The sequence below is a fragment of the Thalassophryne amazonica genome, chromosome 2, assembly GCF_902500255.1.
Source record: "Thalassophryne amazonica chromosome 2, fThaAma1.1, whole genome shotgun sequence".
NCBI classification, from domain to species: domain Eukaryota; kingdom Metazoa; phylum Chordata; class Actinopteri; order Batrachoidiformes; family Batrachoididae; genus Thalassophryne; species Thalassophryne amazonica.
This window is the reverse complement of record NC_047104.1, coordinates 128,986,811-129,093,450: the sequence shown is the minus strand read 5'-3', so window position 1 is coordinate 129,093,450 and position 106,640 is coordinate 128,986,811. Positions and strand designations below refer to the sequence as shown.

The 106,640-nt window shown below is 43.0% G+C and overlaps 2 protein-coding genes across 3 annotated transcripts in view; both read left to right on the top strand.

Annotated features, from left to right (window-relative positions):
• ercc3 (excision repair cross-complementation group 3) overlaps positions 1–8,623 on the top strand; it is a 38,506-nt gene extending 29,883 nt beyond the window's left edge. For both annotated transcript variants that reach the window (XM_034193119.1, XM_034193118.1), the window contains exons 7-15: positions 320–524; positions 897–1,211; positions 2,370–2,554; positions 2,986–3,188; positions 3,278–3,374; positions 3,909–4,026; positions 5,330–5,448; positions 8,114–8,263; positions 8,361–8,623. In XM_034193119.1, coding sequence (XP_034049010.1) covers positions 320–524; positions 897–1,211; positions 2,370–2,554; positions 2,986–3,188; positions 3,278–3,374; positions 3,909–4,026; positions 5,330–5,448; positions 8,114–8,263; positions 8,361–8,498 — 1,530 coding nt within the window. In that variant the 3' untranslated portion in view covers positions 8,499–8,623. The remainder of the gene's footprint in view (positions 1–319; positions 525–896; positions 1,212–2,369; positions 2,555–2,985; positions 3,189–3,277; positions 3,375–3,908; positions 4,027–5,329; positions 5,449–8,113; positions 8,264–8,360) is intronic.
• A 19,729-nt stretch (positions 8,624–28,352) lies between these two features.
• On the top strand, positions 28,353–101,148 carry LOC117530152 (cytochrome P450 27C1). Its single transcript, XM_034193116.1, has 9 exons — positions 28,353–28,751; positions 31,385–31,575; positions 34,224–34,423; positions 36,434–36,643; positions 50,816–50,979; positions 78,931–79,097; positions 79,277–79,355; positions 82,410–82,613; positions 100,289–101,148. The coding sequence occupies exons 1-9, from the start codon at positions 28,473–28,475 to the stop codon at positions 100,406–100,408; spliced, it is 1,614 nt and encodes a 537-aa protein (XP_034049007.1). The 5' UTR covers positions 28,353–28,472; the 3' UTR covers positions 100,409–101,148.
• Positions 101,149–106,640: the final 5,492 nt, after the last annotated feature.

The following is a 106,640-nucleotide window of genomic DNA, read 5'->3' as shown; positions in this document are numbered from 1 at the left end:
TATCATTCGCAATTGATGTTGACCATTTTGTAAAACATGGGATTTATTTTTTTGGTTATTCACATGCAAAAGCACAGAAAACATTCACTTGACAATAAAATAGGTATGTTTTCAGTGACATATACTACCCTCTCAAGCAAATTTCAGTTTTCTTGACATTGATTTTCTAAATGCGATGACAAGAACAAGACATACAAGCCAATGAGTGAAAAACCTATAAAATATTTACAAATATTTGAAACTCAACTTATTTGTAAGACCTCCCAGTTGTGTGTTTTTTGAGCCCTTTAACCTGCTGTTGTTTGTTGCTCTGACTCAGGAAATGATTGAAGAACTACAGAAGCGTTGTATCCACATGGAGTATCCCCTCCTAGCAGAGTACGACTTTCGTAATGATACAGTCAACCCAGACATCAACATAGACCTGAAGCCCACTGCCGTGTTACGGCCCTATCAGGAGAAAAGCCTGCGCAAAATGTTTGGGAATGGACGCGCTCGCTCTGGGGTCATCGTGCTGCCCTGTGGTGAGACACATGGTTTACCTAAAGAAGTTGTGACAAAACATAAGTGATTCCACTGAAGCATTTCATCATAGCAAAAATATAGTGTTGTGATGATTTTAAACTGACTTGAATAAAATAGCTGAGCGCTCTTCAAATGTTACAGTGAAATGTAAAATCTCTGTCATACAAAATGGTCATGAAATACGCAACACTTAATTGCTGGTAGCTGTATACTGGGACATGTATTTTGTACTTACTAGTGTTTGTAGCACTTTATAACCTTATATAACACTGTAACAGTCGTTGGACTGGTGTTGGATACAAATACCGAAGTATTAATCAGTTTATATCATATCTTATCGTCAATTAGTTTAATCTCTCTCTGATTTCCAGGAGCGGGCAAATCTCTGGTGGGTGTGACGGCTGCATGTACCGTGCGTAAGCGGTGCTTAGTGCTAGGTAACTCCTCGGTGTCTGTGGAACAGTGGAAGTCCCAGTTCAAAATGTGGTCTACTATTGATGACTCTCAGATCTGCCGTTTCACCTCTGATGCCAAGGACAAACCCATAGGCTGCTCTGTAGCAATCAGCACCTACTCAATGCTGGGTCACACCACCAAGCGCTCCTGGGAGGCCGAACGGGTCATGGAGTGGATGCGTAGTCAGGAGTGGGGACTCATGATCCTGGATGAGGTCCACACAATTCCTGGTAAGTTTTTACAGTGTGTAGATTTGTCACACAACTCACCATTAGCTCCCAGTGTAACTCAGTTTTGCTAAAAAAATATTTTGATGGCTGAGGACACCGACTGTATTAAATAAAATGTAATAGAAAACAATGTATCTTCTGAAAAGAAATACAAAGTAAAATACCCTGTGTTCTGTCCTGTAATATGATGTTGTATCAGGGTTATTCAGAGCCTAATCTTCAAAGCAGTGCACGACACAACACAAGTGTCATCTGTGGTTTCTACCAATTTTAGATGTCTTTTTTTATGCCCTGCACCCTCTAGATCACAGTATCATTGTGCTCATGTGGACGTGTTGTTCTAATCTTCTGTTACCAGAAAGCATTTGTACATCAGACCACCAAAAACTGGGTCTAAATTACAGTGGTGTTTACTTTTGCTACAGTATTTAAATGGCACAACACTCAGATGCCTCTTAGATAAATGACAAAATAACAGCAATAACTAATGGAAAATAGCATTTTAGTAACTCTGGTTTGTACTGCATTTTAACACCATATTTCTTCCTCCCCACAATGAGCTGTGTGGACATTGAGTGGACAAATAATTCAGTTTCATAAGGGGTCCATACATTTGTCATGGTTTGAAATGGAAAGGCTGATGATAATATAAATAACATACATAACAAGCAATTGTACACGGAACAGAATGATAAAACTCATGTCTGTGCCAAAGTGCACAACATGCATGATAGCAATATTACAGTTGAGGAGAGACCCAACATTTAAGCTGCTTACTTCAACGCGTAGTAGTAGTGCGTTACAGAATTTGCATGCCAGTTTCATCTCAAAGGCTGAAACAACTGCACGTTGATCGGTGAACACTATTTTTTATAAAAGATAGCATTGAAAGTCCCCATTTTTAATCATACCAGTCACTACAGCTTTCGGCATAATGTAGTTTCTGATTGCTAATTCTGCACATGTCCTCATTGTGCATCATATCTGTTTATTAAACCACTGGTTCCTGTGTTCATCCTCTGAATAACAATGCACAAGGTTCCGGTGCATAACTGGGATCAAGTACTGTGCCTGAAAAAGATTATAGGGAACACACTATAGCTGTATTGTTCATTGAGGTAAACACAGTATTTTGTGTTGCTGTGTTTCTCTGTGTAGCCAAGATGTTCCGTCGTGTTTTGACCATCGTCCAGGCTCATTGCAAACTGGGACTTACTGCCACACTGGTGAGGGAAGATGACAAGATTGTGGACCTCAACTTCCTAATTGGGCCTAAGTTGTATGAGGCCAATTGGATGGAGTTGCAGAATAATGGCTACATTGCCAAAGTGCAGTGTGCAGAGGTAAGTCTTTTCACTTTATAACATCAATATATTGTTGGGATGAAAACATTCACAAAAGACTCCTATAGCTCCAGAATGTATTTTGAAAGGGTCACACACACTTTTGGTCATGAACACTTACCTGCTTCGATCTGATGTAGAGTTGTTTTGTAATTAAATATTTAAGTACTCTGAATGTTTTATGGAAAAATTACAACTGCTGTCATTATTATAGAGAAGACCTAGTCTGCACATTTTCCACATCTCCCTGGTCCATCCATACTTGATTAGCTAAGGCTGAGATACTTACACTCTTGTTTGGCTGGGCTGCATTTCTTGTCAGTTCTAGAGATAAGGGGGAAAAAAACACACAAGACAGATGGCGTAAGGTTGTGATCACTGTTGAAGATGAATTGAATTCCTAAAGTGTGTTTTCTCTTTTTCTGCTTTAGGTGTGGTGTCCAATGTCGCCAGAGTTTTACAGAGAGTATGTGGCCATTAAGACAAAGAAACGCATCCTGCTTTATACGATGAATCCTAATAAGTTCCGTGCTTGCCAGTTTCTCATTCGTTTCCATGAACGGCGCAATGACAAGATAATTGTCTTTGCTGATAATGTCTTTGCATTGAAAGAATATGCCATACGCCTTAACAAGTAGGTCATTTGAATAATGACCATTTTGTTTCAGTAAAGTACCTGAGTTTTCTTTATAATTTGATTTTCTGTCTTATTATTTTGTGAAGGCCGTACATCTATGGTCCCACCTCCCAGGGGGAACGCATGCATATCTTACAGAACTTCAAACATAACCCCAAGATCAACACTATTTTCATCTCCAAGGTAAACTGATCAACATACTAGTGGTTTGTTTTCAGTATTCTCTTAGCAGATAATTTGCATTATGAGATATAATGTTGCTTACATGTGCATTAGTTATAAAGATGTTCTTAAACTGTGGTTGATACTCACTCACTCACTCACTAAATGACAGTCAAGCCCATGGACCCTCTTGATGATGAGTAGCAGTATTTGCAACAGACTGATGTAATAATGGTCAAACCTTAACCCTTTAACATCCACACATTTTTAAGTATAATGTAGTACATATCTATATGCTCTACCAAACAGTTGAGTTGGCCATTAATGGATGAACCCACCTACCACGATCACCACCACGACAGTAATTAAGATACTTTTCCCAACATGAAATGTCTCTGGTGTGTCAGGAATCCTGGATGTGTCGGGGTAGTTGGTTTTACTTCCGGACACACAGATGGCACAGGAGACATGTTGTCTGCGTTTCCACAGGATTCTGATATGTTTCGGGCTGTTAATAAGTAAATAAATTTGTACCACATTTCTGCCACTGATCAGGTTGGCGACACTTCGTTTGACTTACCAGAAGCCAATGTTCTCATTCAAATATCTTCTCATGGTGGATCTCGCAGACAGGAGGCCCAGAGGCTGGGCAGAGTGCTACGAGCCAAAAAAGGTGAGTCTCTCTGTTGTCAGGATTATTTACTTGACAAACCTGTATGTAGAGAACAAGTTTGTCAACTCCATGCCAAGTGCCATGTTGTCATCAACAGGCTGTTTTGGGAGAATAACAATAAAAATGCCACCGATATTTAACAGTTTTCAATTGAAAGTCTTTCTCCTGATGCTTATTCTGTTTTCTTTGGCTTCCTGTGTCCATGATTTTCCTTCAATACAAACACTCTAAATTTCCATCTACATTGACACTAATTTCACAGGAAGCGAGTAAATCCATATTTTGAACAAGGTGACCATTTTTGGTGTGCTTTCTTGTCAAAATATGTGTTAATTATTTACAGATCAATATAAAACCAAACGGTTACAATATTAAATGTTACATCAGCAGCCCTTTAAATTAGAAATCTGGAATTTTTCAACCTGACTGATTGCGGCTCTCAGTGAGAGGCTTGTTCTTCTTAAAACAGCAACGAGCCTCTCAGCATGAATCAACTCGTATGGATTTAATGGAGTGCAGCCTTCCTTAGCCTGAAGAAGATTAAGGTAAATTAATGCCTGTATAATTGGTTGATTTTAAAAAAAGAAGAAAAAAAGTTACATTTGCTGAGGTAAGCATGCATAGTTTATCTCCATATGGATCCTCTCCATGCTAACAGTTTTTTGCTTACCTGTTTGACTTCCATTATACAGCTGTTTAGTTCTTGATGGTGTTGGTGATGCAAGTCAATACTGAACTAATTATCTTTTATTTATTTATTTTGTCCTCCATGAAAAGTTGAATCCAAAAACATCTAAAAAAAAAAAAAAAAATAGTGACCAAGTCAAAAAATCTCAGCGGTTCAAGACAAAGCATTCGCCTAATATAGGGCAGTGAATAAGTAACCAACTAAATTAAAGCTGCTTCTGGAACTACCTGTTGCATTGAGAATTAAGATGGAAGATTGCAAAACATTAAAACTAGAGTAAGAAGATATGATGTTGTTAAGTAAACACAGTACGAAATTGTAATTGTATGCGCAAAACTTGAGCGCTCATAAAATGTAAGTTGACCAAGGATGGGGTGTTCATTGTTTGGGGAAGTTATTTCTTCCTATTACTATTTGAGTTTTGATTTGGAGAGTTTGTCCTACATGAAAGACAAATTTAGTTAATGGAATACCTTCAAGTGACATTGGAACTATGAGTTGCACTCCTCTGTGTACATGTAGGCCTCTGTGGTGTAGTTTAATATACACACAGGTTGGTTTTACTTGGTGTCTCTAAGTTATATGATGGCCTCTTTTAACTAATCATCTTTTCAGGTATGGTGGCAGAGGAGTACAATGCCTACTTTTATTCATTGGTCTCCCAGGACACCCAGGAGATGGCGTACTCCACCAAGCGGCAGAGGTTCCTGGTGGACCAGGGTTACAGCTTTAAGGCATGTTCTCCCTAGCATCTGCATTTTACATTTAGCATCAATGACACTAAAGTCGAAGGATGTAGGTTCTTGACATTGTAAAGTTGTGTTTTGAAATAATATGCGCAATTCTATAGTTTCTGTTAACTATGCAGTTGCTCCATAGAAGGCGGAACCTGACACGATATATTCAAAAGTGTTTAGTTTCAGAAGAATACTGCAAGAGACAATGACACTGAAAGAAAGTTATCAGTAGAGAAATTTTATACAGCAACACTGAAGTAAATATTACAGAAAGCTTAGTGGTACAAGCAGCAGTGACCATGGTGGACATGCTGACATTTTTTGTAACCTGTGGTGTGTTTTTTTTTCTATTTTGAGTTAAAATTTCACTTTGTATTAAAAAGATTTTAATGTGTGCAGCATTTAGTTTAATTGTTAAAATTGAGGAGGTGTACGGGGCAGTCAGAAAGCATCGCATTATACACTTCTCCTGGCCACTGAAAAAGCTAAAATGTCATTTGATCTATCGGGAAGCATGTAGCGCTTAGCTGCTGTGGTACACGTGTACATTGATTGTGAAGCAGCAGCAACTCCTTTTGTAGTCCGGTGACCTCCACAGTGAGTCCATAACAGTCTCTCTCTCTCACACACACACACACACACACACACACACACACACACACACACACACACACACACACACACACACACACACACACACACACTCAAAATGGGACTGAAACACTGCAGCCATCTGTAGCACATTATTGATTATCCTGCGAAACACTTCCACGACTGTTTGTTACTCAAGGACATGACGTTGTTGTGTGATGATCACATCATGTACAACCCCAATTCTAATGAAGTTGGGACGTTGTGTAAAATGTAAATGAAAAAACAGAATAGAATGATTTGCAAATCCTCTTCAACCTATACACAACAAAGGCAAGATATTTAATGTTCAAACTGATAAACTTTATTGTTTTTGTGTAAATATTTGCTCATTTTGAAATGGATGCCTGCAACACGTTTCAAAAAAGTTGGGACAGTGGCAACAAAAGACTGGGAAAGCTGATGAATTCTCAAAGAACACCTGTTTGGAACATTCCACAGGTGAACAGGTTAATTTGAAACAGGTGAGTGTCATGATTGGGTATGAAAGGAGCATCCCCAAAAGGCTCAGCCGTTCACAAGCATAGATGAGACGAGGATCACCACTTTGTGAGCAACTGCGTGAAAAAATAGTCCAACAGTTTAAGAACAATGTTTCTCAACGTTCAATTGCAAGGAATTTAGGGATTCCATCATCTACAGTCCATAATATAATCAGAAGATTCAGAGAATCTGGAGAACTTTCTCCACATAAGCGGCAATGCTGAAAACCAACATTGAATACCCATGACCTTCGATCCCTCAGGTGGCACTGCATTAAAAACCAACATCATTGCGTAAAGGATCTTACTGCATGGGCTCAGGAACACTAAAGAAAATCATCAGTTAACACAGTTTGTCGCTACAGCTACAAGTGCAAGCTAAAACTCTGCCATGTAAAGCGAAAGCCATACATCAACAACTTCAGAAACACCACCGCCTTCTCTGGGCCTGAGCTCATTTAAAATGGACACATGCACAGTGGATAAGTGGTCTGTGGTCTGATGAGTCCACACTTCAAATTGTTTTTGGAAATCATGGACGTCGTGTCCTCCAGACAAAACAGGAAAAACACCATCCAGGTTATTACCAGCGCAAAGTTCAAAAGCCAGCATCTGTGATGGTATGGGGGGGTGTTAGTGCCCATGGTATGGGCAGCTTACACATCTGTGATGGCATCAACAATTCTGAAAGGTACATCCAGGTTTTGGAGCAACACATGCTGCCATCCAAGCAACGTCTTTTTCAGGGATGTCCCTGCTTATTTCAGCAAGACAATGGCAAGCCACATTCTGCACGTGTTACAACAGTGTGGCTTTGTAGTAAAAGAGTGCAGGAACGAGACTGGCCTGCCTGCAATCCAGACCTGTCGCCCATTGAAAATGTGTGGCGCATTATGAAACGTAAAATACAGCAACGGAGACCCCGGACTGTTGAACAACTGAAGTCATACATCAAGCAAGAATGGGAAAGAATTCCACCTACAAAGCTTCATCAATTAGTGTCCTCAGTTACCAAATGCTTATTGAGTGTTGTTAGAAGGAAAGGTGATGTAACACAGTGGTAAACTGTCCCAACGTTTTTGAAATGTGTTGCAGGCATCCATTTCAAATGAGCAAATATTTGCACAGAAACAATAAAGTTTATCAGTTTGAACATTAAATATCTTGTCTTTGTGGTGTATTCAATTGAATATAGGTAGAAAAGGATTTGTAAATCATTGTATTCTATTTTAATTTACATTTTACACAACATCCCAGCTTCATTGGAATTTGGGTTGTAGACATAGAACTGTTTGGTTAGACGTTTCATTGACATGACATTTAACCAAGACTGTGCATGATGTAGACATCCATTGAGTGTGTATGTATAGTTTACAGACATTAGGCATGGGACAAAATTTAGTTTTATCAAATGTTGCATGACAGAATTGTTATTAAAAAAAAAATGTGTATTATTTCCCCCCCCCCCCCCCCCCCCCCCCCCCCCCGCAGTAAATCATGTATTTGTTTATGCTGCTCTCCTATTTTAGGTTATCACAAAGATGGCGGGTATGGAGGAAGAGGACTTGATGTTCTCAACTCAAGATGAGCAGCATCAGCTGCTCCAAAAGGTCCTTGCTGCTTCAGACTTGGATGCTGAGGACGAAGTGGTGGCAGGGGAGGTGGGCGCACGGCCACAGGTGCGTGTGTATTTTCCCTCCAAGTTTCATACACACATGGCAACTTGTGTGTGAGCAGTGAGGTTACATGTTGCTTTTCTCTTTGTCGTCTTATCAGTTCTCAAGGCGAACGGGCACCATGAGCTCCATGTCAGGTGCAGATAATACAGTGTACATGGAATATCAGAGTCGAAGCAGCAAAGCTTCAACATCAAGCAAGGCCATCCATCCTCTCTTCAAACGCTTCCGAAAGTAGATGCTCTGATGCAAATCCTCGAGAGATGCTGGACAAAGTGAAGGAGCATTAATGCATGCTGAGGCTGATACCTAACCTATCATTAGAAGACTCTGGTACTCCAGCTGGTCTGGAGAAACCCCAAAGCTGAATACGATTCATTACTTCTTCCTGATGGCTGAGATTTTTGAGATAAATAACTAATAGAGCTGATCTAGTTTATGTATAACTTATGTACTGTATTTTCTGGGCTACATGTCAAACCAGAGTATTAGTTGCATTTGTTCAAAATTGCTTCATGCAGAGGAAAAATGTCTCATTTGGTCTGTCATTTATTATGTCTGCCAAGCACGTAATAAAGTCAACTGTGTTTATTCATCTATTTGTCTGTTAGCAGGATTACGTCAAAACTACTGCATGGGTTTTGAAAACATTTTCACTACCGATAGATATTAGGCCACGGAAGACTCCATTACATTTTGGAGGTGATCCGGATTTGGGATCAAGATTTCACTTTATATAAGCTTTGAAGGATTACGTCACAACTCCTTCACAGATTCTCACCAAATTTGCACCACAGATGCATATTAGGGCATAGAAGACTCCATTAAATTTTGGAGGTGATCCGGATCAGGATTGGTGTACGTCAGAAATCTCAGGTTGCTCTTGTTTATGAAATATGATGCTGCTGTTGCTTCATGTGACAAGAAACAAAATGAGTTTAATCTGTGCATTATTTATAATGTAAGCCCCCGTTATAGTGAACAGAAATGAATGGGGTAATGAATGTTATTGTACAAGGCACATAGAAGAAAGAATAATTCCTCCTGTGTCCCTAACTGCTGTTACAGTTGGTTTGTTTAACAGATTAAAGGCTGTTTCCTGTTCCGTTCGTGGTTTGTCTATTAATACGTTTAACCTTTTAAACAGTTATGACCTATATGTACATGACATGAAATATGACATTTGCTTATTAACTTAAATTCCCTTAAGTTGTGACTCTTAATACAAGGTTTTCAGACGGTTTGAGTGTTTGGACTCGTATGTTTTGAAACGGTGTTGTGTTTCATAGGTAGGATGAAATGTTAGGACACCGGCATTTTGAGCAAAAGTGAGATTTTGGCCTTGTCTATGCGGTAAAGGCATTATAACATTATACTAACTGATGACAGCACTAATAACATGATTCTTTAAAACATTCCACAATACATTAACATTTCTTGGTTTTCCTTCAGAAACAGCTTTTTTGATGTCACCCCACAAGTTCTCAATTGGATTTAGGTCCAGGGATTGGGCAGGCCACTCCAAAACATTAATTTTGTTGGTTTGGAACCAAGATTTTGCTCGTTTACTAGTGTGCTTGGGGTCATTGTCTTGTTGAAACACCCATTTCAAGGGCATGTCCTCTTCAGCATAAGGCAACATGACCTCTTCAAGTATTTTGACATATCCAAACTGATCCATGATACCTGGGTATATAGGCCCAATACCATAGTAGGAGAAACATGCCCATATCATGATGCTTGCACCACCATGCTTCACTGTGAACTGTGGCTTGGATTCAAAGTTTGGGGGTCGTCTCACAAACTGTCTGCGGCCCTTGGACCCAAAAAGAACAGTTTTACTCTCATCAGTCCACAAAATATTCCTCCATTTCTCTTTTGGCCAGTTATGTTCTTTGGCAAATTGTAACCTCTTCTGCACATGTCTTTTATTTAACAGAGGGACTTTGCGGGGGATTCTTGCACATAAATTAGCTTCACACAGGCGTCTTCTAACTGTCACAGCACTTACAGGTAACACCAGACTGTCCTTGATCATCCTGGAGCTGATCAATGGGTGAGCCTTTGCCATTCTGGTTATTCTTCTGTTTACTTCCACGCGTCTCTAGTTTTTTGTCCTTTTTAAAGCATTGGAGATCATTGTAGATGAACAGCCTATAATGTTTTGCACCTGTGTATAAGTTTCCCCCTCTCCAATCAACTTTTTAATCAAACTATGCTGTTCTGAGCAATGTCTTGAACGTCCCATTTTCCTCTGGCTTTCAAAGAGAAAAGCATGTTCAACAGGTGCTGGCTTCATCCTTAAATAGGGGACACCTGATTCACACCTGTTTGTTCCACAAAATTGACAAACTCACTGACTGAATACCACACTACTATTATTGTGAACACCCCCTTTTCTACTTTTTTTTTTTATTAATAGCCCAATTTCATAGCCTTAAGAGTGTGCATATCATGAATGCTTGGTCTTGTTGGATTTGTGAGAATTTACTGAATCTACTGGTACCTTGTTTCCCATGTAACAATAAAAAATATACTCAAAACCTGGATTAATCTTTTTAGTCACATAGCGCTACTATTATTCTGAACACTGCTGTACCTAGCAACTTACTCGAAAACAAAAGTAAAGCTGTGCCCGGCTGTGTTCTCAGCCAGAATTGCTTCAAGTTGTTTTTTTTTTACCCCTATTGAGCACAATCAAACAGGTTTCATGCCGTACTCAATAGGGCTACCCCATTTTAAAGGTTTGAACATAATTGAAGCTTTTTAAGGCTACGAACACCCAGGCGCAACCATGTAATGACGCCGATTTGTTGAATCGGGGTGACAGGCTTGAAAATTTCGCCCCGATTTCAAAACTGGTGCTAATGATTGTTGTAACTCTTATGTATACCAAGTTTGTTCGAGATTGGCAAAAGATGGATCAAGACGTTACTGTGATGCTTCAAAACGTGCCCCGATTTGCTGTTCAGTATGAAGCAGGAGTTAAGTTTGAAAGATACTCAAAGACTTTGGTTTCTGAATTCTTTTTCAGATAGTTTTCACAGAACATTGGTTATCTTTGCTATGCACAGTTTGTCATTGCTTTTTGGCACTTGGTTTCTGACTGATAATTGGAAAATAAACAGGCATAAAATGTGAGCCTCCATCCAGTTTTGGTGGTGTAAGTAAATCCATAACAGAAAAATGAGAGTGACTGAGGCACATTTGATTGCGATATAACGTAAAATGTACACCAAATTGGCTTTTCAATATTAAACTCGAATCTCCACAAAATCCACAATCCAGAGTGATTGGGACATATTTGATTAAGATATAATGTAAAATATACATTAAATGGGGTTTTCAACGTTAAATTTAAATGGCCAAAAAACCTGTAATCAGAGAGATCAAGATCAAACTTTGTTGGTCAATAAAGAAAAATCCTACATAACACTCTCAAATATGAAAGAAATTTGATATCTTTTTGACAGTTATGATTTTTTGAAAATTCAGTGTTAAAGATGTTTTTTCCCCAAGATTTTTCCTGGCTTTGACCTATAACCTTGAAAATTGTATCAGTTCTTGTGTATCAGGATATGAACCCTACTCTTGTATGTGTACAATATGGAATAAAGCTTCTATTCTATTCTATCTTCAGTAAAAATTTCATAATAATATATGACAAATTGTGGGCTGCAGGCTGTTCACAAACAAACAAACGGGCGAAAACATAACCTCCTCCAACTTCATTGATGGAGGAAACAATGAAAAATTCTCCAAAATTATGCCAAATGGCCTTTTTCCAACCTGAGTGCTGTAGTTTGACCAGCAGGAGACCACTGATGTGTGCAGTGAATTTGGTGACATCACACCTTATAACAATGAATTCATTGAATATTTTTCTGGTGTCTCTTTTAGTTTTTACCGGAGGCCATCAAAATATCAGGTATTACAAAGACTTTGCATCCATCTGTCTGTCTGTGCTCGGCATAAGTCCAGTTCTATTACTGCCAGAACCTTCAAATTCACAGGGAACATTCTTGGGACACAGACTTTGGACAAGTTTAAAGATGAATAACCTTGACATATTCTAAGTGGTATTTTAAGAGGTTAAAAAGTCACATTCGGTTTCTATTTTTATGCTAGGAATCCTTTTTTAACCTCACTGGCTGGTTTCTCTGGCGCTCCAATACTGCTTCATTTGTGTTTAAATCTAACATCTTTCTCATATATTATGTAAAAGCTATGACAAACACTTTTGTAACCTGATAACACCCCTGGAGTGATTTACAAGACATCTTGCGGACATCAGCGTGCATGCGCATTACATGCAGTCAAAGCTATCTTACGCTGTTTTCAAAAGCTCATGTATGTGCACACGCACACCCTCTTGCAGATGCCGTTAAAACGTAAATAAAATATTGTTTATGATTGGTTGAGTTTATTCTGCAATACCAATATAAGCATACAGAGGTGATTCAGGTGAATGTGTCAATGACACACTGATAACACAATAAAGCATAAATGATTATTTCCATTGTGGTCCTTGTGAAATTATCACATGACAAAATAGAGGGGTTTGACTGGACATGTACAAACTGCACATACGACAATAGGATCTTAATAATGAATGTAAATAATAAATGTATAATTATATAACATACACTTTGCAATGGGATACCAATTAAACAACTGCAAATTTTTAGCCTGCTTGTTCAGATTAATGTTATTTTTCCAGCTCAGAGGGCGGTTCACATACATAAAAATAAGGTTGAATGACAGGGTCACGTCCCTACGCCTTCGGGTCGGGGACAGGGTCTTGTTCACGAGTGAGGGACGGATGGAGCGTGAGATCGATAGACGGATCGGTGCAGCATCTGCAGTGATGCGGTTGCTGTATCGGACCGTCGTGGTGAAGAGAGAGCTGAGTAGGGGGGCAAAGCTCTCGATTTACCGATCGATCTACGTTCCGATCCTCACCTATGGTCATGAGATTTGGCTCATGACCGAAAGAACGAGATCGCGAGTACAAGCGGCTGAGATGAGTTTCCTCCGCTGGGCGCTCCCTTAGAGATAGGGTGAGGAGCTCGGTCACTCGGGAGGAGCTCGGAGTCGAGCCGCTGCTCCTCCACGTCGAAAGGAGTCAGTTGTGGTGGTTCGGGCATCTTTCCGGATGCCCCCTGGACGCCTCGCTGGAGAGGTGTTCCGGGCACGTCCCATTGGGTGGAGGCCCCGGGGAAGACCCAGGACACGCTGGACTACATCTCTCGGCTGGCTTGGGAACGCCTTGGGGTTCCCCCGGAGGAGCTGGGGGAGGTGTGTGTGGATCGGGAGGTCTGGGCGGCTTTGCTTGAGCTGCTGCCCCCGCGACCCGACTCCGGATAAAGCGGAAGAAAATGGATGGATGGATGGAAGTATTTGTATTTCAAATACATCGCCAATCCCAAGTATTTCCAAATACTTTTCCAAATACTTTTTCAAATACTTTTCAAACTTGGGAATCTCTGTGACACCGTGTTGAGACACACCAGAAAACTATAAGCTCCGCGTTATTGTGATTGAGATACAATAATACAATATGCTGAGACGGGAAGATATGACATTTTATTGTTTTGTGATATGATGGATACAAAAGGATGCAATATTGATGGAAACAGAATATATATTGTGATATTTTGATTATTGTGATATAATATTGAATTTGTGATAAAACATTCAATCCTTTACTTATCAATAGTATTTGGTCATGCTATTTTCACAATAAATTGTCACCGGTTTATCAGTTTTTGTGTTGATTTGTTGTTTATAGTTCATAGAAAGTATTTGTATTTGTAATACTCTAAAGTATTTGTATTTGAAAAAGTACAAAGTATTTGTATTTGGAATTCAAAAATCTAAAGTATTTGTATTTAAATACAATGCAAAGTATTTGACCCCATGTCTGGTTTCATTCTCACCGACACATGATGAAGCAGCACCGACATGCAATTTTAAAATGGATTATTTTACCTCATATCATCAAGAGCCTCACAGCTATGAATGACATTTATTGTACTGTTGAATGTCAGTTCAAATTTGAATATTGTTCAATCGGTTTACCATGCACTGCTGTGCAGTTTCAGATTTTGCGTAACTAGTGCAGTGCCCGTAGGAAGATTGTATTTCAATAGAAAGTTGGGAGTGAAAACAGTATAGTGGAGCAACTTAACTACAATTTCCATCATCACTTGACCCAGCTATCTTAGCTAATTATAGGCCAATCGCCAACCTTCCTTTTCTCTCAAAAATTCTTGAAAGGGTAGTTGTAAAACAGCTAACTGATCATCTGCAGAGGAATGGTCTATTTGAAGAGTTTCAGTCAGGTTTTAGAATTCATCATAGTACAGAAACAGCATTAGTGAAGGTTACAAATGATCTTCATATGGCCTCAGACAGTAGACTCATCTCTGTGCTTGTCCTGTTACACCTCAGTGCTGCTTTTGATACTGTTGACCATAAAATTTTATTACAGAGATTAGAGCATGCCATAGGTATTAAAGGCACTGCGCTGCGGTGGTTTGAATCATATTTATCTAATAGATTACAATTTGTTCATGTAAATGGGGAATCTTCTTCACAGAATAAGGTTAATTATGGAGTTCCACAAGGTTCTGTGCTAGGACCAATTTTATTCACTTTATACATGCTTCCCTTAGGCAGTATTATTAGAAAGCATTGCTTAAATTTTCATTGTTACGCAGATGATACCCAGCTTTATCTATCCATGAAGCCAGAGGACACACACCAATTAGTTAAACTGCAGGAATGTCTTACAGGCATAAAGACATGGATGACCTCTAATTTCCTGCTTTTAAATTCAGATAAAACTGAAGTTATTGTACTTGGCCCCACAAATCTTAGAAACATGGTGTCTAACCAGACCCTTACTCTGGATGGCATTACCCTGACCTCTAGTAATACTGTGAGAAATCTTGGAGTCATTTTTGATCAGGATATGTCCTTCAATGCTCATATTAAGCAAATATGTAGGACTGCTTTTTTGCATTTGCGCAATATCTCTAAAATTAGAAAGGTCTTGTCTCAAGAGTGATGCTGAAAAAATAATTCATGCATTTATTTCCTCTAGGCTGGACTATTGTAATTCATTATTATCAGGTTGTCCTAAAAGTTCCCTGAAAAGGCTTCAGTTAATTCAAAATGCTGCAGCTAGAGTACTGACGGGACTAGAAGGAGAGAGCATATTTCACCCATATTGGCTTCTCTTCATTGGCTTCCTGTTAATTCTGGAATAGAATTTAAAATTCTTCTTCTTACTTATAAGGTTTTGAATAATCAGGTCCTATCTTATCTTAGGGACCTCATAGTACCATATCACCCCAATAGAGCGCTTCACTCTCAGACTGCAGGCTTACTTGTAGTTCCTAGGGTTTTTAAGAGTAGAACGGGAGGCAGAGCCTTCAGCTTTCAGGCTCCTCTCCTGTGGAATCAGCTCCCAATTTGGATCAGGGAGACAGACACCCTCTCTACTTTTAAGATTAGGCTTAAAACTTTCCTTTTTGCTAAAGCTTATAGTTAGGGCTGGCTCAGGTGACCTTGAACCATCCCTTAGTTATGCTGCTATAGACTTAGACTGCTGGGGGGTTCCCATGATGCACTGAGTGTTTTTCTCTTTTTGCTCTGTATGCACCACTCTGCATTTAATCATTAGTGATTGATCTCTGCTCCCCTCCACAGCATGTCTTTTTCCTGATTCTCTCCCCTCAGCCCCAACCAGTCCCAGCAGAAGACTGCCCCTCCCTGAGCCTGGTTCTGCTGGAGGTTTCTTCCTGTTAAAAGGGAGTTTTTCCTTCCCATTGTCGCCAAGTGCTTGCTCATAGGGGGTCGTTTTGACCGTTGGGGTTTTTCTGTAATTATTGTATGGCTTTTGCCTTGCAATATAAAGCGCCTTGGGGCAACTGTTTGTGATTTGGCGCTATATAAATAAAACTGATTTGATTTGAATTGTGCATTTTGTGATAAAAGCATCAAATTTGGCACACATATAAAGTTAAATTAAGTAATGTTTATTTTCAGATATGGAACCATCCTGGAGCTCACAGTTGTTCAGAATTGGACCTGAAAGGAACAACTCATTTAACACAGAAAATAATCATGCAGGAGACACTGAATTTCTTTTCCCGATCAGAAGAGAGCAAACGAGCGTGACCCCTCACCAACAACTGTCTCGTCCGCTCTGAAGGGCCCCGCCCATCTGCCTCCCATATTTATTTAGAATAAAGTTACATACAAACATATGGAAGGACAAAATACCAAAACACGTTAGCGACACAAAGTCTGGTCTCACATCAATATGAAATTGTTATGGCATTAAGCCTCCAGTCTCACGAAGTAAACAGCATAACCCTGAACTAATACACAGGTCACACCACTCCCTGCTCAAGGCTGGACTACATCTGTGCTCAGCAAAAACATGATCTCAGCAAAACAGTCTGCCCTCTCACCGAGTCAAAGATCATCTTGTGATCAGTTTAATGATTACTTAAACAGTTCAGTGAATAGATATGTATCAATCAATCAATGTAGTGAATATGACTACTTTAGCAATTCAGTGATTAACAAAGAAAGCAATATTAATGAAACACATTGAAACACACAGTAGAGAAGCTTGAATCTTCGACTGGACTGGGTTGCTTGACGCGAGTACGTTTCGCTTCAAATCGCAGAAGCTTCATCAGCTAAAATTCTTGCTCTGGTAGTCTGACTTCTGTCTTCACTCTTGTAGAGAAGAACAAACAGAAGCCGCAAAAGCTGGAGTTTTAAACCTAACCAGACCCCTCCTACAGAGAGGCAGACTGCTATAGGCTAGTGACTAAACAATAGCTCTAATTAGCAAATATTATGCTCTAGTTAGCACCCTCCTAATGACAGGGCAGCTGTCCCTCCTAATGATGGGACTGACACCTCTCCTGATGGCTCCCCTGATGACGTCTCAGTCCACCTCCCCGGTTAAGGCTGGGTTTCAACTGTTTCACATAAAATGCCTCCTTCACTCCTCTCTCAAACCATTTCTTTTCTCTAGCTAAGATTTTAACTTCCTTGTCCTGAAATGTGTGGTTAGTGTCTTGAAGGTGGAGATGAACTGTAGACTGAGGTCCACCAGCGCCCTCTCTGCGGTGCTGGTATAGCCTTTTGTGTAACAGCTGCTTCGTCTCACCTATGTAGTGTTCGTTACAGTTTTCCTGACATCTGATAGAATACACTACATTGCTCTGTTTATAACTAGGGATCCTGTCCTTAGGGTGAACTAATTTCTGTCTCAAGAGTTAATAGTATCTTTTAGCAAATTATCCCAGAATAGAACTGTTGGATTAATCAATGCTTAAAACACCAATAATACACATAATGACAGAATCAGATACATAAACAATGTTTGGTTCGCAGGAATAACTATGGGTCAGGATGGACAATAATCACATGAAAAGTTGTCCAACAATCTCTATCCTTTAAGGCCTAACTTAATATGCATACATCAAATAATCTATATACATAAATGGCTACTTTTGTCTTTCTGTCTGTCCAGAATAGTGACAGGACTGAGCAGAGGCGAGACACAGACAGAGGCTGGACACAAATGCAGGCTCACCACAGGACGTATGCGTAAAGGATGGTTTAATTCAGAAGTGAACTGAAGCAGTTTAAATAAGAACAGGTGTTAAGATAATGAGGTGCACGTGGAGGAGGAAGGGCCTGGAAGGGGGCGTGGTCAGGTGACAACTAAGAGGCAAAAGAGATTCAGAAAGGCGGTGACAAATGGGCAAGTAAATGACAGATGAATGGGGCGTGGCCAACAGTGATGACAAAGTGCAGGTGTGGGACATGAGTGATCAGAAAGAGACTATGATAACAATGAAACTGGACATGACAACTTAGAGACCTGAGAGGAGTGCAGACAAAGAGAGAATAACAGGCAGGTGCAAGTGAGCGGTGAAGAGAAGAGACTGTGATAACAATGAAACTGGACATGACAACTAAAGATCATACAAAGAAAACATGAGCACAAATCTAAACTTGATCAGGACTGAAAAGCATACCAGAACATGATAAACAGAATCATGGGAAATAACACATTGTGACAAAACCAAGTGGAACAGACAGACAAAATTATAAGAAAAACAGAAACTAAGTGATAACAAAGCCTGGCATAACAGTACTACATAACAGAAATGAGAACAGCAAAAACAATAGGCAAACAATAACCAAATGATAAACCATGAAAACACAGACTGATAGAACAAAACTAGAATGGAACTGGAACATGGCTGAAGTATAAGTAACTGTAACAGAAGAATGTGCCAAAGCAAAAATAGAACATAGAATAAACACATGATGAAGAAGGCAATTAATAAAACAAGGCAGGGGCAAAAGGAACAGAACTAAATACAGAGGAAAAATAAGGGCTGAAGCCTGGAACTGGGCGGGGCATGACAAATAGGCTCTAAAACTACAAAAGATGAACTCCCCAAAGTTACATATTCTGAACCACCATGACATGGGCTACAACCTGGTACTATTTTCAAACAAAAAAATTAATATTAAGACAACAATATTAACAAAAATCTGATACATACAGTTGAACCCCAAAGTTACATATTCTGAACCACCATGACATGGGCTACAACCTGGTACTATTTAAAAAAAAAAAAATTAATATTAAGACAACAATATTAACAATAATCTGATACATACAGTTGAACCATATGTACCTCAGTGGCAGTTGTACTCCAGCACAAATCTCTCAGCTTTAATAGCTGGCCGCTGGCCCTATGCATATATGCAGGAGCTCAGTAGCCTGCCTACTGCTATAAACAGAGTCCAGACTCCTGGGCTATCTGCTGCTGGCTGCTGGCTAGCACACATAGCGTGGGTGTGCATGCCAGCTTGGTTGTATAACCAAGCAGATTCAAATATCCCCCTTGATATGAATGCATCCTTTCTCTGCACATGCTGCACGTGGGTGCTACAAACCTGTTTGACTCTCCTTGAAAAGATTTGAACAACTCTACAAACTTTAGTGTTTTCAGACCTGTTTATAGCAAAAACAAATGTGAGTATTCTGTCATTTACTGACTAATCATATACTGAACATTTTGATTCAGGTTGGGGGGGGGTGTCAATCCACATGAATTTAGATAGTTCTCCCCATGCCAGGCATTGGTGGCTGAGAAGTGGGGGGGTCAATCCACATGAATTTTGATAAAACTTACACACAATCACTATGATATAATACAGCCTATTCTTTCTTGGAATGAAGGTTTTCACTCTTAGCAGAGAGCTTTCAAACACAGGCTGTAAATTAAACTTTAAAAGTTTACTGCAAGGCTGTAAATTAAACTTTAAAAGTTTACTGGATAAAATATCAAGCTTTGTCTTTTCTTGCAATTTGTACATGTATTTCTAAACATTTGCACATTTTCTAAAAATAAAGGTATAGAGTGTACATGATGTGTATCACTTGCCTAGCGTTGATCATAATGTATCAGGCAAACGCATGTTTTCTGTATCACAATGGCACTCTGCAGATCATTTGAAAAAGTGATGTAGTTCTAACTGCTGATGGGGCAGCACCCTTTCAATCAGCCAGTAAGTGGGCATAGAGCCTGTGTTCTCCAATGGCGCGTTGTATATAGGCTGCTCATTATGATGTAAATATCATCAATTAAATTTTGTTATTTATCAACTCTTCACAACCTGCTGTCCTATTATAATAGTGCACTAGCTTTGGGGTTAATCTAATAGTTTTGGTATGTTGATGTTTCATGGCTCAAACTGTTTTTAGTGGTCAAACCTCTTTTTTTTAAAAGATTGTTTGTTCTCTAAATATACCAATGAATGCATAACTTTAAGAAATATGCAAGGCAACATTTGCACCATTTAAAGATGGAATGCCTCAAAGTGTGCAAAAAGAAACCACTACTTTTGCTGATAATGTGGCTGGCCTGAATATGGCAGAACCTGCGATCTTCCACAGTTAGTTAGTCAGATGCTCCAGAGTTGGCAACCCCAATCAGCTGTATATCCACTTTCCTGACAGAAGGACAAGGAACATTGTCTACCAAGAGGCTCTTCAGAACTATTGGTCAGTAAAAGCTACATTTAAATATATATTCAACATCTCAAATCCAAAATTAACCTTTGCTTAAAAGCCATTTTATTTTTGTAGCATTCTTATAAACTAGATTTGCAATGTATCAACAATTATAAAGGTCATAACATCAATTCTGATTAATGATTATGAGCATACTTGGTCTGTAATATAAAGTCTGAAGAACTTCATTGTTGTTTCTTGCATGCAGCAATATTCAGTTTTCTCTCTTGGTTTGGGGATTCCACCTATTTTGGGTTTTTAGTTCAAACCTTTGCCTATTCGGACTACATATATACTTATAAGATATCTACAATTATGACAAAATATAAACTTTGGAATATTTTGTAGATTATATCTTAAATAGGTTAACCTGGGCAACACCGGGCACCCCAGCTAGTAATTAATAAGCATTTCACTGGTCATCAATGCTTTATGAAAGCCTGCAGCTTCTTGTATGATTTGCAGCAGGGGTTAGTTGCATCACATTTAGAGCTGCCCTCAGCATCTGTGTGTATACATGCTCCTCCTCCAACACCCCAGACCAGGAACAGAATACCACAACTGGTGCAACAAACAAGCAAAATAACCCAACTCTTCTCAAATAAAAACCCAAAAAACGTCCACAGGTCCAAATCAATCAATCAATCAAATTTTATTTATAGAGCCATTTTACAACACACAAGGTGCACAAAGTGCTTTCCATTAAAATCAAACAAGGAAAAGACAGTGTACATAAACAGTTAACATTCAAAAAATAAAGTGCAAAAAAAAAAAAAAAAAATACACCATCACTGCTTATAAAAAAAGTATCAAAAGCCAGTCTGAACAAACAAGTTTTGAGTCGAGCTTTAAAAAGATCAAAGTCTGTCATGGTTCTTATGTCAGGGGGAAGTTTGTTCCAGAGTCTAGGCCCAGCAACAGAAAAAGCGCGATCACCTCAGTGCTTATACCTGGTTCTTGGGACTTCCAGTAAAAGCTGGTCTGTAGACCTTAAGGCCCTGGTTGTGTTACGAATACACAACAGTTCGGAAAGGTAAGAAGGGGCAAGACCGTTAAGAGCTTTAAAAACAAAGAGCAAAATTTTAAAATCAATTCTAAAAGAAACGGGGAGCCAATGAAGAGAATAAAGAACTGGAGTGATATGTTGGCGACAGGAAGTGTTTGTTAAAAAACGTGCAGCTGCATTTTGAACCAATTGAAGCTGTTTGAGAGATGACTGGGAAATCTCAACATAAAGTGCATTGCAATAATCGATCCTCGAGCTGATAAAAGCGTGAATGGTTTTCTCCAGGTCTGCACGGTTTAAAAAAGGTTTAACCTTTGCCAAGAGACGCAACTGATAAAAACTGGTCCTGACCACACTATCAATCTGCTTATCAAATCTGAAGCCACTGTCAAAGGTGACCCCGAGGTTTTTTACAGTGGCTTTCAGTTTAGCAGGCAGGTGGTTAAAATCAGTGGCGCAATCGCCAAATAAAATACATTCTGTCTTCTCCTCATTTAAATGGAGAAAATTTTGACCTAACCATAACTTTATGTCTGCAATACAGTTGATGAGGGCTTGGAGCACCTGCTGTGTTTGGGATCACAGGCAAATAAATCTCTAGATCGTCTGCATAACAGTGAAAAGCAAGATTGTGCCTGGCTACAATAGATCCCAGTGGCAACTATTACAATGAAAATAATAAAGGGCCAAGAATCTAGCCTTGAGACACACCGCAAAACAAAGGCGCAACGGAAGAAGATAAGTCACCGATCATTACAGAAAAAGTTTGGTTGGCTAGGTACGATTTAAACCATTTCAGTGCTGTACCACGAATACCAACACACTGGTCAAGTCGTGATAAAAGAATAGAATGGTCGACCGTATCGAATGCCGCTGTCAAAGCCAACATTACTAAAATAACAGGGCACTTGGTATCAACGGACAGAGCAATGTCATTGTGTACTTTTTAAAGTGCAGACTCAGTGCTGTGTCTTGATCTGAAGCCAGATTGAAACTTCTCAAAAACAGAGTTACTTTCTAAAAACAATTGCACCTGTGTAAAAACAATTTTCTCAAGGACCTTTGAGATAAAAGGCAGATTAGAAAAGGTCTAAAATTGGACAGAACATTTTTATCCAGATTTGTCTTTTTAAGAAGTGGTCTCACTATTGCATGTTTAAAAGAGTTTGGGACCTGTGACCAATGGACCAAAGAAGACCTGTGTTACATTACACGCAACATATTATACACACATGTAGACACGCAGAACTCAACGGAACTATTAATTACAGTGGACTGATAGGAGACTTTTTGTCTTCTTTTTTTTTCTTTCGCCAACCTTCTGTCAGGCTGTTTGGGGCCCGGAGGTCAAGAACCGGGTATGCAATCACAGTCTCACAATCAGTTTTTAATAGTCCTCAGAGAATCTACCACAACCACTGCACCCTTCTGTCTGTTATGTGCCATCAAAAATAATTAGTGAATCAGTCAATCAACAATTTTTCAATCTTTTAGCAGTATTTAATATGTATACTGGGGAACTGATTCATATGTTTTATAACCCAAAGTCTTTATTGCCTAGATGAGCCTGTTTCCAGACAAGTTCATGAATACCCGCTGGAACTCAATGATCTAAGTGGTCAGTTCCACAGTAGCTCATTCATGATTACTGAGGCAAGATTGGCCAAATACTGTAATGTTCAATTGAAGCAGTCAATCTGAATTTTCTTCTTTTTCCCCAGACAGAAAAGAACCAACCCACACAAATTTCAAACCAACACCACACAAAAATATATCACACAACAATAAATCCAATCATTAATCACTCTACTGAAATATAATCTTAATTAGCTTTACTTAAAATCTGTTAAGTATGCGAAACTAACCAACTTTTACACCTTATCCAGTGTACAAAAAACAACCATATTTTAACCACTTCATCCCAGTTATATGATCATTCAATATGGAAAGTAGGAAGACGATAGTATTTATTGCCTTTGAGTTATCATCTTAACAAGCTGAAAAGTTTTATTTCATCAACAGATCTATTTCAGAATTCTCCCTCAGAATACTCTATCTTTTACCCTGGACACCAGCTCGCACTCATATACACATACAAAATTGATTAATGTGCACTTATTTCTCAGTATCTTAACTCCACACTTTAAAATGTTGGAGCTCCAGCAACTGTGACCTTGACAGTTTTATCTAAAACAATTCACAATAATTACACACAATCTGTCTATATAGCGACAACAGAATAAAAAGTAAGGAAAAATTGATAACAAGTATAATCTTCTAGAAAAGAAAGAACTGCAACCTTATATGTACATAAACAAAATTCATATTGAAAACGGAGAACTCCTTAACTTTGCGAGTGTGTACATTCACGCGCAAAGTGTCCATTCTTCCCACACTTCCAACATGTCAATTTCCTCTTTATCTCACACCCACGGGCTTTGCCTCTGGCCACTCTGCGGCCCTTTCCTACAAAATACAGTTCTTCCTCACACATTATGACTGCTCTGGCAGGTTTAAAAACTGCTGTGTTTGGTGCAAAAGCATAGTCTGGTGTACTTTTCACTCCACATCTCTCTTGCCTTTTTGTAAAATCACTGGTGTTCTCTTTTATGGTATCAAATGACTTTGTTGTGGAGTTTAACTGTAATTTTCTAGAGAAGTTAACTGTCTCTGGCCACATTTTTAAGTGTTCAGGTGATGCTGGATCTTTTGTCTCCATGTACCTAACATCATTTGACTGTGTGTCATGTTGGCTGTGAGAACGACAACTGTTACCCATTTTAGCTGTTTGTGGGGTTATCTCATAGGGAGATCTAAACGAACAGGTTGTTGTTCTTTTTTCACTGTTTGGTCGCTGATCAGCCTGAAAAGTGTCACCACTTCAACCTCTGAGAGGTGGGTGACCTTGGCTTCTTTTCAGACTTCTAGGCTTGCAAAGAGGTGTGGTGCGTATAGAACGCTTACAACCTACTTTGCAGACAGGGCTTCGTTTCTGCCAGTGGGTTAAAACTGGTGTCAGGCCCCCGTGATTCAGTTGTGCACATTCTCATTCATAACATTCATAAAACCACATTCACACAAACACATTCACACCGCCGCACTTCAGCTATTATCACGTTTTAGCTCCGCTGTTATCGCGCTTCTGCTCCAACCGGTTTTTATCAAAATTTTACGGCTCATCCACCCAAGGTTTCACCGACCTAACACTGTACAGTTTTTTTACGCGCTGTTCCAGACTTGAAAGTGGTCTTACTTGTCTCTTGCTTTTTTTTCCCAATTGTAATCCCCAATTGTAAACCGCTGTTGGCTCAACACGGAGCTGACAGCCCACATCAGGTGTCTGACACAACGGGAATGAAACAAGCACAGAGCACGAGCGCACGGCTCTGCTGTGCCACCTGATTTTCCTTTTTGTCTTTTTTCCCAGAAAGTAAAATTTAACGCTCTACAGCCAGGCTTTTGCCTCACACCTTACAGTGTTTAAGCCAAGAGTCGAACCAAGAAAGACATTACAGGGTTTTTTTCCCTCGTGGTGGTCCCAGCCACATGCACACACGTGCACGTAAAGAAATTCAGTTCTCACCCGTGATCAGACTTTGCCGCTGAATTCGAATGCCTTCACCCCGGTAAGCGTGGACCCATTAGGGAGGAGACCCGTCCCCCGGAAAAGGGTCTGCGGGAACTGGTTTCCGGGCCGCGGTCTCCACGGGCGTCCTACGTCACGGGCTGATGAGTTTCTGGTCTATTGGCACCCGGCTCTGAAGGACCAAGATGATAGAGTTGTTCAAAGCTGGACCTGAAAAGAACAACTCAGTTAACACAGAAAATAATCACGCAGGAGACACTGAATTTCTTTTCCTGATCAGGAAAGAGCAAACGAGCGTGACCCCTCGCCACCAACCGTCTCATCCGCTCTGAAGGGCCCCGCCCATCTGCCTCCCATATTTATTTAGAATAAAGTTACATACAAGCGTATGGAAGGACAAAATACTAAAACACGTTAGCGACACAAAGTCTGGTCTCACATCAATATGAAATTGTTATGGCTTTAAGCCTCCAGTCTCACGAAGTAAACAGCATAACCCTGAACTAATACACAGGTCACACCACTCCCTGCTCAAGGCTGGACTACATCTGTGCTCAGCAAAAACATGATCTCAGCAAAACAGTCTGCCCTCTCACCGAGTCAAAGATCATCTTGTGAGCAGTTTAATGATTACTTAAACAGTTCAGTGAATATGCTGAATAGATATGTATCAATCAATCAATGTAGTGAATATAACTACTTCAGCAATTCAGTGATTAACAAAGAAAGCAATATTAATGAAACACATTGAAACACATGTATATAACTGTGTATATGGAGAATGAGATCAGAGACAAAATCAAAGACAGCAAATCAAAGTAAAGGCATTAATAATTAATAATCATATTGCTAATATATAGAAAACGATGTCAAGCTGATCATTAATGAGGTACAGGGGTCAATAAAGAATTACACAGGGATCAAAATTTTAAAATGCTCCAATCATTTTGAAATGTTATTTGTCTGATCATAACATTTCCAAAAAGGTGTAGTTTGGACTATCTATGACTGAATGTTCTGGAGTTATGAGGTAAAAACAGGGGTCACAGTTAGAGTTGCTCCAATTTTGGTAAAAAATTATGCAAATTATTGGTTAATAGCATTTTAAAAAGGAAAAGTTTGCACCATCTGTCATGCTTAGTTATCATGTTACAAGGTAACATATGTCACATTTCATAGAATCCAATGGACGTCAAACTTGTTTGACCTTTACTATGGAGACCAAACATTCAACACAGTCAAAAATACTCCATTGACATGTATCATGTCTTCTTCTTCTTCTTCTTTCGATTTGGTCTCGGTGTCACATGACCAATGGAGCAAAACGTGACTGGCTGAACGTTAGATGATTGAGACAGGGATCGATTGCTTCTCCCTGCTTTTCTATTTTTTGAGGTTGAATTTTTTGTTTTGGGTTCAAGTTTGTGAGGCTGTATATTTTGATGCTAAACAAATTCAACCTTAGAAATTCAACTTCAAACTCTGATTTACGCGTAGATGCTAAAAAAAAAAATTCAACATTAAAAATTCTAATTCACACTCTGAGCCGGGATTTACTTCCATATATGTGGACCATTTGAGCATCACTCACAAGATGCTTTTTTCATGGATGAATGAAAAGAAAAACCATGAAGTGCTGCACTAAGCTCTGCTTCACTGCCTCTAGTTGATACCCCAAACCAAGTTCTCTGGCTCATTACTGGGTGCCAACATAGTGACTGTGGGAAAATGTCCACCTCTGACCAGCTACACTTGTCCACACCACATAGCAAAGTTCCCTCTAAGTAGCCCCCATCTGTTGCTTCTGGTTAATCCTCCTTTGTGGCCTTGAGAAAACCGATGCTTATTGGTTTGGAACAGATGAAAGCAAGTGAACTTCATATCTGTTGAGATGAGAGACTGGACCTTCTGAAGAAAGCACTATGGACTCATTAAATAACAACACAAAGGCCTTAGCATATGAATCAATTAGGTTTTTGTGATGCATTATAAAAACGCCCATTTTCAGAACGGATGTGTTTCGGTGCCAGTCGCTTTAAATGGAAAGGAGCTGCTGGCGGCCACACCTCCTCTCACGTTTGACTGTGGGCATGTCTCATCTCACTCCCACTGACTACATGTACTGGTCTCCTTGTACTGGTATTCTCATCCATGGCGTTGAATCTCATGCACATTTCTTCTTCGCGATTACGTTTACAAATGGTCCAGAACGCTGCTGCTCATCTCCTGACAGGAACACGCAGATGTAAGCACCTTACCCCTATTCTTGCCTCTCTACACTGGTTTTCTGTCTATTTTAGAATTAATTTTAAAATTTTATTGTTTACTTTTAAAGTTTTGAGTGGCTTGGCTCCCATGTATCTGGCAGACCGCTTACATATATACACCCCTCGAAGGTCTCTCAGATCAGCTGACCAGTTACTTCTTGATGTCCCCAAGTCGAGACTGAAACAGCGGGGTGACTGAGCTTTGGCTGTGGTGGCCCCCAAACTGAATGAGTTGCCTTTGGATGTTAGGCTGGCTCCTTCTGTAGAGGTTTTTAAGTCTCTCTTAAAAACACATCTTTTCTCTAAGGCATTTCAAAATTGTTCATGTTCTAGTCAATATAAGTCATGATGGTCACTTTTTTACTTATTTTTTGTTTTATCTGTGTTGTATTTTATTAATGTATTATTTGGAAAGCACTTTGTTGTTCTTTTAAAGTGCTCTATAAATAAAGTTGGATTGGATTGGATTTGATTTTGGTTTGATTTGTGGTTTAAGGCCATGGTACAGTTCAGATTGTGGTACATTCTGCTCAGGTTTCTCATACAAGAATAGAAGAAAATACTAAACACTATGGAATAATATCACTTGACATGTTAAACAATTGATATGAGGATGTACAGATTTAAAGATTGAAATAGATTTTAGCACAATTGAGCCCCTTTAAAGACAAAGATCAGAAGGAGACATAAATGTTCATGTAAAATGCAATTCAGTAAATTGGTTTTACATTTGCTGCTTTGATTTGATGTGAATGGCCTGGGAGCAGGTTCAAAACAATCTTCTGCACATAACTCATGCTTTGGAGCTTCATGTTCACGCAGATACTCTGTCCTGTAGTTACTGCGTAAAATCTTTCAGATTAACTTGTTGACAGCGAAGACGTGAGATGAATTTACAATCTCTTAAGTGATATAATGTGTACTTTGTGAGCGCGTGTGTCTGCGGACTGGTGTGATGTAACTTGTCACGTTCTATCCAATCCAGGGACAGTATAGGAAAGTCGTCGCTTGAAGGAGAAACGCCCACGCCGAGTATTCCCTCCCTTCTCTCAGGAACAACCAATCCTCTTCCAAGGTCCAAAGTCCAAAGTGCCCCACATCAGCTTACCACACACGGGTTTCGAGCCCCGCGCCAGGAACATGCGTTCGCACATGTGATCTGTGCGCTTCGCTCGGGACTGAACCGCAAGGCTGCTTTACGCACGGATCCCTTCGAATATTCAGAGATGATGCACCGTACTGTGAAAGCATGCTGGGAGATCTTTCAAAGCGAGCCTCTAAACCAGAGGATGATCGTCATGTTGCGCACACTGCACAACTCAGCATCTGGTGAGTCGTTCGGGATCTCTGCGTCCGGAGAGCAGGCAGTGCCCGGAGGTCCGGCGGCACCGGGGAATGTCAAAACCAGAATCAAGACCCTGAAGGAGATGCCTGGACCCAGCACCATAGCCAACTTGATTGAATTATTTTGGAGGGACGGATTTAGTAGAATTCATGAAATACAGGTAATCCTTTTGTAGTTTTATTAATAGTTTGATAATCCCCGAACTTGGAGAGCTGGAAATATTTGTATGTCTAATTTTTACATTTTTTAAAAGTGTTTTTTTTTTTTTAAGTTACTGAAGTTCTGACCCGACTAAGTTGGCCACCAGTGCGTAAAACGGCGCATATACTGCTGCGTAAAAACGCACCAAGAGTTTGATCAGGTCACCTTCGCCAGAAATGGCAGAAGTTATTTTCTCCTTTATAAAATTAAGGCTGCGAACAACCTCGTCATAAAAACGCTTTGATCACAGCTAATAAACAGGAAAGTGTGAAAAAGTGTGAATTAGGCTCCAAATCGATCAACATCACAAAGACCTGACAGTTTTTTTCATCATAGTAATAGTAGTGTGGCATTCAGTCAATGAGTTTGTCAACTTTGTGGAACAAACAGGTGTGAATCAGGTGTCCCCTATTTAAGGATGAAGCCAGCACCTGTTGAACATGCCTTTTTCTTTGAAAGCCAGAGGGAAATGGGACGTTCAAGACATTGTTCAGAAGAACAGCGTAGTTAAATACTAAATACGTTTAGTGATTCACAGGATTGCAAAAAAAGAAAAAAAAAAAAGAAAAGCAGTTTGAACATAATAGTTTTGACTTTGTAGCGTCAACAGCAGATGCTACTATTATTATGAACACCCCCTTTTCTACTTTTTTTTTTACTAATAGCCCAATTTCATAGCCTTAAGAGTGTGCATATCATGAATGCTTGGTCTTGTTGGATTTGTGAGAATCTACTGAATCTACTGGTACCTTGTTTCCCATGTAACAATAAGAAATATACTCAAAACCTGGATTAATCTTTTTAGTCACATAGCACTACTATTATTCTGAACCCCCCCCCCCCCCCCCCCCCCCCCCTCTCTCTCTCTCTCTCTCTCGCTCTCTCTATAATGTATATGTGTCTGTAGGTTGAGTTCTTTGTTGAAATAATCATTTAAGTCCTGGCATTGGGTCTGTGTCAAGTGCATTCACTGATTGTGGAACTTAGTCCAAATTATACACTGAATGATGATATACATAATTGCACATTATATGCCTGCTTAAACAACTGCCATGTTGACCAAAATGTACAAACCTCACCTCAGGATCATTGGACACCCAGACCTTTCTTCAGTTAAACCCTATTTAGTCATCACATTTGAAAGACTTTACTTGAAAGCCGCAGCAACTGAAAAATGTCAGTTACATTTGTTAGATCAATTAAACACCAAATGCCTGCATTAACAAAATAATAATTTATGAGTGTTGCCCACAGTCTAAGAAATTAAATGCAGTAGTTTTTCTAGTTATATCAACTTGTCCCACAAAACCTTGTAATCACACAAAACAAATTGTAATTGTTACAATTACTTGTACAACCCCAATTCCAATGAAGTTGGGATGTTGTGTAAAATGTAAATAAAAACAAAATACAATGATTTGCAAATCCTCTTCAACTTATATTCAGTCGAATACACCACAAAGACAAGATATTTAATGAACAAAAAAGGAGAGTTCTCCGTGCTTCTGTGTAGCACAAAAAAATCTGGTGCAACCAGGTAGGACTGATTTGCTTGATGTACGACTTCAGTTGTTCAACAGTCCGGGGTCTCTGTTGTCGTATTTTGCGCTTCATAATGTGCCACACATTTTCAATGGGCGACAGGTCTAGACTGCAGGCAGGCCAGTTTAGTACCCACACTCTTTTACTACAAAGCCACGGTGTTGTAACACGTGCAGAATGTGGCTTAGCATTGTCTTGAAATAAGCAGGGACATCTCTGAAAAAGACGTTGCTTGGATAGCAGCATGTGTTGCTCCAAAACCTGGATGGACCTTTCAGCATTGATGGTGCCATCACAGACGTGTAAGTTGCCCATGTCATGGGCACTAACACACCCCCATACCATCACAGATGCTGGCTTTTGAACTTTGTGCTGGGAACAATCTGGATGTTTTTTTCCTCTTTTGTCTGGAGGACACGACGTCCATGATTTCCAAAAACAATTTGAAATGTAGACTCATCAGACCACAGTGCACTTTTTCACTTTGCGTCTGTCCATTTCAAATGAGCTCGGGTCCAGAGAAGGCAGCGGCGTTTCTGGATGTTGTTGATGTATGGCTTTCGCTTTGCATGGTAGAGATTTAACTTGCAGTTGTAGATGTAGCGACGAACTGTGTTAACTGACAATGATTTTCTGAAGTGTTCCTGAGCCCACGCGGTAAGATCCTTTACATACCACAAACATACCACTGTCCCAGCTTTTTTGAAATGTGTTGCAGGCATCCATTTCAAAATGAGCAAATATTTGGACAAAAACAATAAAGTTTATCAGTTTGAACATTAAATATCTTGTCTTTATGGTGTATTCAATTGAATATAGGTTAAAGAGGATTTGCAAATCATTGTATTCTGTTTTTATTTACATTTTACACAATGTCCCAACTTCATTGGAATTGGGGTTGGATATTCTGTTATTCAAATATCATTTAATATGGGTGATAAAAGGACTTTAATTGCACACCTCACAAAGAGAACTCTTTAGAATTTCCTGCAGGTTTTAAAAGGATCAAAGTGCAACCTCTAATCTTTTGTTGTCACAACTGCTTTACAGATGGAACACAGAAAGAAGTATGGGAAAATTTTCAAATCCTGCTTTGGAACACATCTGGTTGTGTCGATTGCAGACCATGAGCTGGTGGCTCAGGTGCTGAGGTCAGAGGGCGTGGCCCCTCAGAGAGCCAACATGAAGTCTTGGAAGGAATACAGAGATATGAGGGGCCATTCCACAGGCCTCATCTCAGCGTGAGTCCTTTCAAAGTTTTGATTTATCAGAACTATAATAGTTATATAACAGTTATATTAATCCCAGCTCAGAATGTCTGCAACGAAGAATTTATTTTATTTTAACTCTTGTGCCCGTTGTAAACAGGGGCACGGTGAATCACGGGGCCAATCCAATCCAATCCACTTTATTTATATAGCACATTTAACAACAAAAATGTTCCAAAATGCTGCACATACAATAGAATCACGATAGATAAAACCCCAGTAGTCAAGAAATAAATTAAAAATAAGAAAATTAACAATAAAAATAACTAAAATGTGCAAGATAAATAAATAAATACATACAGCATACAAAAGATAAAACCAATAAAATCTACCAAAATCAAAACAAAACCAATAAAACAGAGGACCACACAACTCACTCAGTGTTAAAAACCAGAGAATAAAAGTGGGTCTTCAGACAAGACCTAAAACACTCCACTGTGGGGGCTGTTCGGACATGGAGGGGCAGAGCGTTCCAAAGTCTGGGGCCAGCCACAGAGAAAGCCCTGTCCCCCCTGGTTTTAAGTCTCATCTTGGGTACCACGAGCTGAAAATGGCCCTCAGACCTCAGAGCACGCGCCGGAGAGTAAATTTGTAGGAGGTCAGTGATGTATTGAGGGGCCATTCCATTCAAAGCTTTAAAAACGAACAATAAAATCTTAAAATAAATTCTAAAATTAACAGGAAGCCAGTGCAAAGATGCAAGAATTGGGGTTATGTGATCACGCTTCCAGGCTCCTGTTAAAAGTCGCGTTGCAGCGTTCTGGACTAACTGCAAACGGGAAAGAGCCTGTTGGCTAATGCCGAAATAAAGTGCGTTACAGTAGTCCAGACGACTTGAAATAAAAGAGTGCACAACTTGTTCAAAAAGGTTGAAAGATAAAAACGGTTTTACCTTTGATAAAAAAACAAAGATGATAAAAGCACGATTTCAAACCACCATTGATTTGTTTATCAAATTTAAAATCGGTGTCTATCGTGACGCCAAGGCTGGTGACCTTGGGACGTACAAAATCCTTAAGAGGTCCCAAGTCAACGAGGGCACTTCCAAACAACATAACCTCTGTCTTGCCCTCATTAAGTTTCATAAAATTCTGTGACAACCAAGCCCTGACGTCACACAGACAGTCGAGTAGGGGTGTCAGGGGGCAAAGGCTGTTTTTAGCGATAGGCATGTAGATTTGATAATCATCAGCATAAAAATGGTAGGCCACATCATGTTTTTTAAAAATCTCTCTGAGTGGGAGGAGATAAAGAGCAAAAAGGATGTGTCCCAGGATAGAACCCTGGGGGACTCCACAGTGAAGAAGGGCTGAAGACGAGGTGGAGTCCCCCAGCCTGACGGAGAAAGACCTCTCAGACAGGTATGACCTAAACCACTCCAGAACATTCCCCCTGACACCCACACAGTCTCTCAGGTGGTCCAAAAGAATTGCGTGGTCAACTGTGTCAAAAGCTGCAGTGAGGTCTAAAAGCACTAAAATGACTGAACTGCCAGAATCAGTTGTTAAAAGGAGATCATTAAAAATCTTTAAAAGTGCAGACTCAGTGCTATGAAATGCTTTGTACCCTGATTGAAATGGATCCAATGTGCCGTTTGTATCTAAAAAAGGCTGCAACTGTGCAAAGACGCATTTCCCTAAAATTTTCGACACAAGCGTTAACTTAGAGATAGGTTGATAATTTGAAAAAGCTGTGGGATCCAAACCCGGTTTTTTGATCAGTGGCTCCACAATAGCTTTTTTACAATCAGTGAATCAGTAGCTATATCTGCAAAACTACATATATATTTGCAGCAGTTATGGCATATTTTTATGCATAAAGACATCCCCCTTATAAATTAGTGTTTTGTTTTTGGATACATTAAGGATAAAACTACGTGGTGAGTGAAGTCAGTTTTTTTCCTATCAAAAGTCAATTTTATGGATGTCAGTTTCTTTGTATTTATTTCTCACAACAGAGGAAAGGTGGCCCAAAAAAATTGCTATTAGTTAGAAGACTACCCCGTCCAGCTGATGAGCATGTGTTATGTCTTCTCCAGCTATTTGATAACATGACTCATGTGTGTCACATGTACCCGGGGCACAGTGAATCAGTCTAGAAAGTGATTTACTAAGCCCCAGTATCAAGTGGATGACAATTATTACTTGTTGAAGCTTATACATTTAGTTTTCCATGAATTATTTCTTTAATTTGTTTATATAAGCAACTGTTTTCACATTTGAACAGAAATGATGAGAGTTGTATTTATAATAGTTTCTAAAGGACTTGTATCACTATATAAGACACTCACACATTACATAGCTGGTTTGCTGGATGATAGTTTGTATATGCATCAGCATATATTTAATAATTTTGAAGAAATCTTTATAAGTTGATTCACTGTGCCCTGTGAATTAGTGTCCGGGACACAGTGAATCAAAATTTTTAAAATTGATTTTAAACACTTGTAAATTACACTCGGGGAGACATAAATAACACAGCCTTATAAACAATAACTTTTCAAAAGTTTCCTTTTCAAAAAGTTTCACGTCACTTTTTATCCAGCAAAGCAGATTGTTTCCTGGATAATTATCCTGTATGTGGGAAATGCCAAGATTTGACTGTTGCATTCCATTTTCCAGAGAAGGAGAAGACTGGCTGAAGATGCGAAGTGTCCTCAGACAGCTGGTCATGCGTCCCCGTGACGTAGCTGTGTACTCTGATGATGTAAACAAAGTGGTAGATGACCTCATTGAGAGAGTACGTGTTCTACGGAGCCAAGAGGCCGACGGAGTGACTGTCCTGAATGTGAATGATCTCTTCTTCAAATATGCCATGGAGGGTTGGTAAAGAGTCTACTGACGGCTCTTTTTTGTTTGTTTTGTGTGTGTGTGTGTGTGTGTGTGTGTGTGTGTGTGTGTGGAAAAAGTCTCTGCATATAAATACTTAGGCACTTTCTTTGATGAGAAGTTGAAATTTGATGTAAATACGGCAGATATTGTGAAACGAGGGCAACAGAGAGTGTACCTTCTGCGCAAACTGAGAAAATTCACCTGCTAGCACATGTCCGGAAGAAGACAAAATACATCTTGCCTTCCTTATCATTTGTTGTTCACAAAAACTAGCTAGGTCTCTAGTTTCCATTCCAGTGATCTTTGAACATATCCTTGTAATACTATGCAACCTCTTTTTATCCTTCAGAGCCAAGCTGGGAAACCAGCAGATAAAAGAAAAACATAAAAGGCTTTCAATAAAAGACTGATAAAAGCGGCCCATGATAACAGGCCTCAAGGTTCAATTTTGGGACCGCTATTGTTAACAATATATCTTAATGATTTTGCATCTGTTTCTACTACTACATTACCATTGTTGTTTGCTGGTGATACTAACCTTTTTATTTCCAGCAAAGATATAGATGGTTTGGTTAGTATCTTAAATAATGATGTTTTCAATTACTCAGTGTGGTTCAAGGCCAATAGATTATCGTTGAATATAAAAAAGTCAAATTTTATGTTATTTGCTGGCAATAAAAAATGTAATCATGGTCTATTTAAAATCTGCATTGACAACTAAGTAATATCAAGGGTCTCATCTACATGTTTCTTGGGTGTGTGGAAAGATGAGAAACTGTGTAGGAAAGAACAAATTGATCATGTTTGTAAAAAAAAAAATAACCAAGTCAATAGGAATCATAAGCAAAATAAGACATTTAGTACATCACAAATGTCTTTTAACATTATATTATAGTTTAGTTTATCCATATTTAAGTTATTGCAATATTGTATGGGGAAGTACCTTTGCAATTTATATAATCAAAATATTTCTTCTACAGAAAAAATTTGTTCGAATAGCTACTCGTTCGAAACCTTGTGCTCCAAGTGCAGATCTGTTTATTTTTTAAATTGCAGCTCTTAAATGTCATCCATATAAATATTTTCCTGACCTGTACTATTTTTTTCAGAGCTCTCTGTGATATCAAGTGACCTTCCTTTGTCAAATATTATTTCGTGCATAACCATCAAATTCATAATTATCCAACCAGGCAGGCTGCACATCTGCATTTACCTTTGCATAGAGCGACTCGTTATCAGCATCACATCACATATCATGGTGTTAAATCTTGGAATGATACGGTACATCTTGTAAATCCATCCATCACTTTATATAGATATAAAAGTGGACTAAAAGCAAAGACTCTGCAGGAGTATTTGCACTGACTTGTTTATATTATTTGGATAAATTGGTGTAATACTGTTGTATCCTGCTGTGCTGTGGTTGTATTTGTTCGGGAGTGGGTTTTCGATAAGCCTTTCTGGCTTCCACCACTCCCTTACACATTATTCATATTGTATCTTTTTTCTTTTATTGTTTTATGTTTATATATTATTTTTGTATGAGTTTTATTTTTGTGCTAAATAAACAAATCAAAACTGAAAAGGTGTATAATACGATCCCTCTAATGAAACATTTGCCCTATTTTTTTTACTGTTCAGCATAAAACAAAAGTCTAGTTTTCATTCTTATTTTTGTTTTAATGTGGTGAATGTTCATGTTTTCAAACTAAAACTAAAGTCTTGGTGATGAAAACGTTCTGGATTTGGAGGCATGTTTGAATAAGTATGAATAAATCCACCATTAGTTGATATATATATATATATATATATATATATATATATATATATATATATATATATATATATATATATATATATATATATATATATATATATATATATATATATATAATTGCACCACCATTATTGAAAATCTCTCTATACTTTCATGGAATCCTACATGAAACATGCCTTTTTAAACTGACTGTTATCCCTTTTCCTTCGCTTCATTTTTACAGGTATAGCAACAATTTTGTATGAGCATCGACTCGGCTGTTTGGCAAATGAGATTCCTCAGGAAACTAAAGATTATATCAATGCACTGCATCTCATGTTCAGCTCCTTCAAGACAACTATGTATGCTGGAGCAACCCCTAAGTGGCTGCGACCCATCATCCCCAAACCGTGGTGGGAGTTCTGTCTGTCCTGGGACGGCCTCTTCAAATTCAGTAAGAATCGTACAGCTTGTAATTTTTGATCACAATTGAAATCTTCAGTCGCATTGTTATGTGGTATTGCCAATGCTGAGGTGGGCCTTAAGGGCAATATATAGTAAGTCCCTTCGGCTGCTCCCTTGTTTGCACTCGGGGTTGCCACAGCAAATCCAAGGTGGATCTGCATGTTGATTTGGCACAGGTTTTATGCCGGATGCCCTTCCTGACGCAACTCCACATTACATGGAGAAATGTGGCAGGGGTGGGATTTGAACCCAGAACCTTCTGAACTGAAACCAAGCGCATTAACCACTTGGCCACCACCCCTGCTTCCTTAAGGGCAATATATAATCTTTCTATAAAGCAAGAAAGATCTGTGGCTCACATACACACACAGTATGTGCGAAAGCCATATCCGAAAGCTGAGGCCGATCTGACAAATAGAGAGATACGAGGTCTGTTAGAAAAGTATCCGACCTTTTTATTTTTTGCAAAAACCTGATGGATTTGAATCACGTGTGCTTGCATGAGCAAATTTTGAACCTTCGTGCGCATGCGTGAAGTTTTTCACACCTGCGTCATTTGCTTGTAAGCAGCCTTTGTGTGAGGATGGGTGTCGTCTCTCGTCAGATTTTCTTTGCAGAGGTGGGCATGTCACAACATGTCCTGTGAGACTTCAACACGAAGGTGCTTTTGCTCTGTCAGCAGCTTCGTGCCGAAGCCATCGGCATGAATTTCGCTGAAACTCTTTTCATGGCCAAATCTTCTGTCACAGTGGAATGTACCGAAAAAGTGCTGATGTCCACCTCTTCCGCAATTTCTCGGATAGTCACACGACGGTCCCACATCACCACAGCGTTCACTTTGGAATGATCTGGTCATTTCAGCATGTTGATGGACGCGCTGTCCACCGTTGTGCGGCCGACTTTAAACCGGTTGTACCGCTCCTTAATCTGTATGATGCCCATAGCATCGTCACCGAAAGCCGTCTGAATAATCCGAATGGTTTCCACCTGGCTTTCACCCAGTTTCTGGCAAAATTTGATGCGGCGCTGCTCCAGTTGTTCCGCCATTTCCTTGAAATGAAAATCCGCCGAGCGCGCAGCACACGTCCCACACAAAGGCTGCTTACCAGGAAATGACACAATCGACAGGCGTGAAAAAATTCACGCATGCGCACGAAGGTTCAAGGTTTGCTCATGCAAGCACACGTGATTCAAATCCATCAGGTTTTTGCAAAAAATAAAAAGGTCAGATACTTTTCTAACAGACCTCGTATCTCTCTATTTGTCAGATCGGCCTCAGCTTTCGGATATGGCTTTCGCAATGCATGATGATGTGCATCCTTTATTATGATTTTTTTTTGGGATTCATTTTCAAAATCTTTATTTTGATTATCATTGTAACATTCGTACTTCCAAGATGGCGTGGCTCACTTATGTTACTGGTAGCAGTTAAATAACATCAGATAGTTCATGGTCACACTCTTTCACAATAAAACATTTAATGCCAGCATCCCAGCAAATACTTTTACTGTGAAAGGCATGCTGTCAGTGTTCCTTGCGACTGCGATTAACTTGACAACACTGAAGAGATTTTAGCTAAACTTCGTTTTCTGATAACACCAACAAATTTCCCACTGTTTGTACAGCGTTTCATTAAGTACATAAGCTGAATAAAGTCTTAAATTTGCTGTAAATTCAAGTTGAAATAAATTGTTCAGGAGGTGGGGATTTGCTGTTTCAAATATTCTAAACATTCTGTTAATTTTGTCTGACTCTCTTCCAATAACCTGTTTAATCGGAATCCTTTTATTTTCATATAATAGTTTTTTTTTAAACAATAAGAAATACTATATTCAAATAATAATATAACATAAGGACACCTCTTTCTACATCCCACCTTTAAACACAACCTCATACGACCATCCATGAGAATTAAGCTCCCAATTTTCTAGAGGAATACAAACTTCCTATGGGCACTGCACTAGTAATAATAATCATAATCATAATAATTAATTTAACTGAAAGCACTTTACATTAAAAGGCAAATCTCAAAGTGCTACACAAACAAATTTTAAAAGAACTCATAAAACATACATTAAATGATACAATAAAAGAAAATAGTAGTCCCATCGATTGGCTTTCTTGAACAGAAAAGTCTACAGCTGCCCCTTGAAATGCTTCACACTCTGTGGTGCCCTCAGGTTTTCTGGTAGGGCATTCCAGAGCCGTGGAGCAGCCGCTGCGAAGGCTTGATCTTGACATTGGTCCTTGGGTGAGCAGAGACGGTGTGCATTTGTGGTGCGGAGGTGTTTTGTTGTGGACTTTGGATTTTGTTTTTCGATCATTGCAAACTATATTTGTATACCCCCAACAGACTGAAAGAACTTGTCATCTCTGTCTAGAAAGGAAAGGGTGGTCGCCTGGATTTCAGCACCTACAGCGGTATTGCACTGCTCCTAGGTTAGAGGTTAAGGCCCCCTGACACTTGCACGACTTTCGTGACGATCCCACCTGCTGTGTTCCTAGCTCGACGCCGTGCTTTGTTTCACCGACTGCCACACGCTGAGCACTGTACGCTGCGTATATAAAATAATTATTTTGTAGCGGATTAATCATTTTCACTGCAAGTTGGTTGCTGAAAACGGCTCTAATCGCTTCTTCAATCACAGAGGACCACTCCAGCCGGAGCTGTTCACACACGCGCGCGCCAAACGAGCTGGAGGAAACATTTGGAGCCATCTAAAAAGATAATTATTTGTCATGTTTACATTGTCATGGCTTGGTAAAACAATTGCATGTCCTTTCCTTCTTATGTGCAGCTGTAAAAGTATGTTTGTGACAGATTTAACATCTCGTTATAATCGTACAGACGAGCTGCACTCTGATGCAATCCGCTGATATAACCACTCGCTTTGTTCACTTCTTCTTTTCTCCACTTCAGGAGCTACATGTAGTTTTGGTGAGCAGATCACGCCACGTTGCACGCCATTTATGCGTGAAAGATTTTTTTAGCATTTCAAAATTGTCTTTGTGCAAGTGCACGCACCGATGACCCTCTCGCGTTCAGTCTACACCCGTTAAAGATGAGTTTACTGTCCTGCACGACACACGTTGTGCATGTGCGTGCATCAAAGTCGTGCAAGTGTCAGTGGGCCTGACACCAGCCAAGGCCAGTACTCATTTACAGTTGGGTGGACTCAGACAATGCAGATAAAGTAGTTTGTCCAAAAACACAAACAAGTTGGATGACTGATAACTGAACTCAGGTCTCCATATTGGTCGTCCAGCTTTTATGCCAAGCTACCTGCTGTGTATTAGCTGGCTGTCATAGACAGATGACATGTTTCATGAGGTAGAGATGGTCTGGTTGTCTGTTTGAGCAGTTGCCATCCAGGACCCAGGATGGTTCTATACTGTGGTGGATGCAGGTACACACAGCACCAGTGCATGCCCACAGACCTGACCTAACCTGCAACGAGACTTTATCAGTGTTGCGCGAATGTGTCTAGTCACACTACAGAGTACAACCTCTCCAAGTCCGCATGTCTTGATTGTGAGGTGCTGAGTCGTTGTATCATGCTGTGACTTTAACAGGACCCCCGCTGCTCTGTTTTTAATTTAATCTTGCAGTTCTCTGAGCCTGTTTCTCTGTGGGGAAAGATGTTTCTTAATTTGTTCAGATATGTGATCTATCCGTATGAGCTGCTGACCCTCGTCGTTGGTGGTTGTCATGCCTACTTCCTGCTCTCTCAGCTGCAATTTTATAATCACGAACGGGCTTGATACAACCTGGTTTTCACTTTTACACTTGTTAAATAACAACTATAATACATTATGTAAAACTTACAACTCAACACTATGATGTGATCTTTTTGGACATGATATTCATATATTTATTCAAATATTCTGACAAGATACGTTATTCTTGCAGTCAGTTCTCAAAGTCACAAACTGTGTCAAAGTGTCCTTCTTTATCAACAAAATTGGTTCGTGTTATGATATAAACCAGCTTCCATCAGGGGAGAAGAAGAAGTAAGTCCTCTGCAGGTGCAGAACCCCATAGGTATTAGTGATTATCTCCATATTCCATGCTGTGAAGCAGATGACCGTCTACATCTCCTCCTGGACAGGACGTTAGGGTTATGTAAAAAGTAAAACACCAAGTTACAAACAGGGCATTAACTCAGTGTTGTTACATGGACTTCTCAGTTATTGAGGCTTTATCTTTCAGCTATGGATTTATTTCTGGAAAGTGACTTTTGATTCCTCAGAGCTGTGCTACGGCCTTTCAGCCTCTTTCCTGTAAACTGAAATTGATCCTTAAGCCTGGATCCCACCGAATAATGAAGGATGAAGAAGGAGCCACACATGGGTGTGTCAGTGATTATTTGAAGAATGACCCACGTTTTCATCTATCACGTATCCGCTATGAAGGTGCCTCTACGTGCCTCTCTGTACCCCGCATGTGCCACGTAGCAGCCTCTAGTTAGCCACGACCGACCTGTCATTACAGCCTCGACTGGCTCGCATCAGCCACACTAAGCCACGTAGTGCCATGATAACGCCATGTTGGCGCACGTTTAGGCATGAGTTTGGTCCAAACCTCCAGCCCTCCCACACCTGGTCCCTTCAAAGTGTGGGTTTTCAATTCACAGATTCACAGCAGCATTTAAAGATGTCTTTTTTTTTTTAAACGCAGTCCAAAAATAGACACTCCAGCACAGTTCCGCAGTTGTGTGCTATGCGCCAGGCTGCTGTCCACCTGTAATGCACCAGACCAGCTAGACCTGAACGAGTTCCTGGAGAGCCGCCTCTGTGCTCCTCGCTGGCTCCGCGGCTCTCTGATTTTTTTTCTCTGCAGCTTTAAACACACAAAGCTTTATGTTTGTCCGTTTATTTCTGCAAAATCGCTCTTTTGCGCGCGCGCTGCTGTTGTCCTTTCATGGACAGCCACCTCTGTGCTCTTTCTAAGTGGCTTCCTTTCCATCCGTGGCTTGCTGGTTTTATTTTTTCCCTGGCTTTAAACAGTCATTTTTACAACGTGATTACACTTTTAACTTTGTGTTTGTGTTGGGAAAGTGTAGGTACACGGACCCACAACAGGGGGCGCAAATGAACGGACAATGGAGGAAGTCAAATAACACTTTACTGTTGTGAAAGGGCACAACAAATACAACAGATTACAACAATAGACAACAAGTCAAATCACAGAAGGTGTCGTGTGGGCAGGCTCGAAGATAGAAGACGTCTGTCCAAAGCAGAACCGGAACCACGCGATTTCCTCCGCCACCAGACCCCGGGAATACTGGAGCCGCCAAGTCCCGAACTCCCAGGTGGCCACTGCCTCCGCGTGTCGGACCTGGTACTGCTGGCGAGGAACAAAAAAACAATTAAATGTGGGCGCGTATGCACCCAGCAATCCACACGGCAGGAAAACTACCTCCACCTCTCGTTGGAAAGAGTCTGCTATATAATGCACAAAAGTCACAAAAGGTTACTGAAACGATCGCACGGTCAGCTGAGAACGTTACCTTCCAGGTAGAACGATATCTCGGCAAAGAGGTGGAGACGTAGTCCTGCTGATGTACCCCTGCTGATCAGGTGATTGGTAACAGCTGTTGCAGGTGATGCGTGACAGCTGTCACCCTGGCTGCTCCTGTGAGGCCGCTGCGCCCTCTGGTGCCTGGAGCCCGCACTCCAGACAGGGCGCCCTCTGGTGGTGGGCCAGCAGTACCTCCTCTTCTGGCGGCCCACACAACAGTTTGTCCGTTTATTTGCGCGCAGTGCCGTTCTGCATACAGGATGAGGTGGCCGTTTTATTATATACACCTGTGGATCATTTTATATATATATATATATATATATATATATATATATATATATATATATATATATATATATATATATATATATATATATATATATATATATATATATACTTTCTTCCGCAGCTTACAAGTCACCATGATACAACTTTTAACTTTGTGTTATGTCTTCAAAATCGGTCTTTTGCGTGCTCTCCACCTGTGTTGCCGCACAGCTTCTGCTCTTAGCTGCTCCACTGGAGTTATTATCTTCCATGGCTTTAAACACACATCCACTTTCAGGCAGTCACCCAAATTTTAACTTTGTGTTCATCCAGTATTGACTGAAAAATCACTCTTTGGTGAGCTGGCATTCTGTCTAAATCAGTGGTCTCCAAACTATTCCAGAAAGGGCCGAGAGGGTGCAGGTTTTCTTTGCAGCCACTGACTTCAGCAGGTGATTTCATTGATGAACTCATCCCACCTGTTCAAAGGGATATTAATCAGTGAAATCACCTGCTGAAGTCAGTGGCTGCCAAGAAAACCTGCACCCTCTCGGCCCTTTCTGGAAAAGTTTGGAGACCACTGGCCTAAATGCTCGTTTGAAGCGTGATAATGAGTCACTGCCTCAGTGCGCACACACACAGCGGAGCTCGTGTGATCCATTAATTCCAGAAGTGATTAGAGGTGTTTTCAGCATCCAAGGTTTGACAAAAAATGATTAATCCGCTACAAAATAATTATTTTATATAGAGTCCAGCACACAGAGCAGGTGGAATTGTGTGCGCAAGAGGAGAGCCGCTTCAAAAATAGCCTCTCAGGTCCTGCCTCAGTGCGCACACACAGCGGAGCTCATGTGATCCATTAACAAGATATTACATCAACATACTTTTACATACAACAGACATCAACATACAGACATACTTTTACAGCTAGGAACTGTTTTATCAAGCTATAAAAAAAACATTAAAAATAGTTATCTTAAGCTGTTCAAAATACATTCCACATGGAGCAGGAAAGAGAGGGAAAAAAAGCGTCCAGATGAAACAGTCCTCTGTAATTCCATAAGTGATTAGAGGTGTTTTCAGCATCCAAGGTTTGACAGAAAATGATTAATCCGCTACAAAATAATTATTTTATATAGAGTCCAGCGCACAAAACAGGTGGAATTGTGTGCACAAGAGGAGAGCTGTTCCAAAAATAGCCTCTCAGCTCCTGCGTAGCTGCCAGGCGCACGGATAATGGACTTTTAGCAGACTCATAAGCACCACACAAATGCCTCTAAGCCGTCGCAGTAACTCGAACACAAACTGCGCCACGCTGTTGTTGCTAAATTTTGAACTTCTTGAAATTAGCGTCACGCTCAGAGAGGAGCCTCGTTAACTGAAGGTAATGCCTCTAAGAGCCACTCAGAGCCACGAAACTCCCACGATAGTTGAAGAAACCCTCTCGTAGCAAAGAAAACATGCTGCGTGGCTCCTTTTTCATCCTTCATTATTTGGTGGGACCCAGGCTTTATTCTCTGCAGTAGATTGTTTGCTGTAAACAGACTGAAAATAAAATCTTGGAGATTTCCTGATTCTTAGAAATGAAAGTCGTCAGTGTTCAAATCGGGGGCACTGGAAATCAACCACAGTGGAAATAAGATACATTAATTTGTCTTTGTAAATTTAACATGAAAGCCATTACTTAAAGGTTCATTTGAAATAGACTTTGTTAAGGGTGGCATGGTGGATTAGTGGTTAGCACTGTTACCTTACTGCAAGAAGGTCATGGGATCGCTTCCTGTCTGGTCTGTGTTCATGTGGGTTCCCTCTGGGTGCTCTGGCTTCCTCCCAAATATTTACAAAGACATGCAGGTTAGATGAACGGGTGACTCTAAAGTGACTGTAGGTGTGTTTGTCGGGTACTACCTTGTCATAGCCAGCTAGATGTCCTATCCCTATTTTTCTCAGGGTAGGGTTTGCCTCATCACAATATAAATTCTAGCAATGGAAAATACGTTGTATCTCATGCACAAAGCTTTACAGTGATGCCTCATATTCACTCGCACTCACTTGTCAGGGTGCTCAACTACACACCAAGAGCATCATTGGGATTGAGGAACTTGCCCAAGGGCCCTGAATGGTTTTTCCAGTCTGATGGGGATTTAAACTGAGGATTGTCTGATCATAAGCCCACCACTTTAACCACTTGACCATCACCTTCCCCCAGTATGGTTATTGTACATCGATGTGTATATGATGACCACAAGTAACTGCATGCTGTATTCAGCTCCAGTATCTCTCTGTCCTGGTGTGATTACACTCCAATCAAAGGATGTCACACTGATCCAATCAGTCCGCAGGAAAGTGTGACACTGAAGGATATTGCTGGTTTAGGAATATGAAACCTGCGACAATAACAATTCAGTTCAGAAGATTTGCAGTGAACATATGTACAGTAGTGTTCAGAATAATAGTAGTGCTATGTGACTAAAAAGATGAATCCAGGTTTTGAGTATATTTCTTATTGTTACATGGGAAACAAGGTACCAGTAGATTCAGTAGATTCTCACAAATCCAACAAGACCAAGCATTCATGATATGCACACTCTTAAGGCTATGAAATTAGGCTATTAGTTAAAAAAGTAGAAAAGGGGGTGTTCACAATAATAGTAGTGTGGCATTCAGTCAGTGAGTTCGTCAGTTTTGTGGAACAAACAGGTGTGAATCAGGTGTCCCCTATGTAAGGATGAAGCCAGCAGCTGTTGAACATGCTTTTCTCTTTGAAAGCCTGAGCAAAATGGGACGTTCAAGACATTGTTCAGAAGAACAGCGTAGTTTGATTAAAAAGTTGATTGGAGAGGGGACTATTTTGAGAAGAAAATTGAGGATATTAGGTTGAGCATATCTCAGCAGGCTTTGGTCCAGCCACTGCATACTGCTATGGAAGTGGATGCGCCCACTGAGGTATTACCCAGATTTACAGATTTTGATGCTATCTCGCTAGGCGCGCTGACGAAGCTCATGATGTCTACTAAAAGCACAACCTGTTTACTTGATCCTATACCAACAAAACTGTTTAGGGACCTGTGGCCCATTCTTGGACCGACTGTGCTGGAAATTATAAATCTCTCATTAACTTGTGGATCTATTCCTAAATGTTTCAAGTCTGCAGTGATGAAACCATTACTTAAGAAATCCAGTCTCGACCCTAGTGTATTGAAAAATTATAGACCGATATCAAATCTATCATTTTGTTCTAAAATCCTGGAAAAAGCGGTTTCACGACAGCTCGTGGACTACCTCACTGAGAATAATCTTTTTGGGCCACTGCAGTCAGTTTTAGAAAATATCACTCCACAGAGACAGCACTTACTAAAGTAGTGAATGACCTTTTGTGAGCAATGGACTCAGATACCACTACAGTCTTGGTGCTGCTGGATCTTAGTGCTGCGTTTGATACTGTGGATCATCATATTTTACTCAATAGGCTGGAGAATCACTTTGGGATTACTGGAACTGCTCTTGCATGGTTGATGTCACACCTCTCCAGTTGTTCTTACTGTGTATTGTGTAATGGCACCTCCTCTGATCGTAGGGACATGAAGTTTGGGGTTCCACAGGGATCCGTTTTAGGCCCCCTGCTTTTTTCCCTTTATGTAGCACCTCTTGGGAATATACTGCGGCGCTTTGGGATTCCCTTTCATTGCTATGCTGATGACACTCAATTGTACATGCCAATAACTGCTGGTAATCTCATTCACATAAAATCTTTGGAAGATTGCCTTGCATCAATAAGAAGTTGGATGTCTAGTAACTTCCTACTTTTAAATTCTGATAAGACTGAAGTTATGGTTCTTGGTCCAGCAAGGTATCGGCATCAATTTGATCAGCTAGCACTTAGCTTAGGTTCGTGTGTTATACATCATACGGATAAAGTGAGGAACCTTGGAGTAATTTTTGATTCTATGCTGTCCTTTGATCTCCGCATTATGAGGCATTACGAGGACTGCTTTCTTCCATTTGCGAAATATAGCGAAGATTCGTCCCATCCTGTCTATGGCTGATGCTGAGACTTTGATTCATGCATTTGTCTCTTCTAGATTGGACTATTGTAATGCTCTATTTTCTGGCTTACCGCAGTCCAGGATTAGGGGTGTTCAACTGGTTCAAAAGCTGCTGCCAGACTTTTGACACAAAGCAGAAGGTTTGACCACATTACACCTGTTTTGGCGTCCCTGCACTGGCTTCCAGTTGCTGCAAGATCATATTTTAAAGTACTGTTATTAGTTTATAAAATTGTTCATGGACTTGCACCTCCCTATCTGGCTGACCTGGTAAGCCCCTATGTACCAGCTCGGGCACTGCGTTCTCAGGGTGCAGGACTTCTGTGTGTTCCCAGGGTGAATAAAAAGTCTGCCAGTCACAGAGCTTTCTCCTACCGTGCCCCAGCTCTGTGGAACGATCTCCCGGCACACATTCAGCAGTCTGATACTGTGGAGACTTTTAAGTTACGTTTAAAGACTCATTTGTTTTCCCTGTTTTATGATGTGTTTTTATTCTTGTATTCTTTTATGATCGTCTTTTTATTGTGTTTTAAATTTTTAATTCAGTTTTTTTTGTTGTTGTTTTATGTTGTGTGAAGCACCTTGAGATGATTTCATTATGAATTGGCGCTATATAAATTAATAAATTTGAATTTGAATTTGAAAACTTATACGCAGGTCCAAAAAAATTATAGGCTGTTCATCTACAATGATCTCCAATGCTTTAAAATGGACAAAAAAATCCAGAGACCCATGGAAGAAAATGGAAAACAACCATCAAAATGGACAGAAGAATAACCAGAAGGGCAAAGGCTCACCCAATGATCAGCTCCAAGATGATCAAAGACAGTCTGGAGTTACCTGTAAGTGCTGTGACAGTTAGAAGACGCCTGTGTGAAGCTAATTTATTTGAAAGAATCCCGCACAAAGTCCCTCTGTTAAACAAAAGACGTGCAGAAGAGGTTACAATTTGCCAAAGAACACATCAACTGGCCTAAAGAGAAATGGAGGAATATTTTGTGGACTGATGAGAGTAAAATTGTTCTTTTTGGGTCCAAGGGCCGCAGACAGTTTGTGAGACGACCCCCAAACTCTGAATTCAAGCCACATTTCACAGTGAAGACATTGAAGCATGGTGGTGCAAGCATCATGATATGGGCATGTTTCTCCTACTATGGTGTTGGGCCTATATATCGCATACCAGGTATCATGGATCAGTTTGGATATGTCAAAATACTTGAAGAGGTCATGTTGCCTTATGCTGAAGAGGACATGGCCTTGAAATGGGTGTTTCAACAAGACAATGACCCCAAGCACACTAGTAAATGAGCAAAATGTTGGTTCCAAACCAACAAAATGAATGCCTTGCAGATGTGAAGAAATCATGAAAAACTTGTGGTTATACAACTAAATACTAGTTTAGTGATTCACAGGATTGCTAAAAAAGCAGTTTGAACATAATAGTTTTGAGTTTGTAGCATCAACAGCAGATGCTACTATTATTGTGAACACCCCCTTTTCTACTTTTTTTTTTTTTAGTAATAGCCCAATTTCATAGCCTTAAGAGTGTGCATATCATGAATGCTTGGTCTTGTTGGATTTGTGAGAATCTACTGACTCTACTGGTACCTTGTTTCCCATGTAACAATAAATATATACTCAAAACCTGGATTAATCTTTTTAGTCACATAGCACTACTATTATTCTGAACACTACTGTACATATGTATGTGTGCGTGTCTATATATATATATATATATATATATATATATATATATATATATATATATATATACACACATTATATATATATATATATATATATATATATATATATATATATATATATATATATATATATATATATATATATATATATATATATATATATAATGTGTATATGTATATATATGTGTATATGTATATATGTCAGGATCTGCCCCATGTCTGGGATCTGCTCCTCTTTCCATGACAAAAACTCCTGTAACAGTGGAATGTGCCGTTCATTTCCAAACTGGACGCTGTGTTTTATCCGGGACGTCCTCTGACTAGCACAGGAATTGCAGAAGACGTAGACATCAGCACTTTTTCGGCACATTGAGACAGACGTGCGGAGGAATTCCGCACGTCTGGTTGGTTTTGAAAAAAATAAAAAGGTCGGATACTTTTCTAACAGACCTTGTATATGTGGTCATGTAAGTCTTGGTTTGGTTCTGTTTGTTTCTGTACTTTGTGTTATGCTTCTGTTACCGGTTTTATTATGTGTATCATTTATTTATGGTTTAGTCATTCATTGCATTACCTAGTCCCTGGTTTTGATTTGTTCATCATTTATTTCCTATTCTGTCAATAGTTTGTTTTGTCATGTTTAGTGTATTCACTTCCTGTGTCACGTCCTCTCTTTTTAGTTATCACTGGTTTTTCACTCCTCGACTCGCCACCTTAGTTTTAGTTTTGCCCCCTCTGTTTTGTTTGTGTTTATTATGGTTAGTCAAGCGCGTCACATTTTGCACCGTTGGTTTTTCTGTCATTTACTTATCTTGCCCCAGTTCACTTTGCTTTTGCCTTACTGCACTCTCTTGCACTTACCTTTGTCTTCCCTGGTCACGCCCCCTTCCTGTACTCTCTGCACACCTGTTCCTCATTTTACACTCTGATTCTTCCACTAGTATTTAAGCCCTCTCAGTCTCACAGTCCCTCGCCAGATTGTTGCATGTTGCACTTTCCAGCCTCACGCCTTTGTCCTGTTTTGCCTTGTAATATTTCTGACCTTGCCTGTGTTACCGACTTCCGCCTCATCTTATCCCTGAACTCTGCTCGTTTTTGACTTTGCCTCTGCCTCAGCCCTGTGAACACCTGTCACTGTGTATTTGGAACTGTGCTTGTTTTTTGGACTCCGCCTCAGCTTGCTACTTGCCTGTACCTCCACTACGATGACTGATTTCCTGTGTACCGAACCTATTGCCAGCTTACCAGATAAAGTTATTTTTTTCTTACTCCAACAATTGTTGTGAAAGGGTGTGGTCGGCTTGTCAAAGCTTACTGTAGCAACAGCATTTTCATGCCAAACTGGAAATTCTGTGAGCAGACCCACAGATTCCTCTCTCTCATCAGCTGCATTGAGTTAAATTCATGATAAATCCATCAATCCAGTTAAATTCATTAAATCCACGCATTTTGGCATCGTTGTCATTTCGCCATGATTGACACCGGCGTAGCAACAGGGTCAGGGCACGGAGTAATACATCAAATGTGAAACAGTCAAATATTTTGCCACCATCTATGCAATATTTTATGGTCTGAAATCTCACACGATTAACCAATCAGATTTGCAGAACAAATTTAATTGGATTAGAATGATCCGTTAAGAGGTAGAGTGGGCTACCCTACAAAATCAACATTTTTGAGATTGTTGTACATTAATATAGCCATGATTATATGCTATAGTGGCATATAATTTGGTAAGGTTTCTGCTTTCTTTGACTTCTAAAATGTGTCACTTCCTGTAAAATTTGCATTGTTTATCTGTTTTCTAGACTTCAAAGGTCAACATCTCCAAATGTCCAACACCCACTTTATCTCTCAACAACTCAAGTGACAACACTAGCATCATCTTTCTAACATCTCTGATTAAATAATTGTGATTTTTAAAAAGAATCATTTAGAAAGGGCAACACTCACACTGTATGTGTTTGGTACAGATTCACCAGATTCTGTGTTGTCTACATTTTTGATCAAGAGTGAAACAGTTATAGCTTTGAGTTTGACCTTTAAAGTTCACCTGAACAGTTATGCAGTTATTCAGAGTTATGTGCAATATTGTCAGACATCTTGTGCAAAGGTCTTCCAGTCATTTTTCATAAATCTGTTGTACTTATTGTAAAAACAAAACAAAAAAACAATAATGTTCACTGTTTCTTTATTCTGGCAAAATTGTTTCCTTCGGGATAAATAAAGTTGATCTTATCTACATAAGCAATGGGGCAAAATTTTGACCTTGGCCCATGCTTGACTTTTAATTAATTTTTTTTTTTCCTATAACTTACTATATGTGTTTCAGTAGCTTTTCATTCATGAGTTAACGCCAATTAAAAAAAAATTACATTGTTTGTTTTAAAAGTTGTATCATATCAGCTAAGTGGTCATTTTAATACAAACCCCAGATTTGAATAAGTGTTTGCTAATTGTTCGCAGACACCTGGATGAGCATCAACACAATGAAATGCTTATTTTCACATGAACACAGCCATATGGTTTTCCTCTTGTTACATAACCCGTTGTCTCCTCTGCTTCCTTTCCTACCACCTCAACACCTATTCCTCCCTACTCACCTCCTCCTCTGATCTCAGGTCATATTCATGTTGGCAAGAGGCTCCAGGAGATCAAGGCCCAGCTGGAGGTTGGAGAGGAGGTGCAGGGGGGTCTGCTCACACACATGCTCGTTACCAAGGAGATGAACATCGAGGAGATCTACGCAAACGTAACAGAGATGCTGCTGGCAGGGGTAGACACGGTATGTGTGTGTGTGTGTGTGTTGATACAGAGGTGTCAGTGGGGTTTTAGCAGTGAGGAGGGGGGGCTGTGAATTGCACTGCTGTGTCTCTGTCTGTTTCTCGAGTTTCAAGGGTTGGGCTCCTGGCACCACATCCACGCCTGTGTGGCTGTGCCAGCGTCAGGTCAGCGTAATGAATCGGGGGTTACACAGTATCCCACTGACAAACTTGTTCTCACTCAGATTTAGTTTCTTGTCATTTGTCTCTGTCTGTTAGATCTACACAGGGGGTCTTTGGTCTCTTCCTTCTGACACACAGTTGTGTTATGAGTGTGAATGCATTTCCACAAACAAAAAGCACTTACAACTATTTATGACTGTTGGTTTCATCTCCTTGGAGTTCCATAGCTGAATGATATACAGTGGGGAAAATAAGTATTTGATACAATGTCGAGTTTGCTGTTGTCAAATCCCGCGATATCCTGCGGGGTTCAAACAAGACTGCGCTGCCGTATTAATACATGGAAAGAATACAGTAGGAGGGCTTCTTAAAGAAAAATGAACAGGTCTGTGAGAGCCAGAATTATTTCTGGTTTGATAGGTGATCAAATACTTATTTCATGCAAGAAAAATGCAAATTATTTGAAAATCATACAATGTGATTTCCTGGATTTTTTTTTTTAGATTCTGTCTCTCACAGTTGAAGTGTACCAAGGATAAAAATCACAGACCTCTCCATTCTTTGTAGGTGGGAAAACCTGAAAAATCGACAGTGGATTAAATATTTACAGTATTTGCCTCATATATACACTCAACAAAAATATAAACGCAACACTTTTGGTTTTGCTCCCATTTTGTATGAGATGAACTCAAAGATCTAAAACTTTTTCCACATACACAATATCAGCATTTCCCTCAAATATTGTTCACAAACCAGTCTAAATCTGTGATAGTGAGCACTTCTCCTTTGCTGAGATAATCCATCCCACCTCACAGGTGTGCCATATGAAGATGCTGATTAGACACTATGATAAAACTTCACCTTTCAGAGTGGCCTTTTATTGTGGGCAGTCTAAGGCACACCTGTGCACTAATCATGGTGTCTAATATATAGACACCATGATTAATGCTGTGTATATATATATATATATATATATATATATATATATATATATATATATATATACAGTGGTCCCTCGCTATAACGCGGTTCACCTTTCGCGGCCTCGCAGTTTCGCAGATTTTTTTTAGTGCAGTTTTGTATGCTTTTTTTTTAACAGCACATTGTGTTCTGCGTCCTTATCAGGTGGGCCGGTCGTGGCACCGGTCGGCATCACCGCGATTGCTCTCACTGCCTCCGATGCACTTACTGAGTCTGTGGGCTCGGTAAACGCAGCAGCAGGCCCCTCACACCGCCCTCCTGTCTGCTGTGTGGAGCTGTGCCAAATCTGGTGTATAAAATGTGTAGTGAGGGGTTTTACAGCATTAAAACAAAACAAAAATAAATAAATAAATAAAATAGCGCTGACTACTTCCCGGATTTCTCTTATTACAGGTTATTTATATATATATATATATATATATATATATATATATATATATATATATATATATATATACATATACATACATCCATCCATCCATTTTCTTCCACTTTATCCGGAGTCGGACTGACTACTTTTGACATGGAGGAGCAGCGGCTCAACTCCGAGCTCCTCCCAAGTGACCGAGCTCCTCACCCTATCTCTAAGGGAGTGCCCAGCCACCCTGCGGAGGAAACTCATCTCGGCCGCTTGTACTCGCGATCTCGTTCTTTTGGTCATGAGCCAAATCTCATGACCATAGGTGAGGATCAGAACGTAGATCGATCGGTAAATCGAGAGCTTTGCCCCCCTACTCAGCTCTCTCTTCACCACGACGGTCCGATACAGCGACCGCATCACTGCAGATGCTGCACCGATCCGTCTATCGAACTCACACTCCGTCTGTCCCTCACTCGTGAACAAGACCCCAAGATACTTAAACTCCTCCACTTGAGGCAAGGACACTCCACCGACCTGAAGAGGGCAAAGCACCTTTTTCCAGTTTTCCGGTTTGGTCTCGGATTTGGAGGTGCTGATTTTCATCCCGGATGCTTCACACTCGGCTGCAAACCGCCCCAGTGCACGCTGAAGGTCCTGATTTGACGAAGCCAACAGAACCACATCGTCCGCAAACAGCAGAGATGAGATTCTGTGGTTTCCAAACCAGACCCCCTCTACACCCTGGCTGCGCCTAGAAATTCTGTCCATAAAAGTAATGAACAGAACCGGTGATAAAGGGCAGCCCTGGCGGAGGCCAACGTGCACTGGAAACAGGTTTGACTTACTACCGGCAATGCGAACCAAGCTCCTGCTGTGGTCGTACAGGGACTGGATAGCCCTTAGCAAAGGACCCCGCACCCCATACTCCCGGAGCACCCCCCACAGGGTGCCCCGAGGGACACGGTCGAATGCCTTTTCCAGATCCACAAAACACATGTGGACTGGTTGGGCGAACTCCCATGAACCCTCGAGCACCCGATGGAGCTTGTAGAGCTGGTCCAGTGTGCCGCAACCAGGACAAAAACCACACTGCTCCTCCTGAATCCGAGGTTCGACCATCGGTCGAATTCTCCTCTCCAGTACTCTGGAATAGACCTTACCGGGGAGGCTGAGGAGTTTGATCCCCGTATAGTTGGAACACACCCTCCGGTCCCCCTTCTTAAACAGAGGGACCACCACCCCGGTCTGCCAATCCAGAGGCACTGTCCCCGATCACCACGCGATGTTGCAGAGGCGTGTCAGCCAAGACAGTCCCACAACATCCAGAGATTTAAGGTACTCAGGACGGACTTCATCCACCCCAGGAGCCTTGCCACCAAGGAGCTTTCTAACCACCTCGGTGACTTCGGCCTGGGTAATGGATGAGTCCGCCTCTGAGTCCCCAGTCTCTGCTTCATCTTCGGAAGATGTGACGATGTGATTGAGGAGATCCTTGAAGTACTCCTTCCACCGCCCGACAACATCCCCAGTCAGGGTCAACAGCTCCACACCCGCACCTTAAACAGTGCTGGTGGAGAGCTGCTTCCGCCTCCTGAGGCGTTGGACGGTTTGCCAGAATCTCTTCGAGGCCGACCGATCGTCCTCCTCCATGGCCTCCCCGAACTCCTCCCAGACCCGAGTTTTTGCCTCTGCGACCGCACGGGCTGCCTGCCAGTACCTGTCAGCTGCCTCCGGGGTCCCACCTACCAACAAAGATAAGTAGGACTCCTTCTTCAGCTTGACAGCATCCCTTACGTCCGGCGTCCACCACAGGGTTCGGGGATTGCCGCCGCGACAGGCACCAGAGACCTTGTGACCACAGCTATGAGCGGCCGCATCGACAATGGAGGTGGAGAACATGATCCACTCGGACTCCATGTCTCCAACCTCCCCCGGGATCTGGGAGAAGCTCTCCCGGAGGTGGGAGTTGAAGACCTCGCTGACAGAGGGTTCCGCCAGTCGTTCCCAGCAGACCCTCATAATACGTTTGGGCATGCCAGGTCTGACCGGCTTCCTCCCCTCCCAGCGGATCCAACTCACCACCGGGTGGTGATGGTCGACAGCTCTACCCCTCTCTTCACTCGAGTGTCCAAGACACGTGGCCGAAGGTCAGATGATATGACTACAGAGTCGATCATCGACCTCCGGCTCAGGGTGTCCTGGTGCCATGTGCACTTATGGACACCCTTGTGCTCGAACATGGTGTTTGTGATGGACAAACTGTGACTAGCACAGAAGTCCAACAACTGAACACCACTTGGGTTCAGATCGGGGATGCCGTGCTTCCCGATAACCCCCCTCCAGGTCTCACTGTCGCAGCCCACGTGGGCGTTGAAATCCCCCAGGAGAACAATGGAGTCCCCAGTCGGAGCGCTATCTAGTACACCTCCCAGGGACTCCAGGAAGGTCGGGTACTCTGCACTGCCACTCGGCCCGTAGGCCGAGACAACGGTGAGAGACCTGTCCCCGACCCGAAGGCGTAGGGACGCGACCCTCTCGTTCACTGGAGTGAACTCCAACACATGGCGACTGAGCTGGGGAGCAATAAGCAATGCGACCCCAGCTCTCCGCCTCTCCCCGTGGGCAACACCAGAAAAATGAAGCGTCCAGCCCCTCTCCAGGAGTTGGGTACCAGAGCCCAAGCTGTGCGTGGAGGTGAGCCCTACTATCTCTAGTCAGTATCTCTCAACCTCCCGCACAAGCTCAGGCTCCTTCCCCCCCAGCAAGGTGACATTCCACGTCCCAACAGCCAGGGGCTGTGAGCATGGACCGGGGTGCCGGGCCACCCACCCTCGACCACCACCCAATCCTCTCTGCACCCGACCCCCATGGCCCCCTCTGCAGGTGGTGAACCCACAGGAGGGCGGGCCCACATCGCTCTTTCGGGCTGAGCCTGGCTGGGCTTTCAAAGAGAAAAGCATGTTCAACAGGTGCTGGCTTCATCCTTAAATAGGGGACACCTGATTCACACCTGTTTGTTCCACAAAATTGACGAACTCACTTACTGAATGCCACACTACTATTATTATGAACACCCCCTTTTCTACTTTTTTTTTTTTACTAATAACCCAATTTCATAGCCTTAAGAGTGTGCATATCATGAATATTTGGTCTTGTTGGATTTGTGAGAATCTACTGAATCTACTGGTACCTTGTTTCCCATGTAACAATAACAAATATACTCAAAACCTGGATTCATCTTTTTAGTCACATAGCACTATTATTCTGAACACTACTGTACATAATTTGAGGGAAATCCATAGCGTATTTCGCCCCAGCGAATGTCAAAACCTGCAGACGAATTCAACTCAGATAATCAGATAATAACAGACTCAGATAATAACCACAACTGTACACTGTCAGACACCAGTCACCAGGCAACTCACCTGTCCAAAAGTAGCGCTGCAAAATCCTCCTGAGTTCAATCGGCAGTCTTCTGTCACAGTTGCTCCCAATGATCTCTCACCGTCGTTGATCTTCTCTTTTTCTCTCGCTCCAAATGACGTCTTTTCTTCGCACTTTTTGTGTGTATCGCCAGTCTTCCTCGCTTTCTTCCACTCCTACTGTCTCTCTCCTCCATCTTGCCTTCTTCATGCATCACAGCTTGCGGTGAAACCCCCCACGTGACCTGTGACATCACCCCGATGGTGTCCTGGCTTTTGAATTTTTGGCATGCACCAATAATTCAGAATTTTTCCCTCGATACGGACAACTTTTAATCATGTTCAGACTAATATTTTGGGAATCCTTTATATTTACACTAACAAACAAAATTACTTTGGTCCCCATCAAAATTCTAACAATCGTCTCAATTTCAATATGCTTCCTGGCACTCCAGCTTTAATGTGGAAATTTGCATTTACAGCACAAACATTGTGCTCCTCCATGTTCTGTTCGTTTTTTAGAGTTTGATGTTACAAATGGTGTTGAGATGGAGCTAAAACTTGCCACTACGTGTTTTTTGTTCTGTGGTGTGTCTGATATCGTGCCAAAACAGGTGGATTTCTATTTTACTGGGGACTGTAGCACCTGCTGCTCCATGCTGTGTCCCCCAGCCATTAAAAATTACACTTCACCTCTCCACTTCCTTGCACACACACATGCCTCTCATGTGTCAGAAACTACTAGCGCGTTGTATGTGGGGATCCACGGGCTCTAGATTGGGTAGTATTTATAAAATAGGTAGCTGACATTTTTCAAAGGTGGTAATAAATTAAGCAGAATTTCTATAATGAGTTTTTATTTCTTGTTAATTTCATAATTTTACATGTTAATTTGCCGTATTTAGAAATTGTTTAGGTTCTTGTTATAATATACATACTGTTACTATTATTATTATTATTATTATAACTTCTATTTTGTGATTTGATTTTTAAATGGACCACAGCAGAAATGTTTTTTCACTTTCTTGTGTATTTTCTCAACAAAAATATAAACGCAACACTTTTGGTTTTGCTCCCATTTTGTATGAGATGAACTCAAAGATCTAAAACTATTTCCACATACACAATATCACCATTTCCCTCAAATATTGTTCATAAACCAGTCGAAATCTGTGATAGTGAGCACTTCTCCTTTGCTGAGATAATCCATCCCACCTCACAGGTGTGCCATACCAAGATGCTGATTAGACACCATGATTAGTGCACAGCTGTGCCTTAGACTGCCCACAATAAAAGGCCACTGTGAAAGGTGCAGTTTTGTTTTATTGGGGGGGGGGGGGGGGGGGGGGTTACCAGTCAGTATCTGGTGTGACCACCATTTGCCTCATGCAGTGCAACACATCTCCTTCGCATCATCCGTGAAGAGAACACCTCTCCAACGTGCCAAACACCAGCGAATGTGAGCATTTGACCACTCAAGTCGGTTACGACGACGAACTGGAGTCAGGTCGAGATCCTGATGAGGACGACGAGCATGCAGATGAGCTTCCCTGAGACGGTTTCTGACAGTTTGTGCAGAAATTCTTTGGTTATGCAAACCGATTGTTTCAGCAGCTGTCCGAGTGGCTGGTCTCAGACGATCTTGGAGGTGAACATGCTGGATGTGGAGGTCCTGGGCTGGTGTGGTTACACATGGTCTGCGGTTGTGAGGCTGGTTGAATGTACTGCCAAATTCTCTGAAACGCCTTTGGAGACGGCTTATGGTAGAGAAATGAACATTCAATACACGAGCAACAGCTCTGGTTGACATTCCTGCTGTCAGCATGCCAACTGCACACTCCCTCAAATCTTGCGACATCTGTGGCATTGTGCTGTGTGATAAAACTGCACCTTTCAGAGTGGCCTTTTATTGTGGGCAGTCTAAGGCACACCTGTGCACTAATCATGGTGTCTAATCAGCATCTTGGTATGGCACACCTGTGAGGTGGGATGGATTATCTCAGCAAAGGAGAAGTGCTCACTATCACAGATTTAGACTGGTTTGTGAACAATATTTGAGAGAAATGGTGATATTGTGTATGTGGAAAAAGTTTTAGATCTTTGAGTTCATCGCATACAAAATGGGAGCAAAACGAAAAGTGTTGCGTTTATATTTTTGTTGAGTGTATGTACTTACATTGAACTTACTAAATAAAATCACGCACGCATCCTGTGTCACCACGCATTTTGTGCTCCTGTCACAAAAATGCAGTGCTTTTCCTGATGGGAGCACAAACCATAGATTAATTTACATTTTGTTGTTCTGTCACAAAATGGTGTGAGATTGGGTTAGACCAGTAGATGTGGTTGAATCGTGTTAAAAGCTGAACTAAAATCTGCAAATAAAACACAAGAATAAGCCTTGGAATTCTCCAGATGTTTGCTAATGAGATGCATCATACTGACTACAGCATCCTCTGTGCCCGACCCCGCCTGTAAGCAAACTGAAAGGGGTCCAGACATGATGCAACAGCTTCCATGAGCAAGTTCATAATAATCCTCTCAACACATTTCATACAAATACAAATTCTTTATTGTTATTGTACCAGGTACAATGAAAGGTAAGGTGCAAGCCTTTCAGTGCAGATATAAACCTGAGTAAACCACGTGCAGACATGAAAGGTCTGGGGAAGAAAATAAAATAAATATAAATTTTAACAGAATGCAAATGGTATGTCCAGAGCTCAAAATAAAACAAGAAAAACATTTATGAGTACGTAGTAGCAAAAAAGAGATTACATATAATAAAGAGAAAAGTATGTACAAAACTGTAGATATTTCAGTGGCAGTGCATATTGCACATCAACAAATATTACACTCATTTGAAGTGTGGCTTTCGACCTGGCTGTTTGTTTCCAGTCAGGGGTGAAAATAAGACGGAACGCAGCGGTACGCTGTTCCGGGAAGAGATATGCAGTCCTCTACAGCCGGAACACACAGGTACGCCATACCGGTGTCACGGTCTCAGCACTCCCCTCATCTGAGATGCAGTTGCAAAACACAGAACGTACTAATACATTTAAATCTTGAATCCAAACAAATTGAAATCAATGAAAAATACAGTGACTTCATTGAACAAAGTATCATTGATGAGTTGAAAACTCATGATGAATATAGTATGCTTCACTGATAACAGTTGACCAGACAAAGGGGAGCTGCCAGACTGGCTGGATGTTTATATACTGACCCATGCATGTACACTCGTAAATGGGATCTCTCAGGCTGGGGGAGCACTGAGACTGTGGAAGATGTCTACATTCTTTTTTTTTTTTTTTTTACCATTTGTCTCTCCTTATTTCCAAGTTTATTGTTACAGAAGCATTTTGTGAAACGAGATGAGCAACCCATTGCCATGATCCAGCCCTGGTGGGCCCGGCTGTTATTTTGAAGTCTTTTTCCACATTTGTGCTCTGAGCTTTCATGCCATGTATCATAGTCATGCTTTAGCTGGTCTTGTTTCTTGTTCTTGCCAGGTTTTCATGTTCATGTTATCATTGGTTTTGTTTCTGTCAATCATCCTCGTATTTGTTCACTCTTGGTTCCTTATGTAGCTGTAGTTTAGTTCTGTTCATCACATTGTGTGTATTATGCTTTGGTCAGTTTTTGGTTGTTATTTACCTGCACGTGTTTCCTGTCTGGTTATGTTCCTTTAGTTATTTATTGCACTCTGTTTATCGTTTATTTTGTGTTGCTTTATTATACTTTAGTCACAGGGTTTTGTTATTTATCTGCAGTGCTTCTTATTTGATTATGTTCCATTTGTTATTTATTGCATTTTCTGTTTATCTGTTTTCTTGTTTTATTAATTGCATTATTCTCTAGTCACCGGGTTTGTTTATTCTCTGTTTTTCAGTTGTTTATTTTGCTCTTCTCATTTGTGTATTCAGTTCTTATGTTCAGGCTTAGTTTGTTACTGGTCATAGTTGTTCTGCATTCTGTGCATGGTTTCTGTTATTGCCTCTTGTTCTTTGACTGCTCCAGCTCTTGTGTCTTTGTCTCCCACACTTTGATTCAGTCTGCTTTGCATTTTCACTCACTCCTGCTCTTGCACCTGCTCACGCATCTTTGTGTTTCATCATCCCACTCAGTTTTCCTGCCTTCACTATCTTGTCTCGTGCATATCTCTGTTCACTAGTCACTCCCCCTTCCAGAACCTTCACCACACCTGCATCTCATTTCACTAATCACACCACCAGTTATTTAAGCCCTCACAGTCTCACAGTCCCTTGCTTGATTGTTGAATGTCTTTCACTTTCCAGCTGTCGTTTCCTGCCTCATTTTGTCTTGTATTCAGCCTGCCGGTATTAGACCTTGTTTTGTCCTTGACCACGTTTTTGTCTCTGCCTTTGATTGCCACCGCGCTTTGTATTTTGACCTCAGCCTGTTTTTTTGAGCAAGCCTCAGCCTCACGTCTGTTGGTACCTTTGCCTCATTGCTGGACCACCTGTGAACCGAATCCCTGCCTTCTTCAACGATTAAACCCAATTCTAACTGCACCTGCTGTGAGTTTGCATTTGTGTCCACCTGGTTTGTGCCCCATCCTGACACCCATTCGGAGGATTGCCACCGTGCAACAGTTCTCTTTACCCTGGACTTTGCACCTTTTTTTATTGAGACAAACAAAAAGTTTTACAGAAACCTTACAGAAGATAACATACAACAGCAAAAACAACATACTTAATAACAGGTTCATTAAAAAAAAAAAACAGATCAACACTAGGGGGGAATTATTAAAAAAAATTCTCCCTAATGTGTTAGGATAACTGGACTGTAGTGGAAGTAATAGTGAACATAATCATGATGATGATGATGTCTGAAAGACTATAAATACATGTTAAAACTAGAGCACTGTGCTCATAGAGCACAAACCTCCACCAACTCTACAATTCTACAAATTTTTAACCTTGGAAAAAATTTTTCATCATCAAAGTCCTGTTAGAAGTGACTTTTCATAAGCTAAAATATAAGACAAAAATATAGATCAACAGGGCTTTTCAATCTTTAAAAGAATCAAATATCCGTTAAATCCGCAGTATGGATCAGGTGCAGATCAAACTTAGTCTATTCATTGAGAGTGCCAGTTTACACCATATTGTCACAAATGAGAGTGATTGAGGCACTTTTGATTGAGATATAATGCAAAATGTTCAACAAATAGGATTTTTCAATATTAAATTCAAATGTCCACAAATTCCACAATCTGGATGAAACTTTGTTAGGTGATAGTGAGTGCCAGTCTGCACCTAACTTTCAAATATGAGAGTGAATGGGGCACGTTAGATTAAGATATAATGTGAAATATACAAACTCAGCCACATGGGTTGTGCAGCCAGTACATTCTGAGTGCCGGTCCCAAGCCCGGATAAATGAGGAGGGTTGCGTCAGGAAGGGCATCCGGCATAAAACAAGCCAACCCAACTATACAGACTAAGAATCGAATTTCCATACTGGATCGGTCGTGGCCCGGGTTAACGTCTGCCACCGGTGCTGTTGCCCAACGGTGCCGGTGGAAACTGGGCTACTGCTGGGCGAAGACGACGAAGAGGAGGAGGAAAACATTTCCGCAAACAGCGGGAGAAAAAGAAAACTAGAAGGGTGGAAATGAGAGTGGGGATTTTGAATGTTGGTAGTATGACTGGTAAAGGGAGAGAGCTGGCTGATATGATGGAGAGGAGAAAGGTAGACATATTGTGTGTGCAGGAGACCAAGTGGAAGGGAAATAAGAGATGGATGTGCTGAGGGTGGACATGCAGGTGGTTGGTGTGACAGAGGAAGATACAGAGGACAGGGTGAGATGGAAACGATTGACCTGCTGTGGCGACCCCAAATGGGAACAGCCGAAAGACACAGAAGAAGTGAAATATACATTCAATGGGATTTTCAATGTTAAATTCAAATGTCCACTGTCATGGTTGGGGTTTGTGTTTTTTTTTGGGGGGGGGGGGGGGATGTTTGATATATATATATATATATATATATATATATATATATATATATATATATATATATATATATATATATATATATATATATATATATTAGTGTTTATTTCATGTGTGGGTTTTCCTGTGAGTTCTGGTTGGTGTTTTTCTGTCTGCACGCTCTTGTCTTTCTGTTGGGGTTTGTGTCTGGTCCCTTTTGTTTGCCACACCCTCTTTCTGCTTGTTCTCCTGCACCTGTGTCTTGTTGTAGTCTTACACACCTCTCTGCAGCTTCTCTCCCCCTGCCATCCCCTCATTACCCCATCCCCGTAGAGATGGTGCCTGCTCCCAGACCACCAATAACCAGCAAAAATCTATTTAAGCATAAAAATTCAAAAAGAAAAAATAATATAGCACCTTCAACTACCTTCCACAGACTAAAACAGTTAAATGTGGTCTATTAAACATTAGGTCTCTCTCTTCTAAGTCCCTGTTAGTAAATGATATAATAATTGATCAACATATTGATTTATTCTGCCTTACAGAAACCTGGTTACAGCAGGATGAATATGTTAGTTTAAATGAGTCAACACCCCCGAGTCACACTAACTGCCAGAATGCTCGTAGCACGTGCCGAGGTGGAGGATTAGCAGCAATCTTCCATTCCAGCTTATTAATTAATCAAAAACCCAGACAGAGCTTTAATTCATTTGAAAGCTTGACTCTTAGTCTTGTCCATCCAAATTGGAAGTCCCAAAAACCAGTTTTATTTGTTATTATCTATTGTCCACCTGGTCGTTACTGTGAGTTTCTCTGTGAATTTTCAGACCTTTTGTCTGACTTAGTGCTTAGCTCAGATAAGATAATTATAGTGGGCGATTTTAACATCCACACAGATGCTGAGAATGACAGCCTCAACACTGCATTTAATCTATTATTAGACTCTATTGGCTTTGCTCAAAATGTAAATGAGTCCACCCATCACTTTAATCATATCTTAGATCTTGTTCTGACTTATGGTATAGAAATTGAAGACTTAACAGTATTCCCTGAAAACTCCCTTCTGTCTGATCATTTCTTAATAACATTTACATTTACTCTGATGGACTACCCAGCAGTGGGGAATAAATTTCATTACACTAGAAGTCTTTCAGAAAGCGCTGTAACTAGGTTTAAGGATATGATTCCTTTTTTATGTTCTCTAATGCCATATACCAACACAGTGCAGAGTAGCTACCTAAACTCTGTAAGTGAGATAGAGTATCTCGTCAATAGTTTTACATCCTCATTGAAGACAACTTTGGATGCTGTAGCTCCTCTGAAAAAGAGAGCTTTAAATCAGAAGTGCCTGACTCCGTGGTATAACTCACAAACTCGCAGCTTAAAGCAGATAACCCATAAGTTGGAGAGGAAATGGCGTCTCATTAATTTAGAAGATCTTCACTTAGCCTGGAAAAAGAGTCTGTTGCTCTATAAAAAAGCCCTCCGTAAAGCTAGGACATCTTACTACTCATCACTAATTGAAGAAAATAAGAACAACCCCAGGTTTCTTTTCAGCACTGTAGCCAGGCTGACAAAGAGTCAGAGCTCTATTGAGCTGAGTATTCCATTAACTTTAACTAGTAATGACTTCATGACTTTCTTTGCTAATAAAATTTTAACTATTAGAGAAAAAATTACTCATAACCATCCCAAAGACGTATCGTTATCTTTGGCTGCTTTCAGTGATGACCCTGAACCATCCCTTAGTTATGCTGCTATAGACTTAGACTGCTGGGGGGTTCCCATGATGCACTGAGTGTTTCTTTCTCTTTTTGCTCTGTATGCACCACTCTGCATTTAATCATTAGTGATTGATCTCTGCTCCCCTCCACAGCATGTCTTTTTCCTGGTTCTCTCCCTCAGTCCCAACCAGTCCCAGCAGAAGACTGCCCCTCCCTGAGCCTGGTTCTGCTGGAGGTTTCTTCCTGTTAAAAGGGAGTTTTTCCTTCCCACTGTCGCCAAGTGCTTGCTCACAGGGGGTCGTTTTGACCGTTGGGGTTTTTACGTAATTATTGTATGGCCTTGCCTTACAATATAAAGCGCCTTGGGGCAACTGTTTGTTGTGATTTGGCGCTATATAAATAAAACTGATTGATTGATTGATTGTGTCTGATAATCGCTCATCACACCTGTTATTTAAGTCTCATGTTTTCTTCTTGTCTCCTCAAGATCATTTGTGTGTTATGCCTGCATTTCCTGCCTTCTTTCCTCAGCGTCCTAGTTCCTTGTTCATGTCTTGCAGTGTACCGACCGTCTGCCTGTTTTTTAACCTCGCCTTTTGTCTTATGTTTTGGACACTGTTGCTCAGTGTTGTTTGCAGTCTTGTGTATCAATCTGCCTGGAAACTGATGAAAGCTTTTTGAAAATTCATCACTGTGTTTTGAATGTTAATGATGGGGATTTTTCCTGACTTTGCCCTTCTGACCTATGGCCTTGAAAATTGTATCACTTCTTGCCTATCAGGATATGAACATTCAGTAAAAATTTCATAATGACATATGAAATAATGTGGGCTCCAGGCATAATGCTCTCAAATTTGAAAGAAATTCAATTTTTTTTGCCAGAGTTATGAATTTTTGAAAATTCGTTAGCATATGAAAGCATATGAAAAATTGTGGGTTACAGACAGACAGACAGGGGTGAGAAACATAACCTTCTCCCAACTTTGTTTTTTTGTGGGTAGTTATATCACTGATCTTTAATGCATTTTTATTTTTAACTTGTTTGAGCAATTTCACATACAATTGTGCAACATTTATTATGCAACAGTGCATTCAAAGATGATTACAGTCACCATTGTTTTTTCCCACAGAAAGTGACAGCACAGCAGTCATGGTCAGGATTTAGTCTTTTTCAGTTCATTCTCTGATCAATACGGTCACTGCATTCATTCATTTTATCTTCTGCGTTGTGCATTCTAACTCTGGGTATTTCTGCAAGTTTTACAGAACTGTTTTACACACTTACTACCCAAACAGTTTTTGGTGCTTCTTGTCAGATCAGCGAGATTTATGGGAACAGTGTTTTGTTTGAGCCTGGGGCCACAGGATTTAAGTGTGTGTGTGTGTGTGTGTTTTTGTCCACCTTGTTGCAACGGTCTTGTCTTGGTAGGGGATGGACTTAGTTAAACCGTTAACCTAATCCTGTGGTGGATTTGTTATTTTTAACTCGGCATGCACAGGAGTTGTCAAGACACATTAGCCACAGCCTGAGTTATAAGACAGGCTGGGCAGAGGTGAGCCGGGGAGGCACAGCCAGGAAGAGGAACATTTTGGAGACATAAAGTGACATCGGAGGAACAGCAGAAATAATCAGAATGCTTCTTGTGTGACCTCTCCTCCATAGTGTGTGACTTGAATAATGATGATACAATATCCTCCATCAAGAGATACACCAGCAATTCATTTAGTGGTTCACATACTGTGACTGATCATTAGGCATCCAATCTGGCTGAGGTTAGCAGGTTTATCCAGTGTTGTGTCTACAAATGAAATAATGGCTGAAGTCAGCAAGGTTTATCAAGAATTTGCTGAGATGACCTGTGACTTTGTAAAGTTGGTCAAGTTCAGCTACATGCAGACTCACAACTACATGAGGTCACCACATGATCCAGTTATACACCAGATTTGCTGTTATTTATAATGTGTACAAACACACACACACACACACACACACACACACACACACACACACACACACACACACACACACACACACACACACACACACACACACACACACACACACACACACACACACACACACACACACACACACACACACACACAAAATCCTAAATTGGTCTCTGACCTTGAAAAGTAAGTCAGGGTAACCAATATGTGAACTCATCCAAGGTCCTCATAAGAGGCAGCGATTCTCCAAGTTTGTTGTGTCTGTTGTCATTTGTTCTCAAGTTACCATATTCACAAGCTGTGTGACAGACAGATGGACGAACAGATGGAAAACGAACAGCTAGATTCCTCCCTAGAAGAGGGCATAATAATTATTTTTTTAATAGAGCACTTTCAAGAAAAAAAAATATGTGCTGTACATATAAACATACGAGGTGACAAAAACTCCTGTAACAGTGGAATGTGCCGAAAAAGTGGTATGTCTACCTCTTCTGCCATTTCTGTAGTAGTCAGACGACATCCCGGATCAACACAGCGTTCAGTTTGGAAATGATCTGGTCGTTTCAGCCTGTTGATCGCCGCTCGGAGCATGGCGCGCCCTCCACCATTGTGCGCCGTCTTTAAACCGGTTGTAACACTCCTTAATCTGTATGATCCCCATAGAATTGTCCCTGAAAGCCGTCTGAATCTTCCGAATGGTTTCCACCTGGCTGTCTCTCACAGTTTCTGGAAAAATTTGATGCTGCAAAGCTCCAAATCGTTCAGACATTTTCCTCACAATAAAAATCCGACGAGGGGGCTGAACCACTGCTCACTCAAAGCGTGCTCACAGGCGAATGACGCAACCGACAGGCGTGAAAAAACTCACGCATGCGCACGAAGGTTCAAGCTTGGCTGATGCAAGTGCACATGATTCAAATCCATATAGTTTTTGCAAAAAATAAAAAGGTTTGATAGTTTTCTAACAGACCTCGTACATATTAAATCAAAGACACAAAGTTAAAATGAATTTCAAAAGCATGGTGCATCCAGAAGGTTTTCACAGCGCTTCACTTTTTCCACATTTTTAATGTTACAGCCTTTTTCCAAAATGGATGAAAGTCATTTTTCCTCAAATTTCTACACACAGTACCCCATAATGACAATGTGAACAAAAGGTTTCGTTTAGATTTTTGCACATTTATTAAAAACAAAACTAAACTAAGAAATCACACGCACATAAACATTCACAGCCTTTGCCCTGGCTTCCTCATTTTTCCAGGCTTGTGCCCGTCACTCAGAATGTACTGGCTTCACACTCCATGTGGCTGAGTTATTCACATCTTTTGCCATGAAGCTCAAAATTGAGCTCAGTTGCATCCTGTTTCCACCGATCATCCTTGAGATGTTTCTACAGCTTAATTGGAGTCCACCTGGGGTAAATTCATTTGATTGGACATCATTTGGAAAGATGCACACCTGTCTATATATAAAGTTCCACAGTTAACAGTGTATGTCAGAGCACAAACCAAACATGAAGTCAAAAGAATTGTCTGTAGACCTCAGACAGGATGGTCCCGAGGCACAAATCTGGGGAAGGGTACAGAAACATTTCTACTGCTTTGAAGCCCCTAGTAAGCACAGTGGCCTCCATCACCCGAAAATGGAAGAAGTTCAGATCCACCAGGACTCTGCCTAGACTTGGCTGCCCATCTAAACTGAGCACTCACAGGAGAAGGGCCTTAGGGAGGTGACCAAGAACCCAATGGTCACTCTGTCAGAGCTCCAGCATTCCTCTGTGGAGAGAGGAGAACCTTCCAGAAGGACAACCATCTCTGCAGCAATCCACCAATCAGGCCTGTATGGTAGAGAGGGCAGACAGAAGCAACTCCTTAGTGAAAGGCACATGGCAGCCTGCCTCAAATTTGCCGAAAGGCATCTGAAGGACTCTCAGACCATAAGGAACAAAATTCTCTGGTCTGATGAGGCAAAGATTGAACTCTTTGGCATGAATGCCAGGCGTCATGTTTGGAGGAAACCAAGCACCATCCATACTGTGAAGCATGGTGGTGGCAGTGTAAAATTTTTGCCAAAATCAACAGCCAACGGGACTTGATCACAAAACATGTTTTCAGGTTGACCTTTTAAAAGTTTCTACACAAGTGGATTTACAAACATCCACAGGCAGTTTGTTCTGCACGGTCAGAGTATGATGTGCAAAAGTGGCACAGCTTGTCAGCCTTTTATAATCCTAGGTAAGCCTGTATCCCAAAATCACAAACCACGGGTCAGAACATAAGGCTTAATAATTTCAATACCACAGAGTACTGAAGTGATGACTTCACAGCTCCTTGTCAACTGCCCGGCTGGTTCTGTGCAAAATGAATGCATTCTGAATGGCTTTGTGATCCTCCTACTTCTCTAATGAATTGAACAGAATTGACCGGTTGTGTGACTCTGCGTTGTGTTTGAAGAAGAGACTCGGACGTCTGTCTTCATTTAATTTTTACAGCTCCTGATAAAAAGCAGTGTAAATAAAAAAAAAAAAAAAAAAAAAAAAAAAAAAAAAATCCAGCGGTCAGTGACTTCCATCAGAATATGCCCTTACAAAAGTTAAGGTTACACAGATGTGTAATTATAACAATAACTAATGTGTAATATATTTTGCATACACACATTGCTGCTGTATAATTGACCCTGTTACACAGATACAGTAAATATCTTTATTCAGGGCAATCTGACAAGCCACAGTATAAATAGAAACATGCACGGACAGACTCTTTGCAGCAGAATTTTCACACAATCGGTTCCACTAATGGTGCATAGATACACCTGTGGATGCGCTGGGACACGCCATCAGTGATTGTTTCGTGAGAGATCTTTAGGTGTTTCAGGTCTTGCAACATCAGACACCCTCCCTCAGGCGACCCAGCCGGGGCTGATCAGACCCCAGCTTGTGTCCCAGCAGCGTTGGCCCACTTCTCAGACCTTTTGATCCAAAACCACCTAGAAACTCTCTCTGCAGCCTCTGTGGTGGACCTGTTGGCTCTTAGAGTAGGCTGACTACTGATGTTGACTGTGACCGTGGCTTCTCTCCGGCTTTCACAAAGGGTATTCACCTCTTGCTGTGGGTGTGTTTGTTGTTGGCAACTGCAGTGGAGATGGTCTCAGCCACTGTCTTCAGAACTTGGTCATAGTGACAACGGTAGCAGCCTTTACCAAGACCCACGGGGCAGCTGCTCAGGATGTGCTCCAGTTGTCAGAACGGGCAGGAGCCCGGCATCCAGAGGGTGGACCCACAATACAAACTCCCAGACCAGGCTTTGGAGTACAAGCAGTTGTCATGTTTATTTCAGGCTGGGGTTCGGTACACAGGTTGTCAGGCAGCAGAGCAGAGGTAAAAACAGGGTAAGGCAAAAATGCAGTCATCTCCAGGCAGGGGTCTGAGGCACGAGCAAACACTGACATATGGGCTGAGACAAAAGGCACGGACAAGAAACACAGAGCAAGAATCAGGTACATGGCGAGACAAATCAGGACTGGATACAAAAAGGCTGGAATGTGTGCTAGAAGCAACGACAAACTGGCAAATGTGTAGTGGCTGGGGGGAAATTAAATAGGCAGGTGTTAACAAGGTGCACATGAGAAGAAGGATCTAGAAAGAGGGCGTGGCTGGTGAACAAAGAGTATGGATGGGGCAAGATGGTGAGGAAGGGAGTGCGCAAAGTGGAGTGATGTAATAGACACAGATGTGTGAACAGGTGCCAAGAGTGTGAGTGAATGAAAAGACAAACCAGACAGAAACAAAGAGAAAGACAAAGACATGGGGCAGGAGCAGTGAAGTGAACATAATCAGATATAAGTGAGGGACGAAGACATGATGGCATTTGCAGGACGTAGAGTGAACATAATCAGATGGATGTGAGGAAAATGAACAGGGCAAAACAGAAACCGGGGAATAGCGGAATAATGAACAGAGGTAATACAGAATATAACTATGGCGAGAACCAGAATCAAGCATGAACATGAGAACAAAAGAAACTACATGAGAACTGACCAGAAAAATAGAAAATCAATATTAAAGCAAAACTAAACAGGAATTGACTAATAAACAGAAACCAAAACCCAATATAAATGTACAACAGAAATGAGAACAATCAAAATAAACATATAAAAGCTAAATGATAAACAATGAAACCACAAACCAGCTGCACAGAACTAGGCAATGGATAATATAAAAAGTAACAAAGAAAAGTGACAACAAAACACACAAGAGAATAAACCATGAATAAATCAAAGCTGGGGCAGAAAGAAAACAGAAAGGGGGGAAATGGGCTCAGCGCCCTGATCAGGCCAAAATCATGACACTAGTGAACCCCTTCCCGGACAAAGAGGACAACTTGGAGAGTCACTCTTTCCCTAGACATGCAGGATTGCTGTTTAGGTTCTTGTTATCATATACACATTATTATTATTTTATTATTATTTTATTTTTACTTCTATTCTGTCATTTGATTTTTAAATGGACCACAGTGGAAATAAGTGTTTTCATTTTCTTGTGTCATCCATGTATTTTTAACATATTTACAATTATATTATGTACTTACTAATTAAAATCACGCACACACACTTTTAATATATAGATGATTTACCGCCCCTTGCGGGAAATGCGTGCGAGTCCTATTCATAAGAAAGAGAATAAAAATAGGTTTTCAGTCTTGACTTAAAAATGTCCACAGACTCGGACTGCCTCACGGTTGCAGGAAGACTGTTCCACCACAGGGTGGGTGCACGATACGAAAAGGCTCTTTGACCTACTGACTTCTTCTTCACCCTGGGAACACAGAGAAGTCCCGCATCCTGCAACCGCAAAGCCCGGGCCGGCACGTAGAGTTCAGCCAGATAAGATGGCGCCAGTCCATGAACAACCTTATAAGTCAATAGCAAAACCTTAAAATCTGCTCTCACAGAGACAGGGAGCCAGTGCAAAGATGCCAAAATGGGTGTGATATGTTCAGACCTTCTGCTATGTGTCAGAATTCTGGCGGCAGCGTTCTGAACCAGCTGAAGATCCCTGATGCTGGACTGCGGTAACCCTGAAAATAGAACATTACGATAATCTAGTCTAGAAGAAACAAAAGCATGAATCAGGGTCTCAGCATCAGCCATAAACAGGATGGGGCTGATCCTCGCTATATTTCTCAGATGGAAAAAAGCAGTCCTAGTAACCTCCCTGATGTGGAGGTCAAAAGACAACGTGGGATCAAAAATTACCCCAAGGCTCCTCATTTTGCCCGTATGATGTATGACACAGGAACCCAGGCTGAGCGCCAGCTGGTCAAACTGATGCCGATGTCTCGCTGGACCAAGAACCATCATTTCAGTCTTATCAAAGTTTAAAAGTAGGAAGTTACTAGACATCAGAAAACCGCCATTCAAATGGATCGAAGATTGGCCAGAATGGCAAAGACTTCAGGGTGCCTATGTGAAGCTAAACTATGAGGAAGAAGCTCCCACAAAGTCCCATTGGTGCAACACACTGCTATTATTTTGAGCATAACTACAGTATACTCAAAATGATACAATACAGCCAGTCTGTGCAATCAGCTATCTTTCACTACATGTAAGGTAAAACGATTTACAACAGCATCAGTGTATTATTTTTCTGTACCTGTCGGATGTGAAGTCAGCAGTTATTGCTCAGAAAATTAGTGATGGTGTTTCTGTTTGGGGTGTTTTTAGTTCATGTGAGGCCACCTTTAAGGTCGACCAGTGAGAAGAATGGGGTGGGAGTCCTTAATTAGTCTACTGAGAGACACTACCCTTACAATGACCTCCAATCTATTCAGTGGCACAGCAATAACACGGCAGCCAATTGATAGATGAAATGACATGCACGGGTGTGTTAAAAATGAATGAATACAAAAAGGTTGATGTGCACTTTAACTCATTTCAATCACTCAGAAAAAAAGAGGTGCATTTGTGGACTATAGTGTGCGTATAAATATATAAAACTATGAGGAGAACTTAACTCTCATTTCATTCATTTTCTGCTGCTTATCCTGGTTGCAGTGGCAGTAAACCAGGAAGCTCACCCATACTTCCCAATAATCAGCCAAATTCTGTAACTTTTCTTGGGGGCTCCAGAGGAGTTCACATGCCAGCTGGGAGATATAATCCCTCCAACATGTCCTGGGTCTTCCCCAGGGCCTTCTCCCCATTGGACATGCCTGGAAGACCTCCCTGGGGATATGACCAGGGAGCATCCAAACCCAGATGCCCGAACCACCTCAACTGGTTTCTGTTTATGTGAGAAGCATGTAGGAAGAACAATGCTACATCCAGGGAATGGTAAAGAAAGACTTTATTGTTCCATTAATTTTTTTTTGTCATGAAATCAGTATGAACTTCGATTACAAATTATATTTAGTCTTGCATTTTACTTAAATTGATAGCTGCACAATGTTACATTAAAGTCTGGAAAAACTCAAATTTAAGATACATCATAAGACTGTCTGTCTGAGCAGAGTGAGTGACGTGGGATGAACGGGGGTGGGAGGGTAGCTGGTGTCAGGTCACGTGGAATTTGAATGTTGGAGAGAAATCAGATACCTGAATGTGTGATAAAACACACGAATGACAGACAAATTCTCATTTGGGATGTCACTGAACTGGTACTAACGATATGTTAGAGCATGTCTCCCAAATATCAACCGAACATTACACGGACTCGCAATAAAAATGCCTGTATAGATATTGCGCGAGTGACACTCAAATGCCTCACGGCACTCTTGCAAATGTGGAGCGCAGTTTTCGCAGGTGCAAGAATCTGCTGATTTGCAAGCAAATGCCGCACAGCAGAAGATGTCGAACACCACTTGCGGGTGAAATTTTTCAATTTCAATTTATTTTCATTTATATAGTGCCAAATCACAACAGAGTTGCCTCAAGGCACTTCACACAAGTAAGGTCTAACCTTACTAACCCCCAGAGCAACAGTGGTAAGGAAAAACTCCCTCTGAGGAAGAAACCTCAAGCAGGCCAGACTCAAAGGGGTGACCCTCTGCTTGGGCCATTCTACAGACAAACATTAGAGAACAATTCACAAAATGAATATGCAGGAAATGCTGTTGGTGCACAGGACAGGAGGGTCGCCAGCACAAATACAACTCTGAAATGAAACATTTTTGAACAAAGTGCTCAGGATGGCTGTGGGCTGGTATTATCCTGCTATTATATGAAAAGAGGCTGCGGAAATTCCCCCACCTGTAGTCAGTAAGGCACAGCAGTGTAAATAAGAATAAAATAAATAACAATAAATAAATAATAATAAAAAAGCCAAGCATGGCTCTATGGAAGAGGGAAAAAACCAGGAAGAAGAGTGTGAACAGCCCAGCAGCAAAGCTGGGACTGCCGGACTTGCTCGGCCACTACCAGAAGTGCTGATCCTCTCTGGTCATCTCTGCTATTTTGGTGTGCTCCCAGGGCAGCTTGTACGCGTCTCCCACAAAGAATGTCAGATCCTCATTTTTTGTCTCCAAACACTCCCAATGTAGTTTCATCTGTAGTCAACCCCTTACAAATTTCTGTCACGATTCTTGAACATTATGAGTCATGGAGACTACATTCAGAGGGCTTTGCAATGCCCACAACAGTGTTGTGTGGGCCGCTGAAGAGGAGGTACTGCTGGCCCACCACCACTAGAGGGCGCCCTGCCTGGAGTGCGGGCTCCAGGCACCGGAGGGCGCTGCCGCCTTACGGGAGCAGCCAGAATGACAGCTGTCATCTATCACTGGAGACAGCTGATCCCAATCACTGAGGAGGTATATCAGCAGGACGGCATCTCCACCTCATTTGCCGAGATATCGCTCTACCAAGGAGGTAACGAACTCAGCCAGCCCTTCATCATTTGTGAAAGGAATTTGTTGTGCATGTTCACAACAGTAAAGCCTTGTTATTTGACTTTCTTCATTGTCCGTTCATTTGCGCCCCCTGTTGTGGGTCCGTGTACTGACACTTTCCCAACAGGATATCTCGGCCAACGTCATGGATCCCGAGGGGCATCAACCGGCTGTTGAACGGCCAATGGAAGAACAGGACGCGCAGGCGTCCGCAGGAGGGGTAATCGGTGAGTTGCAGCGGATCCTCACCGCTTTCACGACTAGGTTAGATTTGATGACCGAGCAGAACGTCCTCCTGAACCGCAGGGTGGAGGCTCTCGCCGCGCAGGTGGAAGCGCGCCCTCCGGGCGCCGCTGCGGCTCTCCCTCCCGTAGACCCTGTGCGTAACATAGACGTTCCTCTGGTTGTTCAACGACCTCTCCCACCTTCCCCGGAAGCATACATAAGCCCCCCAGAGCCGTACGGAGGCTGTGTGGAGACGTGCGCGGATTTTCTGATGCAGTGCTCGCTCGTCTTCGCACAGCGTCCCGTCATGTACGCGACCGATGCTAGTAAAGTAGCTTATGTAATAAACCTGCTTCGCGGTGAGGCACGTGCTTGGGCTACAGCGCTCTGGGAGCAGAATTCACGGCTCCTTCTGACATACGATGGGTTTGTAAGGGAGGTCAGAACCGTGTTCGATCACCCTAATAGGGGCGAGACCGCTTCAACCGTGCTACTGTCAATGAGACAGGGGCGTCGGAGCGCAGCTGCCTATGCAGTCGACTTCCGCATTGCGGCTGCAAGGTCCGGCTGGAATAGCACTGCCCTCCGCGCCGCCTTTGTAAACGGACTGTCTTTGGTTCTCAAGGAGCACCTGGTGGCTAAGGACGAACCGCGGGATTTAGATGGGCTCATCGATCTCGTCATACGGTTAGACAACCGGTTAGAAGAACGTCGGCGGGAACGAGACGAAGGGCGTGGCCGGGCACGCGCCGTCCCTCTCCCTTCCGGTTCCGACCGCGCTCCGCCTTCCCCACGCTCCACGGCCCCTGCGCTCCGTGGGGCCACAGCTCCCCCTGCTGATGAAGCTATGGACACGAGTAGGGCAACATTTAGGGCACCAGATGCACAGAGGAGACGGGCCCACGGAGCTTGTTTTGTTTGTGGTGCAATAGAGCACCATATGAGAGACTGCCCCGAGCGGTTAAACTCCAACGCCCGCCCCTAGAAACTGGGCTAGGGGTGGGCCGAGACATTCATGTGGGACACACCCACATTGCCACACGACTCCCAGTTACAATCCTTTATGAGGATGTAACCCTGAAGGCCCCAGCACTGGTGGACACGGGCTCTGAGGGGAATCTGCTGGACAGCAGATGGGCTAGGGAGATAGGGCTCCCTCTGGTGGCGCTTACCTCGCCTGTGCAGGTTCGGGCACTAGATGGCTCCCTACTCCCTCCGATCACGCATAAGACACCACCTGTAACTCTGGTGGTGTCGGGAAATCACCGAGAGGTGATCGAGTTTTTTGTGACTCAGGCCACCTCCCGTGTGGTTTTAGGATTTCCCTGGATGTTGAAGCACAATCCGCGGATTGATTGGCCGTCCGGGGTAGTGGTTCAGTGGAGCGAGACCTGCCATCGGGTGTGTTTAGGTTCCTCGGTTCCTCCCGGCTCCCAAGCTAAGGAGGAGGTCAGAGTCCCGCCCAATCTGGGGACGGTGTTGGTGGAGTACCACAACCTTGTCGACGTGTTCAGCAAGGATCTGGCGCTCACACTTCCCCCCCACCGTCCGTATGATTGTGCCATTGATTTGGTTCCGGGCAGTGAGTTTCCGTCCAGTAGGCTGTACAACCTCTCCCGGCCTGAGCGCGAATCAATGGAGACCTACATCCGGGACTCATTAGCTGCCGGGTTGATCCGGAATTCCACCTCCCCGATGGGCGCAGGTTTCTTATTTGTGGGCAAAAAAGACGGCGGACTCCGTCCATGCATTGATTATAGGGGGCTGAACAAGATCACGGTTCGCAACCGATACCCGTTGCCCCTGTTGGATTCGGTGTTCACACCCCTGCATGGAGCCCAAATTTTCACCAAGCTCGATCTTAGAAAAGCGTATCATCTGGTTCGGATCCAGAAGGGAGACGAGTGGAAAACGGCATTTAACACCCCCTTAGGTCACTTTGAGTACCTGGTCATGCCGTTCGGCCTCACAAACGCCCCCGCGACGTTCCAAGCATTAGTTAATGATGTCTTGCGGGATTTCCTGCACCGGTTCGTCTTCGTATATCTAGACGATATACTCATCTTTTCTCCGGATCCTGAGACTCATGTCCGGCATGTACGTCAGGTCCTGCAGCGGTTGTTGGAGAACCGGCTGTTTGTGAAGGGCGAGAAGTGTGAGTTCCACCGCACCTCTTTGTCCTTCCTGGGGTTCATCATCTCCTCCAACTCCGTCGCTCCTGATCCGGCCAAGGTTGCGGCGGTGAGAGACTGGCCCCAACCCACAAGCCGTAGGAAGTTGCAACAGTTCCTAGGCTTTGCTAATTTCTACAGGAGGTTCATTAAGGGCTACAGTCAGGTAGCTAGCCCCCTGACAGCCCTGACCTCACCAAAAGTCCCCTTCACCTGGTCGGATCGGTGCGATGCCGCATTCAAGGAGTTGAAACGGCGCTTCTCGTCTGCACCTGTTCTGGTGCAGCCCGATCCTAGTCGCCAGTTAGTGGTTGAAGTGGACGCCTCGGACTCAGGGATAGGAGCCATGCTGTCCCAAAGCGGGAAGACCGATAAGGTCCTTCACCCGTGTGCCTATTTTTCCCGCAGGTTGACCCCAGCCGAACGGAACTATGACGTCGGCAATCGAGAGCTCCTTGCGGTGAAAGAGGCTCTTGAGGAGTGGAGACATCTGTTGGAGGGAACGTCCGTGCCATTCACGGTTTTCACTGACCACCGGAACCTGGAGTATATCAGGACCGCCAAGCGGCTGAATCCCAGGCAAGCCCGCTGGTCACTGTTCTTCGGCCGTTTTGACTTCCGGATCACCTACCGTCCCGGGACCAAAAATCAAAGATCGGATGCTTTGTCCCGGGTACATGAAGAAGAGGTCAAAACGGAGCCGTCGGATCCCCCGGATCCCATCATCCCGGAGTCCGCTATCGTGGCCGCCCTCACCTGGGACGTGGAGAAGACCGTCCGGGAGGCCCTGACACGAGACCCGGACCCCGGAACCGGACCGAAGAACAAACTTTACGTCCCACCAGAAGCCAGGGCTGCAGTTTTGGACTTCTGTCACGGTTCTAAGCTCTCCTGTCATCCTGGGGTGCGAAGAACCATGGCAGTCGTCCGGCAGCGCTTCTGGTGGGCGTCCCTGGAGGCCGACGTCCGGGGTTACATCCAGGCCTGTACCACCTGCGCCAGGGGCAAGGCCGACCACCGCAAGACATCGGGGTTGCTGCAGCCGCTGCCCGTGCCTCATCGCCCCTGGTCTCACATCGGCCTGGATTTTGTCACGGGTCTTCCGCCGTCCCAGGGAAACACTGTCATCCTCACGATAGTGGACCGATTCTCCAAGGCGGCCCACTTCGTGGCCCTCCCGAAGCTACCAACGGCCCAGGAGACAGCGGACCTCCTAGTCCACCACGTCGTCCGTCTGCATGGGATACCATCAGACATCGTCTCTGATCGCGGTCCCCAGTTCTCCTCGCATGTTTGGAGGAGCTTTTGCCGGGAACTGGGGGCCACGGTCAGTCTCTCGTCCGGGTATCACCCCCAGACCAACGGACAAGCAGAACGGGCCAACCAGGAGATGGAGCAGACCCTACGCTGTGTGACAGCCGCGCACCCGACGGCCTGGAGTACCCACCTGGCCTGGATCGAGTACGCCCACAACAGCCAAGTGTCATCAGCCACCGGCCTCTCCCCTTTCGAGGTGTGCTTGGGGTATCAACCCCCGTTGTTTCCGGTGGTTGAGGGGGAGGTCGGTGTGCCCTCGGTCCAGGCCCACCTACGGAAGTGCTGTCGGGTGTGGCGTGCCGCCTGTTCTGCTTTGTTGAGGGCCCGGATGAGGGCGAAGAACCATGCAGACCGGCGGCGGGCCCCGGCTCCCACGTATCGTCCTGGGCAGGAAGTGTGGTTGTCCACCAAGGACATTCCCCTTCAAGTGGACTCCCCAAAACTGCAAGAACGATACATCGGCCCGTACAAAATACTCAAGGTCATCAATCCCGCCGCAGTGAGGCTCCAGCTTCCGGCCTCACTGCGGATTCATCCAGTATTCCACGTCTCCAGGATTAAACCCCATCACACCTCACCCCTCTGCACTCCGGGTCCGGCGCCACCTCCTGCCCGGATCATCGACGGAGGGCCGGCTTGGACCGTACGCCGGCTCCTCGACGTCCGACGGATGGGCCGGGGTTTTCAGTATCTGGTGGACTGGGAAGGGTACGGCCCCGAAGAACGCTCCTGGGTGAAGAAGGGCTTCATCCTGGACCCGGCCCTCCTGGCCGACTTCTACCGTCGCCACCCTGACAAACCCGGTCGTGCGCCAGGAGGCGCCCGTTGAGGGGGGGGTCCTGTTGTGTGGGCCACTGAAGAGGAGGTACTGCTGGCCCACCACCACTAGAGGGCGCCCTGCCTGGAGTGCGGGCTCCAGGCACCGGAGGGCGCTGCCGCCTTACGGGAGCAGCCAGAATGACAGCTGTCATCTATCACTGGAGACAGCTGATCCCAATCACTGAGGAGGTATATCAGCAGGACGGCATCTCCACCTCATTTGCCGAGATATCGCTCTACCAAGGAGGTAACGAACTCAGCCAGCCCTTCATCATTTGTGAAAGGAACGTATTCGATAAGTATCCTAGTTACTAGACAGTGTTGTTTTCTGATTAGAGGTGGAGGTGGTGTTTTCCACCCCACGTGTTGTTGGGTGCAGCCGCACCCACGTCTGACTGTGTCTGTTCCTCGCCAGCAGTACCGGATCCGACGAGCGGAGGCAGAGACCACCTGGGAGTTCGGGACTTGGCGGTTCCAGTATTCCCGGGGTTCGGTGGCAGAGGAAATCGGGTGGTTCCGGTTCGTCTTGGACAGACGTCTCCTATCGTCGAGCCTGCCCACACGACACCGTTGGAATTTAACTTGAGACCGAAATTGTGATTTGTTGTATTTGTTGTGCGTGTTCACAACAGTAAAGCCTTGTTATTTGACTTTCTTCATTGTCCGTTCATTTGCGCCCCCTGTTGTGGGTCCGTGTACTGACACTTTCCCAACAAACAGCTCTGAGTATTTAACAAGGATCTTTGTCGCCTTGCCAATGTTGAACTGTTCAAAATTAAGATGTGACACCCTGCAAGCCCAATGAGGGTATGTCTCACAAACTGTAGTGAATTCCCTTGCAAATGCCATTCACAAGCTGATGCAGCCAACGGAGCCAAGCTAAGCAACTTCATAGCATGAAAATAAGATGTTTAATGTACCAAAACTTCAGACAGAAATCTATACTAATTTTAAAAAAATTCCACTTTTCCTTTCTTCTAGACATCCTTTACTCTTTCGTGGGCCAGCTACCTGTTAGCGCGCCACCCTCATATACAGCAGGAAATTTTTATGGAGGTGATGAGGACTTTGGGACCAGAAAGAGTCCCGACAGCAGATGACATCCCAGACCTGCCTCTGATCAGAGGTCTGGTTAAAGAGACTCTCAGGTGCAGATCGCACGCTTCCTCTGTGGTGTCTTTCATACTGCCTGTTTGCAGCTATTGAAATAGACTTTACAGTTTTTTATGCCTTTGTTATTTTTTTAATTTTAGCGTTGTCCTTCGTGAGAAGATGAATGTATAATCCTGTTGAATAACAGTCTTTGTTTGCGTCTCCCTGGGAGCAGGCTGTTTCCAGTTCTCCCAGGCAACGGGCGGATTACCCAGGATGACTTGGTGGTGGGTGGATACTTCATCCCCAAAGGGGTAAGACTGATAGGGACATAACAGTTGTGAGTCTTAGTGTGGGGTGTGGAACCAGATGAAATATGATCTTGCATTACTCATACAACTTTCTCTTCCTCTGTCTGTCTGTCAAACAGGGGTATATACAATCAATCAATCAATTTTTTTTATATAGCGCCAAATCACAACAAACAGTTGCCCCAAGGCGCTTTATATTGTAAGGCAAGGCCATACAATAATTATGTAAAACCCCAACGGTCAAAACGACCCCCTGTGAGCAAGCACTTGGCTACAGTGGGAAGGAAAAACTCCCTTTTAACAGGAAGAAACCTCCAGCAGAACCAGGCTCAGGGAGGGGCAGTCTTCTGCTGGGACTGGTTGGGGCTGAGGGAGAGAACCAGGAAAAAGACATGTTGTGGAGGGGAGCAGAGATCGATCACTAATGATTAAATGCAGAGTGGTGCATACAGAGCAAAAAGAGAAAGAAACAGTGCATCATGGGAACCCCCCAGCAGTCTAAGTCTATAGTAGCATAACTAAGGGATGGTTCAGGGTCACCTGATCCAGCCCTAACTATAAGCTTTAGCAAAAAGGAAAGTTTTAAGCCTAATCTTAAAAGTAGAGAGGGTGTCTGTCTCCCTGATCTGAATTGGGAGCTGGTTCCACAGGAGAGGAGCCTGAAAGCTGAAGGCTCTGCCTCCCATTCTACTCTTACAAACCCTAGGAACTACAAGTAAGCCTGCAGTCTGAGAGCGAAGCGCTCTATTGGGGTGATATGGTACTACGAGGTCCCTAAGATAAGATGGGACCTGATTATTCAAAACCTTATAAGTAAGAAGAAGAATTTTAAATTCTATTCTAGAATTAACAGGAAGCCAATGAAGAGAGGCCAATATGGGTGAGATATGCTCTCTCCTTCTAGTCCCCGTTAGTACTCTAGCTGCAGCATTTTGAATTAACTGAAGGCTTTTCAGGGAACTTTTAGGACAACCTGATAATAATGAATTACAATAGTCCAGCCTAGAGGAAATAAATGCATGAATTACTTTTTCAGAATCACTCTGAGACAAGACCTTTCTAATTTTAGAGATATTGCGTAAATGCAAAAAAGCAGTCCTACATATTTGTTTAATATGCGCATTGAATGACATATCCTGATCAAAAATGACTCCAAGATTTCTCACAGTATTACTAGAGGTCAGGGTAATGCCATCCAGAGTAAGGATCTGGTTAGACACCATGTTTCTAAGATTTGTGGGGCCAAGTACAATAATTTCAGTTTTATCTGAGTTTAAAAGCAGGAAATTAGAGGTCATCCATGTCTTTATGTCTGTAAGACAATCCTGCAGTTTAGCTAATTGGTGTGTGTCCTCTGGCTTCATGGATAGATAAAGCTGGGTATCATCTGCGTAACAATGAAAATTTAAGCAATACCGTCTAATAATACTGCCTAAGGGAAGCATGTATAAAGTGAATAAAATTGGTCCTAGCACAGAACCTTGTGGAACTCCATAATTAACCTTAGTCTGTGAAGAAGATTCCCCATTTACATGAACAAATTGTAATCTATTAGACAAATATGATTCAAACCACCGCAGTGCAGTGCCTTTAATACCTATGGCATGCTAGCTGTTTTACAACTACCCTTTCAAGAATTTTTGAGAGAAAAGGAAGGTTGGCGATTGGCCTATAATTAGCTAAGATAGCTGGGTCAAGTGATGGCTTTTTAAGTAATGGTTTAATTACTGCCACCTTAAAAGCCTGTGGTACATAGCCAACTAACAAAGATAGATTGATCATATTTAAGATCGAAGCATTAAATAATGGTAGGGCTTCCTTGGGCAGCCTGGTAGGAATGGGGTCTAATAGACATGTTGATGGTTTGGATGAAGTAACTAATGAAAATAACTCAGACAGAACAATCTGAGAGAAAGAGTCTAACCAAATACCGGCATCACTGAAAGCAGCCAAAGATAACGATACGTCTTTGGGATGGTTATGAGTAATTTTTTCTCTAATAGTTAAAATTTTGTTAGCAAAGAAAGTCATGAAGTCATTACTAGTTAAAGTTAATGGAATACTCAGCTCAATAGAGCTCTGACTCTTTGTCAGCCTGGCTACAGTGCTGAAAAGAAACCTGGGGTTGTTCTTATTTTCTTCAATTAGTGATGAGTAGAAAGATGTCCTAGCTTTACGGAGGGCTTTTTTTTTATAGAGCAACAGACTCTTTTTCCAGGCTAAATGAAGATCTTCTAAATTAGTGAGACGCCATTTCCTCTCCAACTTACGGGTTATCTGCTTTAAGCTACGAGTTTGTGAGTTATACCACGGAGTCAGGCACTTCTGATTTAAAGCTCTCTTTTTCAGAGGAGCTACAGCATCCAAAGTTGTCTTCAATGAGGATGTAAAACTATTGACGAGATACTCTATCTCACTTACAGAGTTTAGGTAGCTACTCTGCACTGTGTTGGTATATGGCATTAGAGAACATAAAGAAGGAATCATATCCTTAAACCTAATTACAGCGCTTTCTGAAAGACTTCTAGTGTAATGAAACTTATTCCCCACTGCTGGGTAGTCCATCAGAGTAAATGTAAATGTTATTAAGAAATGATCAGACAGAAGGGAGTTTTCAGGGAATACTGTTAAGTCTTCTATTTCCATACCATAAGTCAGAACAAGATCTAAGATATGATTAAAGTGGTGGGTGGACTCATTTACTTTTTGAGCAAAGCCAATAGAGTCTAATAATAGATTAAATGCAGTGTTGAGGCTGTCATTCTCAGCATCTGTGTGGATGTTAAAATCGCCCACTATAATTATCTTATCTGAGCTAAGCACTAAGTCAGACAAAAGGTCTGAAAATTCACAGAGAAACTCACAGTAACGACCAGGTGGACGATAGATAATAACAAATAAAACTGTTTTTTGGGACTTTCAATTTGGATGGACAAGACTAAGAGTCAAGCTTTCAAATGAATTAAAGCTCTGTCTGGGTTTTTGATTAATTAATAAGCTGGAATGGACCCGCTGTTTTCGTGGCATCACTGACAGTTTTCTTTTTCACTTTGTTAGACTCAGTTGGCCCTGTGTCACTACTCTACGTCACTGGATGAGGAGTGTTTCGTTCATGCTTCAGACTTTAGACCAGAACGCTGGGTTCGGAAACATACCGTGGATCATGTCGAGAACTTTGGCTCAATTCCATTTGGCTACGGCATCAGAAGCTGCATCGGCAAGAGAATAGCAGAGTTAGAGATGCACTTAGCTGTCACAAGGGTAGGGGATAATACACACTATCACACATAAATGTATGCATGCAATCCCTTCCAAAACTGGGTGAATGGCAAAGCAGTTTTTTACACCTTTGCACAGTGGTTGTGTTTGCAAGGGTAGTGTTTCCTGTCCTGTGGGTCTGCTCATCCATGTGTAAAAAAGCCAAAGGTTTTTTTTATCAGATTTGGACCAAATTTGACAATGTTTTCGGGTCAGCCAAGGACAGAGTAATTTGATTTTGAGAAAATTCACACCAAGGCCGTAGAGTTGTTCCAGTGCTTCTAGTTGCGGGATATGTAAAATGGCTATTTCAAGGAACTGGCAAAAGACATACATATAACTAATATTAAACACTAGCATGAAGCCACTTGTGTATTGGCCAGATGAACTTTAACTTTGTGTGACCTTTTTAGATCAAGGTTTAGGTTTTGTTGTTGTGGGCTGCATGCTCTGTTTCTGCTGCTCCTTTTTTCCCCTCTGCACTGGTGGCACGCTGCAAGCTAATCGACACACCTGATCTCCATTCAATTAGCACCTGCATAAGAACCCCGGTTCCTCATTCCATCTTTACCAGAAACTCAGCTAATCTTCCACGGTAAGCTTGGCCTTTCTATTTTTCCAGAAGTAGAATTTTTCTGGCTATTTGGGTTCCACACACCTCCTGTCTGAGCCTCAGCTTAGCAACTGCATTTCTGGACCAGCTGTGATAGTTTGTCACTGATTGACTGTGAGAATCACTTCTGGAAGTGACCGGCTCAGCACTCACTCATCTGTCTCTCCTCCCCAGTCACGTCGACAGCTTGCAGGCGGCCACCTGGCTCCGGGTCCCTTCCACCTGAACTGAAGACATCTGGGCTGGATGGACACCCTTGGATTTTCAAACACAATCCCGGAATTGATTGGCAGTCCGGGGTTATCACTCGATGGAGTGAAGCCTGTCACAGGGGATGTCTTAGTTCCTCGGTTCCCCCCAGCACTGTGGTCAAGGACCAGGTCCATTCACCTCCCGATTTGTCGTTAGTTCCTCCGGAGTACTGTTGTGTTCAGTAAGGATCGTGCTCTCTCACTTCCTCCTCACCGTCCATATGACTGCGCCATTGACTTGCTTCCTGGCGTCCCGCTTCCTTTGGGTAGGTTGTATAACCTCTCCCGCTCAGAACGCGAGTCAATGGAGACCTACATCCGGGACTCCTTGGCCGCTGGGCTGATCCGACCCTCTTCGCCCCCCCTAGGGGCAGGCTTCTTCTTTGTTGGTAAGAAGGACAGCTCCCTTCGCCCCTGCATTGATTTCTGGGGGCTAAACGCCATCACGGTCCGCAATCGGTACCCACTACCACTTCTTCAAGGATTCAAAGGATTCAAAAGAATTTTATTGTCATATGCACAGAAGAACATGTTCCCTGCACAATGAACTGTGTCTACTGCATTTAACCCATCCTAATTGCCAGTAGGAGCAGAAGTCGCCATTAGGCACCCGGGGACTGTTCTTGATTCGGCGTTTAGCTCCTTGCATGGGGTGACCATATTTACCAAATTGGACCTCCGCAATGCTTACCACCTAGTGTGTGTCAAGGAGGGGGACGAGTGGAAAACGAGCTCATCGTTGAAGGTGATGCCTTGGACACAGGGTTAGGAGCCGTGTTATCTCAGAGGTCGGAGAAAGATAATCTGGTACATCCGTGCGCTTATTTCTCGCGACGTCTGACCCCTGCTGAGAGAAACTATGATGTGGGTAACCGGGAACTCTTGGCTGTTAATGAGGCGCTAGCCGAGTGGAGACATTGGCTGGAGGGGGCCACAGTTCCGTTCATCGTTTGGACAGACCACCGCAATCTTGAGTACATCCAGTCTGCCAAACGCTTGAACTCCTGGCAAGCCAGGTGGTCGTTATTCTTTGGAAAATTTAACTTTTCCATTTCCTACCATCCCGGCAGCAAAAACACCAAGCCTGATGCACTCTCTCAGCAATTCTCTCCCACCAAAGACCCACTCCAGACTCCAGAGACCATCCTTCCTCGATCCATGATTGTGGGGGCACTGACCTGGGATGTTGAACGAGCCATCCAGGAAGCCCTCACCCACCATCCAGACCCTGGGCGTGGGCCGCCTGGTTGGCTTTTTGTTCCACCTGAGGTCCGGTCTCAAGTCCTCCAATTCTGTCATTCCTCGAAGCTGTCTTGTCATCCCGGGGTCCACCGTACCCTGGACCTCCTCCGTCGCCACTTCTGGTGGCCCTCAGCACAGGCCGATGTGAGAGAATTTGTCCAAGCCTGCTCGGTCTGTGCTCATGGAAAAACTTCACACCAACCTCCCGCTGGTCTCCTGCAACCTCTCCCGGTCCCTGGACGTCTTTGGTCACACCTCGGGATGGACTTTGTCACTGGACTACCTCCATCCCAGGGTAACACAGTCATCCTCACAATCGTGGATCGGTTCTCCAAGCTGCCCACTTCGTGCCAATGCCGAAGCTACCAACCGCCCAGGAGACGGTGGACCTTCTAGTCCTCCACGTCATCCGGCTGCATGGCATACCTCTGAACATCATATCTGACCATGGTCCTCAGTTCATCTCGCAAGTCTGGCAGAGTTTCTGTGCTGCTCTCGGGGCCTCGGTCAGCCTGTCGTCCGGGTTCCATCCTCAGACCAATGGGCAGGCAGAGCGGGCAAACCAAGACCTGGAGACCACCCTACGGTGCATCTCCGCTGCCCACCCGACTGACTGCCCTGGGTGGATTATGCACACAACTCCCAGGTCTCCTCAGCCACCAGACTCTCTCCTTTTGAGGCCTCTTTGGGTTAGCAGCCCCCACTGTTTCCTTCCCAGGAATCTGAGGTCTCCGTTCCCTCGGTGCAGCTCCACCTTAGGAGATGCCATTGGGTGTGGAAGATGGCCCACTCTGCTCTGCTGAAGACCCGGACCCAGACACAGGGCCATGCGGACCGGCATCGGGCTCCTGCCCCCGCTTATCAACCCGGGCAGGAGGTGTGGCTGTCATCGCGGGACATTCCCCTGGCTATGGACTCTCTGAAGCTGGCTCCCTGCTTCATCTGACCTTTTGTTGTAGACCGGGTGGTCAATCCGGTGGCCGTCCGGCTCCGTCTTCCTAGTTCCTTGCGGATCCACCCAGTCTTCCATGTTTCCAGATTGAAGCCTATCCACTCTAGTCCTCTGTGTCCTCCTGCTCCTCCGCCACCCCCTGCCCGGATGGTGGACAGTCATCCAGCGTGGACCGTCTGGAAGGTCTTGGATGTACGCCGTCGGGGGCGGGGTTTCCAGTACCTGGTGGACTGGGAGGGCTAATGCCCTGAAGAACGCTCCTGGGTCCGGTGGGGGCTCATCCTGGACCCTTCCCTCATCAGTGACTTCTACCGGGACTATCCTGATCGCCCTGGTCGTCCTGGTAGTTTGCCTGGGGTCTCCCATTGGGGGGGTGGGGGGGGGTGTACTGTTGTGGGCTGCCTGCTCTGTTTCTGTTGCTGCTGCTCCTTTTTTCCCCTCTGCACAGGTGGCACGCTGCAAGCTGAACAACACACCTGATCTCCATTCAATCAGCATCTGCATATCAACCCCGGCTCCTCATTCCATCTTTGCCAGAAACTCAGCTAATCTTCCACGGTAAGCTTGGCCTCTCTATTTTTCCAGAAATAGAATTTTTCTGACTATTTGGGTGTTTCCACACACCTCCTGTCTGAGCCTCAGCTTAGAGCTGACTTTGTCCTCGTTGCTGCCACACCGAGACCAGCTTGACCTGCAGCCTGTGCGCGGAGCTCTCATACTCTGCAGCCTGTGCGCGGAGCTCACACACTCTGCATCTACCAGCTAAGTGTTTGTCACCTTTTGCTCACACGAGGCACTTCACTCTGAACTCTGATTGGAATATTGCACAACCTGAAGTGTGAACTTTTCCTGACAACAAACACTAAGAAGAAACTGAACTGAATCACTCTGTCGAACAACTGCATTTCTGGACCAGCTGTGATAGTTTGTCACTGATTGACTGTGAGAATCACTTCTGGAAGTGACCGGCTCAGCACTCACTCACCTGTCTCTCCTCCCCAGTCACGTCGACAGCTTGCAGGCGGCCACCTGGCTCCGGGTCCCTTCCACCTGAACTGAAGACATCTGGGCTGTGGTTCCCCTGGTTCCACCGCTGAGCGGGCCGGTCTCCACGCGGCTAGATAGCCGCACACTTGACTCATTTTACCTCAGTATTTGTACTCATTGTAAATAAATCTCTTTTCTAACGTACCTTTTCTGCTCCCTGCTTTTGGGTTCGTCCTTCATCCACGCCAAACCATAACATTTGTAGGAATTAGCCAAGATACGCCTGTGGTTACTGTTAAACATGATTATGAAGTCATATAGGACCTTGCTCTTGGTCACATAGCCTTTGACCTTGGGTGACATTGAAAGACCAACCTCAAGTCATAACTCTTCAAGTCAAATAGTATGGAGCCAATACAGACAAAACATGGTTCATTTCCTGGTATTCAAATCTAGGTGTAAACAACATCAAATCTTAAATATCTCAACACTTCTTTAGGTGGGCAAAAATAAAACTACCCAGGTGTGTCGAGATGGACTATTCTAAAACACTAGGTAACACAGTCTTTGTCAATGTCGTAGAGTTGCGTAATGTGGCGTACCGATGACAGAGCTTATGCAGCACTACATGGCAATATGCTGATGGCCGCAAAAAGGTCTGCGAAATGGACTCAAAAAATTATACGTTTAATTTTTTGCAGACTTTAGGGGTAAAACCAAAGCAACACTCCGCTACAGTATGCAAGTCAACAGAATACTGCTACTGTACACCAAACCTCCGCAGTTGTACACTACCCTATACCAGTCCGGCATAAAATCCTTTTAAGTTTTTTTTAATTAGTACATACCTGCATTGCTAGATTTTATTCATCCCACTGGACTCTGCTGAACTTTGCTGGCAGTGAAGCTTCAAAATCACAGAAGAAGAAGAGGCGGGCCAAGCTTCCCTCCCTGCGCAACATACCCAACCATTCTTGCGTACTATATACACAGCACAATAAAACTCTACTCAGGCCTGGTGTGAAAGGGGCTTAATCTTGGGTTTAGTCTGCAGGTGTTATAGAAGATAATCCAACTTGAAGACCAGAGAGCCGTTAGTGGGAGGAAAGCAAAGCATTACCAGAGGCCAAAATATGGCCATCAGGAATTGCAAAGACTTTGCGTCCATCCGTAGCATAACTCCAGTCCTATTACTGCCAGATCTTCAAATTTACAGGGAGCATTCTTGGGACACAGATTTTGGATAAGTTCAAAGATGGCTAACCTTGACCTAGTCTAAGGGGTCAAAAGGTCACATTCTTTCTACACACTTTCACTGATCACATGTTCATATGACCGAAGATGCTTTAGCATTGTGTTCTATTTTTTTAAGTTGGGGGGGGCACTGGCACAGCGACAACATTCTCCTTAAAAACAGGAATATTATATTTGATGCAGAACAACTGGGCGGCATTTCTGCTTTTTGGATGGTAAAAGGGCTCATCTATATATATGAAAGGCTATGTATGTATGTATATGGCACAGTTTGTGTTCGGCGTGAACTGCCACAGTAATTAAGCAGTCGACACCAAACTTGGTATGGAGACTGGCAGCATCCAGGGGGATGTCTTTGGAGCCCTTAAGTTGCATCCATCTGTAAAATGAACAATTTAAGGAAGGCTGTAAGAATCAAAAATCCAGACTGAAATTTGCCAAAAAAACAAAACAAAAACAGCAACAACAACAATACGTACATAAATGAGTCACAGTGGTTCTGGAACAAAGTTTCACGGACTGATGAGATCTAGATTAACTTCTAACCAAGTAATGGAAAAGCTAATGTGGAGGAAGAAGAGTAAGGTCTATTCATGACATTAAACATACAGGTTCATCAATAAAATACGGAGGTCCTGTTGTGGCTTCTTCTGGAACAGGCTCACATGTCTTTCCTGATGATGCAAGTCATGATGGAAGCAGCAAAATGAACAAGAATAATCAGAGATTTCTGACGTTCACCAATCCAGATCCGGATCACCTCCAAAATTTTATGGAATCTTCCATGCCCTAATGTCTATCTATGGTGCAGAATCTGTGAAGTAGTTTTGAAGAAATCCTTCAAAGCACTAAAGTGAAATCTTGATCCAGAATCCGTATCCAGATCACCTCCAAAAGTTAATGGAGTCTTCCATGGCCTAATATGTGTCCATGGTGAAAATGTGGTGAGATTCCATGAAGTAGTTTTGATGTAATCCTTCAAAACCTGTATAATGTGAATCTTGATCCAGAATCCAGATCTGGATCTGGATCAGCTCCACAATTCAGTGTAGTCTTCCATGCCCTAATATCTATCAGTGTTGAAACTTTCGTCAAAATCTGTGAAGTAGTTTTGACTTAAGCCTTCAAAGTGTATATAAAGTGAAATCTTGATCCAGAATCCTAATTCGGATCCGGATCATCTCCAAAATTTAATGGAGTCTTTCATGGCCTAATATGTATCTTTGGTGAAAATTTGGTGAAAATCCATGAAGTAGTTTTGACGAAATCTTTCAAAGACTATATAAAGTGAAACTTGATCCAGAATCCGGATCCAGATCCATATCACCTCCAAAATTTTATGGAGTCTTACATGGCTTTATATGTATCCGTGGTGAAAATTTAGAGAGAATCCGTGGAGTAGTTTTGATGTAATCCTTCAAAGCCAATATAAAGTGAATCTTGATCCAGAATCCGGATCCAGATCTGGTTCACCTTCAAAAGTCAGTGGAGTCTTCCATGCCCTAATATCTATCTGTGGTGCAAATTTGGCGAGAATCTGCAAAGTAGATTTGACGGAAACCTTCAAAGCGCAAATAAAGTGAAATCTTGATCCAGAATCTGGATTTGGATCTGGATCACATCCAAAATTTAATGGAGTCTTCCATGGCCTAATATGTATCCAAGGTTGGGTAGGATTACTTTGAAATGTAATCCAAAAATAATCAGATTACAAGTAATCCAAATGTATGTACATACATACATGTAATCCACATGTATTCTTTCAAAGTAATCCTACCCAACCTTGTATGTATCCATGGTGAAAATTTGGTGAGAATCCATGAGGTAGTTTTCACGTAATCCTTTAAAGTGTATATAAAGAAAAATCTTGATACAGAATCCGGATTTGGATCCGGATCACCTCCAAAATTTAAGTCCCGGTCACAACCCACCGTGCGTTTTTTTCGCCATACGTTTTCTGTGGATGCCACGGCCACTATGTTTTTGTGAAAACGTACGGAGGCAGTAGCAAGAGAAGGGAGGGAGTACGTTCAACACACGTCTCTAGGAGCGTAACGATAAAGAGAGTTGACAATAAAGCAGTGTGTGTGTGTGTGGGGTCGCTTTTCTTTTTTATGAGCGGGACCGGAGTGGCAGGTGTTTTTCGGCGTCGGCGATGCATGAGCATGTCCAGCCTGCAGCGGTAAGTTGTACGAGTGTTTACTTGCCTCGAAAAGTTACAGCTAGTTAACAGACTGAAGCTGTGGAGTGTGTGTTGCTAACGTTTGTGTTGTGTGGGCCGCTGAAGAGGAGGTACTGCTGGCCCACCACCAGCAGAGGGCGCCCTGCTTGGAGTGCGGGCTCCAAGCACGAGAGGGCGCCAGACCCAGAGGAAGTGACAGCTGTCACTCATCACACCAGCTGTCACTCATCTACACCAGTACTTAAGCCGGACTGCAACTCCACCTCCCCGCCGAGAAATCGACTACCGAGAGGTATTTTCTCTGCTATCTGACACTTTGTGTGTACTAAACCAGATCTCTCTTGCAGCCTTATTCTTGTGGACGTTGCCTTATCCGGGACTTCGGCATGTGGCGTGACGACGACGACTGCGCCACACTCTCTGAACAGATAAGTGGTTAGACAAGAGCTGCACGAGTGTGTGATTCGGAGGTGGAGGTTCTCCTCCTGACTGTGTACAGACTGTGGACCACTGAGTGTAAGGACTTACACTCATTCATCTTGTCTTTGCTTTTTGCCAGCAGTACCAGGGTCGACAGCCGAAGACAGAGGTCACCTGGGGACTCGGGACTTGGCGGCTCCGGTGTTCTTCAGACCGTTGGTGGTGGAGGCCGTGTGGGACGCGGCCTCTCTCTCGTCGGGGTCTTCTATCTTCGAGCCTGCCCACACGTCACCTGGTGTTAATTGACTTTACAAATTCTGTGTGTTACGTTGTGTGTTGTCACAACATTAAATTGTTACCTTTTGGCTTACTCATTGTCCGTTCATTTGCGCCCCCTGTTGTGGGTCCGTGCTACGACACCTTCCCAACAGGATTTCTCGGCCAATCGTCATGGATTCCGAGGGGCGTCAGCTCGAGCGTGAACGGCCAATGGAAGAGCCGGGAGCGCAGGCGTCAGCGGGAGGCGTGTTGAGTGAGCTGCAGCAGATCCTAACCGCCTTCACAGCTCGGTTGGATTTAGTGACCGAGCAGAATATCCTCCTTAATCGGAGAGTGGAGGCTCTCGCCGCCAGGGTGGAAGCGCACGATCAGGGCGCTGCTGCAGCGCCTCCTCTGGCTGGTCCTGGGCCTGTATCAGACGTACCACTGGTCGTTCAACGAACCCCCCCACCGTCCCCTGAAGCATAAATAAGCCCTCCGGAACCGTACGGGGGCTGTGTCGAGACGTGCACGGACTTCCTCATGCAGTGTTCGCTCGTCTTTTCACAGCGCCCTGTCATGTACGCATCAGACGCTAGCCGGGTAGCTTATGTTATTAATCTGCTTCGAGGAGAGGCACGCGCATGGGCTACGGCGCTTTGGGAGCAGAACTCACGGCTCCTAACGTCTTATACTGGGTTTGTACGGGAGTTCAAACAAGTGTTTGATCATCCCAACAGAGGCGAGCCCGCTTCAAACGTGCTGCTGTCGATGAGACAGGGGCGCCGTAGCGCAGCCGAGTATGCAGTCGACTTCCGCATCGCGGCAGCGAGGTCCGGCTGGAATAACGTTGCGCTCCGCGCCGCCTTTATAAGTGGGCTGTCCCCGGTCCTTAAGGAGCACCTACTGGCTAAGGAGGAACCGCGGGATTTTGACGGGCTTGTCGATTTGGTTATACGCTTAGACAACCGTTTGAATGAGCATCGTCGGGAGCAGGCCGGGGGGCGTGACCGGGCACGAGCCGTCCCTCCCCCTTCCGGTTCCGACAAGGTGACGTCGTCCCCACGCTTCACTGCCAGAGAGCCCCGTGTGGCTACAGCTCCCCCTGCTGAGGAGGCTATGGACACGAGCAGGGCCAAAGTAAGATCAAATGTCAGACAAAGGAGACTGGCCCGCGGGGAGTGTTTTGTCTGCGGCTCTTGTGAGCACATGCAGAGGGACTGCCCTGAACGGTCAAACTACAACGCCTGTCCTTAGAAACTGGGCTAAGGGTGGGCCATAACACACACGCGGAAAGACCCCGCAGATCGGCACGAATCCCAGTAACAATCCTTTGTGAGGAGTTAACCCTTCACGCCCCAGCACTGATAGACACGGGGTCAGAAGGGAATCTGCTGGACAGCAGATGGGCAAAGGAAGTAGGGCTCCCTCTGGTGGCTCTGCCGGCACCAGTGCAGGTGCGAGCACTAGATGGCACCCTGCTTCCATTAATCACACATCAGACACAACCAGTGACCTTGGTTGTGTCTGGGAATCACAGGGAGGAGATAGTGTTCCATGTAACACCGTCTACCTCCCGAGTGATTCTGGGTTTTCCATGGATGGTGAAGCACAATCCCCGGGTCGATTGGCCGTCCGGGGTTGTGACGCAGTGGAGCGAAACCTGCCACCGGGAGTGTTTAGGATCCTCGGTTCCCCCCGGCACTACAGCTAATGAGGAGGTCAAAGTCCCCCTCAATCTATCGGCGGTGCCTAAGGAGTACCATGGTCTTGCTGACGTTTTCAGCAAAGATCTGGTGCTCACTCTTCCTCCGCACTGACCGTATGATTGTGCCATCGATTTAGTCCCGGGCGTTGAGTACCCGTCCAGTAGGTTGTACAACCTCTCACGTCCGGAACGCGAATCAATGGAGACCTACATCCGGGACTCCTTAGCTGCCGGGCTGATCCGGAACTCCACCTCCCTGATGGGTGCTGGTTTCTTTTTTGTGGGCAAGAAGGACGGCGGACTCCGTCCATGCATTGATTACAGAGGGCTGAACGAGATCACGGTTCGCAACCGATACCCGTTACCTCTGTTGGATTCAGTGTTCACGCCCCTGCATGGAGCCCAAATCTTTACGAAATTGGATCTTAGAAACGCGTACCACCTGGTTCGGATCCGGAAGGGAGACGAATGGAAGACGGCATTCAACACCCCGTTAGGTCATTTTGAGTACCTGGTCATGCCGTTCGGCCTCACTAACGCCCCCGCGACGTTCCAAGCTTTGGTAAATGACGTCTTGCGGGACTTCCTGCATCGGTTCGTCTTCGTATATCTGGACGATATACTCATCTTTTCCCCGGACCCTGAGACCCATGTCCAGCATGTACGTCAGGTCCTACAGCGGTTGTTGGAGAACCGGCTGTTTGTGAAGGGCGAGAAGTGCGAGTTCCACCGCACTTCTTTGTCCTTCCTGGGGTTCATCATCTCCTCCAACTCCGTCGCCCCTGATCCGGCTAAGGTTGCGGCGGTGAGAGATTGGCCCCAACCAACAAGCCGCAGGAAACTACAGCAGTTCCTCGGCTTTGCAAATTTTTACAGGAGGTTCATTAAAGGTTACAGTCAGGTAGTTAGCCCCCTGACTGCCCTGACCTCCACCAAGGTCCCCTTCACCTGGTCGGATCGGTGCGAAGCCGTGTTCCAGGAGTTGAAACGCCGGTTCTTGACTGCACCAGTTCTGGTGCAGCCTGATCCTGATCGCCAGTACGTAGTAGAAGTGGACGCCTCTGACTCAGGGATAGGAGCCGTGCTGTCCCAGAGCGTAGAGGCTGATAAAGTTCTCCATCCTTGTGCCTTTTATTCCCACAGGTTGACCCCAGCTGAACGGAACTATGACGTTGGCAATCGGGAACTTCTTGCGGTGAAGGAGGCTCTTGAAGAGTGGAGACACCTGCTGGAGGGGGCGTCGTTGCCCTTCACGGTTTTCACTGACCATCGGAACCTGGAGTACATCCGGACCGCCAAGCGGCTGAACCCCAGGCAAGCCCGCTGGTCTCTGTTCTTCGGGCGCTTTGACTTCCGGATCACATATCGCCCCGGGACCAAGAACCAAAAATCAGATGCATTGTCCCGGGTGCACGAAGAAGAAGCCAAAGCGGGGCTGTCGAACCCCACCGAGACCATCATCCCCGAGTCCACTGTCGTGGCCACCCTTACCTGGGACGTGGAGAAGACCGTCCGGGAGGCCCTGACCAGGAGCCCGGACCCGGGGACTGGCCCCAAGGACAGACTGTACGTACCACCAGAGGCAAGAGCTGCCGTATTGGACTTCTGTCACGGGTCCAAGCTCTCCTGTCATCCCGGAGTGCGTAGGACCGTGGCAGTAGTCCAGCAGCGCTTCTGGTGGGCGTCCCTGGAAACCGACGTCCGGGACTACATCCAGGCCTGTACCATCTGCGCCAGGGGCAAGGCAGACCATCGGAGGACGACGGGCCTCCTCCAACCCCTGCCAGTGCCTCATCGCCCCTGGTCTCACATCGGCCTGGATTTCATCACGGGCCTCCCGCCGTCCCAGGGCAACACCGTAATCCTCACGATAGTGGACCGGTTCTCCAAGGCGGCCCACTTCGTGGCCCTCCCGAAGCTCCCGACGGCCCAGGAGACAGCAGACCTCCTGGTCCATCACGTCTTGCGGCTGCATGGGATACCATCGGACATCGTCTCAGATCGTGGTCCCCAGTTCTCTTCACAGGTGTGGAGGAGTTTCTGCAAGGAGCTGGGGGCCACCGTGAGTCTCTCGTCCGGGTACCACCCCCAGACCAACGGCCAGGCAGAGCGGGCCAACCAGGAGTTGGAGCAGGCCCTTCGGTGTGTCACCTCCGCACATCCGGCGGCCTGGAGTCACCATCTGGCCTGGATCGAGTATGCCCACAACAGCCAAGTTTCGTCTGCTACCGGCCTCTCCCCTTTTGAGGTGTGTTTGGGGTACCAGCCCCCATTGTTCCCGCTGGTGGAGGGAGAGGTTGGTGTGCCCTCGGTCCAGGCCCACCTCAGGAGATGTCGCCGGGTGTGGCGGACCGCCCGCTCTGCCCTGTTAAAGGCCCGGACGAGGGCCAAGTCCCATGCGGACCGCCGACGGTCCCCGGCCCCCACGTACCAGCCCGGGCAGGAGGTGTGGCTGTCAACAAGGGACATCCCCCTCTGTGTGGACTCCCCCAAGTTAAGGGACAGATACATCGGACCATTCCCTATCCTCAAGATCATCAACCCGGCCGCAGTGAAGCTCCGTCTCCCGGCTTCGCTGCGGATCCACCCTGTCTTCCACGTGTCCCGTATCAAACCGCACCACACCTCACCCCTCTGTACACCTGGACCCACGCCGCCTCCTGCCCGGCTCATCGACGGGGAGCCTGCTTGGACGGTCCGCAGGCTCCTGGACGTCCGTCGTAAGGGCCGGGGGTTCCAATATCTGGTGGACTGGGAGGGGTATGGACCTGAAGAACGCTCCTGGGTGAAGAGGAGCTTCATCCTGGACCCGGCCCTCCTGGCCGATTTCTACAGACGACACCCAAACAAGCCCAGTCGGGCGCCAGGAGGCGCCCGTTGAGGGGGGGGTCCTGTTGTGTGGGCCGCTGAAGAGGAGGTACTGCTGGCCCACCACCACCAGAGGGCGCCCTGCTTGGAGTGCGGGCTCCAAGCACGAGAGGGCGCCAGACCCAGAGGAAGTGACAGCTGTCACTCATCACACCAGCTGTCACTCATCTACACCAGTACTTAAGCCGGACTGCAACTCCACCTCCCCGCCGAGAAATCGACTACCGAGAGGTATTTTCTCTGCTATCTGACACTTTGTGTGTACTAAACCAGATCTCTCTTGCAGCCTTATTCTTGTGGACGTTGCCTTATCCGGGACTTCGGCGTGTGGCGTGACGACGACGACTGCGCCACACTCTCTGAACAGATAAGTGGTTAGACAAGAGCTGCACGAGTGTGTGATTCGGAGGTGGAGGTTCTCCTCCTGACTGTGTACAGACTGTGGACCACTGAGTGTAAGGACTTACACTCATTCATCTTGTCTCTGCTTTTTGCCAGCAGTACCAGGGTCGACAGCCGAAGACAGAGGTCACCTGGGGACTCGGGACTTGGCGGCTCCGGTGTTCTTCAGACCGTTGGTGGTGGAGGCCGTGTGGGACGCGGCCTCTCTCTCGTCGGGGTCTTCTATCTTCGAGCCTGCCCACACGTCACCTGGTGTTAATTGACTTTACAAATTCTGTGTGTTACGTTGTGTGTTGTCACAACATTAAATTGTTACCTTTTGGCTTACTCATTGTCCGTTCATTTGCGCCCCCTGTTGTGGGTCCGTGCTACGACACCTTCCCAACAGTTTGGAAATAAAGTCCAAGTTCAAATGAGAAGCTGCGTTGTGCATGCAAGTCTGTCGGCCTCTATAGTACGTGGTGAGTGCTGTAATCCGTACTGCCTACGTATGGATTTGGTTAATTCAATAGTAATTGAATGAAAATGTGCCGCTTTGAATCCGTACTGAGGCAGTACTCACAACGTGCGTCATCTGTACTGCTGGTGAATCCGCAGCCTGACCGCAGCGCAAGTTCTGCATGCACTAAAACCTCTCCGGCATGTCTGCGTGCTCCTAAATTCGTACTGAGGCAGTACTTACAACGTACGGATCTCCAAATTTAGCCCACGTTTTTGTAAGTAGACTGCACGCACGTGCAAGTACGGCGGGTTGTGACCACGGCTTTAATGGAGTCTTCCATGGCCTAATATGTATACGTGGTGAAAATTTGGTGAGAATCTGTGAAGAAGTTTTGATGTAATCTGTAATGTAAAATGTAATGCTCTTCTTGAGCAAGGAACATTTCACCATTTGACACCAGTTACACACATAGTACATACACCAAACTGTACTGGACTGCCATTATCTTCAGCCAAACAGATCACGGGTTTCACAATGATGCCCCCTTAACAGAATAGAAAATACCACCAAATTTAGACTCTTTCAAAATATGGAAAAATTCCTCAATTGACAAAAGAACATTATGTACATACAGCAATGTTCACACCACCTTCCAAAAAAGAGAGGGAATGAAAGAGGTGATGTCTGTATGTGTGGGACAGAGAGAGAGTGTGTGTGTGAATGAATGAGTTAGGGGGTTCTAAGATGAGTGGGGGTCTGGCGGACTGAGTGATTGTATGAAAAGAGAGACAGAGAGGTGGTGTGTGTGTGAAAGAGAATGTGTGTGTGCATGAGAGAGGCCAAAATTGAGAGGAGCGACTCACCTTATAGAGGCAAAGATCTGCCAAAAAGTCAAATCCACAACCGAGACTCGATCCAGAAAACTTTTCTCCAAATCCTCACACCTCGTCCACGTTACGACAGTCGTCCAGCTCCGAACTATTCAGCGAAGCAGTTTCCCCCCTTTTTTTTCGTAGACCTGAGCACAATGTGCGACAACACGCCTCCGTAAAAAAACAAACTCAAAACTCAGACTTGGCTCCATTTGTAAGAAGTGAGGCTGGGAGCTGGTTTCGTGCTGCTTCTTTTCCACCTACCAAACTCCAAGCCCCCTATGTGAGTGCAGCTAGTGTGCGGCAGTCTGTCGTTGCTCCTTTAACCCAGGTTCCCCCTCACCTCCCCAAAATGAAAAGTTCTCCTACAATTCTTCAACTTACTCCAGCACGGAAACAAAACAAAATAACAAAAATAAATAAATAATCCAAACGTCGGTAGGTATTTTGCTTCCACCAAAAACAGCAGCACTTTCAGGGGTGACCCAAGCCATTAAATTTGGCGATGCTGATTGGCCAAATATTTATTATTTTTCCTTAGCAACCATACACAATTGATCATTTTGCTGCACTTCAAGGGGCTCTTTGAGTGAGCGCCCAAGAAGAGATTTGTTCATTTCTCAGTGGAAATGCACTGTTGAATGAGAGTCAGTTGGTGGAAATGTTGTTTTAATCATTCAGATTCAGATGTAGGCACATACTATTAAGTAAAACTAACTGACATTGATAATACTTTTTAAAAAAATATATATTTTATAATTTTTCCCCTCCACATCTGGGAGGGCAACGCCCGAGCGTCCCCTATGGGCTAGTCACCACTGAGACAATGATCTAAAACACACAATACCAAGTCATCAGAGGACTTCATGAGGGTTTAAAAGTGGAAGTCAATCACTAGTGTTCATTTCACCTCCTGAGGAGGAGACTTCAGGTCAAAAACCTTCAAAACAATCAAAAACTGGGACAGATTGCTGGAAAAGATGGGAAAAAAATAGAAAAGGAGAAAAAATACAATTAGGTGATTCCACTTGGTCACAGACTTGATGCAGTTATTGTAAGTTAGAGATATGGAACCAAATATAAAGTGTTATTTATGTTGATATATATCTATATTTGCTTGCTTAAAAAACCCAAAAGGCATTAAGTTATATGTTGTTATCAAATCTAGATGTAAATACCATTCTAAACTGTCTTATATTCGTATTTCAACCCCAAACCTAACGTCTTCAGTGTAGCAAAACCAGTACTTTCTGGGGGGACTGTATGCATCTCTCGCCCCCTGTTGGATAAAATATGCCATCACCATTTATATTTTGGTCTGTCTGTGTTTGGACTTTATATTGTGAATTATTTTATAGGGTGAGTTCCTTTGCACTTGGAGCATGTGATTAGATTTTATGGATGATGTGGATCAAGATTTGTTCTGTTCTATGTAGACATCTAGTATACAACACTGTCCTTTTTAATTTTTAGTTTTCCTTTATTAGTATGTCAACAAAAACAATCAGTTTTGAAGTGATTAGGTTGTCCTTTTTCAACAAAAATCAAATTAGACCCATTTAATCCATTTCATTAAAGGAAGCAATGAATTTTCAAGTTATATTTCATTACAAACAAATCAAAACACCCCCTCAAAAAGAGGAGACTCCCCAGTAAAAAAATATATGAAAAGACATTCTCGTAATGTTTTTAAAGAAGTTGTACAACTAATTTTTACAACCTGATCAATTGCGACCTGATTTTCTGATAAACTGCATACATCACATAAAAGTGTAGTTTTATCACCAAAACAAATATGCATTTTTATATGTAGAAAGTGCTCACATATTTTACTGATTTTATTTGAAAATACTCTACATCTAGCAACTCTTTATTTTTAATGCTTTTAGCACATGAAATGAACCTAAAACATTGACCTTCTCCAACTACTTTTGAAAATTTGACAGTATATGTCAGGCAGGGGGTGGTGGCCATTAGTGCGGTAACCTCTCAGTGCAAAAGGTTCCCAGTTCAATCCCCCTGCCACATTTCTCCATGTAATATGGAGCTGCATCAGGAAGGGCATCTGGCGTAAAACTTGTGCCAAATTAATATGCAGATCTACCTTAGATCTACTGTGGTGACCCGGAGTGAAAATAAGGGAGCAGTCAAAGGGACTTACTTTATCGAGGACATACGAGTATGTCACTTTGGCCTATTGTACGCAACGGAACCTAGGAGAGGTCATTTAAAACGATATTTTTTTCTGACTGTCATCATTTGTGAGCACATTTTTCTTTAACTGAGTCCTCAAATTAATAAACCGTGAGCACGTTATAGGCCTAAATTGAATGCTCGAAATATATATTTCAGGCTTACATTTAGTCATTTCTGACATTTTCTCACGTTTCTCACTGTCAAAAGCTATTGTACAGAGATTTGTGCTACTAGTAGACTGTAACATTACGGGCGGGGCGGGGAATGAAAAAACGTCACAGTTCCACTCTACCATGAAGCTGGGACTGGTTGACTGGTGGTGCAGTAGATAAAATCTGCACTCTGTGCAGTTTCTCCAATTTAAATACATGCAGGTTCGGTGAATTGGAAACTTTATAATTGCCCAGGTCTCCCTTGCAAAAGAGATCTTGATCTCAATGGGACTAACCTGGTTAAATAAAGGTTAAAAAAAAAAAATCACACCCACGTAACCCTGTAACACCTTTAGGAGGGCCCAGGGTGTCTTGGAGTATTTCATCACTAGCCTCCTTCTTGTACAGTCAGTCAGTCAGACAGATTTAATATAGAATACCTTAAAGTTTGCATTGCTTTATGATTGATATAAATGAAGTCCAACACATGTTTAGTGTCTCAGAAATGTTTATGTTAAAAGTGATGATTTGTATAAATAAATAATCTTTACATTTATTTGCACCGTTACTTCTGGACTCTGGAACTTGAGAGCCTGTGTATACAAATGGCTGTAATTCCTAATTGGTCAATACAATATTTTTGGGAAGTCTGTGCTACAATCACATCTTGTTTAATTTCAACTGCATTGTGGTGGGCGTAGAGGCAAGATTACCCCCCCCTACATCAGTGTCCAAATACTTATGGACCTGGCTGCATGTTTTCTATAGCATCCACAGTAACCAATCTATTACGATATTTTGAAGACCCAAAGATGCATACACTCACAATGCTGTGTTTATAGTGAGTGTCGCGGCGTAACTGATGTTTGTCTTTTGCAGCTCATTCAGAAGTTCCACATCGGCATGTCTGAGCTCACCGGTGACGTCAAAGCCAAAACGCACGGCCTGCTCTGCCCTGCTGCCCCCATCCATCTGCAGTTTATTGACAGACAAAACTAGGTGCAAACTCACTTTTAAACTTCAATGTATTGTATGTTGTGTTTAGGCGAAATCACGATGAGGCGGTTTTTAGTAACGCTATGCAGCATGTCGTGTCTTCTGGTGATAAACTGTAAATACTGAGATTTTACTCAGGTAAGAAATCTGAGGCACTTTTGGGTGACAAAGATAGGACTGGACCAATAATACGAAAACAAAATCTGTTTACTTTTGAATGTGGTGTGTGTATAGGTTGTGCACTGCAGGCTGTTGTTCTATCCATTCATCTGACTGAAAAAATGAACAGTCATCAAAACACCTGCTCTAAGTGCGTATACAATTTTATTCCATCATCAAACGGAGTTATTTCATGTGTTTGAGAATGTAATTCATGGAGAATGTTGAAAAGTCAACTTGAATGTACTGAAATGGCATTGTAAAAAGTGTGCAAATTTTATTTCATGATTTGATGATTTTTTTAAGTGCAAGATATTTTTTCATAGGTTGCATCAGTTTTAGCCTTGAACATGAAATCACTGAGTCAGATTCTGTAATTGTATTTTTTTTTTGTAGTTGTACTGTTAAATAGGGAAGGATGAGGTCATGTGATCACCACAGTGCGTTTGCTGTTTTGTTTGTTGTTTATTGTATGTGGTAACTCAAGAGGACAGGTTTTGAGGAAGTCGTAGGAACAGAAGAAAGATTGAGACATTCATATTTTATACATTCTACTCTTTGCTCTCTCCCTCTCGCTCTGTTTTTTAAAAATATTATCAGTTTTCATTTGACATCATAAAACTTCAATGCATATCCCAATCATGCTCAAAATTGTGACTTTAAGCTTAACCTGCTTTATGATGTCATAAAAACAGATCCAGCATGGCCCCCTGTGGGATCACTCTGTTCTTACCAAAAACAAAACTAAAGAAAATAGCAATCATCTCAACAATTTGAATGACACTTTTTTGTTACTATGTGCAATTGGCTGATAGCAGAAACAAAACATGTACAGTATATGTTGAGATATATATATGTTGATATATATATATATATATATATATATATATATATGTTGATATATATATATATATATATGTTGATATATATATATATATATATATATATATATAAATCAATCAATAGTGTGCCTTGTTTGTTTTTTAATGATAAAGCAAGTATGATTCTATAGAATTAGAAATTCTGTAAAGTACAATGGGTAGAAATAAATGTGTCATTAATTTGTACTGTACAGAAAGTAGAACATGTAAGGAATGTAACAAACAACTTGCTGCAGGATGAAACTACACAATGGGGGAACAGATATTTTGAAGAGTAAGACTGGTTTTCCTTTTTAAATGTTTTATTTATCTTCTAAATTAGTTCCAGTGAAACTGGGAAACAATAAAACTGATGTAACTGTAATTTAAAGCATTGTGTTCTTCTCTGTTACATTACTTTTTGAAATATTTCCATCCATGGTGTACAAAAATTTAGCAAGCACTAGCAGAGATCACATTCAAGTATTTGCATGTGCTATACCCAGCCCAAAAACTGTCCATGCGGACAGTTAGCTAAATCGGCCATTGGTGATAGTATATAGTATAGTACAATATGGCGATGATCATATGCAAAATGCGATGTAGCATAAATCCTGTAAGATTTAAATTTCTATAAAGATGCTCAAGTCAAGCATGAGAGCATGCACTGATGCTGCACTTTACCACACCCACAATATCACAGAACCACTTCGGGTCCTGGATGGCAACCACCCAGCCAGATAACAGGTCTATTTTCACATCTTTAAAATAACCATCTATCTGCCACAGCCAAGTAAAACATGGGTGTCCTCTTGCCCTTCTCCAGCTATTGGGGTCTTCAACACTTAGGTACCTGTGTGCTGGATCATGCACACATGGCCAAAATATCTAAGCTGATGCAATACTGTTATTAGCTGTAAGTGTAAATCACACGTGGTCCAAACAGCCCTGCCAGGAGAGGTCATATCACAACAGTTTGAAAGGAAATGGGAACATTTTCATACAGTGCCAAGTTAAAAAACATTGCGCAAAACTGATCCCAGATATTGCCACAAATATTTGTTGATAAAGTATCAAGAAAACAAGTAGTATATATTGCATCCATAACATCATTGGATACAGCAGGTAAAACGAGTACTGACCACATTACCGTCTTTCCTTAGCAAATACATTTCTAAAGGTGTTATTTACATGAAATTTCAGGTAACAACCCAGGTGGCATGCATACAAAGAAATCAAACCACAGATGTCCATAAATTAAGTTATATGTAATGTGAAATGACAAGGAAAAAGTATTTAACACCTGAAGAAATGTACAAAAAGGGTCTGTAAAGCCAAGACACCAGCTGAAATCTATTAATTAGAAAGCAATCCTGCCTCTTGTCAGTGCAAATTAATATCCCCTCGTTCAGTCCCAACTGATGGTCTCTAAAAAGGTGTCTCATTAGCAAGGTGTTGCACAAGAAACATCTCATGATGCATAAAAGCAAAGCACTCTGAAGATTTTCACAACCTTATTGTTGCAAAACATACTGATTGGCATTGGTTACAGAAGGATTTCTAAACTTCTGAATGTTCCAGTGAACACTGTTTGGCCATAATTTCAAAACGGAAAAAACATAATTTCACCATCAAGTGGCCATGACCAGGTGCCCCTCGGAAGATTTCTGACAGAAAAGTGAAAGTAATCATCAGAAGAGTTGTTGAAGAGCAAAGGGCCACTTGTGGAGAGCAACAGAACAATTCTTTCAAAGGAAACAATAAGACAGTTCTCAAAAAACTAAGGGAGGCAAGAAGGAGACAAGTGAGGAAAGCCACCAAAACACCTGTCCCCCGACTTGTCTGAAGAAGACTGGATGTATACTAGAGGGTACACTTGCTTATTCATGCCATCATTTGGCTTTTAGATTTTTATTTCTTTTCATTCATAATGTAGAGATTACATTTAACTGTGGATTTTATGGGCATATTTTTTGGAAATGTTATATAAGATGCCTGGATTTTTGTTTTGTTTTTTGATGTCCTAAAAATATTTCAAACATGTAAAAGCTCAAGGGAGCAATAACTTTTTCACAGCACTGCATATCTCATTTCTTGCTTATTTGAATTATACCCAAGACTTTGCTTCTTTTCAAGTTTTTTTTTTTTTTGATAACACTGAATGCCTTGTGATCCATAAAACCCATCGATTTCTATTCAAGTGCCGAGGCGATCCGCTCATTGGCTCACTGTTGCCTGATGTGCTGCCATCTTGGTTAGGGCTTAACAACCAGGCATGATCAATGTTTTCAAGAAAGTTTCACGATAAATCTGCATTTTCCGTGCTGTTACCGTGCCGCTACATTTATTCAAACACAGTCCCATATTTGTACTGCTAATATTTGTCAGAAGAGGGAGAGAATTGAGAGAAGAAAAAAAAACCCATTCCATCCAATGATTTTACTCTTCCAGAAAATCTCAGGATGGAATACCTTATGTGAAGAAAAAATCAGAGGCTAATTAAATAGATAAATTGAGACTTATAAAAGTAAGACTTCTAATGGAATCGCTAAACAAATGGTGCGATATTTCCCACGACAAAGCATTCAGGCAGTAAAATTTAAGTCATCACTGTACAGAATACACATCAGATTATCTGTAACTTGTAACTTGCACTAGTTCGAGATGCATATCAGGAAATCTGGACCGTGGGACTTTTTCTAAATGAATAATAAAGAACATTAATGCCAGCAATAAATAAACAACATACCAAAATGAAGTTCGATAATGCCGGCTACTGGTGATGGAAAATAATCAACTTTGTGACATTCAAAGTTCAATCATGTCAGCTACTGGTGATGGAAAAAAATTAACTTTGTGAGATTTTTGTGAATAGGTTTTGTAGACAAAGTAGTAGTAAAGAATTTCACTGCATGATGGAATCTCACTTTTACATATTCAGCAGTAATTGCTTGGATGAGAATGCTGAAGTGATTTGCTGAGATCTCGGTCTCGAGGAAGTGGTGATCCAGTTCAGCAAATAAGTTCATGTCAACCAAGCTGGCCAGGACCGTTGTACCAATAGAGGTGGATATGTAAGGACTCTTGGGGAGCCCGTGGCCCACCGTATTGAACACTTTCTTAATGGCCTTCTCCGTCAGCCTACAAACTTTAACGACCGATGGAGCTGCTTGGATCAGACCACCGCGATCCTTTAGATCCACAAAATCATACAAGATTGAGTCCTGTAAACCAGCTGTGGCTGCTGCGGTCACGGTCAAGGCGCTTACACATGTAGGGCACTTCAGTTTCTTGCGAATTTGGTGGACAATGAACCCGGAAATGTAGGTCACTGATGACTCATGGTAATGATCCAGATGTTCCGTGTCGGGGACACTGTCAACTTCCTTGTCGGGGCTCGAATCCTCGTCTACAGAATCCAGCCCATACCGCCGAGCTACCAGCATGTCTCGGATCTCATTTGGCACGTTAGCGTCAATGTTATTGGTCACAGTCTCTGCTGTGATAGTGGCCGACGCCGGGCCAAAAGCAGTACAGTCTTCACTGCTAACTTTGACTTTGTGCCGCATAAGAAGCCTTTTATACCCTGAGACGAACTGACGCACCGTGGGGTTGTTATTGCCCCCACCTCGAGCGCGGAGGGCAGCAAAGAATAATTGTAAGTGGTCTTGTGATAGCTTATAGGTCAGTAGGTATGACATTTGAGATTGTGGACCGCAGACATACTGTTTGTAAATCTCGATCACGCTACGTATGCATGTCAAGAATCCAACGACTGGAATTTTGCTGTTGGTATGGATGAGAAACATGCCATTTTTTGATCGCAGTCCCTCCAGGTACCTAATCATTTCTATCAGAAATGATTGCCACAGTTTGTCACTTCTAGCCCTTAGAGGAGCCTTGTAGCCTTTACCAAGGGAATTCCTCGAATTTAAAATGTTGAACATTTTGTCTATTTTGACCAGGAAGTTGCATGTGGCCTCTGAACCTCGAAACTGTGGGAGACCCAGGTTCTCTCTGCAAAAGGTCAGGGCGTTTGCTACACTAGAACTCAGAGTCTGAGCCGCAACATTCACTTTTATTTTCATGCTTTTCCAGTCCACATGTTTTTTCTGGAGCTTACTGGCAAGGTGTAGGCCTTTATCTTGTTGGACTTCATGTAGAAATTCTATATATTTCCACTCAATCGCACACCCCTCAATATCGTAAAACGTGCGGTCGGTCACGAGCCGATTCCTCATCAACTTCAGCATGTGGCAAGAGTCCAGCATGATGTAAATGTGATGATCTGTGGAGGAGAGGTTGGACATGTGTTTTGGCTCCTGGTCCTGGATGAAATATGGTTGCATGTTGGGTGGATCCAGATCTGCACCGAGCTCTTGCAGCATGGCGAAGTGAGCTGCTCGTCCGTCACATGTCAGGGACACAACCTGGAGTGAGAACAAGTTTATTATTAACTCTTGAAAGAGAAAGGACTCGGAAACCAAGCTCTGTAATTAATCTTAATACTTGGCCGATTTCCATGGTTCATGCTCAATCCAACAAGTTCATTTGAACTCTATCAATTTGATTATTCCACACACACGCATGGGAATTGTCAAAATGACACTTAGCGTTGTTTCCTGAATGAAAAACTTATTGCACCAACTTACCTTGACGCCAACTTCTGTGACAACAGTGACTGCTTGCCGAACCAAGTTGGCAAGTTCTTTGCCAGTAAGACCACTGATCAGGAAGTAGCCAATGGGTAGTTTCCAAGATCGGTCAAGTGCTACCAGCATAAACACCAGGGCGTCCTTGGCCAGGGGGAGACTGTCGTCTTCAACCTCGGTTCCAAAGTCCACGAAACCAACTATTCTAGACCCATCACATTCAATGTGGGCTCTGATTGCCATACTGTCTAACATCAATGCGCACAAAACACTCCTGTCATGTGACTTCTCCTCCTCCACTTTTTTGCTCACCAAGTTCAACATCTGCTGGGTGAAGCCTGCTGATCCATCCACTGACTTCAGCCACTGCCTAATTGTGCTGATGTGGGGAAGTTCTAAGTTGAACACATCTCTGACATATTTGTATGCCCTCGTGGAAAAAAATTGCAGTGTCATTGCAAATTTTCTCAACTCCTCATTGTATGGTCGCCTGGATGGTTTGCCATCGGATTTCCTCTTTGATGCACGCTGCATTAGAGAGAGTGGAATCCCAGAAAAACATCC

Coding starts and splice junctions, on each gene's coding strand:
- LOC117530152 (XM_034193116.1), top strand. CDS start 28,473: ATGATGCACCGTACTGTGAAAGCATGCTGGGAGATCTTTCAAAGCGAG. Junction 28,752..31,384: donor GTAGAATTCATGAAATACAG/GTAATCCTTTTG, acceptor ACTGCTTTACAG/ATGGAACACAGAAAGAAGTA. Junction 34,424..36,433: donor CTTCAAATATGCCATGGAGG/GTTGGTAAAGAG, acceptor TCATTTTTACAG/GTATAGCAACAATTTTGTAT.